The 143,647-nt window shown below is 45.1% G+C and overlaps 6 protein-coding genes and 1 pseudogene across 15 annotated transcripts; 4 read left to right on the forward strand and 3 right to left on the reverse strand.

Moving 5' to 3' along the window:
- Positions 1-20,687: 20,687 nt before the first annotated feature.
- Positions 20,688-24,246, reverse strand: LOC123995120 (proheparin-binding EGF-like growth factor). The gene is made up of 6 exons (XM_046298484.1): positions 23,358-24,246; positions 22,819-23,025; positions 22,453-22,627; positions 22,092-22,247; positions 21,881-21,968; positions 20,688-21,756 (listed from the first exon to the last, which is right to left on the reverse strand). Exons 1-5 carry the CDS (start codon positions 23,401-23,403, stop codon positions 21,896-21,898), a joined length of 657 nt encoding a protein of 218 aa, XP_046154440.1. The 5' UTR covers positions 23,404-24,246; the 3' UTR covers positions 20,688-21,756; positions 21,881-21,895.
- A 906-nt stretch (positions 24,247-25,152) lies between these two features.
- On the reverse strand, positions 25,153-32,805 carry LOC124014499 (heterogeneous nuclear ribonucleoprotein H-like). 4 transcript variants are annotated; one of them, XM_046329594.1, is made up of 11 exons: positions 32,663-32,805; positions 30,779-30,890; positions 30,513-30,668; positions 30,234-30,377; positions 29,520-29,658; positions 28,349-28,536; positions 27,991-28,097; positions 27,771-27,906; positions 27,549-27,632; positions 27,303-27,398; positions 25,153-25,831 (listed from the first exon to the last, which is right to left on the reverse strand). In XM_046329594.1, exons 2-11 carry the CDS (start codon positions 30,861-30,863, stop codon positions 25,740-25,742), a joined length of 1,227 nt encoding a protein of 408 aa, XP_046185550.1. In that variant the 5' UTR covers positions 30,864-30,890; positions 32,663-32,805; the 3' UTR covers positions 25,153-25,739. The 4 variants fall into 4 exon arrangements, with proteins under 4 accessions (XP_046185550.1, XP_046185533.1, XP_046185543.1 ...); XM_046329577.1 differs by having other exon boundaries at positions 28,340-28,536; XM_046329587.1 differs by having other exon boundaries at positions 28,340-28,536; positions 30,779-30,886; positions 32,663-32,770.
- A 10,740-nt stretch (positions 32,806-43,545) lies between these two features.
- zgc:110540 (deoxynucleoside kinase) lies at positions 43,546-51,164 on the forward strand. The gene is made up of 7 exons (XM_046329617.1): positions 43,546-43,819; positions 45,306-45,421; positions 45,551-45,744; positions 45,870-46,017; positions 46,259-46,374; positions 49,467-49,566; positions 49,677-51,164. The coding sequence occupies exons 1-7, from the start codon at positions 43,726-43,728 to the stop codon at positions 49,701-49,703; spliced, it is 795 nt and encodes a 264-aa protein (XP_046185573.1). The 5' UTR covers positions 43,546-43,725; the 3' UTR covers positions 49,704-51,164.
- A 5,026-nt stretch (positions 51,165-56,190) lies between these two features.
- Positions 56,191-103,860, forward strand: LOC124014524 (ankyrin repeat and KH domain-containing protein 1-like). 6 transcript variants are annotated; one of them, XM_046329629.1, is made up of 34 exons: positions 56,191-56,643; positions 73,910-74,063; positions 76,275-76,431; positions 78,182-78,344; positions 78,694-78,841; positions 78,949-79,182; positions 79,358-79,452; positions 79,546-79,783; positions 80,836-81,027; positions 81,480-81,589; positions 83,204-83,291; positions 83,493-83,620; positions 85,085-85,228; positions 85,346-85,448; positions 85,629-87,020; positions 87,279-87,403; positions 88,029-88,140; positions 90,416-90,561; positions 93,463-93,605; positions 93,743-93,956; positions 94,085-94,260; positions 94,376-94,538; positions 94,941-95,036; positions 95,491-95,607; positions 95,921-96,101; positions 98,121-98,610; positions 98,729-98,884; positions 99,123-99,272; positions 99,936-101,464; positions 101,699-101,872; positions 102,182-102,418; positions 102,598-102,791; positions 103,042-103,206; positions 103,285-103,860. In XM_046329629.1, exons 1-34 carry the CDS (start codon positions 56,368-56,370, stop codon positions 103,342-103,344), a joined length of 8,250 nt encoding a protein of 2,749 aa, XP_046185585.1. In that variant the 5' UTR covers positions 56,191-56,367; the 3' UTR covers positions 103,345-103,860. The 6 variants fall into 6 exon arrangements, with proteins under 6 accessions (XP_046185585.1, XP_046185611.1, XP_046185593.1 ...); XM_046329655.1 differs by having other exon boundaries at positions 102,628-102,791; XM_046329637.1 differs by having other exon boundaries at positions 87,282-87,403.
- A 1,178-nt stretch (positions 103,861-105,038) lies between these two features.
- On the forward strand, positions 105,039-109,285 carry LOC123995125 (eukaryotic translation initiation factor 4E-binding protein 3-like). Its single transcript, XM_046298497.1, has 3 exons — positions 105,039-105,359; positions 107,845-108,006; positions 108,792-109,285. The coding sequence occupies exons 1-3, from the start codon at positions 105,221-105,223 to the stop codon at positions 108,821-108,823; spliced, it is 333 nt and encodes a 110-aa protein (XP_046154453.1). The 5' UTR covers positions 105,039-105,220; the 3' UTR covers positions 108,824-109,285.
- A 10,231-nt stretch (positions 109,286-119,516) lies between these two features.
- Positions 119,517-124,959, forward strand: mat2b (methionine adenosyltransferase II, beta). 2 transcript variants are annotated; one of them, XM_046298510.1, is made up of 7 exons: positions 119,517-119,664; positions 121,091-121,285; positions 121,481-121,595; positions 123,195-123,341; positions 123,559-123,752; positions 123,859-123,972; positions 124,163-124,959. In XM_046298510.1, exons 1-7 carry the CDS (start codon positions 119,539-119,541, stop codon positions 124,337-124,339), a joined length of 1,068 nt encoding a protein of 355 aa, XP_046154466.1. In that variant the 5' UTR covers positions 119,517-119,538; the 3' UTR covers positions 124,340-124,959. The 2 variants fall into 2 exon arrangements, with proteins under 2 accessions (XP_046154466.1, XP_046154474.1); XM_046298518.1 differs by lacking the exon at positions 119,517-119,664 and adding an exon at positions 120,203-120,360.
- A 4,138-nt stretch (positions 124,960-129,097) lies between these two features.
- The window catches only part of LOC124014551, a 181,734-nt pseudogene continuing 167,184 nt past the window's right edge, over positions 129,098-143,647 (reverse strand).

The raw sequence follows: 143,647 nt of genomic DNA on the forward strand, positions 1-143,647 counted from the left end.
CCAGCCTTATATTATCCGTGTCGTCGTTCAGGGACTGGGAGGATTCTGTATGAGGGAATTCTCTAAGATTCCTACCAATGTGTTCTCCAACTCATAAAACATTTTAGAAAAAGGCTCAGCGCTGTTATCCTCGCACGGTGAGGTATTGAAAGATATTAAAAACAGGGTTGTCAAGAATTCTTTACCCCAATCTTTTTGAGAAAAATAAGTATTGTTAAACAACATCTCTTGTATTAGTATAAAATAATAGACTTTTCCAATTGTTTTGAAGCATACAATATAGCTCAGTAGTTTAATGATTTATTTTATACAGTCATTTCCACTCATCTTTATCAAGGGTCTTAATTTCAGACCCCACTGCACATCACATCCACAGAGTTGGGTGGAGACTACAGTTTCTGGAGTGAACTACTTCGAATTGGTAAGCAACTCCATTGTATATTTGGCCTTGTGTTTTAGGTTATTGTCCTGCTAAAAAGTGAATTTGTCTCCCAATGTCTGTTGGAAAGCAGACTGAACCAGGCTTTCCTCTAGGATTTTGCTTGTACTTAACTATATTGTGCTTCTTTTTATCCTAAACTCCCTAGTATTTGCCGATGACAAGCATATCCATAACATGATGCAGTCACCACCATGCTTGAAAATATGAAGAGTGGTACTCAGTGATGTGTTGTGTTGGATTTGCCCCAAACATAACACTTTGTATTCAGGACATAAAGTTAGTTTCTTTGCTACATTTTTTGCAGTTTTACTTAAGTGCCTTATTGCAAACCTGGTGCATGTTTTGGAATATGTTTCTTCTTCTTAGGTCATTATTGTGGAGTAACTACGAAAAATAATAATTCTGTAACTGTTTTAAAGTCACCATTGGCCTCATTGTGAAATCCCTGAGCGGTTTCCTTCCTCTCGGAAGGACACCTGTTTCTTTGTAGTGACTGGGAGTATTAATACACCAACCAAAGTGTAATCAATAACTTCACCGTGTTCAAAGGGATATTCAATGTCTGCTTTTTATTTATTTTTACCCATCTACCCATCTAGAAATCCTCTGTGGTCTTGGTGGTTGAATCTGTTTGAAATGGACTGCTCGTCTGAGGGACCTTATAGATAATTGTATGTTTGGGCTTAAACATAATTCCACTTTGACATTATGGGGTATTGTGGTGTAGGCCAGTGACACAATCTCAATGTAATCCATTTGAAATTCAGTCTGTAACAAAATGTGGAAAAAGTCAAAAGGGTGTGAATACTTTCAGGAACATGCTGTACACGTAAGGATCGCACTGTACACGTAAGGATCGCACTGTACACAGTAAGGATCACACTGTACACAGTAAGGATCACACTGTACACGTAAGGATCACACTGTACACAGTAAGGATCACACTGTACACAGTAAGGATCACACTGTACACGTAAGGATCACACTGTACACAGTAAGGATCACACTGTACACAGTAAGGATCACACTGTACACAGTAAGGATCACACTGTACACAGTAAGGATCACACTGTACACAGTAAGGATCACACTGTACACGTAAGGATCACACTGTACACGGTAAGGATCGCACTGTACACAGTAAGGATCGCACTGTACACAGTAAGGATCACACTGTACACAGTAAGGATCACACTGTACACAGTAAGGATCACACTGTACACGTAAGGATCACACTGTACACAGTAAGGATCACACTGTACACAGTAAGGATCACACTGTACACGTAAGGATCACACTGTACACGGTAAGGATCACACTGTACACAGTAAGGATCGCACTGTACACAGTAAGGATCGCACTGTACACAGTAAGGATCACACTGTACACGGTAAGGATCACACTGTACACGGTAAGGAATGCACTGTACATGGTAAGGATCACACTGTACACAGTAAGGATCACACTGTACACGTAAGGATCACACTGTACACAGTAAGGATCACACTGTACACGTAAGGATCACACTGTACACGTAAGGATCACACTGTACACAGTAAGGATCACACTGTACACAGTAAGGCTCACACTGTACACGTAAGGATCACACTGTACACAGTAAGGATCACACTGTACACGTAAGGATCACACTGTACACGTAAGGATCGCACTGTACACGTAAGGATCACACTGTACACGTAAGGATCACACTGTACACGTAAGGATCACACTGTACACGTAAGGATCACACTGTACACGTAAGGATCGCACTGTACACGTAAGGATCACACTGTACACGTAAGGATCGCACTGTACATGGTGAGGAATGGCTGTACACGGTAAGGATCACACTGTACACGTAAGGATCACACTGTACACGTAAGGATCGCACTGTACATGGTGAGGAATGGCTGTACACGGTAAGGATCACACTGTACACAGTAAGGATCGCACTGTACACAGTAAGGATCGCACTGTACACAGTAAGGATCACACTGTACACAGTAAGGATCGCATTGTATACAGTAAGGATCTGTACACAGTAAGGATCGCACTGTACACAGTAAGGATCACACTGTATACAATAAGGATCTGTACACAGTAAGGATCGCACTGTACACAGTAAGGATCACACTGTACACAGTAAGGATCGCACTGTACACAGTAAGGATTTAAGAATCAGAGGTTCACTCCAAAAACTCTATTCTCCATTCAACTGGATGTGAAGTACCTTGTGGAGCTGAGTCAGCAACATTTCATATGGACAACTAGTGCAGAAAACAACACACATTGGTCCTTTGAACAGCATGAGTTAACAGAGCTAAATTTGTCCTGATGTCAGAGGAGAGATCATCATGGTTCCTTGTAGAGATATTTCAGAGTGACACCCGTGCCATGAAACCGATCCACCAACACCTCCCCACCCTCCCAACCCCCAGGGCTATACATAATATACATCACCTCATTAGCCCCTGTTGTTGTTGTAAACAAGCTGTTGAAAAAGAGAAGGACCAGACCGTGGTCCTTCTGTAGCTCAGTTGGTAGAGCATGGCGCTTGTAACGCCAGGGTAGTGGGTTCGATTCCCGGGACCACCCATACGTAGAATGTATGCACACATGACTGTAAGTCGCTTTGGATAAAAGCGTCTGCTAAATGGCATACATTATTATTATTATTATACCAAAGGGCGCTGACGTGTGCTTAAAGACATGTCATCTGCCCCCACCACACAACACAGATAAAGTACAACGACAGTCTGTACAGTGGCCAATGACAATCGCTCGTTGAAGACCCCATACCTAATGTCATTGTCATTACCGCAGGCATCACTCACGGATGGCTATCACGAGAGGGACCAATTGGGATTCTGTTGACATCATGTCACCTCATTAATTACCAGTGGAACCCCTCCCGAGCATTCAAGGGCCACCAGAGAGATGAGGTCACGCACGAACAAAAGTTAACTCCAGGGTGGATCTAAATACACTGTCCCAGCTATGTGGTCTCTCTGTACGCAGGCGTGAAAACAAAATATGACATCCCAAATAGTAATGTGACAGAGTTTGAGTTGGGTTTCATTCACTGGCAGTGGGAAGCACTTGGCCTTTACAAGAAGAAAGGGGGCATACAGGAAGGGGGTATACAGGAAGGGGTATACAGGAAGGGGATATACAGGAAGGGGTATACAGGAAGGGGGTAAACAGGAAGGGGGTATACAGGAAGGGGGTATACAGGAAGGGGGCATACATGAAGGGGGTAAACAGGAAGGGGGCATACAGGAAGGGGGTAAACAGGAAGGGGGTAAACAGGAAGGGGGTAAACAGGAAGGGGGTATACAGGAAGGGGGTAAACAGGAAGGGGGTATACAGGAAGGGGGCATACAGGAAGGGGTTATACAGGAAGGGGGTAAACAGGAAGGGGGTAAACAGGAAGGGGTTATACAGGAAGGGGGTAAACAGGAAGGGGGTAAACAGGAAGGGGGTATACAGGAAGGGGGCATACAGGAAGGGGTTATACAGGAAGGGGTTATACAGGAAGGGGTTATACAGGAAGGGGTTATAGAGGAAGGGGTAAACAGGAAGGGGTTATACAGGAAGGGGTTATACAGGAAGGGGTTATACAGGAAGGGGTTATACAGGAAGGGGTTATAGAGGAAGGGGTAAACAGGAAGGGGTTATACAGGAAGGGGGCATACAGGAAGGGGTTATACAGGAAGGGGTAAACAGGAAGGGGGTAAACAGGAAGGGGTTATACAGGAAGGGGTAAACAGGAAGGGGTAAACAGGAAGGGGTTATACAGGAAGGGGTAAACAGGAAGGGGTAAACAGGAAGGGGATAAACAGGAAGGGGGCATACAGGAAGGGGTTATACAGGAAGGGGTTATACAGGAAGGGGTAAACAGGAAGGGGGTAAACAGGAAGGGGACATACAGGAAGGGGGTATACAGGAAGGGGTTATACAGGAAGGGGTTATACAGGAAGGGGTAAACAGGAAGGGGGTAAACAGGAAGGGGGCATACAGGAAGGGGGCATACAGGAAGGGGGTATACAGGAAGGGGTTATACAGGAAGGGGTAAACAGGAAGGGGTTATACAGGAAGGGGTTATACAGGAAGGGGTAAACAGGAAGGGGGTAAACAGGAAGGGGGCATACAGGAAGGGGGTATACAGGAAGGGGTTATACAGGAAGGGGTTATACAGGAAGGGGTTATAAACAGGAAGGGGGCATACAGGAAGGGGTAAACAGGAAGGGGGTATACAGGAAGGGGTAAACAGGAAGGGGGTATACAGGAAGGGGTTATACAGGAAGGGGTTATACAGGAAGGGGTTATACAGGAAGGGGTTATACAGGAAGGAGTTATAGAGGAAGGGGGTATACAGGAAGGGGTTATACAGGAAGGGGTTATACAGGAAGGGGTAAACAGGAAGGGGGTATACAGGAAGGGGTTATACAGGACGGGGTTATACAGGAAGGGGTTATACAGGAAGGGGTCAACAGGAAGGTGTTATACAGGAAGGGGTATCCTTGTTTCTGGTAACCAACCCACCACTTACGTAGAATGAATAAGACTAAAAGTCGAAGACGACCTGTAAATGCGACCTGCCATTTACAGTCTTTCAGCTGACAACGGAGCAATTTGTTGTTGTAGCCACAGTAACCGTGGAATACAGGGGAGGCTAGAGCCAATGGGAACTGGCTGGCAAAAGAGGAAAATAACATCTGTTTGACATGGCAGTTTGTATGGCTGGTTGGTGACTGAGTCTATGACCTGACCAATGGCACGATCCCAGTCCCGTCAGAGGGAAACCCACAAGACATATTGTTGACCAGGGTGATGTCATGGGCCAGTCTGGGATTACACCCCAACACAGGACAAGACCCAGACAGAACTCAGGAACCGGGGACTGGCCAGCAACCATACATACAGTCAACAATAAGCCTCTCCCAACCCGCAACACAACCATGGGTTTCAGTTTCACTCATCTGGTCTCAATAAGAAATATCTCCATTATTACTAATAAACTCTACAACCCCATTGCTGTACAGGCATACTGTACCCTGGAGTTTAAGTATGGGCCTTAGTCACAACCATCTATTTTACTGCAGAAGGGATATGACACAAGAATTGATAAATAAGGGTTTTTGTAAACAGTGGCTAGTGACAAGAGTTCAGAAGTAAATTCTTTCTGTAAACAACACACCTAAAATATGGCTTTCGCGTGTAATGATAGTGCTACAGGAAGGGGCTATACACTCCCAGTGACTTGCTTGCATTTTTTTATTTACCTTTATTTAACTAGGCAAGTCAGTTAAGAACAAATTCTTATTTTCAATGAAGGCCTACTGGGGAACAGGTTTGTACCTTGTCAGCTCGGGGATATGAACTTGCAACCTTTCGGTTACTAGTCCAACGCTCTAACCACTAGGCTACCCTGCCGCCCCATTTCTGGGATTATCTGTCCAAGCCTGTGTCTAGTGCCAACTCCAAACCTGCGTCTAGTGCTGATTCTGGGATTATCTGTCCAAACCTGCGTCTAGTGCTGATTCTGGGATTATCTGTCCAAACCTGCATCTAGTGCTGACTCTGGGATTATCTGTCCAAACCTGGTCTAGTGCTGATTCTGGGATTATCTGTCCAAACCTGCATCTAGTGCTGACTCTGGGATTATCTGTCCAAGCCTGTGTCTAGTGCCAACTCCAAACCTGCGTCTAGTGCTGATTCTGGGATTATCTGTACAAACCTGCGTCTAGTGCTGATTCTGGGATTATCTGTCCAAACCTGCATCTAGTGCTGACTCTGGGATTATCTGTCCAAACGTGGTCTAGTGCTGATTCTGGGATTATCTGTCCAAACCTGCGTCTAGTGCTGATTCTGGGATTATCTGTCCAAACCTGCATCTAGTGCTGATTCTGGGATTATCTGTCCAAACCTGCGTCTAGTGCTGATTCTGGGATTATCTGTCCAAACCTGCATCTAGTGTTGATTCTGGGATTATCTGTCCAAACCTGCGTCTAGTGCTGATTCTGGGATTATCTGTCCAAACCGGCATCTAGTGCTGATTCTGGGATTATCTGTCCAAACCTGCGTCTAGTGCTGATTCTGGGATTATCTGTCCAAACCTGCGTCTAGTGCTGATTCTGGGATTATCTGTCCAAACCTGCATCTAGTGCTGACTTTTTGCACTTTCAACATACAGTAAAGATTGTGGTCTGCAGGAAAATTAGTACACTGCTCTTTTCTGCTCTATCCCACCCAACAACTAGATGAAAGGAGCTTCCTGAAACAGAGATGAGAGTTGGGTAACTGTCTGTGCATCATATCCTGTCTGTGGGAGAGTCACACCGCCAGCATTGAGGAGCAGTGACATCAACACACAAATGATGCCAAAACCACAGTTATAATCAGAGCATTAGATATTTTTACACCCAGACAGGTCCCTGTATCATCCTGCTTCTTTCCTGGGGCACAGGAGGTCTGTGCGGAGTGAAACAGGCTCAATTGTTTCGAGCAGGACCTCCCAGGTGTTCACAGAAATTAGACTTCCTTTTGTTTGCATAGCACTCACCCACAGTAGCTAGTAGGCCCCTTGTAAGAGCACACACCTGACACAACATCCCTTCCCTGAAATATATTTGTATATGTTTTATTTAAATATGTTTATATTCAGTTTGGTACTCATGTTATATTGAAATATATTTGTATATGTTTTATTTAAATATGTTTATATTCAGTTTGGTACTCATGTTATATTGAAATATATTTGTATATGTTTTATTTAAATATGTTTATATTCAGTTTGGTACTCATGTTATATTGAAGAGTGGAAAGGGGTCAATTGATCCGACAACAAGTGGCACCAATCCATGGCATGATCTCCATCAGGAAACGAGTCTTGTTTTTAGACCTGGGGTCTCGTTTATAAACCTTGTGTACGTACAACATTTGCCCCCAAAACATGTGCGGGCCAGTTCTCACATTCATAAAAAACTACATTTGAGGTGAGAATGTGCCTATCCTCCCTCAAACATCAGACCATGCGTTCACAGTTTCTAGTGGTTGAAGTTGCAAGAAGGCAAAAGTAGAATAGTAGTAGGGTTTATATGATGACACTTTTATTCAAAACCGAAAAACAGGCAGCTAAATATAATGACAAGATACAATCATTTGCTGTTAGTGAGAATAGTTTTATTTTTTTATCTTTGCATTCTAAAATAATTAGAAGTATGCATTTATTTCCCATTATTTATTTCATTTCCATGAACATTGCAGAATAAATTCCCCGCCTTTTCTGACTGTGATGATGTCATAGGCTACTCGTGTCACGAAATAGCCTATAGGCACAACTAGTTAGCACAGGCTACATACCATTCCTCCCATCTCGCATTTAATTGGACCCACTTCACAGTAGTAAACAGATAAGCTATTTGAAGTATTTTTGCTCTATGCGATCCGAAGCATAGTTTAACAATAGAATAGACGGTTCGCCTTTCCCATTGATGCTTGTCATTTACAAACATAATAAATAATACATATATCATAACCATTGCAGAATAAAATCCTCACCTTTTCTGTCCATGATGAGTTCATATTCCCATACAACAACCACGCACATCTCTAAGTTAATTGGGCCTATTTGATAGGCTATAATTATTTCGATACAGTACAATTGAAACAAATCTATTTACAGGTCCACAACAATGTTTTTGACTTTCAGAAACGGTCAGATACAGCAAATGTCCCAAGAAAACATTCTGCTAACACCTCCAAAGACATTTGATCAAGTTCGCATTTATTTTCGATAACCTAAATGCAGGGATCGTCAACAATATTAAAAGCGCTGGCCGTTTGTTTCTTGAGCGCCATGTTTAGGGGTCGCCGGTACATAATTACATATCATTTGCAGACTGCAAATTGACCACAAGAATCCCAAAAATTATATAATATTTGACTAAAACATAATAATTTCAAACCTTGCTTACATTTGTCTTTCCATTATGCATAGGAATACTTGAGAACATATGTCCTAAGTTAAAATCACTTGGAGCTGATTTCCTTGTGTTTTTTTTTGTCTTTTATGTCCAACTATGAAAAAATTAAATGTTGCTCATAAAACTGGGGGGGGGGCAGATAAAACCACCCGCGGGCCACCAGTTGGAGGAACCCTGGCCTAAAACCCTGGCCTAATCTTGGCCTAATTCCAATACATACAAAGTATAAAGCAAATAAGGGCGTTATTGTCCCCCAAAAAGGTGCTTATAACGCTGGTTCACATTTACGACGTGTCCGATTTTCTACGGGAAACAAGTCCCAAGTTTACAAAAAAAAAATTCGCGTGTGCAGTATGTTCCAAAATGGCGCACGCTGTAATTTAGTTTAAAATATATGTTTATAAATGAGGGCCCAGAAACAGCTGTTGATTAATATAACATAGTGAAGTCCCACTGAACCCAATGAAATCCTTGTTTCCAGGGAAACTAGGAACTGCTGTTCTGGTCGATAGCGGACAAAGGACTGGTACAGTGAAAAGCATTTGTTCAGAAATGCCAGCTGACGCCATCCTTTGTGACCAATATTTCCTACGGTACAGGGTGGAGGTGTATGGGAGCTTTGTCCCCACAGGCCACGTTCTTGACAGGTCAGGGTGGAACAGTCATACCGTCATCTCACACTAGTTGTTACATTTACATTTAAGTCATTTAGCAGACGCTCTTATCCAGAGCGACTTACAAATTGGTGCATTCACCCTTCCTGTTTACCCCCTTCATTTACATTTACATTTAAGTCATTTAGCAGACGCTCTTATCCAGAGCGACTTACAAATTGGTGCATTCACCCTTCCTGTTTACCCCCTTCATTTACATTTACATTTAAGTCATTTAGCAGACGCTCTTATCCAGAGCGACTTACAAATTGGTGCATTCACCCTTCCTGTTTACCCCCTTCATTTACATTTACATTTAAGTCATTTAGCAGACGCTCTATCCAGAGCGACTTACAAATTGGTGCATTCACCCTTCCTGTTTACCCCTTCATTTACTTTTACATTTAAGTCATTTAGCAGACGCTCTTATCCAGAGCGACTTACAAATTGGTGCATTCACCCTTCCTGTTTACCCCCTTCATTTACATTTACATTTAAGTCATTTAGCAGACGCTCTTATCCAGAGCGACTTACAAATTGGTGCATTCACCTTATGACATCCAGTTGTTGGGATAATACATTCCATGTCAGTTAGATTGTTAATTACATTTCTACACTGAACGCAAATATGAAACGCAACACATAGTGTTGGTCCCATTTTTCATGAGCTGAAATAAAATAAAATAAATCACAAAAAGCTTATTTCTCTAAAATGTTGTGCACAAATTTGTTCACATCCCTGTTAGTGAGCATGTCTCCTTTGCCAAGTTAATCCACCCACCTTACAGGTTTGACATATCAAGAAGCTGATTAAACAGCATATGATCATTACACAGGGGCACCTTGTGCTGGGGACAATAAAAGGCCACTTTAAAATGTGACGTTTGGTCACATAACACAATGCCACAGATGTCTCAAGTTGTTTATATATTTTTTTGTCAGTATAATAAGGAGTGCATTAGTATGTACTTCAGAAATAGAGAAATGTCTATTAAAATGTGTTTCTGCTGGAACATGAGTAAAGAAGAGCTCTTGGACTTCCCATTAAAGATGCAACAGAGACTTTCCATATCTACACACATAGGGGAGAGAATTCCATGCATTCTGCTGCGATAGAGAGCTGGTTTTCTCAGTCACTTCCTTCATGGCCTGATAACCCAGTTTCGCTGTCAAGTTTCTTTAAATAGACACAGGGCCGTTCACACAGCCACAGACTTCTCAGGAACGACACATTTGTATATTGTACAAGTTGTGCGAAAGATTATTTGCATCATTTGTGTTTGGCCAACACGGGATGTCTGTTTTTTCACAGATATCCGTTACATTCCAGACAATATAAAAACGCCCATCATTCATTTAAATTACACTGGTCTCAAAAATGAATAGCATAAATGATAAAGAAAATGCTACAGGCTATATTTGAGACTGCAGAGAGAAACCAAACATTCATTTCTGATTTTAAAAGGGGCTGTGTCACTCAGGAAAAATGGAAAGTATGCCAGAACTGGGGTTAGGTATTGGCATGAAGTCAATATTCACAGTGCAGTGACTACAACAGGGTGTAGTGTCTACAACAGGGTGTAGTGTCTACAACAGGGTGTAGTGTCTACAACAGGGTGTAGTGTCTACAACAGGGTGTAGTGTCTACAACAGGGTGTAGTGTCTACAACAGGGTGTAGTGACTACAACAGGGTGTAGTGTCTACAACAGGGTGTAGTGACTACAACAGGGTCTAGTGACTACAACAGGGTATAGTGACTGCAACAGGGTGTAGTGACTACAACAGGGTGTGGTGGCTACAACAGGGTGTAGTGACTACAACAGGGTGTAGTGTCTACAACAGGGTGTAGTGTCTACAACAGGGTGTAGTGTCTACAACAGGGTGTAGTGTCTACAACAGGGTGTAGTGACTACAACAGGGTGTAGTGTCTACAACAGGGTGTAGTGTCTACAACAGGGTGTAGTGACTACAACAGGGTGTAGTGTCTACAACAGGGTGTAGTGTCTACAACAGGGTGTAGTGACTACAACAGGGTGTAGTGTCTACAACAGGGTGTAGTGACTACAACAGGGTCTAGTGACTACAACAGGGTATAGTGACTGCAACAGGGTGTAGTGACTACAACAGGGTGTGGTGGCTACAACAGGGTGTAGTGACTACAACAGGGTGTAGTGACTACAACATCTACAGTAGGGTTTGTGTCAATTCAGAAAGTGACTTGAAATTCATGAATTGAAAATTAGATTATGACTTTAGTGGTTAGAAGGTGTAATATCTGTTTGGACACATCACATGCAGTGTGTTGATCTCAAACATGGTTTGTGTGCTACGTTAGGTAACTCTGTACTTCTCGCAGGAAATTAAGAAGATTAGATGTACCGATGATTTACAACAAGCCCTAAAAGCCATGTTTCCATATTGACACAAGCAACAAAGTGATCATATAAAAGGAACAGATGTTTCTGGACAGTGCATTCGTTGGTATATGTTGTGTACGTTGACACTATATACTGGACAGTGTATTCGTTGGTATATGTTGTGTACGTTGACAGCATATACTATGTGTTATATTTGCAACCACACTGTGTGTTGATATCTTCTTTAGACGGCAAGATGAACCTGAGAGAGAGGAGAGGGAAAGATGAGAGAGGAGAGGGAAAGAGGAGAGAGGAGAGGGAAAGAGGGGAGAGGAGAGGGAAAGAGGAGAGGGAAAGAGGAGAGGGAAAGATGAGAGAGGAGAGGGAAAGAGGAGAGGGAAAGAGGGGAAAGGGAAAGAGGAGAGGGAAAGAGGAGAGAGGGAAAGAGGAGAGGGAAAGAGGGGAAAGAGGAGAGGGAAAGAGGAGAGAGGAGAGGGAAAGAGGAGAGGGAAAGAGGAGAGGGAAAGAGGAGAGAGGAGAGGGAAAGAGGAGAGAGGGAAAGAGGAGAGGGAAAGATGAGAGAGGAGAGGGAAAGAGGAGAGGGAAAGAGGAGAGGGAAAGAGGAGAGAGGGAAAGAGGAGAGGGAAAGAGGGGAAAGAGGAGAGAGGGAAAGAGGAGAGGGAAAGAGGGGAAAGGGAGAGGGAAAGAGGAGAGAGGAGAGGGAAAGAGGAGAGAGGAGAGGGAAAGAGGAGAGAGGAGAGGGAAAGATGAGAGAGGAGAGGGAAAGAGGAGAGAGGAGAGGGAAAGAGGAGAGAGGAGAGGGAAAGAGGAGAGAGGAGAGGGAAAGAGGAGAGAGGGAAAGAGGAGAGGGAAAGAGGAGAGGGAAAGAGGAGAGAGGGAAAGAGGAGAGGGAAAGAGGGGAAAGGGAGAGGGAAAGAGGAGAGGGGGAAAGAGGAGAGGGAAAGAGAGGAGAGAGGGAAAGAGGAAAGAGGGAAAGAGGGGAAAGGGAAAGAGGGAAAGAGAGAGGAGAGGGAAAGAGGGGAAAAAGGGAGAGGGAAAGAGGAGAGAGGGAGAGGGAAAGATGAGAGAGGAAAGAGGGGGGAGAGGGAAAGATGAGAGAGGAGAGGGAAAGAGGAGAGAGGGAAAGAGGGGAAAGGGAGAGGGAAAGAGGAGAGAGGAGAGGGAAAGATGAGAGAGGAGAGGGAAAGATGAGAGAGGAGAGGGAAAGATGAGAGAGGAGAGGGAAAGAGGAGAGAGGGAAAGAGGGGAAAGGGAGGGAAAGGGGAAAGAGGGAGGAGAGGAGAGGGAAAGATGAGAGGAGAGAGGGAAAGAAAGAGAGAGAGAGGAAAAGATGAGAGGAGGAGAGGGAAAGATGAGAGAGGGAAAGAGAGAGGGAAAGATGAGAGAGGAGAGGGAAAGAAAGAGGAAAGAGAGGGAAAGAGGAGAGGGAAAGAGGGAAAAAGGGAGAGGGAAAGAGGGGAAGGGGGAGGGAAAGAGGAGAGAGGGAAAGGGAAAGGGAGAGAGGGAAAGAGGAGAGGGAAAGAGGGGGAAAGGGAAAGAAGAGAGAGGGAAAGGGAAAGAGGAGAGAGGGAAAGAGGAGAGGGAAAGAGGGGAAAGGGAGAGGGGAAAGAGGAGAGAGAGGGAAAGAGGAAAGAGGGAAAGAGGGGAAAGGGAGAGGGAAAGGAAAGAGGAGGGGAAAGAGGGAGAGGGAAAGAGGGGAAAGGGAGGGAAAGAGGGAGAGGGAAAGGGAGAGGGAAAGAGGGGAAAGGGAGAGGGAAAGAGGGGAAAGGGAGAGGGAAAGAGGAGAAGGGGGGGAAGAGGAGAGGGAAAGAGAGAGAGAGGGAAAGAGGGGAAAGGGAGAGGGAAAGAGGAGAGAGGGAAAGAGGAGAGGGAAGGGAGGGGAAAGGGAGAGGGAAAGAGGGGAAAGAGGGGAAAGGGAGAGGGAAAGGGAAAGAGGGAAAGAGGAGAGGGAAAGAGGAGGGAGAGGGAAGAGGGGAAAGGGAGAGGGAAAGAGGAGAGAGGGAAAGAGGAGAGGGAAAGAGGAGAGAGGGAAAGAGGGGAAAGGGAGAGGGAAAGAGGAGAGAGGGAAAGAGGAGAGGGAAAGAGGGGAAAGAGGGGAGAGGGAAAGAGGGGAAAGGGAGAGGGAAAGAGGAGAGAGGGAAAGAGGAGAGGGAAAGAGGGGAAAGGGAGAGGGAAAGGGAGAGGGAAAGAGGAGAGAGGGAAAGAGGGGAAAGGGAGAGGGAAAGAGGAGAGAGGGAAAGGGAAGGGAGGAGAGGAAAGAGGGGGAAAGAAAGGGAGAGGGAAAGAGGGGAAAGAGGGGAAAGGGAGAGGGAAATAGGAGAGAGGGAAAGAGGAGAGGGAAAGAGGGGAAAGGGAGAGGGAAAGAGGGGAAAGAGGGGAAAGGGAGAGGGAAAGAGGAGAGAGGGAAAGAGGAGAGGGAAAGAGGGGAAAGGGAGAGGGAAAGAGGAGAGAGGGAAAGAGGAGAGGGAAAGAGGGGAAAGGGAGAGGGAAAGAGGAGAGAGGGAAAGAGGAGAGGGAAAGAGGGGAAAGGGAGAGGGAAAGAGGAGAGAGGGAAAGAGGAGAGGGAAAGAGGGGAAAGGGAGAGGGAAAGAGGAGAGAGGGAAAGAGGGGAAAGGGAGAGGGAAAGAGGAGAGAGGGAAAGAGGAGAGGGAAAGAGGGGAAAGGAAAGGGAAAGGGAAAGGGGAAAGAGGGGAAAGGGGAGAGGGAAAAATAGAGAGAGGGAAAGAGGAGAGGGAAAGAGGGGAAAGGGAGAGGGAAAGAGGGGAGAGGGAAAGAGGGGAAAGGGAGAGGGAAAGAGGAGAGAGGGAAAGAGGAGAGGGAAAGAGGGGAAAGGGAGAAGGAAATAGGGGAAAGGGAGAGGGAAAGAGGAGAGAGGGAAAGAGGAGAGGGAAAGAGGGGAAAGGGGGAGGGAAAGAGGGGAAAGGGAGAGGGAAAGAGCAGAGAGGGAAAGAGGAGAGGGAAAGAGGGGAAAGGAAGAGGGAAAGAGGAGAGAGGGAAAGAGGAGAGGGAAAGAGGGGAAAGGGAGAGGGAAAGAGGAGAGAGGGAAAGAGGAGAGGGAAAGAGGGGAAAGGGAGAGGGAAAGAGGGGAAGGGGAGAGGGAAAGAGGGGAAAGGGAGAGGGAAAGAGGAGAGAGGGAAAGAGGAGAGGGAAAGAGGGGAAAGGGAGAGGGAAAGAGGGGAAAGGGAGAGGGAAAGAGGAGAGAGGGAAAGAGGAGAGGGAAAGAGGGGAGGAGAGGGAAAAAAGAGTGGGAAAGAGGAGAGGGAAAGAGGGGAAAGGGAGAGGGAAAGAGGGGAAAGGGAGAGGGAAAGAGGAGAGATGAGAGGAAAAGAGGAGAGAGGGAGAGGGAAAGAAGAGAGAGGGAGAGGGAAAGAAGAGAGAGGGAGAGGGAAAGAGGAGAGGGGGAGGGGAAAATAAAATTGAGAGAAGAGGGAAAAAGAGGAGGAGAGGGAAAAAAGAGTGGGAAAGAGGAGAGAGGGGACAGGGAGGGAAAGAGGAGAGAGGAGAGGGAAAAAGAGGAGGAGAGGGAGGGGGAAAGAGGAGAGAGGAGAGGGAAAAGAGGAGGAGAGGGAGGGGGAAAGAGGAGAGAGGAGAGGGAAAAAGAGGAGGAGAGGGAAAGAGGAGAGAGGGGAGAGGAGAGGGGAGAGGGAGGGAAAGAGGAGAGAGGAGAGGGGAAAAGAGGAGGAGAGGGAGGGGGAAAGAGGAGAGGGAGCAAAAGAGGAGGAGAATGTAAGAGGACAGAGGGGAGAGGAGAGGGGAGAGGGAGGGAAAGAGGAGAGAGGAGAGGGAAAAAGAGGAGGAGAGGGAGAGGGAAAGCACGAAATCAGGGTGTGAGGGGAGAAGACTTCACAAGAAGTCACATTTAAAAAACAGTAAAACAATGTTACAATAAAACATTGTAAACCAAACGTTAACCCTTTCCATGCTAGCAGAAGGCATTAATAAGAGCTTTGAATTCCAGTTAAATTTGGGCACGATGTAGCCCAATGATAAACTGAGGTGTTCTTGTATAACAGTACACTAACTGTGCAAGACTCAACAAAGGACATTGTCTAAGTAGGGGGAATTGAGACAAATTGAAGGATACAGACATTTATCCACACACACACACACACACACACACACACACACACACACACACACACACACACACACACACACACACACACACACACACACACACACACACACACACACACACACACACACACACACACACACACACACACACACACACACACACACACACAGAGGAAGTGAAAGGGAATGAAGGTTCAAGTGAAATCAAATTTTATTTGTCACATGCGCCGAATACAACTAGTGTAGACTTTACAGTGAAATGTTTAAGCCCTTAACCAACAATGCTTTCAGAAGTTTTAAGAAAAAGAAGTATTAAATAAAAAAGAGATAAGTACATTTTTTAAAATAAAGGTAACAAATAATTTTAAACAGCAGCAGTAAAATGACAATAGCAAGGCTATATACAGGGGGTACCGGTACAGAGTCAATGTGGAGGCTATATACAGGGGGTACCGGTACAGAGTCAATGTGGAGGCTATATACAGGGGGTACCGGTACAGAGTCAATGTGGAGGCTATATACAGGGGGTACCGGTACAGAGTCAATGTGGAGGCTATATACAGGGGGTACCGGTACAGAGTCAATGTGGAGGCTATATACAGGGGGTACCGGTACAGAGTCAATGTGGAGGCTATATACAGGGGGTACCGGTACAGAGTCAGTGTGGAGGCTATATACAGGGGGTACCGGTACAGAGTCAATGTGGAGACTATATATAGGGTGTACCGGTACAGAGTCAATGTGGAGGCTATATACAGGGGGTACCGGTACAGAGTCAATGTGGAGGCTATATACAGGGGGTACCTGTACAGAGTCAATGTGGAGCCTATATACAGGGGGTACCGGTACAGAGTCAATGTGGAGACTATTTACAGGGGGTACCGGTACAGAGTCAATGTGGAGGCTATATACAGGGGGTACCTGTACAGAGTCAATGTGGAGGCTATATACAGGGGGTACCGGTACAGAGTCAATGTGGAGACTATATACAGGGGGTACCGGTACAGAGTCAATGTGGAGGCTATATACAGGGGGTACCGGTACAGAGTCAATGTGGAGGCTATATACAGGGGGTACCGGTACAGAGTCAATGTGGAGGCTATATACAGGGGGTACCGGTACAGAGTCAATGTGGAGACTATATACAGGGGGTACCGGTACACAGTCAATGTGGAGACTATATACAGGGGGTACCGGTACAGAGTCAATGTGGAGGCTATATACAGGGGGTACCGGTACACAGTCAATGTGGAGACTATATACAGGGGGTACCGGTACAGAGTCAATGTGGAGGCTATATACAGGGGGTACCGGTACAGAGTCAATGTGGAGACTATATACAGGGGGTACCGACAGAGTCAATGTGGAGGCTATATACAGGGGGTACCGGTACAGAGTCAATGTGGAGACTATATACAGGGGTTACCGGTACAGAGTCAATGTGGAGGCTATATACAGGGGGTACCGGTACAGAGTCAATGTGGAGACTATATACAGGGGGTACCGGTACAGAGTCAATGTGGAGGCTATATACAGGGGGTACCGGTACAGAGTCAATGTGGAGACTATATACAGGGGGTACCGGTACAGAGTCAATGTGGAGGCTATATACAGGGGGTACCGGTACAGAGTCAATGTGGAGACTATATACAGGGGGTACCGGTACAGAGTCAATGTGGAGACTATATACAGGGGATACCGGTACAGAGTCAATGTGGAGGCTATATACAGGGGGTACCGGTACAGAGTCAGTGTGGAGGCTATATACAGGGGGTACCGGTACAGAGTCAATGTGGAGGCTATATACAGGGGGTACCTGTACAGAGTCAATGTGCGGGGGCACCGGTTAGTCAAGGTACTTGAGGTAATATGTACGTAGATGGAGTTTAAGTGACTATGATAATAAACAGAGTGTAGCAACAGAGTAAAAGAGGCACGGAGGGTGACTGGTTGATGTCATGACGGTGGTGGGAATTTCATTCAGATCTTACTACATCCGGTCTCTACGTGTCATGGGTTTCCCCTGACAACCAGGCTTATGTTTCGAAATTGTGATGTGATACTTGCTCTCCGATCTTTGGACAGGACGAGATTACATTTAGGTCAGCATAATTGTGCTACTGAAGATCTTAAGTGACAGCAACATAAAGTAACTTCATGGGAAGTTCTCTTGGTGAATAAATACAGTAATCAGACAATAGACTGTTACTCACACGCATCCTCCTCCTTCGTACATGTGGATGATGTTGCCCGGAAGGGTTTTGATTTCTGCACGCGTCAGGTTGGCATGTTTCTTCATGCCAGTGAGCTGGTCGATCTGAAGATCTGCCCGTTTCACCTTTTGTTGTGTGACATTTCTCTACATTTCACATGAACAAATAAGACAACACTGTGTCAACATCAGACCTGAGTTCACATACTATTTTTATTTTTGTATTTTATTATTTTATTTAGCGAGTCAGTTAAGAACAAATTCCTATTTTACATTGATGTCCTTTTTGAAGCTGGTGGGGTTGACAATTTTGGGACTTTTCTATTGCAACAGGCAAGCTAAAGTTTTTCACAGCTAAAGTAAGTATTTGAAATGATTGCAAATAGTGAACCGTCCAGAGTAGTGATGCTGGATGGGCGGGCAGGTGCGGGCAATGATCTGTTGAATAGCATGCATTTAGTTTTATTTGCGTTTAAGAGCAGTTGGAGGCCGCGGAAGGAGAATTGTATGGCATTGAAGCTCGTCTAGAGTTTAGTTAACACAGTGTTCAAAGAAGGGCCAGAAGTATACAGAATGGTGTCGTCTGCGTAGAGGTGGATCAGAGAATCACCTGCAGCAAGAGCAACATCATTGATGTATACAGAGAAGAGAGTCAGCCCAAGGATTGAACCCTGTGGCACCCCCATAGAGACTGCTAGAGGTCCGGACAACAGGCCCTCCGATTTGACACACTGAACTCTATCAGAGAAGTAGTTGGTGAACCAGGCGAGGCAATCATTTGAGAAACCATGGCTATCGAGTCTGCCGAGAGGATGTGGTGGTTGACAGAGTCGAAAGCCTTAGCCAGGTCGATGAATACGGCTGCACAGTAATGTCTCTTATCGATGGGGGGTTATGATGTCGTTTAGGACCTTGAGCGTGGCTGAGGTGCACCCATGACCAGCTCTGAAACCAGATTGCATAGCGGAGAAGGTACGGTGGGATTCGAAATGGTCGGTGATCTGTTTGTTCACTTGGCTTTTGAAGACCTTAGAAAGACAGGGTATGATAGATATAGGTCTGGAGCAGTTTGGGTCTAGAGTGTCACCCCCTTTGAAGAGGGGAATGACCGCGGCAGCTTTCCAATCTTTGGGAATCTCAGAAGATACGGAAGAGAGGTTGAACAGGCTAGTAATAGGGGTTGCAACAATTTCGGCAGATAATTTTAGAAAGAGTGTCCAGATTGTCTAGCCCGGCTGATTTGTAGGGGTCCAGATTTTGCCGCTCTTTCAGAACATCAGCTATCTGGATTTGGGTGAAGGAAAAATGGTGGGGGCTTTGGCGGGTTGCTGTGGAGGGTGCCGGGCAGTTGACCGGGGTAGGGGTAGCCATGTGGAAAGCATGGCCAGCCGTAGAGAAATGCTTATTGAAATTCTCAATTATAGTGGATTTATCGGTAATGACAGTGTTTCCTAGCCTCAGAGCAGTGCAGCTGGGAGGAGGTGCTCTTATTCTCCATGGACTTTACAGTGTCCCAGAACTTTTTTGAGTTAGTACTACAGGATGCAAATTTCTGTTTGAAAAAGCTAGCCTTAGCTTTCCTAACTGCCTGTGTATATTTGTTCCTAACTTCCCTGAAAAGTTGCATATCATGGGGGCTATTCGATGCTAATGCAGAACGCCACAGGATGTGTTTGTGCTGGTCAAGGGCAGTCAAGTCTAGAGTGAACCAAGGACTATATCTATTTCTAGTTCTACATTTTTTGAATGGGGCATGCTTATTTAAGATGGTGAGGAAGGCACTTTTAAAGAATAGCCAGGCATCCTCTACTGAAGGGGTGAGGTCAATATCCTTCCAGGATACCTGGGCCACGTCGATTGGAAAGGCCTCCTCGCGGAAGTGTTTTAGGGAGCGTTTGACAGTGATGAGGGGTGGTCGTTTGGTCGCAGACCCATTACGGATTCAGGCAATGAGGCAGTGATCGCTGAGATCTTGATTGAAAACAGCAGAGGTGTATTTGGAGGGCGAGTTAGTTAGGATAACATCAATGAGGGTGCCCGTGTTTACAGATTTGGAGTTGTACCTGGTTGGTTCATTGATAATTTGTGTGAGATTGAGGGCATCAAGCGTGGATTGTAGGATAGCCGGGGTGTTAAACATTTTCCAGTTTAGGCGTATTAATACACACTTTTACATGTGTGAAATAGGACAAACATAAGCACCCGCCAAATGATTATTATTGCATTCATCGAAATGTTCAGGTAAAAAATAGGGAAGCTGGTCAATCCACTGATCTTTGACTTTGTTTATCAGTCAGCTATCCCCTATACCTATAGTATTTGAACTACAGATGATCACTGTAGAATGTGTTTACTAAGCATGATTATTTGACCATTCCGGTCATTTATGAACATTTGAACATCTTGGCCATGTTCTGTTATCATCTCCACCCGGCACAGCCAGAAGAGGACTGGCCACCCCTCATAGCCTGGTTCCTCTCTAGATTTCATCCTAGGTTCTGGCCTTTCTAGGGAGTTTTTCCTTAGCCACCGTGCTTCTACATCTGCATTGCTTGCGGTTTGGGGTTTTAGGCTGGGTTTCTGTACAGCACTTTGTGATATCAGCTGATGTACGAAGGGCTATATAAATCAATTTGATTTGATTTGATTTGTAATATCATACCTAAATGGAGAGATTTGTTTTACCACTGCAGGAAGTGCATCCCAGGGGGTTTACTGACCGTCAACCGAAATGGCGCCAGTGGTTAAAACCACACAAACTCTCTATTATCATAGCACACAATGTTCCCAGAGTATCTCCAGTGACTGGTAAACATGATCGGAACAGAAAGAGTGTAGGTAAAAACAGTGTTTTGCAAACCCCATATAACTTCATCATCAGTAAAGAAAATAAAACAAGGAATTACAAGAATGAGAACTACCTGTAAATTTGACTGTGAAAAGCTGTGTTTTATTTTTTTTGCCATTTTCATTCTGAAAACATTTGTCAAGTTGATGTTTCATCAAATTGCAGTTTACATCAAACTCTGTCCTTATTCCTCTTATTTTCTTTTTACGAAACGTTTAATTTCTAGCATCATTGACGGTTCAACCCTCACTCTATCAATCAGTGAAATAGAAGGAAGTACATAATGAATGCTCTTTCACCTTCAGAATTTCTTCTGCATTTTTTAAATATTTTTTATATAAGTTTATTATTTTTGGTATAACCAAAAATGTTAGATCAAAACATGAGCAGCATGTTGTTTTACACTATAAATACATATTAACATAAATTTGACAGAATACAGAAGCATACAAACAAACTGCCAGTGCACTCTGAACATAAAACAAGCCAGTACAAATGTGAATAAGTACCACTTAAGTATTAAATAAATACATTAGTTAAAGGACTGATTGATACAATACACCAATAATACAATGAGAAGTTCTGGTAAAAACCACATACAAAGACCTAATGGAACATAGGCACCCTTTGCACCCTTTTCTACAAATAATGGAACATAGGCACCCTTTGCACCCTTTTCTACAAATAATGGAACATAGGCACCCTTTGCACCCTTTTCTACAAATAATGGAACATTTCAGATGGAGAAGGAAAACTCCACACAGCTGAGAGCCCACAATAAATTCCCTATTGTCATACTGTACGTCAGATAGCTTGAGGGATGAGCGGCACGTTGGTAGTGACACCAACTGACAACAATCTAAATTCCCTAAATTCTGTCCTCGGTCTGTTTTAATTCCTCCGTGTCATGTAAAATGACTTCAGGCAAGTTAGTGTGCCCCAATTAGTTAATGGAGATTTCTGTTCCAATTGGGAAATGGCCCACGCATATAATCATGGTTTGCTATCCAGACTGTCTTTCAGGAGGTCTGTCAGACCATGCCGGGCAGGTGTCCTACGTGGTAAACATAATCCATCTCCCCCTACATCGCCACAGGTTCCTCTTGGGGATGAACTTCATCTTAAAATGAACTGAGGTAGAATTGTCATCCTCCTAGCTGGAATAGAGCACATGGAGAAACAATAAGCAACCATTTACTTAACTTTATGACAATGCCTCAGACAAAAAAAAAAAACAACAGTACGGGGTCATGAATCATTATGCAATAGAAAGACACTCACTCTGTCACTAAATTCTCAAGGATATGCGACCGCCTCAAGCTTGACCTTCTCCTCATTTTCAAGGTTGTATTGACCTTGCTTATGATACCTGATATGACAAAGGAGGAAAACAATATGTGTTATTCATGGACAGGACAGAGGCAAGTTGGTGATCCTGAAACATCTCAAACCTTTCCAAATGACAGAAAAACAAGCTCTGAGGCACACTGACCTGATGGCCATTAATATGGCGATGACTGTCAGACACAGAAAGGACACAACCACTGCCACCACAGCCAGTGCTATTGTCCTGTTGTAGACTTCTGCTTCCTTTGTGACTGGCAGGGTGAAAAGGTGACACCGTTCACCAGAGTATCCAAGCAAACATCTACAAAGAAATACAGTAAACAGTGACTTGAGTTTGGAGACACACACACACACACACACACACACACACACACACACACACACACACACACACACACACACACACACACACACACACACACACACACACACACACACACACACACACACACACACACATACTAACAAAATACAGACAGGGTGCTGAATGAGAGGACGGGGCTCACATGCAGGATGGCTCTCGTAGTTCTCTCAGGTATTGGCAGACCCCATGAATGCAGTAGTCTTTATACTTCCTCAGACAGGGGTTCCTCTTCTTACCCTTTCCTTTTCTCTTGCCCTCCCTTGTCCTGTCTGTGTAAGGAGCTACGGGCAGATCTTTCGGCTTGGTGGAAAATGCCACTGGGGATGAGAGGAAGATCAGAACAATACATTTATTAACAACAAATCATTGAGATTCAGAGATATAAGATACATTGTATAACTAGGTTCCTTTTTAAACATTCCATATGCAAAACGTGAATCTTTGAAAACATTCTAGACTGGAGGGGCTGATGAATACCTAGAAACAAACTACTGGTAAACTACTGTACCTTTTGGAAAGTCCATTTCATAATCGCCAGACAGATAGTCCTCATCACCATGTTCATAGTAGTATACCTCCTCGTCATATTCTAGCTGGTTGTCTCTTATTTCCTTATCATTGTGGAGGAGACTGACCACAGCTAATTGGACAGGAGACTTATCCCCGTGCCTGTCAATGGTATTGGCAGAGGTACCATTTGATAACCTGAAAGACACTAGAGACACACATAGGAAACTGTATTTACATGAGATTGAATGCAGCCACACAAAGTAGGACAATTCCTCCAGAGCGATAGCAAGAGAGAGAGAGAGAAACATGCTCCGACTACAGTTCATTGACACTTTAAAGAGTTTGACATATTCGGCTATACATCTTAAAACATACTAATATTGCATATTATATATTCCTAAAGATATAATTATTCTATACATTGTTAGAAGGGCTGGGCGAGCCTATATAATATACTCCTATAAACAAATCACTGCAACATTGTCACAACATTGTTTTAAGTGCAGACCAGTCAGTCATTGGTCCCGACTCACTCACCTGATCCATAAACGATAAAAATTGCAAATCTGAGATAAATATTCATCGCTGTTTTTCTTTTGAGTTAGCGAAAATACACTCAGAATGAGGCGTAAATCCTTTTGATATAAATTCCACGGTACGATCTATTCCGAGTTAAACGTGTCCAGTAAGCTAAAGGTGTCGCTGCTTTTCTGCTTGTGACCTCTGTATCCCAGTCTACTGCTTTGGGCGCACAGTTGGAAAAGAACTGTTTCCTACTGGTGCAATTATGTATGTTGCCTCCCAATGATTCATGGCCACACCTTTCAATAGAGGAAGAACCTATACTGCAGTGTGATTTTCATGGCAGAATATATATTGGCTATGCCTAGTATTCAATGAGAGGACATCCTAATGTCATTATTTTGGACATTCCGTAGCCTCCAGTGTGATCAGTCCAGCAGCAAGCCAGGGACGACGGCAGGTTATTTACACCCTGTTATCAAATTGTACCTGCCTGTCCTCTCATAAAAGGAAGCCCTCAGAGTATACCTACGTACCTACCTATTCATGCACGTGCTAGAAAATGTACGTTTTTTAGACTTTCAGTTTACAAATCTCAAGCGATCACTATAATTATTTTATTATAAAAACCTTTGATTTGTCCGAGAATGTAAGTTGATAGAATGTCAAATAAATAAAAGGGACGGTATTTAGCCTAACGCGCGCATATGGACAGGCACGTTGTCGACCAGTACCGGTGCGCCTAATGTAGGTTAAGGGGATATTACCAGAAGTGTGCGGCGAAGAGGAAAGAGGTATTTTGCGGCGCACAAATGGCCCAGCGCAGTCCGGGTTACGGCATTGTACATTTAACCTTTATTTAACCAGGTAGGCTAGTTGAGAACAAGGTCTCTTTTACAATTGCGACCTGGCCAAGATAAAGCAAAGCAGTACGAGACATACAACGATACAGAGTTACACATGGAATTAACAAAACATACAGTCAATAATACAGTACAAAAACAAGGCTATATACAAGCCAACAAAAAGGCCACGGTGGCAAAGTAAATATAGCAATTATAAACACTGGAATTGTAGATTTGCAGTAGGTGAATGTGCAAAGTAGAAATACTGGGGTGTAAGCAGCATAATAAATACAGTAGGGGTTGAGGTCATTCTTGGGTTATGTACAGGTGCAGTGATCTGTGAGCTGCTCTGACAGCTGGTGCTTAAAGCTAGTGAGGGAGACAAGTGTGTCCAGCTTGAGATATTTTGGCAGTTCGTTCCAGTCATTGGAACTGGAAGGAGAGGCGGGCAAAGGAGGTATTGGTCCTGGGGGTGACCAGTGTAATAGACCTGCTGGAGCATGTGCTGCTATGGTGACCAGCGAGCCGAGACAAGGCAGGGCTTTTACGTAGCAGAGTCTTGTAGTTAACCTGTAGCTAGTGGGTTTGGCGACGAGTATGAAGCGAGGGCCAGCCAAGGAGAGCGTACAAGTCGCAGTGGTGGGTGGTATATGGGGCTTTGGTGACAAAACGGATGGCACTGTGATAAGACTGCATCCAGTTTGTTGAGTAGAGTGTTGGAGGCTATTTTGTAAAAAAGAATGTGGCCGACTTGCCTAGGTAAGACTTATTATTTAAAACAAATCACAAGTATTCGCTAAATAGGTCAACAATGCCACCAAGTGTTAGAATGGGGTAGTAGGAACTAACAGAATGACAATGAGCATTCTTTTTATACCAGGAAAAGCCTTTAGGTGCCTGGGGAAACAGGCTTGTGGTGAATGACCCAAAAATATATTGCTTTAAAAAGGAATGACAAGAGAAAATATGTTAACAAGTTTATTAACGATGCCCAATAGAAGAATCAAAACCAAGACAGTGAGAGGGGATGAGACAACTATGACAAGGTTTAAAACATTTAGCAGTTGAGTCAACCAAAAAGAATATCCTGTTTGTAAGAAAAAAAAGAAGCTATTTCAACATGCTCTTTAACATTATAAAAATCCCTCCGGCTCAAAGCAAGTTTATAGGAACTATGAAAAAGGATCTGAAAATGTTTCTCGGAGGAGCAGTCATGATTACCATATTTACAAAAGCACACGTTGCTTCACACAGAATCCAGTCATTCAGGCTTTAACTACAGGTATTACTAGGGCGGAACCGAAATCCATCACCCCATGAGGTCTCAGATTCACAATACAAAAACAAAAAAACATAACATACCGACTCCAGTGAGTTAAGTTAATGTTAAGAAAGGCTTGGATAAAAACATGCCCTCCCCTCATCTTTCATACATTAGAGTTGAGCCACTCCAGTCTGTACAGAATCTGTAACACTCGCAAAAAACAAACATGACATACTCTGCCAACAGCGAAGAACCTAGTTTTCCAGCTGCCCCCCCCCCCCAGAACCCCTACATGCCCCATCCCGCTCCCATGCCGCCATTCATGCCCACGGAGCCACGGCTGCTGCCATAGTAACTGCTGCTCATCCCGCTCTGATTACCTAACAGGAAATAGAAATAGCAGCATTATTACCGACGCAGACTTACCTTCTCCAATACAAACTACACAAAAATATACATAGAAAGTGGATACTCAAGACCTCCCGGGTGGCGCAGTGGTTAAGGTCGCAGTACTGCAGCGCCAGCTGTGCCACCAGAGACTCTGGGTTTGCGCCCAGGCACGTCGTAACCGGCCGCGAACCGAGAGGTCCATGGGGCAACGCACAACTAGCGTCGTCCGGGTCAGGCCGGTAGGGATATCCTTGTCTCATCGGCGCAGCGCAGTGCGCGCGCACATTCCTCCGACACATTGGTGCGGCTGGATGCACGCTGTGTTAAGAAGCAGTGCGGCTTGGTTGGGTTGTGTATCGGAGGACGCATGACTTTCAACCTTCGCGATGAGACAAGATAGTAGCTACTAAACAATTGGATACCACGAAATTGGGGGAAAAAAAAAAAAAGGTAAAATTACATTTTTAAAAAGAACGTGGATACTCAAGGATGAGCAACGGCAAAATATCAAAAAAAATTGGACACCATGTCATTTTTTAGGAGACATGTTGACGTGGTTATTAAAATAGTGTAGACGTGACTGCTAACTAAAACATTTTAGCTGGCTCGCTAATCATTTTAGGGGGCAAACAATTCAGTTATTTACCATTAATTTTGGGGATTGGGGTACCAAAAAAACTTGATAGTTACCTAATGATATTATTTTACGATATATTGTATTGACTATATTATTTTTGCACTAGTTGGCTGTACCTGCACCAACTCTCCAGTATTAATCCTGCTGTAGCTTGTTCTCCATCTTTTTAAATAGGGAGCCAATATGTTTTCAGCACTTTTATTACCATGACTGATCAAAACTATCATGGCTTCTTTACATTTACATTACATTTAAGTCATTTAGCAGACGCTCTTATCCAGAGCGACTTACAAATTGGTGCATTCACCTTATGACATCCAGTGGAACAGTCACTTTACAATAGTGCATCTAAATCTTAAGGGGGGATTACTTATCCTATCCTAGGTATTCCTTAAAGAGGTGGGGTTTCAGGTGTCTTTCTCATCCCTCTGCAGCAGACATGATGAGCAATAAAATCACCGTATGGAATGACAATACATACAGAATCATGAGAATCTAAATTATTATCTTATCGTGAGGTCCGTTGGCAATTCCAAACCCTAGTTAAATTTGCCTACAACAAATCTCCTTGCTAGTAAACGGGATGCCGTCTCCACAATGGCAATGTGTCTCCAGCAATGTTAACTTTGACATCTCCACTTTCCAAGCATATATGACCCTGGTTAGTGATGCAAATCGTGAACTATATAGGGCCATGTAAACCAAATGTAGAGGTTAGGAATTTTTCTTATCTGACATGGTAAGTAAAAATACATTTAAGAAAGAAACTGGCTTAATGTTAGTAACAACTCTCTTGTGACAGGCAGCATAGAGCTGACACTTACTGTAATCATTGTACCCCCCCATGCCGGACTGGCTGCTGTAACCACCTGTATAACCAGCACTCATCTGTTGGCTTCCTCCATAGGAAGATTGGTTGGCTGTGGGAAAATAGAACTCTGTCAAATAAAATACCGTACAACAATATGGTGCATGTCCCAATTAAAGCCAAAATGATTCTGCACACAGAACTACACCTGTTGGCCCAGAATATACTTTTATGCCTTCATCTACTTCCCATAAAAACTCACCCATAGCCCCCATCATCTGTCCACCATAGCCACCATTGCTGCCCCCTGCTGTCGAGTTGAGGAACAACTCAACATAACGGTGCTCTGAGGAAGAGAGGGCAGTGTGAAACAAGGCAAACATCCTGATTGGATAAAAACAAAAAAAAAAAGGTTTAAGATGCAACTACCCAGACAGGAACAGTGATGACCCACACACAGCACATTAAATTACTGCAGACTCACGCATGTTGGCTTTATCCTTCGACATGGCAGCCACAGCATCCTCATGTGTCGCAAACTCCACGTCAGCCTCTCCAGTCACCCTCCCGTCTGGCCCGACCTCGATGTGCACACGCACTGGGTTCAGCGGAGAGAAAAACTACACAGGAGGGGGGGGGCAACAATTAGCAATACAAGTCAGTGACTTGAGTGTGTATATTACTTAACTAGTTCTGGTACTCACACTGTAGATGTCAGTCTCTGTTGCCCGGTAAGGAAGACCCCTCATGTGCACGCAGTGTCCGGTCGTACTCTGAAAACTTGAACCACTGTCACTATAACGATCTGAACCTATAGACGTGCACAGAGTTAGAAAGCTTATGATTAGTCCCACCCACGAATACAGTAGAAATATACAGAATTCCGGTATGCATTCTAACATTAAAAAAATGTAAAAACATGTTACGTTTTCCCATGCTGCTGTGTCCCATCATCACCATCCACCGGTGATTTCCAAAGACAGAGCAGAAACACGAAGAGAGAGCGAGAGAGAAGTAGAAGAGGGATGGCAGGGAACTGAACTATAATCTCACCAGCCTCACCTCCACCGTAGCCCCCACGACGCATCCTGTCGAAAGAGCCTCCTCGGCTCATGCCGTTGTAGCCACGGCCGCCTCCACCACCGGGCCGGTCGTAGGGGCCTGGTCTCTGCATGCCGCCCATGGTTTTGCGTGGGGGCTCGTAGTTCGTCCGCACCTCTGCATTGCTGCTCTTGAATATCTCAATATACCTAAAAAAGGCACACAGACGAGCATTAGGCCAAGGTGCTAGTTCCAAATAGTTTAACGACTATTGAGGAGAATACTGTACACGAGCAAAACAAAAAAATCAGCTAGCACTAAGGACATAGGACTGTAGCATTTGCATCCTGTTACTCACATCCATGCATGTCAATCATAATATCTATAAGAGAAGTAATGTCTCAAATTAGTTGTGACCTACACTGACTGAACATTGAGGTTTCTCTTGTTAGGGTTAGTGACATACAGCCACTGAATGCTACAGATATTTCCCTGTTGCTGTTCTAATAAACTATCACTGGGAAATACAGATAAATTAATAAAACCTTTTCTTATGGTTAAAGAACCATAGAGAAGTACACTGTCAGTGTTGCCATTATGCAATTAATAAATAAATGCCATTATTGAGCCCAGAAAATCAAAGCTTTCCTTGTGACTGCAGAATCCATGGCCCAAAGAAGACTGGGTCTCAGTTACATCTGTGTGCCATGAGGGCCTGTGGATTAGTGCAGAGTGAAAACTGGTACCATCTCGGGCAAAAACACCATGGTGTCAAGGTGCCATTTTTAGAGAACGCATTTAAATTCAATTCTAAACTAACTTGATTTGTGTGGGGGGGTATATGAAAAGCATTTGATTTGTTTCTGGCCCAGTTTACTGATATATATTCTGAATTCTCCATCTACAGTACAAAAGGTGTTTCCTGACACCTTTGAGCGGAAGTCAATTAAAAACCCAAGCCCAGGACAATCACTCCGCACTAAAAGTGTGTTTTGGCCCAAAAAATACGAGGTGAGTCTCTGAATTCGAAGACACTATGGGGGGGGGGCGATGATCTGAAATGGATACATGTATGAATGGTCCTTGTAGCATGTGCAGGTTCTTGGCATGTGTCATTACCACAGAAGACGATTGTGGTAACAGGTGAATACCATAAGAAAAGCAGCTTAGCCAGCCAACCATCCATCCCCACCTGTGCCCTATTCTTTCCTTGTGTTTCTTTAGAGCCTTTTCAGCTATATCCTGTGAAGCAAACTGCACGAAGGCCTCCCCCGTACTCCTCCCCTGGAAGTCCATCGGCAATGTTATCCCATTTGGCACGATTTCCAACCCTTCAACCCAAGGACAGATAACCCCAGCAGGGGGGGGGACATATTAAATCACATGCCCATTCACAGAGTTGTTGCTCTTTTTCTTCAAAAATAACAAAATGAAAAGAAAAGGGGTGGGGAAAAAACACATCAGACATGAGAACCCTATGAAAAAGAAGAACCTTATGAACAGCGTGCCAGATGACTGTCAGCATTTGGATCATTTATTTACTTACTGTATTTTGTACTTCGTTTTGGGAACATAAAACAAAAAATAAAAAGGGACCCATAGAATAGCAGGGAGAAATGAAGTTAGTGCTTGTTTGCACCAATTAATACGAGTGGTGCTATTGTTGAGTGGACGACTAACGTAAGATTCATCCAAAACAGAAGTATCCATCTAGGCTCGAATTAAGCCTCATAGTGATGTCATATCACAGAGATCAGATCCCAACTAAATGTCAAGAGGCCATTAAGATAAGAATTTTCCTTCGGCCAAGTCTAGAACTACAGGCAGTGTATTTTCAAAGCTATGTTGATATCAACTGAGGGTGATAATCTTAATTGGACTGGAGGACAAAGGGCAACAAACACACCTAAGAAGAACTGGACAATCTCCTCCTTGCTACAGCCGAAGGGAAGGCCACGCAGCCTCACAAGCCCGTCCCCCTCAGTCTCTGGGCTGTTTGGACCGGTGTGCTTCATGACCCAGTCCATCTCCACGTTGTTCGACTTGAATACTGAGACAGAAAACAGAACACGGGGATTCTTTAGCATCTAATCTCATATCAGAACCTGTTGGCACAATCACCTTGAAGATAAATCATAATTCAAGATGCTCTTGGAATCAGAAGACAAACCAAATTAATGAATACCTTCCACATATCGGTGACCCAGGGTCTCTCGGTCTTTCTTGACAGCAATCTTGAGGTCGTCCTCTGACTCCAGCTCTACGAAGGCCTCGCCGCTAGGCCTCCCCTCGCGAGTGTAGGTGAAATGGATGCTTGTCCCATTGTTTGCAACTTTACAATCTGGAATATTATTGCACTAATTTAGTCACCTGAAAAACTTACGATATTACTTACAGTCTTTGTTTTTATTAGGGGAGAGAAAAAAACAAGTATCACTGTTTTTTTTTTACCAGAGAAAAATCTTGCCACTTCATCCACAGCGCAAGACCAGGGAAGGCCACGAATACGCACCACAAATCCCTCTCCATCTGCCATGGTTATTTTATGATCCGTCAGCCCTGGCTTGAGAGAGACAGTCAAAGTAAGCTACTATACATCAGGGATCGGCAACAAGCTGCCCTCGCTGGTATGTTTTGGCCCGAGGGATTTTTTTATGCTCCTCTGGCGGTTGTTTGTTTTGGGTATAAAAAAAAAACATATCACCAGGATTTTCAGCAAATAAAATAGTTTCATTGCCAAATCTGTTCCCAGGTATTCCCACAAATAAAAATAAAAGACATGTGATCTTGTGGCTGCTTTGTTGTCTCTACCTTCTTGCCCTTTATGCTGTTGTCTGTGCCCAATAAAGTTTGTACCATGCTGTGTTGTCTTAGGTCTCTCTTTATGTTGTGATGTGTGTTTTGTCCTATATTTATATTGTATTTATTTTAAATCCCAGGCCCTGTCCCTGCAGGAGGCCTTTTGGTAGGCCGTCATTGTAAATAATAATTTGTTCTTAACTGACTTGACTAGTTAAATAAAAAATATATATTTTTAAATGGTGTTGCAGTGTAATTAATGTATGTAATTGTTATCTACAAATAAAATTGGTTTTTGTGCAGTGTACATTTGCATTATACAAATAATATTATCAGTATTAGTTCTGGCCCACAACCATCGATCAGAAATAAATGACAAGCAGCTTAATCTAGCATGTCAATGCAATACAGTCAGTGCATCTAGATGGGTAACTAACATTTATTAAAGACGCACTATGCAGAAATCACCCCGCCATTTCCTGGTTGCTAAAATTAGAATAGTAAGCTTAATTTCAGTTTATGGTGACAAAACAAGTATACTGTAGAGAATCATTGTTCCATCTAAACCGCTGTTTGAATCTCTTTTCCATAACCAAACATATTGTATTTTGAGTCGGTGTACAGAAACGAAAGTAAAACATGCGCAAATTAAATTTAAAGGGAAGCATAGAAATAACGCAAATAGAACACATCTACCGCTTCTTACGCTTGTTTAACGGGAATGACAAAACACACTTCTATGTGAATTTGGTCCATTCGCCCAAAAGTCTCCTATTGCAGATTTAACGATAACTGGCCATATTAAAAAGAAAGATGATATAGCGTTCTCGAAAGTATAAAATGTTTGTCCATCTCGCAAGAGTGTGGGACTTTGCTGAAACCACAGCCGACTATCAAAGAGAATAAACAGGTCAGGCGGGAGCCATTTTGGGAGGTAAAAGCCAGAGCTCACCACATCTTCAAATCAGACCCCGGGAAATCACTAGCAAATCTGACGTTACTAGATAGGCTTACTGTAATACATCATATTTTACACCAGAGTCTATTAAATTCCTGTACCAATGGCATGGCTATTTGAGTTGTTAGCTAAACAGTAATATTTTATTTGGATGGGCTGCTCTTATATCAATCTCTGGCTGGCCTAAAAAAAAAAAGAGCCAATGTGAGGTTGTATTTAGCTGACGTTAGCTAGCTAGTTAACATTTTAATTAATTAGTAGGTAACCTTTGCTAGTTTGGTTATGAGTTTAGACTTATCATTATCTTGCACGTATGTTATTAGATAGCGAGTAAATGCCCGAATTATACATTTACAAAACCAGCAACAATGTTGGTCGTTTTCTAGCTAGCAACACAAAGCATGCTATCCGCACGCAGACAAAGACGTCGCAGGCCTCAAGACTCGCATGTCTTAAGCAAGCGACCCGTTCACTAATCGAGATCAGTCTGCAATTAGAAATTATAAATGCTTATACTTGAGACCTGAGTTAACTAACATTTAGGCTTTAATAGAATGCGACCACCAAAATGAAAATACCTTGCTGTCTTTTGTAGTCGTGTGTTCGGCGTGGCTCCTGTCTGGGCTAGAGATCCTACAAAAGCCGGAACCGCAAAACAAAGATTGCGAAGTTCTTCTTCTTTGAATTTGTATTGGCTGATCGCAACCAACTGAAAGGTGCGTACACCGCCACCTATTGTAATGGAGTGTGAGGACTCCCTATTCATCTATTTATCTTATCTAGCCCTGTGCTTCCGCCTACTGTTCTGGTGTATGAATTAATTACACTATGTGACACAAAAGGGAAGAGAAATAGGACGGGGAAATGGAAAGAAAAATTGCACTACCAAATAACCAACCCTACACCCATTAAAACCTCACCACTATCCCACTACTTGGCCCTATCTGATCCTACAGCAGGCCGGCTGCCTGGGAGGACGGGACAATATTGTTCAACACACATTGAAACTCATCTGCAGTAAAATCTTGTACACCCAAGTAGTTCTCTGCAGTTGCTACCACAACTATTTATCTAATATCTGTGACTTATGTTTAGTTTCTGCTGTGCAGTTGATAACCATGGTTATGAACATATTGTGAAATTAGACATTCACGTTAAAAACATTTTTTTAAATCAATGAAATAGTAACACCAATCTTATATTTAAAACATTACATTTAACTACAAATATAATGATTTCTCTATGACAAGGCCCCACTATGTCTGATTTCTCTGGAGGTTCCTTCTTTCCCTAGAAAGCGTTTCCTTGCCTCTGATGCCATTTGCTTTCTTTGGGTTTGGGTCTTTGGCAAATGACTTCATAAGATTGCATAATTTGTTTGAATATTCACAAATACAATTTATTAATTTACACTGAGGGGTTGGGTTAAATGCAGAAGACACATTTCAGATGAATGCATTCAGTAGTACAACTGACTAGGTATCCCCTTTCCCTTCCCTTTCTTTCCATGACACAGACTGACCAGGTGAATACAGGTGAAAGCTACGCTCCCTTACTGAGGTCACCTGTTAAATCCACTTTACATTATATCCACTCAACTGACTAGGTATCCCCTTTCCCTTCCCTTTCTTTCCATGACACAGACTGACCAGGTGAATACAGGTGAAAGCTACGCTCCCTTACTGATGTCACCTGTTAAATCCACTTTACATTATATCCACTCAACTGACTAGGTATCCCCTTTCCCTTCCCTTTCTTTCCATGACACAGACTGACCAGGTGAATACAGGTGAAAGCTACGCTCCCTTACTGATGTCACCTGTTAAATCCACTTTACATTATATCCACTCAATAATAGGATGGTTTTCCATATATACAGTGGGGAGGACAAGTATTTGATACACTACCGATTTTGCAAGTTTTCCTACTTACAAAGCACATAGAGGTCTGTCATTTTTATCATAGGTACACTTCAACTGTGAGACGGAATCTAAAACAAAAATCCAGAAAATCACATTATATGATTTTAAGTAATTAATTTGCATTTTATTGCATGACATAAGTATTTGAACACCTACCAACCAGTAAGAATTCCGTCTCTCACAGACTTGTTAGTTTTTCTTTAAGAAGCCCTCCTGTTCTCCACTCATTACCTGTATTAACTGCACCTGTTTCGGCAGTGTATCAAATACTTGTTCTCCCCACTGTACATGTATATATATATACAGTGACTTGCGAAAGTATTCGGCCCCCTTGAACTTTGCGACCTTTTGCCACATTTCAGGCTTCAAACATAAAGATATAAAACTGTATTTTTTTGTGAAGAATCAACAACAAGTGGGACACAATCAAGAAGTGGAAGGACATTTATTGGATATTTCAAACTTTTTTAACAAATCAAAAACTAAAAAATTGGGCGTGCAAAATTATTCAGCCCCCTTAAGTTAATACTTTGTAGCGCCACCTTTTGCTGCGATTACAGCTGTAAGTCGCTTGGGGTATGTCTCTATCAGTTTTGCACATCTAGAGACTGAAATTTTTTCCCATTCCTCCTTGCAAAACAGCTCGAGCTCAGTGAGGTTGGATGGAGAGCATTTGTGAACAGAAGTTTTCAGTTCTTTCCACAGATTCTCGATTGGATTCAGGTCTGGACTTTGACTTGGCCATTCTAACACCTGGATATGTTTATTTTTGAACCATTCCATTGTAGATTTTGCTTTATGTTTTGGGTCATTGTCTTGTTGGAAGACAAATCTCCGCCCAGTCTCAGGTCTTTTGCAGACTCCATCAGGTTTTCTTCCAGAATGGTCCTGTATTTGGCTCCATCCATCTTCCCATCAATTTTAACCATCTTCCCCGTCCCCGCTGAATAAAAGCAGGCCCAAACCATGATGCTGCCACCACCATGTTTGACAGTGGGGATGGTGTGTTCAGGGTGATGAGCTGTGTTGATTTTACGCCAAACATAACGTTTTGCATTGTTGCCAAAAAGTTCAATTTTGGTTTCATCTGACCAGAGCACCTTCTTCCACATGTTTGGTGTGTCTCCCATGTGGCTTGTGGCAAACTTTAAACGACACTTTTTATGGATATCTTTAAGAAATGGCTTTCTTCTTGCCACTCTTCCATAAAGGCCAGATTTGTGCAAAATACGACTGTTTGTTGATTGTTGTCCTATGGACAGAGTCTCCCACCTCAGCTGTAGATCTCTGCAGTTCATCCAGAGTGATCATGGGCCTCTTGGCTGCATCTCTGATCAGTCTTCTCCTTGTATGAGCTGAAAGTTTTTAGGGGCGGCCAGGTCTTGGTAGATTTGCAGTGGTCTGATACTCCTTCCATTTCAATATTATCGCTTGCACAGTGCTCCTTGGGATGTTTAAAGCTTGGGAAATCTTTTTGTATCCAAATCCGGCTTTAAATTTCTTCACAACAGTATCTCGGACCTGCCTGGTGTGTTCCTTGTTCTTCATGATGCTCTCTGCGCTTTTAACGGACCTCTGAGACTATCACAGTGCAGGTGCATTTATACGGAGACTTGATTACACACAGGTGGATTGTATTTATCATCATTAGTCATTTAGGTCAACATTGGATCATTCAGAGATCCTCACTGAACTTCTGGAGAGAGTTTGCTGCACTGAAAGTAAAGGGGCTGAATCATTTTGCACGCCCAATTTTTCAGGTTTTGATTTGTTAAAAAAGTTTGAAATATCCAATAAATGTCGTTCCACTTCATGATTGTGTCCCACTTGTTGTTGATTCTTCACAAAAAAAATACAGTTTTATATCTTTATGTTTGAAGCCTGAAATGTGGCAAAAGTTCGCAAAGTTCAAGGGGGCCGAATACCTTCGCAAGGCACTGTATATAGTGGTCAGACTGATAGGCAGTGGGGACCAGCAGGAGTTGGGCTTGAACAGGGGGACTGCTTTCGCCCAAACTTTAGACTTCTAATTCATTACATCATGAATTACTGGGCAAGTTAATTTAATGCATCTTCCAGTACCCCGGGTGGGTAGGAATTTCACTTTTGGATCAATGGGCACTGGGCGATGCAAAACTAATTAGCCCAATGAAACGATGTCTAATCGCTTTCCACGTAGGAAATTCATGTGAGATAAATCTGAGAAATGACTGAGAAATGATCTGCTTAGGGAGATGGATACAGACATCCTGGTCACATGGCCCGCCCATCTGAGCTGTGCTTTCATAAGCAGTGTGGGAATGCTCATCATGTCAGCACCGTTGAGAACTACAGTGTCTGAGATTCTGTCCTGCCACTTGATCCTCAGGAGCTTCCTCAAACAGTTCAGGTGAAAGTGACTTAGTTTCCTGGCATAGCGTTCGTAGACTGGTAGACAGGATTTGCAGCCATAAGTAAGGGTCGGTAATGTGACTGCCTGGTAAACCGTTTTGTTTCCAGTTTGATGCCTGTCCTTTCCCACACCAAATCTCACAGACGGCCAAAGGCTGCACTAGCCTTGGCGATCCTGACGTTTGTTTCATTGACTATGTGAACACCTCAATAAATTCCTCTACCAAGGTAGGTGAATTTGACCACAGCTGACAGTTTCTGACCTTTCAAATCAAATCACATCAAATGTTATTGGTCACATGCGCCAAATACAATAGTGAAACAATACTTACAGTGAAGTGCTTACTTACGAGCCCCTAACCAGCAATGTAGTTTTAAAAAATACAGATAAGAATAAGAGATAAAAGTAACAAGTAACTAAAGAGCAACAGTAAAATAACAATAGCGAGACTATATACAGGGGGTACCGGTACAGAGTCAATGTGTGGGGGCACCGGTTAGTTGAGGTAATATGTTCACGTAGGTGGAGTTATTAAAGTGACTATACATAGATGACAACACAGAGTAGCAGTAATGTAAAGAGGGGGGGGCACTGCAAATAGTCTGGGTAGCCATTTGACTAGATGTTCAGGAGTCTTATGGCTTGGGGGTAGAAGCTGTTTAGAATAGGTTTTGTTGTACCCTCTTCATGGCTGTCTTAGTGTGCTTGGACCATTTTAGTTTGTTGGTGATGTGGATGTAACGGATGTGAAACGGCTAGCTGTGTTCGGGCTAAATAGCGTTTCAATCGGTGACGTCACTTGCTCTGAGACCTTGAAGTAGTAGTTCCCCTTGCTCTGCAAGGGCCGTGGCTTTTGTGGAGCGATGGGTAACGATGCTTCGTGGGTGATTGTTGTTGATGTGTGCAGAGGGTCCCTGGTTCGAGCCCGGGTATGGGCGAGGGGACGGTTTAAAATTATACTGTTACATTGATGCTGTTGACCCGGATCACTGGTTGCTGCGGAAAAGGAGGAGGTCAAAAGGGGGGTGAGTGTAACGGATGTGAAACGGCTAGCTTATTTAGCGGTGCGCGCTAAATAGCGTTTCAATCGGTGACGTCACTTGCTCTGAGACATTGAAATAGTAGTTCCCCTTGCTCTGCAAGGGCCGTGGCTTTTGTGGAGCGATGGGTAACGATGCTTCGTGGGTGACTGTTGTTGATGTGTGCAGAGGGTCCCTGGTTCGCGCCCGGGTATGGGCGAGGGGACGGTCTAAAGTTATACTGTTACATGGACATCAAGGAACTTGAAGCTCTCAACCAGCTCTACTGCAGCCCCGTCAATGAGAATGGGGGCGTGCTCAGTCCTCTTTTTCCTGTAGTCCACAATCATCTCCTTTGTCTTGATTACATTGATAGAGGTTGTTGTCCTGGCACCACACGGCCAGGTCTCTGACCTCCTTCCTATAGGCTGTCTCGTCTTTGTCGGTGATCAGGCCTACCATTGTTGTGTCATCAGCAAATTTAATGATGGTGTTGGAGTTGTGCCTGGCCGTGCAGCCATGAGTGAACAGAGAATACAGGAGGGGGCTGAGCACGCACCCCTGAGGGGTTCCTCTGTTGAGGATCAGCGTGGCGGATGTGTTGTTACCTACCCTCACCACCTGGGGGCGGCCCGTCAGGAAGACCAGGATCCAGTTGCAGAGAGAGGTGTTTAGTCTCAGGGTCCTTAGCTTGTCGATGAGCTTTGAGGGCACTATGGTGTTGAACGCTGAGCTGTAGTCAATGAATAGCACTCAGATAGGTGTTCCTTTTGTCCAGGTGGGAAAGGGTGGTGTGGAGTGCAACAGATATTGCAACATCTGTGGATCTTTTGGGGCAGTATGCAAATTGGAGTGGGTCTAGGGTTTCTGGGATGATGGTGTTAATGTGAGCCATCACCAGCCTTTCAAAGCACTTCATGGCTACAGACGTGAGTGCTACGTGTTGGTAGTCATTTAGGCAGGTTACCTTGGGCACAGGGACTATGGTGGTCTTACAGACTCGGACAGAGAGAGGTTGAAAATGTCAGTGAAGACACTTGCTAGTTGGTCAGCGCATGCTCGCAGTACACCTCCTGGTAATCCGTCTGGCCTTGCGGTCTTGTGAATGTTGACCTGTTTAAAGATCTTACCCACATCGGCTGCGGAGAGCGTGATCACACAGTCTTCCGGAACAGCTGGTGCTTTCATGCATGTTTCAGTGTTATTTCCCTCAAATCGAGCATAGAAGTAGTTTAGCTCGTCTGGTAGGCTTGTGTCACTGGGCAGCACTCGGCTGTGCTTCCCTTTATAGTGTTTAATGGTTTGCAAGCCCTGCCACATCCGACGAGCGTCAGAGCCGGTGTGGTACGATTCGATCTTAGTCCTGTATTGACGGTTTGTCGGAGGGCATAGCGAGATTTCTTATAAGCTTCCGGTTAGATTCCCGCTCCTTGAAAGCGGTAGCTCTAGCCTTTAGCTCAGTGCGGATGTTGCCTGTAATCTATGGCTTCTTATTGGGGTATGTACGTACGGTCACTGTGGGGACGACGTCTTCGATGCACTTCTTGATGAAGCCAATAACTGATGTGGTGTACTCCTCAAAACAGTCCTGTAGCTTAGCATCTGCTTCCTCTGACCTCTTTTTAAAAATCTAGCCACGGGTGATTCCTGCTTCAATTTTTTGCTTGTAAGCAGGAATCAAGAGGATAGAATTATGGTCAGATTTGCCAAATGGAGGGCGAGGGAGAGCTTTTTATACGTCTCTGTGTGTGGAGTAAAGGTGGTCCAGAGTTTTTCCCCCCCTCTGGTTGCACATTTAACATGCTGATAGAAATGAGGTAAAACGGATTTAAGTGTCCCTGTATTAAAGTCCCCAGCTACTAGGAGCTGGGTGAGCGTTTTCCTGTTTGCATATGGCGGTATGCAGCTCATTGAGTGCATTCCAGAGGGACATCAGAGACTGCAACGTTCTCTGCTTTACGGAGACATGGCTTACTGGGAAGACGCTATCCAGGGCGGTGCAGCCAACGGGTTTCTCCACGCATCGCGCCGACAGAAACAAACATCTCTCTGGTAAGAAGAGTGGAGGGGGCGTATGCCTCATGACTAACGGGACATGGTGTGATGAAGAAAACATACAGGAACTCAAATCCTTCTGTTCACCTGATTTAGAATTCCTCACAATCAAATGTAGACCGCATTATCTTCCAAGAGAATTCTCTTCGATTATAATCACAGCCGTATATATCCCCCCCCAAGCAGACACATCGATGGCTCTGAACGAACTTTATTTAACTCTTTGCAAACTGGAAAACATTTATCCGGAGGCTGCATTCATTGTAGCTGGGGATTTTAACAAAGCCAATCTGAAAACAAGACTCCCTAAATTTTATCAGCATATCGATTGCGCAACCAGGGGTGGTAAAACCTTGGATCATTGTTACTCTAACTTCCGCGACGCATATAAGGCCCTGCCCCGCCCCCTTTCGGAAAAGCTGACCACGACTCCATTTTGCTGATCCCTGCCTACAGACAGAAATTAAAACAAGAGGCTCCCACGCTGAGGTCTGTCCAACGCTGGTCAGAACAAGCTGACTCTACACTCCAAGACTGCTTCCATCACGTGGACTGGGACATGTTTCGTATTGCGTCAGATGGAAATATTGACGAATACGCTGATTCGGTGTGCGAGTTCATTAGAACGTGCGTCGAAGATGTCGTTCCCATAGCAACGATAAAAACATTCCCTAACCAGAAACCGTGGATTGATGGCAGCATTCGCGTGAAACTGAAAGCGCGAACCACTGCTTTTAATCAGGGCAAGGTGTCTGGCAACATGACTGAATACAAACAGTGCAGCTATTCCCTCCGTAAGGCTATTAAACAAGCTAAGCGTCAGTACAGAGACAAAGTGGAATCTCAATTCAATGGCTCAGACACAAGAGGCATGTGGCAGGGTCTACAGTCAATCACGGACTACAAGATGAAATCCAGCCCAGTCACGGACCAGGATGTCTTGCTCCCAGGCAGACTAAATAACTTTTTTGCCCGCTTTGAGGACAATACAGTGCCACTGACACGGCCTGCAACGGAAACATGCGGTCTCTCCTTCACTGCAGCCGAGGTGAGTAAGACATTTAAACGTGTTAACCCTCGCAAGGCTGCAGGCCCAGACGGCATCCCCAGCCGCGCCCTCCGAGCATGCGCAGACCAGCTGGCCGGTGTGTTTACGGACATATTCAATCAATCCCTATACCAGTCTGCTGTTCCCACATGCTTCAAGAGGGCCACCATTGTTCCTGTTCCCAAGAAAGCTAAGGTAACTGAGCTAAACGACTACCGCCCCGTAGCACTCACTTCCGTCATCATGAAGTGCTTTGAGAGACTAGTCAAGGACCATATCACCTCCACCCTACCTGACACCCTAGACCCACTCCAATTTGCTTACCGCCCAAATAGGTCCACAGACGATGCAATCTCAACCACACTGCACACTGCCCTAACCCACCTGGACAAGAGGAATACCTATGTGAGAATGCTGTTCATCGACTACAGCTCGGCATTCAACACCATAGTACCCTCCAAGCTCGTCATCAAGCTCGAGACCCTGGGTCTCGACCCCGCCCTGTGCAACTGGGTACTGGACTTCCTGACGGGCCGCCCCCAGGTGGTGAGGGTAGGCAACAACATCTCCTCCCCGCTGATCCTCAACACGGGGCCCCACAAGGGTGCGTTCTGAGCCCTCTCCTGTACTCCCTGTTCACCCACGACTGCGTGGCCACGCACGCCTCCAACTCAATCATCAAGTTTGCGGACGACACAACAGTGGTAGGCTTGATTACCAACAACGACGAGACGGCCTACAGGGAGGAGGTGAGGGCCCTTGGAGTGTGGTGTCAGGAAAATAACCTCACACTCAACGTCAACAAAACTAAGGAGATGATTGTGGACTTCAGGAAACAGCAGAGGGAACACCCCCTATCCACATCGATGGAACAGTAGTGGAGAGGGTAGCTAGTTTTAAGTTCCTCGGCATACACATCACAGACAAACTGAATTGGTCCACTCACACTGACAGCGTCGTGAAGAAGCGCAGCAGCGCCTATTCAACCTCAGGAGGCTGAAAAATTCGGCTTGTCACCAAAAGCACTCACAAACTTCTACAGATGCACAATCGAGAGCATCCTGGCGGGCTGTATCACCGCCTGGTACGGCAACTGCTCCGCCCTCAACCGTAAGGCTCTCCAGAGGGTAGTGAGGACTGCACAACACATCACCGGGGGCAAACTACCTGCCCTCCAGGACACCTACACCACCCGTTGTTACAGAAAGGCCATAAAGATCATCAAGGACATCAACCACCCGAACCACTGCCTGTTCACCCCGCTATCATCCAGAAGGCGAGGTCAGTACAGGTGCATCAAAGCTGGGACCGAGAGACTGAAAAACAGCTTCTATCTCAAGGCCATCAGACTGTTAAATAGCCACCACTAACATTGAGTGGCTGCTGCCAACACACTGTCATTGACACTGACCCAACTCCAGCCATTTTAATAATGGGAATTGATGGAAATGATGTAAATATATATATATATATATATATATATCACTAGCCACTTTAAACAATGCTACCTTATATAATGTTACTTACCCTACATTATTCATCTCATATGCATATGTATATACTGTACTCTACAACATCGACTGCATCCTTATGTAACACATGTATCACTAGCCACTTTAACTATGCCACTTTGTTTACTTTGTCTACACACTCATCTCATATGTATATACTGTACTCGATACCATCTACTGTATGCTGCTCTGTACCATCACTCATTCATATATCCTTATGTACATGTTCCTTATCCCCTTACACTGTGTATAAGACAGTAGTTTTTTTTTGGAATTGTTAGTTAGATTACTTGTTGGTTATCACTGCATTGTCGGAACTAGAAGCACAAGCATTTCGCTACACTCGCATTAACATCTGCTAACCATGTGTATGTGACAAATAAAATTTGATTTGATTTGATTTGATTTTAGTGCCAGTATCAGTCTGTGGTGGTATGTAGACAGCTACGAAAAATACAGATGAAAACTCTCTAGGTAGAAAGTGTGGTCTACAGCTTATCATGAGATACTCTACCTCAGGCGAGCAAAACCTTGAGACTTCCTTACAGATCGTGCACCAGCTGTTATTTACTTATATGAATAGGCTCCCGCCTCGTGTCTTACCAGAGGCTGCTGTTCTATCCTGCCGATAGAGTGTTTAACCTGCCAGCTGTATGTTCTTAATGTCGCTGTTCAACCACAACTCAGTGAAGCATAAGATATTACAGTTTTTAAAGTCCCGTTGGTAGGATATTTGTGCTTTCAGTTCATCCCATTTATTTTCCAGCGATTGAACATTAGCTAACAGGACAGAAGGCAAAGGCAGACTAGCCACTCGTCGCCTGATCCTCACAAGGCACCCTGAGCTTTTTCCTGCGAAATCTCAGTTTCCTTCTCCAGCGAATGACTGGGATCTGGGCCTGGTCGGGTGTCTGTAGTATCTCCCTCCCTTCCGACTCATTGAAGAAAACTTATTTGTCTTATCTGAGGTGAGTAATTGCAGTTCTGATGTCCAGAAGCTCTTTTCGGCCATAAGCGACAGTGGCTGCAACATTATGTACAAAACAAATTACGAACAGCGCAAAAAAACAAACAAAAAAGCATGGTCGGTTAAGAGCTGATAAGACGGCAGCCACCCCCTCCTGCGCCATCTTCACTTTATTTACATATCAGTTTACCACATCATATGCTATCGCAATCTGGTGTGCCCGACAGCACAGTCGATGACGTGGCACGCCACCATTGGTTGATGTAATGCGATTGTGGTACAGGGTGAGCCATAAAGGTCATGGTCTTGGATTCTTTCTACTAAAATATCAGACTTGCCTTTTATAAACCAGCTATAAACCCACCAAATAGGTGATTTTTGAAGCACGGGGTTGAATAGATATCTCCATGACTCAATGGAGAGCATTTCCATTGAGGAATTTCTGTGTATTCAATATTCACGGCTTTAATGCACCAGGAGACTGTGACTGTACAAACTACACGAAGCTTGAATAATACTTGTAGTTCGTTGTCTTGTGGGTTATGTAGTCTTGAAGCTACCCCCGGAAGTAGTAACATATATATCCTCGGCGCGGAATTCAATTTGATCTGATTATCGCGCTATTCTGCTCCTGTATGTCCCTTGGGCTCACTTCGGTAACTTGGCTATATCTAGGTTTTGAGTTCATAACTAGCTAAATAATTTATCCAATATCTCATTCTTTATAATGGCAACACCTCCTAAGAGAATATGTTCAAGTCCAAGTTTTGACAACAGTTTTGAGAAAAGAACTAAGAAGATATCCATTGAAGGAAACATTGGTGAGTTTGCACAGCCAGCTGGCTACACATTTTAACGTACACAATCTGAGAGCTAGCTATCGATATATTTCTAAATGTGAATGTTTAACTCCAACATGTTTGGTCTGATTTTACTCAACTCATCCTGCTGAATCAACCTCAGGTGTACATTGCATTATGTTCACTGTAAACAAGTATTGGCGCCAAAACAATATATCCTCAATCTTTGCCAGCATTTTATTAATCCGAAATACTTAACGTTATCTAGTTGTAATGGCCAATTTATCTAAATAGGCTGGCGAAAAAATAACTACACTAGTTAGGTTTCCACCCAATTAGATATTTTAATGCAAATATTCTCAACCGCAAAAAAAAAAACTGTGCATTTTCCCACGACGCTTCCATCAAAATGACTTGTTGCGCATAAAAGGCTGTGAGTGATTACCATGTGCAGTTAAATTCTCATGTACCGACTAATTAAACACAAACTAAATGTGTTTCAATATCATTTTCATATCTACTTATGGTTTGCTTACGAAAAATGTGTTTATATAGTGTGCCCACCCTAGTTTTGGTACGCGCCCGCTCTAACCCGCGGGTCCAGGTCGGGTTTAGGTTCCGGATGAACGGCAGCCAAGTATCCATGATCATGTCACCAGAATAAAACCCTCGATATTTATTGGAAAAGAATATCAAACCCACCTGTTACCTTGCACTTTTGCACTTTTTCCACCCTGTGAAGTTAATGTATTTAATCTGTAGCCTAATAAACTACATGTTTCTCGAGTAGTAGTGGTTGGACCACATGTGACTTTAATTTAACAGTGGAATTTACTACCTTGGGAGCAGAAATTTATATTTTTGTTAAGATCACTTAAGAACCTCTGGGGCAGCATAATTGTCCCCCCCCTCCCCATTTATATGTACCTTATTCAACTTAACGTTTCAATAAAGCAAATGTTTGCTGACTTGTGTATTTGACTGCTAGCTAGTTTGCTAGCTTTATATATTAATTCAACATGAGTAGAAGTTGCAAAATGCTTCGCTAACTAGCTTGCTTTGATTAGCTTAGCATGTCGTTGCTAGCTGTTATATTTGACACAGCTGGTCTCCTGAAGAATCTCAGATATTGTCACATTTGTCTGACTACTGTAACTCAACGTTTTATTTACAAGATTCTCACTTCAAAACGTCTGCCCTGTTTTAAAAGTTTTGTATCTGTTGTACTCTGCCCTTTAGCATTTTTTAAATTGATTCTGCTGCCCTAAACCAATCATTTATTCTGCCCTAAACCAATCATTGATTCTGCCCTAAACCAATCATTGATTCTGCCCTAAACCAATGTATGGCTTTGGGTTCTCATGAGCTAGCTATGCATGTCTTGATAGCAGAGTGCAAATGATTCTGGTTAACTAGCTAACTTTAAAAAAAAAAAAAATGTTTGTCTTGTTTTCCCTAATATCTTTATATTGGGATACTGCTTGAAAAGTGTTTCTATGTGTTGCAGCTGCAGGGAAGTCTACACTTGTGCACATTTTAGAAAAGTCTTCAGAAGAATGGGAGGTCATACCGGAGCCCATTGGGAAGTGGTGCAACGTTCAAAACACTGACAATGAGTATGAGGTAACTACAATGTTATGTCCAGTACATAATGTTATGTAAAATGTTATCCCATTTTAATGTTAAATTCATGTGAGTCACAATGTTGGACAATTGATCCTCCGCTTGACAATTATGTGTTCCCTGTTCCAGGAGCTCAGCACATCTCAGAAGAGTGGAGGCAACCTGCTGCAGATGCTGTATGACAAACCTAGCCGCTGGTCCTACACATTCCAGAGTTACGCCTGTCTGAGTCGTGTGCGCGCTCAGCTGCAGCCCCTTTCTGCAAAGATGCAACAGGCAGAGAAACCTGTCCAGTTCTTTGAGCGCTCTGTTTACAGTGACCGGTGTGTACCCGTCTGGTGTTTGATTGGTTTAGTTGGAAAATCAGAATAAGACCTGAGAACCTGTGGTAGTGGTGTGACTGTCTTTATTTCACTGAGTCTGACTTGTATTGTGGCTCTTTTGCCAGGTATATATTTGCCTCCAACCTATTTGAGTCTGGGGACATGAATGAGACTGAATGGGCCATTTACCAAGACTGGCACGGTTGGCTGCTCTCTCAGTTTGAGTCTCAAATCGAGCTGGATGCCATGATCTACCTTCGGGCTGACCCACAGGTGAGTAAAAGCCTTTAAATCCTCAGTTCACAAGTGTTTGAACTCCAGACAGTTTGGTGGTTAGATGACTTTCTATTTTTTTGTGTTTTTTTTTTTGTTAACACAGCCAGGTGCTTAATAATTTAATTTTCATCTTTTGAGGATTTCATTTTCAATTTTACATTATACTGAAGTGCTTACATGGTCTATATATTTCGGCCTGGTAGAGAAACGAACCCAAAAAATGAAATCTGTTTTTCAGAGATGTATGCAGAGGCTGCACTGCCGAGGACGGGAGGAGGAACAAGGAATTCCAATTGAATATCTGGAGCAGCTGCACTATAAGCACGAGTGCTGGTTGTACCACCGCAGTACTCAGTAAGTGTTCACCCATTTATTTATATATATATATATATTATACACAGCGCATTCAGAAAGAATTCAGACCACTTCTTTTTCCACATTGTGTTAGGTTACAGCCTCTTTATTCTAAAATGATTTTTAAATGTATTTTTTCAATCAATCTATACACACACACACATACATACAGAACCCCATAATGACCAAAGTTTATTATTTATTTTTTTTGAAATATTTGCAAATGTATTAAAAATACTGATCATATTTACGTAAGTATTCAGATACTTTACTCAATACTTTGTTGAAGCACCTTTGGCAGCGATTACAGCCAAGTTTTATAGGGAATGATGCTACAAAATTGCCACACCTGTTATTGGGGAGTTTCTCCCATTCTTCTCTGCAGATCCTCTCAAGCTCTGTCAGGTTGGATGGGGAGCGTCACTACACAGCTATTTTCAGGTCTCTCCAGAGATGTTAGATCGGGTTCAAGTCTGGGCTCTGGCTGGGCCCCTCAAGGACATTGAGACTTGTCCTGAAGCCACTCCTGCGTTGTCTTGGCTGTGTGATTAGGGTCATTGTCCTGTTGGAAGGTGAACCTTCAACCTAGTCTGAGAACCTGCTTCAGAGCGCTCAGGACTTCTTCAAGGATCTCTCTGTACTTTGCGCTGTTCATCCTTCCCTCAATCCTGACTCGTCTCCCAGTCCCTGCAACTGAAAAACATCCCCACAGCATGATGCTGCCACCACCATGCTTCACCGTAGGGATGGTGACAGGTTTCCTCCAGACGTGACGCTTTGCATTCAGGCCAAAGAGTTGAATCTTGGTTTCATCAGACCAGAGAATCTTGTTTCCTTTTACTGAGGAGTGGCTTCCGTCTGGCCACTCTACCATAAAGGCCTGATAGGTGGAGTGCTGCAGAGATGGTTGTCCTTCTGGAAGGTTCTCCCATCTTCACAGAGGACTTTGGGAGCTTTGTCATATTGACCATTGCGTTCTTGGTCACCTCCCTGATCAAGGCCCTTCTCCCCTGGTTGCTCAGTTTGGCTGGGTGGCCAGCTCTAGGCAGAGTCTTGGTGGTCCCAAACTTCATAATTAATCTGCCAAAAAATGGAGTGTTTTTAGATTGAGGCAAAAAAATATATATATACAATTTTAGAAAAATGCTGTAACAAAATGTGGGGAAGGGGTCTGAATATTTTTTGTAATGATATAGATTTCACATGCCTTGGTCACAGATATGTATCTGTTTGGCCACAGATGCCTTGAAAAAAAGGTAGGTGTGTAGATCAGAAAACCAGTCAGGATCTGGTGTGACCACCATTTGCTTCATGCAGTGCGACACATCTCCTTTGCTTCGAGTTGATCAGGCTGTTTATTGTGGGATGTACGTACATACCCCAACCAGAAGCCATGGATTACAGGCTACATTCGCACTGAGCTAAAGGGTAGAGCTGCCGCTTTCAAGGTGTGGGACTCTAACCTGGAAGCTTATAAGAAATCCTGCTATGCCCTCCGAACGATCAAAGCGCCAATACAAGGCTAAGATTGAATCGTACTACACCGGCTCCGACCCTCAACTTTGATTTGATGTTGTCCCACTCCTCTTCAATGACTGTGCGACGTTGCTGGATATTGGCAGGAACTGGAACACGCTGTCATACACGCCGGTCCAGAGCATCGTAAACACGGTCAATGGGTGACATGTCTGGTGAGTATGCAGGCCATGGAAGAACTGGGACATTTTCAGCTTCTGTGAATTGTGTCCAGATCTTTGCGACATCGGGCCGTGCATTATCATGCAGAAACATAACGTGATGTCGTCGGATGAATGGCACCACAGTGGGCCTTGAGGATCTCCTCACGGTGCCTCTGTGCATTCACATTGCCATTAATAAAATGCAATTGTGTTCGTTGTCCGTCGTTTATGCCTGCCCCATACCGTAACCCCACCGCCACCATTGGGCACTCTGTTCACAACGTTGAAATCAGCATACTGCTCTCCCACGTGACGCCATACACGTGGTCTGCGGATGTGAGGCCGGTTGGACATGCTGCCGAATTCTCTAAAACTAGTTGATGCTAAGGAAATTAACATTCAGTGCTTTGCTGGACATTCCTGCAGTCAGCATGCCATTTGCACCCTCCCTCAACTTCATACGGGGCGACAGCGTAGCCTAGTGGTTAGAGCGTTGGACTATTAACCGGAAGGTTGTGAGTTCAAACCCCCAAGCTGACAAAGTACAAATCTGTCGTTCTGCCCCTGAACAGGCAGTTAACCCACTGTTCCCAGGCCGTCATTGAAAATAAGAATATGTTCTTAACTGACTTGCCTGGTTAAATAAAGGTAAAATTAAAAAAATTAAAATTTAAATACATCCGTGGCATTGTGTTGTGACACAACTACACATTTTTAGTGGCCTTTTATTGCCCCCAGCACAAGGTGGACCTGTGTAATCATCATGCTCTTTAATCAGCTTCTTGATATGCCACACCTGTCAGGTGGATGGATCATCTTGGGAAAGGAGAAATGCTCAATAACAGGGATGTGAACTAATTTGAGATCATTAAGCTTTTTGTGCTTATGGAACATTTCTAGGATCTTATTTCAGCTCATGAAACATTGGACTAAAACTTTACATGTTGTGTTTTAGCCAATATGCCACTTGTTGTTTTTCTGGGCTGGTAATTAAGTGTTAGACTATCATGGCGTCTTTCGTCCCATTTTGACAGCATAGATCGAGTGGTTTATTTTGTCAAAGGGTGGTTTATTCGAGTGGTTTATTTTGTCAAAGGGTGGTTTATTCGAGTGGTTTATTTTGTCAAAGGGTGGTTTATTCGAGTGGTTTATTTTGTCAAAGGGTGGTTTATTCGTGGTTTATTTTGTCAAAGGGTGGTTTATTCGAGTGGTTTATTTTGTCAAAGGGTGGTTTATTCGAGTGGTTTATTTTGTCAAAGGGTGGTTTATTCGAGTGGTTTATTTTGTCAAAGGGTGGTTTATTCGAGTGGTTTATTTTGTCAAAGGGTGGTTTATTCGAGTGGTTTATTTTGTCAAATTCATTTACTAGGAATTTGGGAATGTTATCTGTGTGATATTGTTTCCTACTTCTAGACTTGATTTTGAGTACCTGAAAGATATCCCTATCCTGGTCCTGGATGTTAATGACGACTTCAAGAATGATCGAATTAAGCAGGAAGCTGTGCTGGACAAGGTTAGTGTTGGTTTGCACTTGTGTCATCAAGAGATTGTTTAGTTCACCTCAAATCAGAATTTGTTATGGCTTACATGGTTGTTTTTTTTTCATCCCCGGTTTCCACACAGGTCAGAGAATTCCTCAGCATGCTGTGAGCTAGAAAGGATACCAATGTTAGACTGCACCAGCTCACTGGTCTTGTGCTACAGACTGCATAATTCCTGACAGTTCATTTCAACTTCCATGCCTCCAAGATTACACTGGTCCTCCATGCCTTAGATAATACTGGCAGAGAAGATTTGGTAATTTTCTAACTTTATGCAATTCTCATTTTCCCATTGGGTGGAGAAAAATGTGTTTTGTTTTTAATGACCTTTGAGTGACTTACAAAATCAGTTGGGGGGGGGGGTCCCCTTGTTAGTAATTTAACCATGATTAGATAGCTGGCTGGTGGTAAATTAGTCTAATCTTAAAACTGTTAGCTGACATTGGCTTATTGACTGATTCAGTTACTGACAATACAGTAAGACAAACTGCTGCACAACACAATTTAGAATTTGCTCTGGTATATGCTATTCTAACTCTCAACAGTAAATTGAAACTCCGACTGAGTTACTAAAAATAACATTTGATCCGCCGGCATATTAAAGGGGCCGCCTGTTTCCCCATCCCTGGTCTGGAGGCTGAAGATAAGTTGAACAGGTGTATTAGTGCTGCGGTAGAACAAAGCTTGCATACAACAGTAGGACTAGGTGGTTGGACACCTGCCTTACCAACTACACCAGCTCACTGGTCTTCTTGTGTCATTCAGACTAGAGATTAACAGGCATTTGGAAAATAAAATGTATTTGCCTGCTCACAACAGTCGGTATACTTGAAAATGTTTGATTTTAGGGTTGCCAGATTTAGGTGGAACTTTATCAATTTTAAATGTAATGTGTGAAAGGTGCTGTGTGCTTTATTTTTTAAAATGTTTTAATGTCAGTTAATTTACTTTATTTCTTTTGTATTTATATTGTGACTACATAAAAGCACAGATTAAGCCTAGTCCTTGAGATGGAGATTCTCAATTGAGAATACTTTTTTTAAAGTCCAGAACTAGGCTCAATCTGTATTTGGGAAACTGGAACCGGGAGTTTCTGCAGGATGTTACACTGACTGAATTCTTGATTCAGAAAGTTTTGGGACCACCACCATTGTTCATTAGGTGTAAGGTCCTCTTATGGCTGTTTTTAGTCTGATTGAATCACCGAAGTTTCACTTCACAAGTGTTGTACGTGTTACAATTTTAGATTAAATGGCTCTTTCTTACCCGGCCACATGATGTGTAGTATATCTGTGGCAGGTGGCTGTCAAAAGGGTTTTTTGTTTTGTGTAATATGCTTTGATGAAATATACCACGTACAATTTGTTGTTTGATGGGAGTTACATTATTTGTTTCTGAAATAAATGGTCAAGAATGGTGAATGTTATATTCATTGGTGTATATATAGTGACCATTGTCGTCATTAAATGTGTGTGTGTATATATGTATATATATAAATATAGTGCCTTGCGAAAGTATTCGGCCCCCTTGAACTTTGCGACCTTTTGCCACATTTCAGGCTTCAAACAAAGATAAAACTATTTTTTTGTGAAGAATAAACAAGTGGGAAACAATGATGAAGTGGAACGACATTTATTGGATATTTCAAACTTTTTAACAAATCAACTGAAATTGGGCGTGCAAAATTATTCAGCCCCCTTAAGTTAATACTTTGTAGCGCCACCTTTTGCTGCGATTACAGCTGTAAGTCGCTTGGGGTATGTCTCTATCAGTTTTTCCCATTCCTCCTTGCAAAACAGCTCGAGCTCAGTGAGGTTGGATGGAGAGCATTTGTGAACAGCAGTTTTCAGTTCTTTCCACAGATTCTCGATTGGATTCAGGTCTGGACTTTGACTTGGCCATTCTAACACCTGGATATGTTTATTTTTGAACCATTCCATTGTAGATTTTGCTTTATGTTTTGGATCATTGTCTTGTTGGAAGACAATCTCCGTCCCAGTCTCAGGTCTTTTGCAGACTCCATCAGGTTTTCTTCCAGAATGGTCCTGTATTTGGCTCCATCCATCTTCCCATCAATTTTCACCATCTTCCCTGTCCCTGCTGAAGAAAAGCAGGCCCAAACCATGATGCTGCCACCATGGTGTGTTCAGGGTGATGAGCTGTGTTGCTTTTACGTCAAACATAACGTTTTGCATTGTTGCCAAAAAGTTCAATTTTGGTTTCATCTGACCAGAGCACCTTCTTCCACATGTTTGGTGTGTCTCCCAGGTGGCTTTAAGAAATGGCTTTCTTCTTGCCACTCTTCCATAAAGGCCAGATTTGTGCAATATACGACTGATTGTTGTCCCATGGACAGAGTCTCCCACCTCAGCTGTAGATCTCTGTAGTTCATCCAGAGTGATCATGGGCCTCTTGGCTGCATCTCTGATCAGTCTTCTCCTTGTATGAGCTGAAAGTTTAGAGGGACGGCCAGGTCTTGGTAGATTTGCAGTGGTCTGATACTCCTTCCATTTCAATATTATCGCTTGCACAGTGCTCCTTGGGATGTTTAAAGCTTGGGAAATCTTTTTGTATCCAAATCCGGCTTTAAACTTCTTCACAACAGTATCTCGGACCTGCCTGGTGTGTTCCTTGTTCTTCATGATGCTCTCTGCGCTTTTAACGGACCTCTGAGACTATCACAGTGCAGGTGCATTTATACGGAGACTTGATTACACACAGGTGGATTGTATTTATCATCATTAGTCATTTAGGTCAACATTGGATCATTCAGAGATCCTCACTGAACTTCTGGAGAGAGTTTGCTGCACTGAAAGTAAAGGGGCTGAATAATTTTGCACGCCCAATTTTTCAGTTTTTGATTTGTTAAAAAAGTTTGAAATATCCAATAAATGTCGTTCCACTTCATGTTTGTGTCCCACTTGTTGTTGATTCTTCACAAAAAAATACAGTTTTATATCTTTATGTTTGAAGCCTGAAATGTGGCGAAATGTCGCAAAGTTCAAGGGGGCCGAATACTTTCGCAAGGCACTGTATGACTGGTCATTTAGCCTCAGGTATGATTTTGAAAAAACTGTTTGTTGTAGAAACCATGGGACTGACTGGTGTTTTGCTTTCAGTTGGCTTGACTGAGGATATTCAATACTATAGTGGCCATCTAACACCGATAATGCTGTGCATGCTAAATCACTATTGGCTTCATTTACGGGGCAATCTGCAGTTGAACCAACAGTGGATTCTTCGCACCTCTGTCACAAGTGTAACCACTCTAAAATTTGTAGACAGTGCTATGGATGCATGGACTGACCACCAAAGAGAGCGAAATTATAGTTTTGAGGCTGTAAGGTGTTTGTTTATTTAATATGATTACAGACATTGGAGTTTAAAAAGTTTATATTTTGGCTTCTGATGTGGTACAGTACGCTAAACTCGGCATTTCTAAGTTATATTCTTCAAGTATCAGTGAGTATATAATTTATGTCCAAGAGGGGAGGGAAGACTGCTTATATCCAAGATGGCGTAGCAGTCGGTGTCCTGTCCCGTGTAAATGTAATTTATTTGTATATTTTTAATCTCACTTTCCATCTACGGCCTGAATATCCTTTCCTGCAACCCGCCTCACCCAATGTGGTACGGATCTGCTATTTTTATACTTTAGAACAGGAACCCCCCCCCCCCCCATCAGAAGCTAGCCAGTAGTCAGTTAGCCACTGATAGCGGTCTTCACTGTTATCTTGGATGCCTGCCAGCCTCAGTTCGGTTAATACCTGCCAGTCTGCACAGCGCGATATCAACCCACAGCATATAGGACTGCTTTTTGTCTATCATATCTCCGGATTCCTAACGCAAGCTCTGAACCTTTACACCGGATCATCGCAGCTAGCTAGCTGCAATCCGAGTGGCTACTCTTGGATAATGTCTCTGTCCCAAAGCAAGCACCAGTTAGCCTTGAGCTGGCCTTGAAATAGGCTCATCTCCCAGCTAGCCGAAGAGGTCCACCAGCCAATTCTTGGGCTTTGCCAATTTGCCTGGACCCTTTGCTGCCGACATGGAGCCCCGCCGATCCATCACGACTGGTCTGCTGACGTAATTCGTCAGAGGTGGTTTCAACAGGCTTTTCCGTTGCGACGTCGCCAAAGGCCCATCTGCTAGCCCCAGCCCACTAGCTGTCTGAATCTCTCTGGTCTTTAGCTTACCTAACGTAGTATCGACTACCGAATCGGCTCCCTGACTCACCTATTGCTACTCATTGGACCCTATGATCACTCGGCTACACATGCCTCTCCCTAATGTCAATATGACTTGTCTATTGCTGTTTTGAATAGTGATTATTGTCTTATTTCACTGTAGAGTCCCCAGCCCAATATGCCTTAGCCCATTTGTCCCACCCTCCACACATGTGGTGACCTCACCTGGCTTAACTGGTGCCTCTAGAAACAAAACCTCACTCAATGCCTAGGTTTACCTCTACTGTACTCACATACTACCATACCCTTGTCTGTACACTATGCCTTGAATCTATTCTTCCACACCCAGAAATCTGCTCCTTTTACTTGTTTTTTGGAACACACTAGACGACCAGTTCTTATAACCTTTAGCCATACCCTTATCCTACTTCTCTGTTCCTCTGGTGATGTAGAGGTTAATCCAGGCCCTGCAGCCCCCAGCACCACTCCCATTCTCCAGGCGCTCTCATTTGTTGACTTCTGTAACCGTAAAAGCATTGGTTTCATGCATGTTAACATCAGAAGCCTCCTCCCTAAGTTTGTTTTATTCACTGCGCCAACCCTGATGTCCTAGTCATATCTGAATCCTGGGTTAGGAAGGCCACCAAAAATCCTGACATTTCCACCCCCAACTACAACATTTTCTGATAAGATAGAACTGCCAAAGGGGGTGGAGTTGCAATCTACAGTTCTGTCATGCTATCCAGGTCTGTGCCCAAACGATTCGGGCTTCTACTTTTAAAAATCAACCTTTCCAGAAACAAGTCTCTCCATTGCTGCTTGTTATAGACCCCCTCAGCCCCCAGCTGAGGGGGTCTATGAATTGATTGCCCCCCCATCTATCTTCAGAGTTCGTACTGTTAGGTGACCTAAACTGGGACATGTTCAACACCCTGGCCATCCTACAATCTAAGCTAGATGCCCTCAATCTCACACAAATTATCAATGAACCTACCAGGAACAACCCCAAATCCATAAACACGGGCACCCTTATAGATAGATATCATCCTGACCAACCTGCCCTCCAAATACACCTCTGCTCACTTCAACCAGGATGACCGCAATCACTGCCTGCTTATATTTGTCCTATTTCACACATGTACAAGTGTGTATTAATACTCCTAAACTGGGACATGCTTAACACCCCAGCCATTTTACAATCCACGCTTGATGCCCTCAATCTCACACAAATTATCAATGAACCAACCAGGTACAACTCCAAATCTGTAAACACAGGGACCCTCATAGATGTTATCCTAACTAACTCCAGAGCTCTAACCACTAGGCTACCCTGCCACCCCTAAATACACCTCTGCAGTTTTCAATCAAGATCTCAGCGATCAATTCCTCATTGCCTCGTCCGTAATGGGTCTGCGGTCAAATGACCACCCCTCATAACTGTCAAACGCTCCCTAAAACACTTCAGCGAGCAGGCCTATGCCAACCTCATCAGTGGCTTTTGGAAAGGGTTTTAATGGTCTAATAAAAGTGGCATGGTTCTGAGAGATTGAGTTGAAATACAGGTGACATTTGTATATTTATGGACAGAGACTGACATGAAAATGGAAAGAAGTGGCCTCTTTACTATTGCATTGTTTATGTACCCCTGAAAAATCTTGGCAAAGATTTAGCCCGAATCCTAAGTTGCTAAATATGTTGTTGGACTTATAAATTAATGATATATACCCCATTGATATTTAAAAAATATTATTTAAAAATTCCTGATTAGCTTAGTTCAGATGTCATACCCCATCATAACCCAACATATAAGCTTGTTTTACTCCCAATGTTTAAACAATTTAAAAACACTATGGACTCAACATGGTATAAACTATTTTGATTTCATGGATGGTCGGTCTTTACATCCATACCTGTCTATGAGTGTGAAAGTGGTTACATTTATCCAGGCCCACCCCTTAATTAGATTTACGTGTATTTTGGTTCTATGTTGTGAAACTGTTACGATATTACTGCACTGTCGGAGCTAGAAACACAAGCTTTTCTCGCTACACCCGCAATATCTGCTAAACACGCGTATGTGATAATTGCAATTCGATTTGATCCCTCAGCTTTGTACCAAAACGGAAGCGGGGTGTCGTATTGTATCAATTAAGGATTTCTAAATTTGATAAAGCGGCAATACATTATTACTATTTGCAAGGGTAGGCGTATCACGGAGGTGCCACTTTTTGTGACAGACGTGCAAGTGTCCAATCATCTTCCAAATATTTCGTTTCAATTTGTTCTCGTAAACCGACCTTGACGTCGCGTGCTTTCCACTGATAAGCATCTATTCTAGCCAACTGCAGCATAAATATGTTGGTATTGTATTTTCCTAACCAATTATGCGCATGGATTCTGAATAGAGGCGGGCTAAGAGCGAACTATAGCGAAGCACGTTAGGTTGTTAGAAAGTTAATGGCTTGAAGGAAAGAGACGCTCTTCTCGCTTCAGGATTTTACTGAAGTATAAACATAATTACTAACAACCTCAAAGAAAGTTTAAGACAGTATTGCGGCTATTAGAATACAAAATACTAAGGAAAGTATGCAGGATGCAGTAGCCGGGACGGCAATGCTGACGGACGGCTTCGAGGACGAGATTGACTCTGTGACTCCGCGCTCCCCTGCCGTAGGAATGGGGGTTGGAGCCACACCAGGAGCCGGACTCGGGGGTTTAGGGATTGGTGTTGGTGGAAAGAAAGTCCGCTTGTTTGGCGAGGCTGGTGGGCCTGCAGCTGACCGGCTTGATTTCCAGCTCGCAGCGGCCGCAGTGCTTTCCTCCGGCCCTGGATCTGCCAGCGACGATGATGAGGTGTCTGAGGTGAGCAACTCATAACTAACCCAGGGAAACTGGACAAGATTCACGGCAGTTAACGTTGCCTTAAAATCCCGTCTCTTTCGACGATATCATTGAACCCTCATTTACTTTCTTATATCAACTAAAATATCAGTCAGATGTCTTGCATTTTTTTGGGGGGGGGGCGGATAGTTTTGCAGAGTCTTGTGGCTAACAAGCTAGTAACATGTTCTGCTATTTGTCATATTATGAGCAGTATTTATTTGTTGTTGGCGGAGGGCTTAGATTTAGGCCCGACGTAGTGGAAACCCACGGCGCCATCAACTGCTAAAGTTAGCTTGCTTGTGAAATTTAGCTAGGTAGTTTAATGTTAACCACACGTTTTTGTTAGCCTGTTTTCATAGGACAAACTGGTCAGGTGTCTTGAACAGGTAACAAGGTGACGACGCATGTTAATGGTGTCAGATATGGTAACTGGCATTCAATCATGTATTAACTTATTAATTGTCACCCCAGTTGTCTTATTTGGCACTAACGTTGCTTAACTAGCCAGCTGGCGAGCTAGACACACTCGCCCTCAACTTTGAATAGCAAGCTAATTGGTTACAAGTCCTCTTTAACTTGACATGCAGTTTATGAATTTCTTTATTACTTCGCCAGGGTTGATGGCACACTTTCCAAACATAACACGGCCTGATATGTGAGGTTTGTTGAGAAGCATGATGCCGAGCTGTCAGTCAAGATGTTTACTGGAGTGGTGATGTAATATAATTCAGCAAGGGTTTAGAAATGCCCCAGTGATCAAATCAAACGTGATATAATAATAATAATAATATGCCATTTAGCAGACGCTTTTATCCAAAGCGACTTACAGTCATGTGTGCATACATTCTACGTATGGGTGGTCCCGGGGATCAAACCCACTACCCTGGCGTTACAAGCGCCATGCTCTACCAACTGAGCTACAGAAGGACGACATGGGAATAAATAGCCAGAGTATTAGATTTTGTTTACACTTATTTCCCCCTTCTTAACTGTACACTTTGTACATGTCTGCTCTCAGACACTGAAGCCTGACCGGTTTGAAGAGAGTGTTGGAATAGGATGATGTGCCTCTACCACCTGGTTCCTCTGTGTTCTCACACTCGCCTTCATTTACATTTACATTTAAGTCATTTAGCAGACGCTCTTATCCAGAGCGACTTAAAAATTGGTGCATTCACCTTATGACATCCAGTGGAACAGTCACTTTACAATAGTGCATCTAAAACTTAAGGGGGGTGAGAGGGATTACTTATCCTATCCTAGGTATTCCTTAAAGAGGTGGGGTTTCAGGTGTCTCCGGAAGGTGGTGATTGACTCCGCTGTCCTGGCGTCGTGAGGGAGTTTGTTCCACCATTGGGGGGCCAGGGCAGCGAACAGTTTTGACTGGGCTGAGCGTTCAAATATATATTTTTACACAATTGTTTTTTTCCTCTGTTTGGTATTTAAGTTAGTCGACTTTTGGTCACAAATGTTTGAGAAATACATTTTGAAATCGGCTGTTAATTAAAGGGATCCTAACTATTTTAATTGACTTCACCTATGAAAATAGGTGATGTCAGAACAGTGTAGAGGCACGCACATCATCGCAACACATTTCTGTCTGCAGGACAAGGGTGTCTGTTGCCTTGCATAGCTCACTTCCTCCCCTTGGGTTGTTGGTATTTTGGTTTGAATTTAGGGGTGTAATAGAGGGGGAGGGGTCAGCGGGGTATAGTTACTAGCACTGCCCCAGGTAGACTCACCATCAGTCTGCATTCTTAGATCAGGCAGCCATTTAAAGGCCCTGGCTACCACACAAGCTGTTTTATTAGGGCTGTGACAATGCAATACTTTTTTCCAGGGCAAAAATGAATACATGAAGCAGCCCAAACTCTTAGGTCCTTTAAACACCTGCTGCATGTGAAATATTGGTTGCTATAGCTTGGAAAATAAATGTGAATCTGGATGACAAAATAATGCTTGTTTTCAACATTAGGACTGTTTTCATAAAGAAGTTAAATCTGTATTTTGTTTTAATTGCTACGATACTAACGAATATCGCGATACTGGTATCTTCCTGCTCCTAATATTTATTTTTATTCCAAAGAATGCATTCATACAGTACAGATGCTTATAGGGTTCCACACAACTCAGAATGTATGTGTGCTATGCTTTTGAGATGTGATGTTCATTCCAGAATGTTCTCAACAGAACAACAGGAAGAGGTATGTCTAACATGCACAGCTCCTGGTGGTTGTTGTAAAGTTGGTGTTTGTCGGCTGCAGGTAGCCTAGCGGTTAGAAGCGCCGGGCCAGTAACAGAAAGGTTGCTGGTTTGAATCCTTGAGCCGACTAGGTGAAAAATCTGTCTGAGCAAGGCACTTAACCCTAATTGCTCCTGTAAGTCACTCTGGATAAGTGCGTCTGCTAAATGACTGCCATGTGGGGAGAATCAGCCATGATTGCTGTTGTCATGTGAATGAGACTTGGTGTGAGCCAGAAGTGTAGGGGTCCACTCCACAATGAAAGCCAGGCTGGTGAGCCAGAAGTGTAGGGGTCTACTCCACAATGAAAGCCAGGCTGGTGAGCCAGAAGTGTAGGGGTCCACTCCACAATGATCCAACTGTCACTTCCTCTTTCAGAGATTGAGCTTGACCCAACTTGACATTGGTATTGATCTGTAGATTTTACCACAGCATGTTTTGTAAGTACAAAGCGGTACAACATTTAGGTAACAGTTAAAATGTTCCAATGTCCAAGAGGGGTCCACTGCGCTGCTAGTGAAGGTTTTACACACACGCATGTAGTGGGTTATGCAAATTCTGGTTCATCTCACAGCTGGCTATGTGCTGGTCATGTTGTTTTATACTATAATACCGGATCACGTTCTCTTGCACAACGGCATGTTGCGTGAATTAGGTTAGTGATTTGATAATGATTTTTAGGTTAAATGCACTATAGACAACATGACACTTTATCAGTAACCCAACCCCATACAGATTTCTATGTCAAAATAATGAATAGTAAGAAAACACAGGTGATACAGTGCCACTTTGAGGGCTTCCTTCCCTGTTTGGAGTAACGGCAGATTGATTGGGATTATTCAAGGCCCCTTGACCACAGGATGTTTTGGCTTTAATTCCCTGTGAATCTTATTAGGCACACACATTTCCACTGAAGGTTTAAATACTGTAGCAGCTCAGTACTGTGAGTGTGTGTGTGTGTGTGGCTGAGGGTCAGGGGTTGACTATTTTACAGGAGATACCATGTACCATGTACAACAGAAGTTATTGCTGCCGTAAGTCTTCCCCCTCATTGTTATTTATGTATGTGTTTTTGTGGACTTTGACTTTCAGGTAAAGTCTCGTCAGTGTACTGTACTAGTTTATCTTTTCTTTGTCGTGAGGATCACATGGGGGGGCAAGTCAGAGATTAGATGGCATAAGTAAGTACCCGGGTAATTGTAGAGCAAAATAATGTGCCAAATACCATGATTGTGTGCAAGTAATCACGTTTCTATCCACTTTTTTTTTTTGCGAGTAAAGTCGTACAGTACGGAGGGGGAGAGAATCACGGTCGTTGTGATGGAAACAGGAGGTTTCGCTACAATTTTATAAATGCTGGTCGTTTGACACGGTGGGATGTTTTCGTGTCAGTAAAATTATTGCAGGAATGGCGGTTGAAACGCCCTTGTGCGCAAATGTTTTATATAATAACCATCATATCAAAATAAACTTGGAGTCACACGATAATGTGGTGTGTGGTTCTTCCACTACGACTTGGGGAAACCATGCAGTTTTATAGGCTAATGATGAACTTCACAGGATGGCCAAAGTACACTGTGATGAGCTTGGTGCTCCTTTCTAATAAATATTGAGGGTCTTACTCTGGTGACATGATGATAGATGCTTGACTGCCCTTAGTGAGAATATATTCTTAAATATTGTAACTAACAATCTTAGTTTTCAAGATTAGGAATGAAAAGTCAGTTTAGTGGTGGAATGTCATTTTAATTTTCCTCATTGTGCTCCAGCTGAGAGGTCTCAGAAGTGCAGGACATTTTGGCAGAAGTGGGATTTGACCAAAGAAACTAGCTAGTTTGTAGGGAGCAATGATGTCATGTTTCATGACAATTATTAATGATCTTCACATAATTTGTTTTAATAAAGCATTCTATGATTTAGTTTCCGCCCTCACCAGCATTACCCGCCTAAGTGTAATGTAGGACGTAAGATCATTTATAGGCTCCATCTCTTTCTCCGTCCCGCCCTGCATCAGGGTCTGTCTCACACACACACACACACGTACGTAGACAGATGTGTGGATGAGGTAATCAGTTACTTGTTTATGTGGCCTCTTGGACAGACACACCCTGAGATGTACGCACAAATACAATTGTATTTGTCACATGCTTCGTAAACAACAGGTCTAGACTAACAGTGAAATGTAATTTTCCAACAATGCAGATGTAAAGATGTATACAGTGGGGAGAACAAGTAGTTGATACACTGCCAATTTTGCAGGGTTTCCTATTTACAAAGCATGTAGAGGTCTGTAATTTGTATCATAGGTACACTTCAACTGTGAGAGAGGGAACCTAAAACAAAAATCCAGAAAATCACATTGTATGATTTTTAAGTAATTAATTAGCATTTTATTGCATGACATAAGTATTTGAACACCTACCAACCAGTAAGAATTCCGTCTCTCACAGACCTGTTAGTTTTTCTTTAAGAAGCCCTCCTGTTCTCCACTCATTACCTGTATTAACTGCACCTGTTTGAACTCGTGACCTGTATAAAAGACACCTGTCCACACACTCAATCAAACAGACTCCAACCTCTCCACAATGGCCAAGACCAGAGAGCTGTGTAAGGACATCAGGAGTAAAATTGTAGACCTGCACAAGGCTGGGATGGGCTACAGGTCTATAGGCAAACAGCTTGGTGAGAAGGCAACAACTGTTGGAGCAATTATAAGAAAATGGAAGAAATTCAAGATGGCGGTCAATCACCCTCGGTCTGGGGCTCCATGCAAGATCTCACCTCGTGGGGCATCAATGATCATGAGGAAGGTGAGGGATCAGCATAGAACTACACGGCAGGACCTGGTAAATGACCTGAAGAGAGCTGGGACCACAGTCTCAAAGAAAACCATTAGTAACACACTACGCCGTCATGGATTAAAATCCTGCAGCGCACGCAAGGTCCCCCTGCTCAAGCCAGTGCATGTCCAGGCCCGTCTGAAGTTTGCCAGTGACCATCTGGACGATCCAGAGAAGGAATGGGAGAAGGTCATATGGTCTGATGAGACAAAAATAGAGCTTTTTGGTCTAAACTCCACTCGCAATGTTTGGAGGAAGAAGGATGAGTACAACCCCAAGAACACCATCCCAACCGTGAAGCATGGAGGTGGAAACATCATTCTTTGGGGATGCTTTTCTGCAAAGGGGACAGGATGCCTGCACCGTATTGAGGGTAGGATGGATGGGGCCATGTATCGGGAGATCTTGGCCAACAACCTCCTTCCCTCAGTAAGAGCATTGAAGATGGGTCGTGGTTGGGTCTTCCAGCGTGACATGTGTGAAACACACAGCCAGGGAAACTAAGGAGTGGCTCCATAAGAAGCATTTCAAGGTCCTGGAGTGACCTAGCCAATCTCCAGACCTGAACCCAATAGAGAATCTTTGGAGGTAGCTGAAAGTATGTTTTGCCCAGCCCCGAAACGTGAAGATCTGGAGAAGGTCTGTATGGAGGATTGGGCAAAAAATCCCTGCTGCAGTGTGCAAACCAGGTCAAGAACTACAGGACACGTATGATCTCTATAATTGCAAACACAGGTTTCTGTACCAAATATTAAGTTCTGCATTTCTGATGTATCAAATACTTATGTCATGCAATAAAATGCAAATTAATTACTTAAATCATACAATGTGATTTTCTGAATTTGTTTTAGATTCCATCTTTCACAGTTGAAGTGTACCTATGATAAAAAATGACAGACCTCTACATGCTTTGTAAGTAGGAACCTGCAAAATCGGCAGTGTATCAAATATTTGTGCTCCCCATTGTATATTAAAAAATATAAAAAATAATTAGAAATAGTGACATGAGGAATAAATACAGTCAATAAATAGTAAAATAAAATAACATTTATATATATATATATCTATATCCAGGGACTACAGAGTCGGTGCAGGGGTACGAGGTAGATATGTACCTGCACAGCGTTCGGAAAGTATTCAGACCCCCTTTTCCATATTTTGTTATGTTACAGCCTTATTCTAAAACGGATTGAATATATTTTTTATAATCTACACACAACACCCCATAATGACAAAGCAAAAACAGGTTTAGAAATGTTTGCAAATGTGTAAATAAAAGGCATGTATTTTTTTATTCAAGTATTCAGACTCTTTGCTATGAGACTGAATTGAGCCCAGGTGCATTCTGTTTCCATTTATCGTCCTTGATATTTCTACAACTTGGAGTCCACCTGTGGCAAATTCAATTGATTGGACATTATTTGGAAAGGCACACAACTGTCTATATAAGGTCCCACAGTTGACAGTGCATGTCAGAGCAAAAACCAAGCCATGAGGTCGAAGGAATTGTCCATAGAGCTCTAAGACAGGATTGTGTCTGCACAGATCTGAGGAAGGGTACCGCAGCATTGAAAGTCCCCAAGAACACACTGGCCTCCATCATTCTTAAATGGAAGCTATTTGGAACCTCGAAGACTCTTCCTAGAGCTGGCCACCTGTCCAAACAGAGCAATCGGGGGAGACGGGCCTTGGTCAGGGAGATGACAGAGCTCCAGATTTCCTCTGTGGAGATGGCAGAACCTTCCAGAAGGACAACCATCTCTGCAGCACTCCACCAATCAGGCCTTTATGGTAGAGTGGCCAGACAAAGCCACTTCTCAGTAAAAGGCACATGACAGCCCTCTTGGAGTTTGCCAAAAGGTACCCAAATGACTCTGACCATGAGAAACAAGATTCTCTGGTGTGATGAAACTGAACTCTTTGGCCTGAATGCCAAGTGTAACGTCTGGAGGAAACCTGGCACCATCCCTACGGTGAAACATGGTTGTTGCAGCATTATGCTGTGGGGATGTTTTTCAGTGGCAGGGACTGGTAGACTATTCAGGATCGAGGGAAAGATGAATGAAGCAAAGTACAGAGATCCTTGATTAAACACTTGCTCCACAGCAATCAGGACACCTGACTGGGGTGAAGGATCACCTTCCAACAGGACAATGACCCTAAACACACAGCCAAGACAATGCAGGAGTGGCTTCTGGACAAGTCTCTTAATGTCCTTGAGTGGTCCAGCAAGAACCTGGACTTGAACCCAATCGAACATCTCTGGAGAGACCTGAAAATAGCTGTGCAGCAACGCTCCCCATCCAACCTGACTGCTTGAGAGGATCTGCTGAGAAGAATGTGGAAAAACTCCCCAAATACAGTTGTCAAGCTTGTAGCATCATACCCAAGATTCGAGGCTGTAATCGCCGCCAAAGGTGCTTCAACAAAGTACTCAGTTTATTTATTTATTGGGGAAGTGGGGTAGATCACCTTTAATAGCACAGATTGGATCTTCCATCAATGCAATTGTCTGCAATATTTACAATCTGTATATGTAAATATATACAGTACCAGTGAAGTTTGGACACACCTACTCATTCCATGGTTTTGTTTTGTTAGGGTTCATTCCTTACGTCCTTTGTCAATCATTGGTGAAATTAGCGTTATGACAATCTTTAATTCAAACTTTTATTAATGCAATTGCAGACAGAAGTTGACATACAGGAACATAGCACGCATGTTTCTGAGTAAGTTCTGCCTCAAACAAAAGGTCTCCAGTTGTTTTATTAAACTGAAGTCCCGCCTTAGTGATGTCACTGACTACGTCGTTACCTTTTTACTCCTGAGACTCAAAACCCTGCAGCCATAGCTTTACAAACCGTTTCAGTGTTATAAAAGCTAGGCAATAAATGTCCCCTCCCCAAAGTTGATGTATTGTGGAATGTCTGAGTTGTCTCTTATCTCACACACTCCCCTTGAGAGAGAGAGAGAGAGATCTTATAACATAAGCATAATCAAACATTTGTACAGCCCCAATCTTGAACCCTGACAGTTTCTTTATTTGTACTATTTTTACATTGTAGAATGATACTGAATACATCAAAACGATGAAATAACACATGGAATCATGTAGTAAGCTATAAAGTGTGAAACAAATCAAAATAATATTTGAGATTTGTGTAAGTAGCCACCCTTTGCCTTGACAACTTTTCACACTCATGGCATTCTCTCAACTAGCTTCATGAGGTAGTCACCTGGAAAGCATTTCACATAACCTTGTTAAAAGTTTGTGGAATTTAATTATTATTTAATGCGTTTGAGCCAATCTGTTGTGTTGTGACAAGGTAGGGTGGTATACAGAATATAGCCCTATTTGGTAAAAGACCAAGTCCATATTATGGTAAGAACAGCTCAAATAAGCAAAGAGAAATGACAGTCCATCATTGACTGACCTTCATGTCTTAAAGTAATCTGACTCAGTTACACAATCAAGTGCAGTTGCAAAAACCATCAAGCGCATTGATGAAACTGGCTCTCAAGGACCACTACAGGAAAGGAAGACCCAGAGTGAACTATGCTGCAGAGGATACTTTCATTAGTTAACTGCACCTCAGATTGCAGCACAAATAAATGCTTCACAGAGTTAAAGTAACACACATCTCAAAATTAACTGGTCAGAGGAGACTGTGTGAAATCAGGCCTTCATGGTCAAATTGCTGCAAAGAAACTACTACTAAAGGAGACCAATAATAAGAAGAGACTTGCTTGGCCCAAGAAACATGAGCAATGGACATTAGACCAGTGAAAATCTGTCCTCTGTCCTTTGGTCCAAATGTGAGATTTTTGTTTCCAACCGCCCTGTCTTTGTGAGATGCATAGTAGGTGAACGGATGATCTCACCATGTGTGGTTCCCACTGTGAAGCATGGAGGAAGTGGTGTGGGGGTGCTTTGCTGGTGACACTGTCTATGATTTATTTAGAATTCAAGGGACACTTAACCAGCATAGCTACCACAGCATTCTGCAGCGATATGCCATCCCATCTGGGTTGGGCTTAGTTCCACTATCTTTTGTTTTTCAACAGGTCAATGACCCAACACACTTCCAGTTGTGCAAGGGCTATTTGAAGGAGAGTGCTGCATCAGATGACCTGGCTTCCACAATCACTCGACCTCAACCTAATTGAGATGGTTTTGGATGATTTGGACCGCCGAGTGAAGGAAAAGCAGCAAATGAGTGCTCAGCATATGTGGGAACTCCTTCAAGACTGTTGGAAAAGCGTTCCTCATGAAGCTGGTTGAGAGAATTCCAACTGTGCAAAACTGTTATCAATGCCAAGGGTGGCTACTTTGAAGAATATATATGTAAACGTGAATACTTTTGTTAATGTGATATTTCAGTTTTTAATACATTTGATACATGTAATACCTTTGTCTTTATGGGGTGTTGTGTGTAGATTGGGGGAAAGAAAGGAATTGATCCATTTTAGAATAAGGCTGTAACTTAACAAAATGGGTAAAAAAAAGTCAGGGGGTCTGAATACTCTCCGAATGCACTGTAGGTAGGGGTAAAAGACACACCCCCGAGATGACAGACGCTCCCCTCAGCTGGAGCACAGAGCACAACATTCCCAGCCATTCCGCACCCTCGGCACAGAGAAATACCTCGGGTATGGTTTCAATTACATTCACCGCAGTCTTTTTTTCCCTTTTTTTTTCTCTCTCTCTCAAAGAAATGAAAACGGAGAGTTGCTGACCACACCCTCCGACTCGGTTCAGGTCATCGGGTCAGTTCTTTTGGGACAGCCTCAGGTCCATTTGCGCCGGTGACGCTTGCAGATATTGGGCAGCTATAGAGTTGTTAGTCATCCAGTCTGTAAAGAACATTGTAGGATATTGTACGGTTGGGTACGTCCGTGTTAGTAAACAGATTTACTTCAAGTACGGCTTTTAGTCTACTGTTATTCCCGGGATCCAACACACCTCTCTGTCCCTGGATAGTGACCGAAGGTGATGGCTGGAATGTATTGGCACACTCTGGTGCTCTTCTGCCCTGAAGACCCTCACATGGTCGGACAGCTTGTTCAGTGTCCTGTCCAGTGCAGGAAGTCCTTCCCTGTGGGCCATAAGGCAGGTATATGGAGGTCACAGAGAGAGTAGGGGAAACGTGCTGATAAGCTCATCTTGGCGCTTAATGTAATTCAACCAAGGCTCAGGGCCTAAGCACTGTTCAGCTCTGTCTCCAGGCAACATGTTAGAGGGGATGGAGCTTAGGGATTACAAAAAAAACATTGTCACTGGTGCCCTCGTGCCAATTACTAGGCTACACCTGCATGTGTTGTCACAAAATGGTCCTGCCCATGCCTCTGTCAGAATATGCACAAAAAAAATGTCATCGTTTTACCAGCGTACAGTGTACAAAACATTAGGAACACCTTCCTACTATTGCGTTGCACCCCTCCCTTTTGCCCTCAGAACAGCCTCAATTCATTGCCATGGACTCCACATGGTGTTGAAAGCACTCCACAGGAATGCTGTCCCTCGTTGAGTCCAATGCTTTGCACAGTTGTCCAAGTTTTCTGGATGTCTTTTGGGTGTTGGACAAATCATTCTTCATACACACAAAATGTTGTGTGGAAAAACCCAGCAGCGTTGCAGTTCTTGACCCAAACTGGTGCACCTGTCACCTGCTACCAAACCCCGTTCAAAGGCAATTTTTTTGTCTTTCCCATTCAGCCTCTGAATTGCACACATACACAAACCATGGCTCAATGGTCTCGAGGCTTAAAAATCCTTATTTAACCTGTCTCCTCATCTACACTGACTTTGAAGCAAATTTAACAAGTGACCTCCAGAAAGGATCATAGCTTTCACCTGGATAGTAAATGGGCATGATGGGAACCACACTTGCGGAAACCATCCGTTCACCTACTCTGCGTCTCACAAAGACAGGGCGGTTGGAAACAAATCTCTCATTTGGACTCATTAGACCAAAGGACAGATTTCCACCAGTCTAATGTCCATTGCTCATGTTTCTTTGCCCAAGCAAGTCTCTTCTTATTTGTGTCCTTTAGTAGTGGTTTCTTTGCAGCAATTTGACCATGAAGGTCTGATTTCATGCAGTCTCTTCTGAACAGTTGATGTTCAGATATGTCTGTTACTTGAACTCTCTTATGCATTTACTTGGACTGCAATCTGAGGTGCAGTTAACTAATGAACTTATCCTCTGCAGCAGAGGTAACTCTGGGTCTTCCTGTGGCGGTCCTCATGAGAGCCAGTTTCATCATAGCGCTTGACGGTTTTTGCAACTGCACTTGAAGAAACTTTTTAAAAGTTCTTGACATTTTACTCATTGACTGACCTTCATGTCTTAAGGTAATGGACTGTCACAACCTTGTCACAACACAACTGATTAGCTCAAACGCATTAAGAAGGCAAGAAATTCCACAAATTAACTTTTAACAAGGCACACGTTAATTGAAATACATTCCAGGTGACCGCCTCATGAAGCTGGTTGAGAGAATGCCAAGGGTGTGCGACGCTGTCAAGGCAAAGTGTGGTTACTTTGAATCTAAAATATTTAATTTGTTTGAACACTTTTTGGTTTCTACATTATTCCGTGTGTATTTCATAGTTTTGATGTCTTCAATATTATTTGACGTTGTAGACCATTAATAAAAACAGCAAGAACCTCTTGAATGAGTAGGTATGTCCAAAGTTTTGGCTTGTACTGTATGTACAGTGGCCTGTGAAGGTATTTTCCCCCTTGGCATGTTTCCTATTTCATTGCCTTACAGCCTGGAATAAAAATGAATTTGAGGGGTTTGTATCATTTGATTTACCCAACATGCCTACCACGTTGAAGATGAAAAATATTTTTTATTGTGAAACAAACAAGAAATTAAACTTGAACGTTCATAACTATTCAGCAATTGCAGCTGCAAGTCTCTTGGGGTATGCCTCTCTAAGCTTGGCACATGTAGCCACTAGGATTTTTGCCTGTTCTTCAAGGCAAAACTGCTCCAGCTCCTTCAAGTTGGATGGGTTCCGCTGGTGTAGAGCAGTCTTTAGGTCATACCACAGATTCTCAATTGGATTGTGGTCTGGACTTTGACTTGGCCATTCCAAGACATTTAAACGTTTCCCTTAAACCACCCGAGTGTTGCTTTAGCAGTAAGCTTAGGTTCATTATCCTGCTGGAAGGTGAACGTCCGTCCAAGTCTCAAATCTTTTGAAGACTGAAACAGTTTTTCCTCAAGAATTTCCCTGTATTTAGCACCATCCATCATTCCTTCAATTCTGACCAGTTTCCCAGTCCACAGCATGATGCTGCCACCACCTTCCTTCACTGTCGGGATGGTTTTATTTGGGTGATGAAAGGTGTTAGTTTTGCACCAGACATGGTGTTTTCCTTGATGGCCAAAAAGCTCAATTTTAGTCTCCTCTAACCAGAGTACCTTCTTCCATATGTTTGGGGAGTCTCCCACATGCCTTTTGGCTAAAACTAAATGTGTTTGCTTATTTTTATTTGTTTAAGCAATGGCTTATTTCTGGGCACTCTTACGTAAAGCCCAGCTCTGTGGAGTGTCCAGCTTAAAGTGGTCCTATGGACAGGTACTCTGATCTATGCTGTGGAGCATTGCAGCTCCTTCAGGGTTATCTTTGGTCTCTTTGTTGCCTCTCTGATTAAGGCTTTCCTTGCCTGGTCTGTGTGTGAGTTTGGTGGGTGGACCTCTCTTGGCAGGTTTGTTGTGGTGCCATATTCTTTCAATTTTTAAAATAATGGATTTAATGGTGCTCTGTGGGATATTCAAAGTTTATGATATTTTTTTATAACCCAACCGTTATCTGTACTTCTCCACAACTTTGCCCCTGACCTTTGCCCCTGACCTGTTTGGAGAGCTCCTTGGTCTTCATGGTGCCGCTTGCTTGGTGGTGCCCCTTGCTTAGTGATGTTGCAGATTCTGGGGCCTTTCAGAGCAGGTGTATGTACAGTTGAAGTCGGAAGTTTACATACACCTTAGCCAAATACATTTCAACTCAGTTTTTCACAATTCCTGACATTTAATCCTAGTAATAATTCCCTGTTTTAGGTCAGTTAGGATCACCACTTTATTTTAAGAATGTGAAATGTCAGAATAATATTCTGAATTTATTTCAGCTTTTCTTTCATCACATTCCCAGTGGGTCAGAAGTTTACATACACTCAATTAGTATTTGGTAGCATTGCCTTTAAATTGTTTAACTTGGGTTAACCATTTCGGGGTAGGCTTCCCACAATAAGTTGGGTGAATTTTGGCCCATTCCTCCTGACAGAGCTGGTGTAACTGAGTCAGGTTTGTAGGCCTCCTTGCTCGCACAAGCTTTTTCAGTAATGCCCACAAATGTTCTATAGGATTGAGGTCAGGGCTTTGTGATGGCCACTCCAATACCTTGACTTTGTTGTCCTTGGGCCATTTTGCCACAACTTTGGAAGTATGCTTGGGGTCATTGTCCATTTGGAAGACCCATTTGCGACCAAGCTTTAACTTCCTGACTGATAATGCCATCTATTTTGTGAAGTGCACCAGTCCCTTCTGCAGCAAAGCACCCCCACAACATGAAGCTGCCACTCCCATGCTTCACGGTTGGGATGGTGTTCTTCGGGCTTGCAACTGCCCTTTTTCCCTCCAAACACAAGGATGGTCATTACAGCCAAACAGTTCTATTTTTGTTTCATCAGACTAGAGAACATTTCTCCAAAAAGTCGATCTTTGTCCCCATGTACACTTGCAAACCGTAGTCTGGCTTTTTTATGGCAGTTTTGGAGCAGTGGCTTCCTTGCTGAGCGGTCTTTCAGGTAATGTCGATTTATAGGACTCGTTTTACTGTGGATATAGATACTTTTGTACCTGTTTCCTCCAGCATCTTCACACAGTGTTTTGCTGTTGTTCTGGGATTGATTTGCACTTTTCTCCAAAATACGTTAATCTCGAGGCGACAGAAAGCATCTGCTTCCTGAGCGGTATGACGTTATCCCATGGTGTTAATACTTGCGTACTATTGTTTGTACAGATAATCATGGTACCTTCAGGTGTTTGGAAATTTCTCCCAAGGATGAACCAGACTTGTTGGTCTACAATTTTCCCAATTTTCTTGGCTGATTTCTTTTGATTTTCACATGATGTCAAGCAAAGAGGCACTGAGTTTGAAGGTAGGCCTTGAAATTAGAGGTCGACCAATTAATCGGAATGACAGATTAATTAGGGCCGATTTCAAGTTTTCGTAACAATCGGAAATTGGTATTTTTGGGCGCCGATTTCCGATTTATCATTATTTTTAAAAGTATACCTTTTTATTTAACTAGGCAAGTCATTTAAGAACACATTCTTATTTTCATTGACTGCCTAGGAACTGTGGGTTAATAACTGCCTTGTTCAGGGGCAGAACGACAGATTTTCACCTTGTCACCTCAGGGGTTCCAATCTTGCAACCGCACAGTTAGACTAGTTAACGCTCTAACCATCATTCCACGAGTAGCCTGCCTGTTACGCGAATGTCGTAGAAGCCAAGGTAAATTGCTAGCTAGCATTAAACTTATCTTATAAAAAACAATCAATAATTATCAGTAGTTATAACTACTGATCCAGTTTAGCAGGCGATATTAACCAGGTGAAATTGTAATTTCTCTTGCGTTCATTGCACGCAGAGTCAGGGTATATGCAACAGTTTGGGCAGCCTGGCTCACTGCGAACTAATTGGCGAGAATTTTACGTAATTATGACAACATTGAAGGTTGTGCAACGTAACAAGAATATTTAGACTTAGATAAAATACCGAACAGTTCCGTATTTCACTGAAATTATAACCGTTTTGTTTTCGAAATGATAGTTTCCGGATTCGACCATATTAATGACCAAAAGCTTGTATTTCTGTGTGTTATGTTATAATTAAGTCTGATTTGATAGAGCAGTCTGACTGAGCAGCAGCAGGCCCGTAGTCATTCATTCAAACAGCACTTTTGTGCGTTTTGCCAGCAGCTGTTCGCAAGCACAGTGCTGTTTAAGACTTCAAGCCTATCAGCCTAATGGCTGGTGTAACCAATGTGAAATGGCTAGCTAGTTAGATTTGGAGTAGTTATTCCCCTTGCGCTGCAAGGGCCGCGGCTTTTGTGGAGCGATGGGTAACGATACTTAGTGTGACTGTCTGTTCCTGGTTCGAGCCCGGGTAGGGGCAAGGAGGGGAACGGAAGCTATACTGTTACACTGGCAATACTATAGTGCCTATAAGAACATCCAATAGTCAACTGTATATGAAATACAAATGGTATAGAGATAAATAGTCCTATAAATACTATATTAACTACAACCTAAAACTTCTTACCTGGGAATATTGAAGTCTCATGTGTAAAAGAACCACCAGCTTTCATATGTTCTCGTGTTCTGAGCAAGGAACTTAAACGTTAGCTTTCTTACATGGCACATATGACTTTTTTCTCCAACACTTTGTCTTTGCATTATTTAAACCAAATCGAACATGTTTCATTATTCATTATTCATTATGGTCCTTCTGTAGCTCAGTTGGTAGAGCATGGCGCTTGTAACGCCAGAGTAGTGGGTTCGATCCCCGGGACCACCCATACGTAGAATGTATGCACACATGACTGTAAGTCGCTTTGGATAAAAGCGTCTGCTAAATGGCATATATATTATTTATTTGAGGCTAAGTTGATTTTTATTGATGTTTTATATTAAGTTAAAATAAGTGTTAATTCATTATTGTTGTAATTGTCATTATTACAAATTTTAAAAAATTGTACAATTTAATCGTTTTTGGTCCTCCAATAATCGGTATCGGTATCTGCGTTGAAAAAAAAATCATTATCGGTATCTGTGTTGAAAAAATCATAATCGGTCGACCTCTACTTGAAATACATCCACAGGTACACCTCCAATTGACTCAAATTATGACAAGTAGTCTTTCAGAAGCTTCTAAAGCCATGACATAATTTTCTGAAATTTTCCAAGCTGTTTAAAGGCACTGTCAACTTAGTGTATTTTAACTTCTGATCCACTGGAATTGTGATACAAGTGAAATAATCTGTAAACAATTGTTGGAAAAATGACTTGTCAGGCACACAGTAGATGTTCTAACCGACTTGCCAAAACTAGTTTGTTAACAAGACATTTGTGGAGTGGTTGAAAAACGAGTTTTAATGACTCCAACGTGTGTGTGTGTGTGTGTGTGTGTGTGTATAGATATATATATATATATATATGAGATCATATGACACTTCGATTGCGCACACATTATTTAACTAATTATGTCTTCTGAAGGTAATTGGTTGCACCTGATCTCATTTAGGGGCCTTATAGTAAAGGGGGTGAATACATATGCACACCACTTTTCCATATTTTTTTTGTTGAACTTTTGAAACCGGTCTTTTTTCTTCAGTTCACTTCACCAATTTGGGCTATTTTGTATGTCCGTTACATGAATTACAAATACATATCTATTTAAATTACAGGTTGTAATGCAACAAAATATGAACAACGCCATGGAGGATGAACACTTTTGCAAGGCACTGTATATCCATAAAAAATTATACTGATTCTTGATTTCGACTGGCTGAGAAAAGCTGCCTTCACTTTCATTACTATGCGATAGCTGGTGATCGAATTTGAATATTGAAACAATGTTGCAAATGTCGGAGAAAGACAGCAAGGTTTATTCAAATCTCTGCTGTTAAACTTTATGTTAGTCTAAAAGAAATGTGAGAACGTCTAGATGCCTTTTTGATAGTGGAGATGAAGTTTATAAATTGCCTGGCTGGGCTGATGAGATGGTGGATAGCGCAGTCAGATGGAACAGAGTAAATGGGCTTTTTTTTAAAGTCACATTTAGCCGGTGGTAACTTGTGGAATAGGCACCGGCTGTAATGTGGTTTTAACCAATCAGCATTCGGGATTAGACCCACCTGTTTTATAAAGCACTGTATAATAGGAACCACTATTGTTCTCATAAGCTTATATGTAATAAAACATATATATATATATATATATATATATATATATAAAAAAACACTGCTTAAAAAATATATATATTACAATGACTCCTTAAGGCGATGGGTTTCTCCCAGCAACTATCTTGAGCAAAATAAACATCAGCATGCTTCCTAACTTTCATCTTTCTCCTTGTTTCTAGGTGGAGTCCTTCATATTAGACCAGGAAGACCTGGACAACCCCATGCTAAAGACTGCGTCGGAGCTGCTCCTGTCTAGCGCTGCCGACGGAGCTGATCTCAGAACAGTGGACCCGGAAACACAAGCCAGATTGGAGGCTCTGTTGGAAGCAGCCGGTACGTATCGTAGTGGTGTGAACCCTTCACCTGTTACTTTATTTTAATTTATTTATTTTGAATGCACCTGTTTGATCACTTTACGAATTACGAAGATGTTACATGCTAAGGCTGCTTCAGTCCTGTTCTCTTTATCAAATAGGACTGCTGCTCTTTTGGGACTTTGAAACCTGCTTGAAACTCCGCCCAATTTAGTATCAATGCTTAATTAAGGCCTACAATTTAGTTTGTACTTACATACTTTCTGACGTTGTCAGGCCTGTCTGGTGTTTCTGTTCCTACCACTGTGTTGGGACATGACCTCGTAGGTGTGTAGATGGCACATTGCCAGGGAGAAATACCTGCATAACCAAACGCAAGTGCTTAAAATAGATGTTCAAATCCCTGCTGCACTACAAATCAAATGTATTTCTAAAGCCCTTACATCCACTGATCTCTCAAAGTGCTGTACAGAAACCCTCAGCCTAAAACCCCAAACTGCAAGCAATGCAGCTGTAGAAGCACTACAGCCTGCGTTTACCCTGCTTTCCATGTGGTTGTGTTTTGGTTTCTGTCGTCCACCTACTTCCCATGTTGGATTGTCTATGGGGGTGGGGTAACACTGCTCAATTACAGTGATCAGTAAATTTGACTGCAGGGTGCTCACAGGCTAAGTGTTGCAAGGCAATTATCAAACCGGCTACAACTCTCGCTCAGGCCTCTGTTGAGCTGAGCTGAACCAGCCCGTCAAAGCACTTAGCCTTGGTCTGTATAGTTAGTGCCTCACTGCTGCCTCTTTAGAGAAACTAAAAAGCTTTCTGAAACAATGAAAGAAGTCTTTGTGTCTAATTTGATGTGCATTAACCTGTGGGATGGATGTTGTGGTGTGCATCAGGAAGACATGCAGCATGTTAGCCAGGTCCCAGCCAGTCAGTCAGTGTGTGGGGAGTTGGTACAGGCTAGCGCAGCACATGAGATGGTAGGTAGCTAGGCTCATGGGGGCACCACGGGGAAGATTAACATGAGCAATGGATTTCGATAGAGCAGCAACAGCTTCCGTCATGACTCAACCTTTAGTACACTGCTTCTGTGCATGTCTGCCTCCCATCTGTGTGCAACTGTGTGCCTCCCATCTGTGTGCAACTGTGTGCCTCCCATCTGTGTGCAACTGTGTGCCTCCCATCTATCGTTGTCTGTGTGCAACTGTGTGCCTCCCATCTATCGTTGTCTGTGTGCAACTGTGTGCCTCCCATCTATCGTTGTCTGTGTGCAACTGTGTGCCTCCCATCTATCGTTGTCTGTGTGCAACTGTGTGCCTCCCATCTATCGTTGTCTGTGTGCAACTGTGTGCCTCCCATCTATCGTTGTCTGTGTGCAACTGTGTGCCTCCCATCTATCGTTGTCTGTGTGCAACTGTGTGCCTCCCATCTATCGTTGTCTGTGTGCAACTGTGTGCCTCCCATCTATCGTTGTCTGTGTGCAACTGTGTGCCTCCCATCTATCGTTGTCTGTGTGCAACTGTGTGCCTCCCATCTATCGTTGTCTGTGTGCAACTGTGTGCCTCCCATCTATCGTTGTCTGTGTGCAACTGTGTGCCTCCCATCTATCGTTGTCTGTGTGCAACTGTGTGCCTCCCATCTATCGTTGTCTGCGTGCAACTGTGTGTGTGCACATTTTAACATCTATCGTTGTCTGTGTCATGTGGCCTCCCATCTAGTGTCTGTTTTTGCCTCCCATCTAATTGTCTGTGTGCAACTGTTGCTTCTGTTCTGTGTGCAACTGCTTCAATGTTGGCTGATCATCAGATTCTCTTCCATTAATTGTTAATATGCCCACTTACTCAGTCATGTGATTAGCCCCCCCCTTTGATATGTTTCCTCAACGCTGTGTTCACTGTGTTTGTTCTTTTTACACCTTGTTGCATAGTTTTAATTGTGTTGTGTGTGTGTTCTCTTCCATTAATTGTTAATGTGTGTGTGTCATGGTGTTGGTGTTGGTGTGTTTGTGTGTTCACTGTGTTTGTTCTGTGTGTTGTTGTAGTTTTAATTGTGTGTGTGGTGTTGGTGTGTGTGTGCCTGGTGTGTGTGGCCTGGTGTGTGTGTGCCTGGTGTGTGTGTTGCCTGGTGTGTGTGTGCGCCTGGTGTGTGTGTGTGCGCCTGGTGTGTGTGTGTGCGCCTGGTGTGTGTGTGTGCGCCTGGTGTGTGTGTGTGCCTGACCCTGGGTCCTCTGAAGGTATTGGTAAACTGTCCACCACCGATGGAAAAGCCTTCGCAGATCCAGAGGTGCTACGTCGCTTGACGTCGTCCGTGAGCTGTGCGTTGGACGAGGCCGCCGCCGCTCTCACGCGCATGAGGGCCGAGAACACACTCAACGCCAGCCAGGCAGACAAGTATGTATCTCCTCTGCGCTAAAGTCTAAATATTAAGTGCACTACACCATATTCAGGGATCCTCCCTCACACCAGTCTCGTCTAGGCCGTATGTTTCCTTTCGACATGTTGTGCTTTCTTAAAGTTTGCGTGAACATCTGACAATTCCTTAGGTGAGAATTTTTAAAAAGGGGAACAAAATCTATAGACATGTTGTGCTTTCTTAAAGTTCGCGTGAACATCTGACAATTCCTTAGGTGAGAATTTTTAAAAAGGGGAACAAAATCTATAGTCATATAATTTAGTGTTAAATAACACTATTGTGAGAACAATATTTTTGTGAACCAAATGTTTAATTTTGTCGTTTTAATAATGTTGGTAGCAACGCGTGAAAAAAAAAAAGTTTTGTCAATCTGTTGCAGTTCAAGTCTACTACAAAACCCGGAATGCAATGGTCTCGCTGGGCTAGCTAGGTAGCGAGTTAGCAAACATAACTACACACAATAATAGCGAAGTCGGCATGTGAAGTCGCTACAGTAGTTAGTGCAGTTTGTTTAGGCAATTTTACAGCTATCAATTTAGGAGTCTACAATCTCACCATGTTCACCCTGCAGAGTGGAGTCTGATATTTGTAACGGTACCGTGCAAAGCACCCTGGACTGAAGAGGCAGACCAATAAGGGAGCTGTATTAGGACCTCTGTTAAATGACACATTTCTGGAGGTTGTTTATATTGCAAAAAATATGATCAATGGCTCATTTCTAGAGAAGACACCGTCCTGCGTTTTTGACATCGGCCAGTATTGAAAACTGACGCTTTATTACTGCAACGTTGAAGCTCGGAACGCAAGCATTTCACTGCACCCGCTATAACACCTGCTAAATATGTGTTTGCGACCAATTACATTTTTTTTTTTTGATTTGTGTGATGTTTTCACGATGTAAAAGGCATTCCTATTAACTTCCAGTGTAGTGAGGGAGACTTTCTCAATGCTACGTCATACTGGCTGAATTTCTGCCTGCTTAGACGGATATCTGATACACCTGAGAACGTGAATCGATAGGACATCTCATATCTTTAGCTGTCCTTTCTCCTGGCCTTTGTATTAAGACTGGAGTTGATTTTTAAGTCCAGTGGCACCTAGCTGATGCTCTGAATAACTCCCATGATTCATAGAAGATGCGTTTTGTCTCTACTGTTCTCTGACTTGATCACTGTTTTACTGACACGCTTTAAGGTGCCATATTGGGTCAAAGGCCGTTCATGAAATGTACTGCTCTGTCCTGAGTAAAAATTAATTATTACCAGGTTGAAATCACTTTTCTTTCAGTTTCCTTGTTTCCTTTATAGGCTATTGAAAATGAGCACGTTTAATGTATTAGTTGGTTTACGGATTACATTAATAGTAATCCGACCCCCAAAAAACGTTTTATTCTGTCTACAAGGAAGGTAACGAACGGAGGACATGTTTCCAATGACTTGTTCAATCACATGCAGCTCAGATAATGTTTTGTAGACAAAGAGATAAAAGGAGTGAAATTATATAATAAATCCAGAAAAGGGGGAAGACAGACGCTGTTAGAAATATTTTAAAAATAAACAGAGATCCACATGTGGTGGTTCCTGGGGCTCCATCTTCTTACAAGGTCTGATATTGTAGCTAAATCTAATTTACAAATTATATTGATTAAATAAATGCTGCGTGAATTGTGACAACTCCGTTCATCTGATGCTTTGGCCTGCGCAGCCACAGTCCCAGTAATTGTAGCAGTCTGGTTATTTTCAGCCGGAGCTTGGCGGAGGCGTGCTCAGACGGGGACGTCAACGCTGTGAGGAAGCTGCTGGATGAGGGGAGGAGCGTCAACGAACACACAGAGGAGGGAGAGAGTCTGCTCTGCCTCGCCTGCTCTGCTGGTTACTATGAACTGGCACAGGTATAACACACACACAGAGGAGGGAGAGAGTCTGCTCTGCCTAGCCTGCTCTGCTGGTTACTATGAACTGGCACAGGTATCACACACACACACACACACACACACACACACACACACACACACACACACACACACACACACACACACACACACACACACACACACACACTCTGACCTTTTAGCCACTCACAGTATACTGCTAACATTGTTCTGCCTTTCTGTCAGAGTTTCCATCCAGTTCTGTAATCAAATGTAGTTGTATATCCAAATGTTACAGAGCCAAACCTGATCCTTTGTGGTTGTTTGGATGTCTGTTTTTAAAACGCCCCCGACGTGTGTCCTCCTGCAGGTCTTGCTGGCCATGCACGCGAACGTGGAAGATCGGGGAATCAAGGGTGACATCACGGCCCTCATGGCCGCAGCCAGCGGCGGCTACGTAGACATCGTTAAACTGCTGCTGGTACATGGGGCTGACGTCAACGCACAGTCCTCCACAGGTGAACACGCACGCACGCACGCGTCAAACACCACTAGGTGCTGTGACCCGAGACCAGAAACCATCACATCTACTTCTAATAAACACTGACAACTCTGTCCCCGTCAGGTAACACTGCACTGACGTACGCGTGTGCGGGCGGCTTCCTGGACGTGGTGAAGGTGCTGCTGAAGGAAGGCGCCAACATCGAGGACCACAACGAGAACGGCCACACCCCCCTGATGGAGGCGGCGAGCGCGGGTCACGTGGAGGTCGCCCGGGTGCTCCTGGAGTACGGGGCTGGTATCAACACGCACTCCAACGAGTTCAAGGAAAGTGCACTTACGCTGGCCTGCTACAAAGGTACGTCCTTAGACAATTAACCCTTTAGCTGTGCCCGGGGGGGTCAGAGGTCTTTATCCAGAAATCAGTGACTCAAGTGATCCACTTATGTTGACAAACCAGTGTGTGAAACAGGAAATGTAATTGTAGGGATGAAGCACCCAGAGCATTTTTCCCTCTTCGTCACCACACACAGGGCACCTGGACATGGTGCGCTTCCTGTTAGAGGCAGGGGCTGACCAGGAGCACAAGACCGACGAGATGCACACAGCACTCATGGAGGCTTGTATGGTGAGACGCACACAGAGACACACACAGACCACACTATTAAATTGAAGGTGCAGTATGACTGATGAGGTCTCCTGTTCCTCTGCCCCACCTCAGGATGGGCATGTGGAGGTGGCGCGGTTGCTGTTGGACAGCGAGGCGCAGGTCAACATGCCCGCTGACTCTTTCGAGTCTCCGCTGACGCTGGCGGCCTGTGGGGGCCACGTAGAGCTTGCTGCCCTGCTGATGGAGAGGGGCGCCAACCTGGAGGAAGTCAACGATGAGGGATACACTCCCCTCATGGAAGCCGCACGAGAGGGCCACGAGGAGATGGTGGCGCTGCTTTTGGCACAAGGTATGGCCTTCTCTTGCTCTCTGGTTTGAATGAAAACTAGTGTTCCCAGTAGATAGGTTTTCCCGACTATATTGAGCTTTGTAAAGTCTTTTTTTACATTTTTAAAAAATGTAATGAAAGGCGAAGGGAGGACACCTGGTCAGTTGTCCAACTGAATGAAAGGGGGGATGCCTGGTCAGTTGTCCAACTGAATGAAAGGGGGATGCCTGGTCAGTTGTCCAACTGAATGAAAGGGGGATGCCTGGTCAGTTGTCCAACTGAATGAAAGGGGATGCCTGGTCAGTTGTCCAACTGAATGAAAGGGGGATGCCTGGTCAGTTGTCCAACTGAATGAAAGGGGGATGCCTGGTCAGTTGTCCAACTGAATGAAAGGGGGATGCCTGGTCAGTTGTCCAACTGAATGAAAGGGGGATGCCTGGTCAGTTGTCCAACTGAATGAAAGGGGGATGCCTGGTCAGTTGTCCAACTGAATGAAAGGGGGATGCCTGGTCAGTTGTCCAACTGAATGAAAGGGGATGCCTGGTCAGTTGTCCAACTGAATGAAAGGGGGATGCCTGGTCAGTTGTCCAACTGAATGAAAGGGGGATGCCTGGTCAGTTGTCCAACTGAATGAAAGGGGGATGCCTGGTCAGTTGTCCAACTGAATGAAAGGGGGGATGCCTGGTCAGTTGTCCAACTGAATGAAAGGGGGGATGCCTGGTCAGTTGTCCAACTGAATGAAAGGGGGGGGGGGGAATACCTGGTCAGTTGTCCAACTGAAATGTGTCTTCCGCATTTAACCCAACCCCTCTGACGACAGATTTTTACCTTGTCAGCTCTGGGATTCAGTCTAGCAACCTTCTGGTTACTGGAAGGAGTGTAATGAAGTGACATGATAATGTTTTGAGCTCATGATCTAATTGGGTTGATGCCGAAGGGACAAGATGGCTTTTCCAGAACTAATTGTAATACTTTTTCTGTGGTCAATATCCAATGGTCGGAGTAGGTTAGTACTGTTTTTAAAAGTGTGTTCCCAGCTGAACCATCTTGAATCCTCCCTCTGTTGTCTGCAGGTGCCAACATCAACGCTCAGACGGAGGAGACCCAGGAGACGGCCCTGACGCTGGCCTGCTGCGGGGGCTTCCTGGAGGTGGCCGACTTCCTCATCAAGGCCGGGGCCGACATCGAGCTGGGCTGCTCCACGCCTCTCATGGAGGCTGCACAGGAGGGACACCTGGAGCTGGTCAAGTACCTGCTGGCTGCTGGTGAGCAGAACCACTCTCCTCTGGACAGCCTCTGTTTGTCTCAAAACAAACTCCACCAACATCTATTTGAGATGACCTCAACTAACCGGTCCGCACATTGACTCTGTACCGGTATCCCCCCCTCTGTATATAGTCTCGCTATTGTTATTACTTCTCTTTTAATTACTTGTTACTTTTTTTATTTCTTATTCTTATCCATATATTTTTTAAAACTGTATTGTTGGTTAGGGGCTCGTAAGTAAGCATTTCACTAAGGTCCACACCTGTTGTTTTCGGAGCATGTGACACATTTTTAAAAATATTTTTTATTAATAATTTAAATAAAATTGGATTTGATCATAATTTCATCAATTATTGAAATTGACTCTGTTATTCCCAAAAACCCACATTTTATTTGAAGTTTGTAGTTACACCTTCTGTGTGTAATTTGACACCTGTGCTCTTGTCCCCAGGAGCCAATGTCCACGCCACCACGGCGACAGGAGACACGGCGCTGACCTACGCCTGTGAGAACGGACACACAGACGTGGCTGACGTGCTGCTGCAGACTGGGGCTGACCTGGTGAGACCTCCCCCTCTGGAGAAACACATTTCATGTCCATGCACAGACCTTTTTTTTTCCTGTAGTTGAGTTGTTCACACGTTTGCGTAAGTGTGTGTGGGCTTCACGAATGGCACCCTATTTGTTTTCTAGTGCACTACTTTTGACTGGTGCCCATAAGGCTCTGATCTAAAGTAGTGCACTATATAGGGAATAGGGTCCCTATAGGGCTCTGGTCTAAAGTAGTGCACTACATAGGGAATAGGGTCCCTATAGGGCTCTGGTCTAAAGTAGTGCACTACATAGGGAATAGGGTCCCTATAGGACTCTGGTCTAAAGTAGTGCACTACATAGGGAATAGGGTCCCTATAGGGCTCTGGTCTAAAGTAGTGCACTACATAGGGAATAGGGTCCCTATAGGGCTCTGGTCTAAAGTAGTGCACTACATAGGGAATAGGGTCCCTATAGGACTCTGGTCTAAAGTAGTGCACTACATAGGGAATAGGGTCCCTATAGGGCTCTGGTCTAAAGTAGTGCACTACATAGGGAATAGGGTCCCTATAGGGCTCTGGTCTAAAGTAGTGTACTACATAGGGAATAGGGTCCCTATAGGGCTCTGGTCTAAAGTAGTGCACTACATAGGGAATAGGGTCCCTATAGGGCTCTGGTCTAAAGTAGTGCACTATATAGGGAATAGGGTCCCTATAGGGTTCTGGTCTAAAGTAGTGCACTACATAGGGAATAGGGTCCCTATAGGGCTCTGGTCTAAAGTAGTGCACTACATGGGGAATAGGGTCCCTATAGGACTCTGGTCTAAAGTAGTGCACTACATAGGGAATAGGGTCCCTATAGGGCTCTGGTCTAAAGTAGTGCACTATATAGGGAATAGGGTCCCTATAGGGCTCTGGTCTAAAGTAGTGCACTATATAGGGAATTAGGGTCCCTATAGGGCTCTGATCTAAAGTAGTGCACTACATAGTGAATAGGGTCCCTATAGGGCTCTGGTCTAAAGTAGTGCACTACATAGGGAATAGGGTCCCTATAGGGCTCTGGTCTAAAGTAGTGCACTACATGGGGAATAGGGTCCCTATAGGGCTCTGGTCTAAAGTAGTGCACTATATAGGGAATAGGGTCCCTATAGGGCTCTGGTCTAAAGTAGTGCACTACATAGGGAATAGGGTCCCTATAGGACTCTGGTCTAAAGTAGTGCACTACATAGGGAATAGGGTCCCTATAGGACTCTGGTCTAAAGTAGTGCACTATATAGGGAATAGGGTCCCTATAGGACTCTGGTCTAAAGTAGTGCACTATATAGGGAATAGGGTCCCTATAGGGCTCTGGTCTAAAGTAGTGCACTACATGGGGAATAGGGTCCCTATAGGGCTCTGGTCTAAAGTAGTGCACTATATAGGGAATAGGGTCCCTATAGGGCTCTGGTCTAAAGTAGTGCACTACATGGGGAATAGGGTCCCTATAGGGCTCTGGTCTAAAGTAGTGCACTACATAGGGAATAGGGTTCTATTTGTGACGCTGTCTCTGTGTTGTGTAGATGCTGGATACGTCGCTGCTTGAATAGGCTCTGTGTTTCTACTTGTACAAGTTACACACTCCTGTCTCTGTTTGTTTGTCTTACAGGAGCATGAATCGGAGGGGGGCAGGACCCCTCTAATGAAAGCTGTTAGAGCGGGCCACCTCTGTACTGTACAGTTCCTAATCAGCAAAGGTGTGCTTCTGTTCCTTCACTGTGTAGGAACGCCACACAAAACCACACACACCAGACATCTGACACGTTGCAGCTTGAGCCGCGTTGCTAATCAGATTAAAGTCTCATTGAAACAGTAGAGTATTTAAACGTTATAGGGTTGCTGTTGTTTTCCATGTGGCCCCAGATTGACCCTGTTCTTGGTCTCTCTCCCTCCGCCAGGAGCTAATGTGAACAGGGAGACGGCCAACAATGATCACACAGTAGTGTCTCTAGCCTGCGCCGGGGGCCACCTGGCCGTGGTGGAGCTGCTGCTGTCTCATGGGGCTGATCCTACACACAGACTGAAGGTGAGATCACTTGTGTCAAACTCCTGGGCACAACGGTCTCAGGAGTGACCAGGAAGGACATCTGATATTAAGAATGTCACACTGCAAGCCTGATAATGGACCCCTGTGTAAACAAACCTTTCTCTAGCCCCTGTGTAAACAAAACCTTTCTCTAACCCCTGTGTAAACAAAACCTTTCTCTAACCCCTGTGTAAACAAACCTTCTCTAACCCCTGTGTAAGCAAAACCCTTCTCTAGCCCCTGTGTAAACAAAACCTTTCTCTAGCCCCTGTGTAAACAAAACCTTTCTCTAGCCCCTGTGTAAACAAAACCTTTCTCTAACCCCTGTGTAAACCAACCTTTTTCTAACCCCTGTGTAAACCAACCTTTTTCTAACCCCTGTGTAAACAAACCCTTTCTCTAACCCCTGTGTAAACAAAACCTTTCTCTAACCCCTGTGTAAACAAACCTTCTCTAACCCCTGTGTAAACAAAACCCTTCTCTAGCCCCTGTGTAAACAAAACCTTTCTCTAGCCCCTGTGTAAACAAAACCTTTCTCTAGCCCCTGTGTAAACAAAACCTTTCTCTAACCCCTGTGTAAACAAACCTTTTCTAACCCCTGTGTAAACCAACCTTTTTCTAACCCCTGTGTAAACAAACCCTTTCTCTAACCCCTGTGTAAACAAACCCTTTCTCTAACCCCTGTGTAAACAAACCTTCTCTAACCCCTGTGTAAACAAACCTTCTCTAACCCCTGTGTAAACAAACCTTCTCTAACCCCTGTGTAAACAAAACCTTTCTCTAACCCCTGTGTAAACAAACCTTTCTCTAGCCCCTGTGTAAACCAACCTTTCTCTAACCCCTGTGTAAACCAACCTTTCTCTAACCCCTGTGTAAACCAACCTTTCTCTAACCCCTGTGTAAACCAACCTTTCTCTAACCCCTGTGTAAACCAACCTTTCTCTAACCCCTGTGTAAACCAACCTTTCTCTAACCCCTGTGTAAACCAACCTTTCTCTAACCCCTGTGTAAACCAACCTTTCTCTAACCCCTGTGTAAACCAACCTTTCTCTAACCCCTGTGTAAACCAACCTTTCTCTAACCCCTGTGTAAACCAACCTTTCTCTAACCCCTGTGTAAACCAACCTTTTTCTAACCCCTGTGTAAACCAACCCCTTTTCTAACCCCTGTGTAAACCAACCCCTTTTCTAACCCCTGTGTAAACCAACCCCTTTTCTAACCCCTGTAAACCAACCTTTCTCTAAACTCAAACACTTTCTCTAACCCCTGTGTAAACTCAAACCCTTTCTCTAACCACTGTGTAAACAAACCCCTTCTCTAACCCCTGTGTAAACCAACGTTTCTCTAACTGCTGTAAACACAGAACTGTCTCCGTGTATTTGTTCCTCTTTTAATTCTTGATCAAATTCTCCCAAGATCCTGATACTAACGATGACGTGTGTTTTGTGTCAATCTCTCACCTAGGATGGCTCCACCATGCTGATCGAAGCTGCTAAGGGCGGTCACACCATCGTGGTGTCCTATCTCCTCGACTACCCCAACAACGTCCTGTCGGTCCCCGTGCCAGACTTGTCTCAGCTCACACACCCCTCCCATGACACTTCTCCGGTAGGGACTTCTACAAACATTTTTGTTTATTGTTGTTACCAGTTACAATTTTTATACGTTGATTCCAAGTATTGATACTAAATATACTTTTCTAATATCCTACCCTAACCCAAACAGGCTCCACGAGTTCCATTCCAAGCCCTGGCCATGGTGGTGCCTCCTCAAGAGCCAGACAGAGTGCCCTCCAACATCACAACGCCGCCACCCGTCATCACAAAAGGTCCGATCATACAAAGTGTGTTAACAGCAAATACATTTTCCAACTTTGCCAAGAAGAAAGACCACTAGACCACCATTTGACTGCACAAGGAATCTAAGTGTTACAATATTGCAGTAATCATTGAATGTATGGTACAACCTCGTAGCTAACTGGTTGTGTTGTCCTGTGTGGCTGTCTCAGGCGGATCCAAGCAGAGGCTGAGCCCTCTACAGGGCAGCCCCGTCGCCGCAGGCGGTCCGGACGTGGACCTGCTGCCTCCTTTCCACCCGTACCAGCCCCTAGAGTGCATCGTGGAAGAGACTGAGGGCAAGCTGAACGAGCTTGGCCAGAGGATCTCCGCTATAGAGAAGGCCCAGCTGCAGTCCTTGGAGCTCATCCAGGGAGAGCCGCTCACCAAAGACAAGATCGAGGAGCTGAAGAAGAGCCGTGAGGAGCAGGTCCAGAAGAAGAAGAAGATCCTCAAGGAGCTGCAGAAGGTGGAGCGCCAGCTGCAGCTCAAGACACAGCAGCAGTTCACCAAAGAGTACATGGAGGCCAAAGGCCTGAAGGACGACCCGGGGCAGCTTGGCCAGGCGGCAGGGGTGGAGCAGCCCGGCACCCCCCTGCCATTGCAGGCTGCAGAGCCGGGCTCCGACACCGAGGGGGACGGGGAGGGCATCCACCACCACCATGATGGACTGCCCCACCCCGCCGCCGAGGAACAGGAGGAAGAGGACGATGATGAGGACTACGCCAAGCTACCTCAGGTGGACACCATCCTGTATAGACAGGCCCAGGAACCCCCGCCACCCGCTCCTCCTCACACCCAGGCCCTGCAGTGTCCCGCTCCTCCTCACACCCAGGCCCTGCAGTGTCCCGCTCCTCCTCACACCCAGGCCCTGCAGTGTCCCGCTCCTCCTCACACCCAGGCCCTGCAGTGTCCCGCTCCTCCTCACACCCAGGCCCTGCAGTGTCCCGCTCCTCCTCACACCCAAGACCTGCAGTGTCCCGCTCCTCCTCACACCCAAGACCTGCAGTGTCCCGCTCCTCCTCACACCCAAGACCTGCAGTGTCCCGCTCCTCCTCACACCCAAGACCTGCAGTGTCCCGCTCCTCCTCACACCCAAGACCTGCAGTGTCCCGCTCCTCCTCACACCCAAGACCTGCAGTGTCCCGCTCCTCCTCACACCCAAGACCTGCAGTGTCCCGCTCCTCCTCACACCCAAGACCTGCAGTGTCCCGCTCCTCCTCACACCCAAGACCTGCAGTGTCCCGCTCCTCCTCACACCCAAGACCTGCAGTGTCCCACTCCTCCTCACACCCAGGCCCTGCAGTGTCCCGCTCCACCCCTCCTGCAGGCCCGTTTCTTACCCTCCCATCTCCTGGCCACCCAGCAGTCCACAGACTTCAGTACGGCGGACTACCCCGTCAGCTCCAGCCCCGATTTGGAGAGGGTGATGGTGAACCAGCAGCAGATGTTGTGGCAGCAGTTGACAGACCTGGGACCGGGCCTTTTCAGCCAGGCCCCTGAAGGACTCATGGTGGCCACCCCAGCACAGACCCTCACAGATACTTTGGACGACATAATGGCAGGTGTGTTCATTAACATGGTCCTCTCTTTGCTTTGTGCTCTGTCCAGGTCTCTTTTTGACATTTTTAACTTGACTAAAATCAGAAAATAAAACCTCTAACCATTTAAGGGACCGCTTGATCACTCATCCTTTTCATTAGCACTGAACTTGGTTTCAGTAAATTTTCAAATGGTTTTAATCCATCTTGAATTCGAATGGGATGTAGTTTATATTTTGAAGGTGGACTAACAACTCTCCTTCCCTCTCGCCCCTGTGACAGCAGCGGTGAGCAGCAGAGTCCCCATGTTGAGCACGACGGCCTCGCCCCCAGAACAGACGCCCATCCATTCAGTGTCCCCACACTCTATGCTCCCCCTCTACCCCTCCGTAGACATCGACGCACACGTACGTCACACCACATGTCTAACAATAACACGCTAGTGGGCCTCCCGGGTGGCGCAGTGGTTAAGGGTGCTGTACTGAAGCGCCAGCTGTGCCACCAGAGACTCTGGGTTCGCGCCCAGGCTCTGTCGTAACCGGCCATGACCGGGAGGTCCGTGGGGCGACGCAAAATTGGCCTAGCGTCGTCCGGGTTAGGAAGGGTTTGGCCGGTAGGGATATCCTTGTCTCGTCGCTCACCAGCGACTCCTGTGGCGGGCCGGGCGCAGAGCGCGCTAACCAAGGGTTGCCAGGTGCACAGTGTTTCCTCCGACACATTGGTGCGCCTGGCTTCCGGGTTGGATGCGTGCTGTGTTAAGAAGCAGTGCGGCTTGGTTGGGTTGTGTATCGGAGGGACGCATGACTTTCTACCTTCGTCTCTCCCGAGCCCGTACGGGAGTTGTAGTGATGAGACAAGATAGTATCTACTACAACAATTGGATACCATGAAATTGGGGAGAAAAAAGGGTTAAATGAAGAAAAAAAAACACACACAAAAAAACTAACACGCTAGTTTAGCTAATAATAGTCAGACGGGTTTGTCTGGTCTTGTCTGGTCAGGAAAATAACACCCGCCTGTATCTCTTGTCAGACGGAGAGTAATCACGACACCGCTCTGACGCTGGCCTGTGCCGGCGGTCACGAGGAGCTGGTGTCGGTGCTCGTCGCCCGCGGGTCTAACATCGAGCATCGGGATAAGAAAGGTACACAACTCTCATACTTTCTCTTTCTTAAAATGTTTTGTAGCAATAAAAAAAAAAAAACATGTTGGGATCAATTATCAGGGAACTTGATAATTTGTGTTTAGAAGTGGGAGTCCGTCTGTATGGTTGGAAACTGATTGGATGACTAGATTTAACGGATGGGCATTTGACCGATTTGTAAAACAATTTTTTTTTTTTTTAATTTAATTTAATTTTTTTTTTTTTTTTTCTTTCCCCTTTTTTCACTGTTTGAGCCCTGGCAGGATTTCTTTTCTAAGTACTTAAATGAAAAATATTATTTGAACACAAGGCATGTACTCAAAATACATATGTGCACATTGATCTATAGGCCTATGCCAACAGTGCGTGACAAATTCCAATTTATCCTAACCATTACAGAGAACACATCCATAATGACAAATCAAAAACGGGTATCACATTTCCATAAGTATTCAGACCCTTTACTCAGTACTTTGTTGAAGCACCTTTGGCAGCGATTACAGCCTCCAGACTTCTTGGGTATGACACTACAAGCTTGGTACACCTGTATTGGGGGAGTTTCTCCCATTCTTCTCTGTAGATCCTCTCCATTTCTGTCAGATTGGGGAGTGTCGCTGCACAGCTATTTTCAGGTCTCTCCAGGGGATGTTAGATCGAATTCAAGTCCGGGCTCTGGATGGGCCACTCAAGGACATTCAGAGACTTATCCCGAAGCCACTCCTGCATTGTGTCTTAGCTGTGTGCTTTGGGCCATTGTCCTGTTGGAAGGTGAACCTTCGCCCCAATCTGATGTCCTGAGTGCTCTGGAGCAGGTTTTCATCAAGGATCTCAGTACTTTGTTCCTTTCAACTTTCCCTCGATCCTGACTAGTCTCCCAGTCCCTGCCGCTGAGAAACATCCCCACAGCATGATGCTGCCACCACCATGCTTCACCGTAGGGATGGTGCCAGGGTTCCTCCAGACGTGACGCTTGGCATTCAGGCCAAAGTGTTGAATCTTGGTTTCATCAGACCAGAGAATCTAGTTTCTCGTGGTCCGAGAGTCCTTTAGGTGCCTTTTGGCAAACTCCAAGTGGGCTGTCATGTGCCTTCTACTGAGGAGTGGCTGCCGTTTGGCCACTCTACCATAACGGCCTGATTTGGTGGAGTGCTGCAGAGATGGTTGTACTTCTGGAAGGTTCTGCCATCTCCACAGAGGAACTCTGGAGTTCTGTCATCGGATGATTGTGGAGGCCAGGTCATCTGATGCAGCACTCAATCACTCTAATTATTGGTAAAATAGCCTGGAGGTGTTTTGGGTCATTGTCCTGTTGAAAAATAAATGATTAGTCCCACTAAGCTCAGATGGGATGGCGTATCGCTGCAGAATGCTGTGGTAGCTATGCTGGTTAAGTGTGCCTTGAATTCTAAATAAATGAGACCGTGTCACCAGCAACGCACCCTCACACCATAACACCACCACCTCCGCAATTTACATAGAGAAATACGCATGCGGAGATCATCTGTTCACCCTACTCTGATATGATCAAAACTATCCCAATTTTTTTTTTTTTTGGGGGGGTTGAAACTCGACTCACGTTCGTTGAACACCGTCCACTTATTTCTTAATTACTTTTAGCAACATTTAATTTTAAGAAAGGGGTTTTATTGGTGTGTTTTTATTTTTATTTTTTTATACAGTTCTTCTGAAGAATAATTGCATGTAGAAAATGTCATGCTAACCAATTCTAACCGGCACAGTGGAAAATAGACGGGCAGCAATGATTCCAAAACTGCAGCTGTTAGTTGGAACACAGAGTTTCCTACTTCAGCATTAAACTGGCATCTTTTGGCAAGAAATGTAGCAGTTCGATACGTTTTCCTAGGTGTTTATTTCTGTCTGACTAAACGGGAGCTTGTGAGCGCTCAGCACCTGGCGCGTAGGAAGCGGTCGGAACGCAATTGGGTGAATGAGACATGGAGGGGAAAGGGAATTTGGAAGAACTTGGATGCCTGGCTTGGTTTCTTTTGTTGTGCCACGCAATCGCACATGTACACATGGAACACTAGAGTCGAAGCAAATTAAATTTAAAGACAAAAATGTATATAATTTGGACCATTTTACTTGCCCCCCCAGAAAGCACATTTCACAAAATAGTTTAACAGTATTTACAACGTTTTTTAAAACATTTTTTATCTCTGGTTAAAGATTGACCTTTGTCGGTTCGAGCAGTCGAGTATTCATGCCTTAGTATGTTGGAGAGTAAATCGAAATGTCTCTAACCATCTGTCCGCAGGTTTCACTCCTCTGATCCTGGCTGCCACAGCGGGTCATGTTGGCGTGGTGGAGATCCTGCTGGATAAAGGAGGGGACATCGAAGCCCAGTCGGAGAGAACCAAAGACACTCCTCTCTCCCTGGCCTGCTCTGGAGGAAGACAGGAGGTGCTGCTCTGCTTGTTATATTTTGTGTGAACAACAGGACGAGGCAGTGCCGTAAAGCGAGACATTTTAGCGTAGCCACTTTCCCACAGCACGCTAACCCCAGGAGTCCCAACACTAGCATTCATGCAATTGCAAACACATTCGCAGGGAAACGGCTCTAATTTATTGCATCAAACATACTATATGCTACATTAAGGCTACATCGACCCAAAATACCATGTCGGCCTAAGACATAAGTCTAATGTCCAGAATTTAATCAATATAATTTGTAAATTAGATTTAGCTACAATATCAGACCTTGTAAGAAGATGGAGCCCCAGGAACCACCACATGTGGATCTCTGTTTATTTTTAAAATATTTCTAACAGCGTCTGTCTTCCCCCTTTTCTGGATTTATTATATAATTTCACTCCTTTTATCTCTTTGTCTACAAAACATTATCTGAGCTGCATGTGATTGAACAAGTCATTGGAAACATGTCCTCCGTTCGTTACCTTCCTTGTAGACAGAATAAAACGGTTTTTGGGGGCCGGATTACTATTAATGTAATCCGTAAACCAACTAATACATTAAACGTGCTCATTTTCTATAGCCTATAGAGGAAACAAGGAAACTGAAAGAAAAAGTGATTTCAATCTGGTAATAATGAATTTTCTTTCAATTTGCTCTAGAATCTAATTATCAATATAATAAAGTTTGGCGTAGGATATTTCCTTAAAGTAGACTCAAACAGCTTATGTTGGATATGAATTGGCTTTAGCAAGATGCTGTGCAGATTTAATTCATTTTCAGCAAATTGAGTTTAAAAATATATGTAGAGATTCTACACAGCGGCTTGTTCTGGCCAATCCTCTCAATCTCTTCATCCATTGGTTGGGCTACTGGTTATTTCCACCAATAGGCTATGGTAGCCCGGTAGCCTATAAAGAGGCTACCAGGTGCATTTCTTTTTTCTTTTTTTTTTATATGAAAAGGAAATGTTAAATGTGACTAACATGTAGGAAAGTGTGGAGATGACTCTGAGCTGATTGACCAGTAGGATAGGTGTGAATGAACGTCTTCTCAACTGGCCTACCTGGTTAAATAAAGGTAAATTAAGGCGTGAATGTTCTGAAAGCTTAATTTGAATCAATCATATGAATAAAATAAGACCCCCTGATGGGTTATCAGCAGGACAATAGTCTTGCTGTGTCTATGACATGGTACGCCGATGAAGACTGTTATGCTCCACATTGGGTACTGTATGTTTATCATCTGCTACTGTCTACATGATTTACAGCAGGTTCCAGTAAGATTCAACAGATAAGGCATCAAGGAGTAATTACTTTTGTTTTCTGTCTGTCGGTCGGACTGGACAGTCTACTGTGCAATTGTGTAGGGTAGGCTATTGCGCAACACCCAACAATATTTCCCTTTCTATTATTAAGGACTATGGGTTTAAAAACAGAACGATCAGAGGATTATTTTTCCCAAACTTTTTTTCATTCAGGTCAGGTCTTTTGACAGAAACCTGGAGATGTTATTCTTGGAGTGAAGATATTTCGCCACCATGTCTAGATGATTAAAGGCTACACTGCTAACTCGTGTTTGGCCCGCAAATTGACGTGATCATAATCATTATTTAGCGATCCACAGTATACGTCCCTCCTAATGAAAAGCCCCCCCCCCCCACTTCCTGCTGATGTGAGCTGCTGGACAGAGCACTTAAACTTTGAGATGATGCATTTGACACATTTCCAAAAAGTGTATCTCAGTAAGGAGTCTGGGATTCCCTGCTTTACGATGTGTTGCCTACATCAACAGCCAGGGTTTCATTTAAATGGGCATATAGACGCTATATTTTATCGCGCATTTGACGATGTCCAACTTAAATTAATTGGCACAAAAGTATTCACTGTGAAAGAGGATAGATGTAGGCCATTCATATGAATTGTATGTGCAGCACTTTGTTTTAAGGATCAATTTATCCAATCACTTTTCTTACTCAAACTGCAAGCAGCCACCTGTCCAAACTTTGTAATGTCTCGGAAAGCACAGGGATGTCATTTCGTATGGGTATTCTCAGTTTGCCATAAACCCCAGGAAGAGTAGCTGCTGCCTTGGCAGGAACTAATGGGAATCCTTAATAAACCCCAGGAAGATTAGCTGCTGCCTTGGCAGGAACTAATGGGGATCCATAATAAACCCCAGGAAGAGTAGCTGCTGCCTTGGCAGGAACTAATGGGGATCCTTAATAAACCCCAGGAAGAGTAGCTGCTGCCTTGGCAGGAACTAATGGGAATCCATAATAAACCCCAGGAATAGTAGCTGCTGCCTTGGCAGGAACTAATGGGGATCCATAATAAACCCCAGGAAGAGTAGCTGCTGCCTTGGCAGGAACTAATGGGGATCCTTAATAAACCCCAGGAAGAGTAGCTGCTGCCTTGGCAGGAACTAATGGGGATCCTTAATAAACCCCAGGAAGAGTAGCTGCTGCCTTGGCAGGAACTAATGGGAATCCCTAGTCAAATACAAATATGAACACATATTTTAGGCTGTAGCCTGAAAAAACAGCCAGACATGATTTTATGAAAAGCAGTGAACATTCACATTGTTTCACTTTCTTGAATAACAGACTCACGAACACGCTTGCATCACAGCTGTTTCTGCCCAGGGAAACTCGACGTATAGTAGCCTACAGTGTGTTCAGGGTGAGTACGCAGCGTAGAGTAGCTGCTGCTGCATAGAAACAGCTAATGGTGACCCTAATAAAACAACAAAATAACCTGTAGTGGAACAAGAGGCAGAACGACAACCTGACAGACACAAACTCACTGTCTGAACCAGCTTAACACGGCATACATTTAGATAAACAATAGAAGTGTTCTGTGGATTGACTAACCCGTGGTTCATCCACTCCAGGTGGTGGAGCTGTTGCTGCTGCGCGGGGCCAACAAGGAGCACCGTAACGTTTCAGACTACACTCCGCTCAGCCTGGCCGCCTCGGGGGGCTTCGTCAACATCATCAAGATCCTCCTCAACGCTGGAGCTGAAATCAACTCCAGGTATCTACAACCAGCCCTCCATGCCACAGTTTGTGCAGGCTGTGCCTCTGTCCCAATCTTAACAGTTTGTATAATCACCCACTCGCCCTGTCTGTCCCCCTTCGCCCTGTCTGTCCCCCTCAGTCTGTCCCCCTCAGGACTGGGAGTAAGCTGGGTATCTCTCCTCTGATGCTGGCGGCCATGAATGGCCACGTCCCAGCGGTCAAGCTGCTTCTGGACATGGGCTCAGACATCAACGCTCAGATCGAGACTAACCGCAACACGGCGCTGACCCTGGCCTGCTTCCAGGGACGGGCAGAGGTGGTCAGTCTGCTGCTGGACCGCAAGGCCAACGTGGAGCACCGCGCCAAGGTGGTAGCAGCTGGAGCCCGACATGTCGTCATGTTGTCTGGGCTTGTGTCAAAGATATTAGAAATTATGTTCTGGTGTTGGTCTGTGTGGTGTGCAGTCTCACTGACCCATTATGCGTTCTCTCTCAGACTGGGCTGACCCCCCTCATGGAGGCGGCCTCGGGTGGCTATGCTGAGGTAGGGCGGGTGCTGCTGGATAAGAGCGCTGACGTCAACGCCCCACCCGTTCCCTCCTCCCGAGACACCGCGCTCACCATCGCTGCAGACAAGGGCCACTACAAGTTCTGTGAGCTCCTAATCAACCGGTAATTACATCTTTTTAATGTACAAATATGACCGTGAGAAGAACCTTTCAGTCAGAATATCATTCCTCTCCAGTCTCTCTTCCTCCCTCTACTCAGCCTGTTGTCCTTCTCACAGAGGTGCTCACATTGACGTGCGCAATAAGAAGGGAAACACTCCCCTGTGGCTGGCGGCAAACGGCGGCCATTTTGACGTGGTGCAGCTGCTGGTGCAGGCTGGGACCGATGTCGACGCAGCAGACAACCGCAAGATCACACCACTCATGGCTGCCTTCCGCAAGGTGGTACACACACACACACACACACACACACGAAATAGCGGAGGCTGCTGAGGGAGGACGGCTCAAAATAATGTCTGGAACGGAGCGAATGGAATGACATCAAACGCCTGTTGTATTTGATACCATTCCACTTAATCCGCTCCAACCATTACAACAAGCTCATCCTCCCCAATTAAGGTGCCACCAACCTCCTGTGGTATGAAACTAAACTGTGATTAAACACTAGTGTCACTTGCTCCTTTAAGTAAATTGGTTCTCATACTGATACCACAGTTGAGTATCTCATATATGACCCGTGCTCCCCGTTCATTTCCTGTTCTTAGCTAACGACCCCGGTGGAGCGTAAATGGAAGTGTATGTATAATAATCCCAGGAGGCTGACCTCTGAACTCTGTCTCACAGGGCCATGTGAAGGTGGTTCAGTACCTGGTCAAGGAGGTCAACCAGTTCCCCTCGGACATCGAGTGCATGAGATACATTGCCACCATCACGGACAAGGTAAGCTGAAATGGACAAGACCAACACATTGAAAATGACAAAGGGGGTCTCCCGTGTGGTGCAGCGGTCTAAGGCAGTGCTAGCTGTGTTACTACAGATCCTGGTTCGATACTAGGCTGCGTCGTGACCGGGAGACATGAGGCAGCAGTACGGTGTTTCCTCCGACACATTGGTGCGGCTGACTTCCGGGTTAAGTGGGCATTATGTCAAGAAGCAGTGCGGCTTGGCAGGGTTGTGTTTCGGAGGACTCACGGCTCTCAACCTTTGCCTCTCCTGAGTCCGTACGGGAGTTGCAGCGATGGGACAAGACTGTAACTAACAATTGGATATGACAAAATTGAGGAGAAAAGGGGGATGGGTACATTTTTAGAATATGACAAAGGGGGTAGACTTTATATTTTTCTGAAAGGAAGTGCGGTTCCAACAGAACATTTTTGTCTCGTACTCCTCCTAGGACCTGCTGAAGAAATGTCACCAGTGCATGGAGACCATTGTCAAAGCCAAAGACCAGCAGGCAGCAGAGGCCAACAAGAACGCCAGCATTCTGCTGAAGGAGCTGGACTTGGAGAAGGTAAATTACTTTTCCACCCAACACAACCTTCTGCTCCTCATGGATTTGTATGGATTTACAGCTCTTTGTAGATGCTCTCTGTTGGGTGCACTATGGAACCCTGTTCTAGGCTAAAAAGGGTTCTAGGCTAAAAGGGTTCTAAAAAGGGTTCTAGGCTAAAAGGGTTCTAAAAAGGGTTCTAGGCTAAAAGGGTTCTAAAAAGGGTTCTAGGCTAAAAGGTAGTGCACTATATAGAGAATATGGTTCCATTTGGGATGCATTCTCTGGCTTGTAATCATCCATTTTTTTTTTTTTTTTTTTTCTTGGTGTACAGTCCAGGGAAGAGAATAAGAAGCAAGCCCTGGCCGCTAAGCGTGAGAAGCGTAAGGAGAAACGCAAGAAGAAGAAGGAAGATCAGAAGAGGAAGCTGGAGGGGGAGGAAGAGGAGGAGGAGGAGGAGGAGGAGGAGGAGGCCAAAGTAAAAGAGGAGTTAGAGGACCAAGACTCCTCTGAAGGTAACCACCTTTTTACTAGCTGTACCTGAACAGCCTCTATTAGACTAACCCAGCACCTGGACGGCCTCTATTAGACTAACCCAGCACCTGAATGGCCTCTATTAGACTAACCCAGCACCTGAACAGCCTCTATTAGACTAACCCAGCACCTGAACAGCCTCTATTAGACTAACCCAGCACCTGAACGGCCTCTATTAGACTAACCCGGCACCTGAACAGCCTCTATTAGACTAACCCAGCACCTGAACAGCCTCTATTAGACTAACCCATCACCTGAACAGCCTCTATTAGACTAACCCTGCACCTGAACAGCCTCTATTAGACTAACCCAGCACCCGAACAGCCTCTATTAGACTAACCCTGCACCTGAACAGCCTTCCAAACTATTTTAATCACTGACTTCCTGAAATCAGCATGGTTTTTTCTTGTCTCTGTCTGTGTGAATTAAAGGATATTCAAGTCAGTTTAATTAAAATAGTTTGGAACATAAAATAATCTGTCAAATTAACTGAAAGAATGACGTGCTCACATCATTTGGAGCGGCAGGGTAGCCTAGTGGTTAGAGTGTAGAGGAGGTAGGTAGCCTAGTGGTTAGAGTGTAGAGGAGGTAGGTAGCCTAGTGGTTAGAGTGTAGGTAGGTGGTTAGGTAGAGGAGGTAGGTAGCCTAGTGGTTAGAGAGGAGGTAGGTAGAGGGTTAGGTAGGTAGCCTAGTGGTTAGAGTAGAGGAGGTAGGTAGCCTAGTGGTTAGAGTGTAGAGGAGGCAGGTAGCCTAGTGGTTAGAGTGTAGAGGAGGCAGGTAGCCTAGTGGTTAGAGTGTAGGGAGGCAGGTAGCCTAGGGTTAGCCTAGTGGTTAGAGTGTAGAGGAGGTAGGTAGCCTAGTGGTTAGAGTGTAGAGGAGGTAGGTAGCAGTGGTTAGCCTAGTGGTTAGAGTGTAGGGAGGTAGGTAGCCTAGGTTAGTGTAGCCCTAGTGGTTAGAGTGTAGGGGCGGCAGGGTAGCCTAGTGGTTAGAGTGTAGGGGCGGCAGGGTAGCCTAGTGGTTAGAGTGTAGGGGCGGCAGGGTCGCCTAGTGGTTAGAGTGTGGTTAGGGGGGGCGGCAGGGTCGCCTAGTGGTTAGAGTGTAGGGGCGGCAGGGTCGCCTAGTGGTTAGAGTGTAGGGGCGGCAGGGTCGCCTAGTGGTTAGAGTGTAGGGGCGGCAGGGTCGCCTAGTGGTTAGAGTGTAGGGGCGGCAGGGTCGCCTAGTGGTTAGAGTGTAGGGGCGGCAGGGTCGCCTAGTGGTTAGAGTGTAGGGGCGGCGGCAGGGTTAGAGTGTAGGGCGCAGGGTCTAGTGGTTAGAGTGTAGGGGCGGCAGGGTAGCCTAGTGGTTAGAGTGTAGGGGCGGCAGGGTAGCCTAGTGGTTAGTGGCTAGAGTGTAGGGGCGGCAGGGTAGCCTAGTGGTTAGAGTGTGGCTAGGGGGGGCGGCAGGGTAGCCTAGTGGTTAGAGTGTAGGGGCGGCAGGGTAGCCTAGTGGTTAGAGTGTAGGGGCGGCAGGGTAGCCTAGTGGTTAGAGTGTAGGGGCGGCAGGGTAGCCTAGTGGTTAGAGTGTAGGGGCGGCAGGGTAGCCTAGTGGCTAGAGTGTAGGGGCGGCAGGGTAGCCTAGTGGCTAGAGTGTAGGGGCGGCAGGGTAGCCTAGTGGCTAGAGTGTAGGGGCGGCAGGGTAGCCTAGTGGCTAGAGTGTAGGGGCGGCAGGGTAGCCTAGTGGCTAGAGCGTTGGACTAGTAATTGAAAGGTTGCAAGTTCAAATCCCCGAGCTTGACAAGGTACAAATCTGTCGATCTGCCCCTGAACAGGCAGTTAACCCACTGTTCCTAGGCATCATTGAAAATAAGAATTTGTTCTTAACTGACTTGCCTAGTAAAATAAAGGTAAAATAAAAAAGTAAAATTTCAACACTCGACATCTTTCTAATGTGCTTTTGGTAGTTTCAGTCACCCAATGGTAAAATAAGGGTGAATAACCTTCTGTATTTCACGCTCTGTTTAGACGGTGATGTCCCCATTGACCCGCCCAGCGCTACCACCACCACTACCATCGGCATCTCTGCCACCTCTGCCACCTTCACCAACGCCTTCGCCAAGAAACGAGCCAATGTGGCGACCACGTCCAGCACCAACCGCAAGAACAAGAAGAACAAGACCATGGAGCCCATCATCCTGCAGGACCCCCAGGTGGTGCTGGCTCAGCAGAAGACTGACAAAAACAAGATCCACGGGGAGACCAGGGGCGGTGGGGTGCCGGGTGGCAGCGACTCGGACAACCTGGACAGCACCGACTGCAACAGTGAGAGCAGCAGCAGCGGAGGCAAGAGCCAGGAGCTCAACTACCTACCGGACATGCCCTCTTCATCTTCCTCATCCTCGTCTTCATCGTCTGCTCTCTCGGGAGTGAGCCAACAGCCCCAGACGGTCCCTGAGAAAAGGCACAGCTCCCGAGACCACAAGGTCACAGTGTGCATCTCCAAACCACACCAGAAGTAAGAGACCAGGTCTTAATGCTAAAAAGCAGTGTCCAAACTGGGAATTCTTAAGTCTAATCTTGTGAATTGTCTACAGTACACCACAGCTCTCTGTTTCTTTTCTTCTTCTTCTCAGACTCCATGACTGCATCAACGTCCTGGTGCCCAGCTCCCTTCCCCCCTCCTTCAAAACCATTTCAGTGCCGGTCACCTCGCCCAACAGCAAGATGAACCTCACCAGCCCCAAGAGGGGCCAGAAGAGGGAAGATGGCTGGAAAGAGGTGGTACGGAGGTGGGTTGGCCTCAACTCAAACGATGGCTACTGTAGTTACGGTTACCTTTCACGTTTACTGTGACCTTTACCCACAGAGTGCAGTGAGGGTCCAGCATCTCCCTTCCTCTTGTTCGGAATTTATAACTGTCACTTCTTGTTAACTAACAATCAACTGCACCTGGTATCTACTACATAGTTGTTAAGTACAGCCGTTTGACCCAGATATGAATGGAATGGCTTGTTTGTCTTCTGTCAGATCTAAGAAGTTATTGGTGCCTGCCTCTGTCGTGTCTCGGATCATGGGCAGAGGTGGCTGTAACATCACTGCCATTCAGGACGTGACCGGTGCTCATATCGACGTGGACAAACAGAAGGACAAGAATGGAGAAAGGATGATCACCATCAGGTAAGGCCGGCCCACTGATCACCACCAGGTAAGGCCGGCCCACTGATCACCACCAGGTACTGATCACCATCAGGTAAGGCCGGCCCACTGATCACCACCAGGTAAGGCCGGCCCACTGATCACCACCAGGTAAGGCCGGCCCACTGATCACCACCAGGTAAGGCCCCACTGATCACCACCAGGTAAGGCCCACTGATCACCACCAGGTAAGGCCGGCCCACTGATCACCACCAGGTAAGGCCGGCCCACTGATCACCACCAGGTAAGGCCGGCCCACTGATCACCACCAGGTAAGGCCGGCCCACTGATCACCACCAGGTAAGGCCGGCCCACTGATCACCACCAGGTAAGGCCGGCCCACTGATCACCACCAGGTAAGGCCGGCCCACTGATCACCACCAGGTAAGGCCGGCCCACTGATCACCACCAGGTAAGGCCGGCCCACTGATCACCACCAGGTAAGGCCGGCCCACTGATCACCACCAGGTGACTCACCACCAGGTAAGGCACCAGGTAAGGCCGGCCCACTGATCACCACCAGGTAAGGCCGGCCCACTGATCACCACCAGGTAAGGCCGGCCCACTGATCACCACCAGGTAAGGCCGGCCCACTGATCACCACCAGGTCAGACACTCACCTGCTTCTCTCCCTTTGGTCTTCAGAGGAGGTACAGAGTCGACTCGGCACGCTGTACAACTGATCAACGCCCTGATCCAGGACCCGGCCAAGGAGCTGGAGGACCTAATCCCCAGAAACCACATCCGCACTCCTGGTACCAGCACCAAGATGGGCTCCACCTACACCACCTCCACAGGGGCCACCAACACTATGGCGGCCGGCTCAAAGGGCCTGGCATCGGTGTTTCCGTCGTCCGCTGTGTCCTTCCAGACCCCCCCGGTCTCTCAGCAGGGAGGGAAGATGGGAAAGAACCTGTCCGCCGGGGTGAGGCCCCCCTTTGTTTCACTGCCCCTGGCGTATGCCAACCCACACCTGGCCCTGCTGGCTGCCCAGACCATGCACCACATCCGACACCCACGTCTGCCCATGGCACAGTTCGGTGGCACCTTTTCTCCATCGCCTAACACCTGGGGCCCGTTCCCGGTGAGGCCCGTCAACCCAGGCAGCACTCACAGCTCTCCCAAGCACAACGGGAGCACTGCCCCCCGGCCCTCGCCTGTCTCCGCCGCCCATCTGGAGTACACAGCTCCTGCAGCCACCGTCTCGCCCACCAGCACTGCCCCCTCCGGCACCCCAACGCCCTCCTCTGCCAGGAAGCAGCTCTTCTCTGGCGAACCAAAGACGACCAGCATGACAGCAGTCACTTCCACAGTGAGCAACGTTCCCGCCACGCAGCTGGCCCCTGCACCCTCCACCATGTCCTCTACTCCGTCCTCCCCTTCCGTGCCCATCGCCATGTCTGCACAGCAGCTGCCTGTCTCAAAGCCGGAGCCTGCTGGTGGCACCACGCCTGGTAAAGAGAAGTCCTCTCCAGATGCAGCACCTGTCCAAGATGGAGCGTCGGAAGGTTCCAGCTCCAATGGCCCCATGTACTTCACAGGTCCTCCCACGGCTCCTCCATCACTGCCCTCCCAGCAGCCGGACAGCCGACAGCAGCAGCTGCCCCTCCCCTTCTCCCCCAGCACAGAGCCCAGCCCCCAGGCCGCCCAGCCTCCCTGCTCCCACCTGCCCTCCTCTCACGCTGCACCAGCAGGGGGCAGCACCGTACCTCACTACGCACAGCCTTCTCCCTCATGCGTGCAGCCCTCGGCCCAGGTCTACCCCATGACAGCTGGGACATCTCCGCAGGAGCACCATTCTGTGTTTGTATCCTCTGGAGCCTCCCAGGAGCAACACCAGAAACAACCGCAGCAGTATACCAACCAGGGCATGGCAGCCCCTTCCATGGGCATGATGAACGGCTCCCAGATGCACAGCCACGGGGGCAAGACCCAGCAGCTGCCCCCCAACTATGGCCCCAACGCCCTCTTCAACCATTTCAGCAGCATGTTTGACAGCAATCAGGTGGGCAACAATCAGGTGTGGGGAGCATGTCACCTGCCTGCTCGGACCCCTCCGGAGCAGCCCTACATGGGAGGCATGGGACAGATGGAGAAGGTGATGCCAGCTTCTGATGGCTCCAAGGCTCCAGGGTACCGCTGCAATTCCCAGAGGATTGTCACCAGTCCCATCGGTAAGCAACAAGGACCATAGACTCCACTACACACACACACACACACTCACACTCTCAGCAGGAAATAAAACCATGTTGTAACCCAAGAAAATAATTTTGTTCCAGAGAAACAAATTCCACTGATTCCACAAAGCAGCACTAATCGTGTTTATATTGACGTACTTGTTCAGTTTATTAGTTTATTAGTTTGTGTCTAAATATTTTAACCAGGTCAGTTGACCTCTTTTGTTTCAGGCATGCACCACATGGACCCGTCGGGAAACTCCATTTCTTCGTCTGCTGCTCTGACCAGCTTCTCCACCAGTATCTCTGGCAGTGCAGTGTACCTGCAGGGTCCGTCCCCGGTGGGAACCCCCTCCTTTAGCCGCCAGCATTTCTCCCCTCACCCCTGGAGTGCCTCCACCTCCAGTAAGGGCACGGGGCGGGACAGGGACAGGGCACGGGGCGGGACAGGGGACAGGGCACGGGGCGGGACAGGGCGGGACAGGGCACGGGGCGGGACAGGGCACGGGGCGGAAGGGTGCACGGGACAGGGAATGGGACAGGGCAGTGCATTCATAGATCTAAAGTGTTTTTCTTTGCAAACAAAGTAGCTTCAATGTCTACTTTTTGGTAAAAGAAAGAAATGAAACTAAGCCAAATCAAAGGATTTCATGTGGTTTTATCTTAAATCTTCTCTAAACATTTGGAAAGTTAACAAGCCTTTGCCCCCCTCAGGTGAGTCCCCGGTGTCCTCCGTGTCGTCCCCTCTTTGTGCGGTGACCACGGCTCTGATTCAGGCTAAACCCAGCAGCAACAGCCAGCAGGACCGCAAGGTGCCCCCACCCATTGGCACTGAGCGCCTGGCACGCATCCGCCAGACGGGCTCCGTGAACCACGCCATGCTCACCGCCGGCTACACGCCGCCTGTGGGACAGGGAGGAATCTGGTCCTTCGGTGTGGGCAGTGCGTCTGGTGAGTGTTTTGGAGAGGGGTGGATTGGGTTAGTGTACAGTTGTAGAGGAATTGGATAGTTGTAGAACTGATCATCTTTAATCGTCAGTGGTTTAAGATGTTTATCATAATGCTTTGAAATATATTGTAAATGTTTTTTTGAACATAACGATGAACTCTCACACGATCCAAAATCTCAGTCCTCCCCTGCTCTTACCCTCCACCTTTAGAGGCGATGTCAGGCTGGTCTCAGCCCCTGATGGGTGGTCATGTGATACAGCAGCCGTCTGGCTTCTCCCAGCACCAAGCCATGGAGAGGGACGACACCGGCATCGTGAACCCCTCCAACACCTTCCATCAACCCATGCCCACCAACTTCATGGACTTCCCAAAGGTAGTGGACAGACATGGCTACATAGTTGATGCAAAGATTTTGTGGTTGGAATGATCCAATAAGAACTATCACAAAAACATATGTTTTATATTTATATAGATATATATATAGATATATTTATGTATTTGTATTTGTGTATAGATGTATAATTGTATATTTGTGTATAGGTGTATATTTGTGTATAGATGTATATTTGAATAGATGTATATTTTTATTTTTACCAGTTTTTATTTTATTTTGTCCTTTCCAGGGTTTGCCAATGTCAATGTATGGTGGGACGATCATTCCTCCCCACCCTCCTATGGGAGAGGCCCCTGGGGGCCCCATGTACAACGGGCTCCATAGCGCTGACCCTGCCTGGAATCCCATCATGAATGTGGTCTCCAACTCTGCAGAGACTGCAGAAACCCAGCAGGTAAACACTCCCATCAACATCACTCAGTCTTCCTCTGTTGTGGTTTTGTAACTCAGTGATGAAAACGTGTCGTTTCAGGTCTGGCCTGGGACTTGGGCCCCGCACGTTGGGAATGTGCACCTGAATCACGTCAACTGAAAACATCTAGGGATTTGAAGCGTAGGACCATTAATAACAAGACTCATACACGTTTAAGAGAACCAGATAATTACATAATATACAAAGATATTAACCTAGGGAGTGTCCAGAAACTGAGAAATTGGATGTTCGGACACCATTTTGATGTGCCTAACTAAAAAGATGACTCCAGTGTGGGCTGCAACTTGTTTATCACAGTCTATGAACAAACCGATTGCCTGTTAAACAGGATCCATTCTTTGCTTAGTATAGCCATTATTTTGACTTTAAAAGCCCCCACGTTAATTGTTCTTGGTCTGCAGGGCTCTACAGGACTGTACGCTAATTTATACTCAAGTCCAAGAACTAGGTGATAACATAAAGCGAGAACTCAGAGCTTTTAGTGGTAAATACATGTATAATTGTTTACATACTAAAACAAAAAGGGTTAAAACCAGAGTACATGTCGTATAGTGACTCTACTGTATTAATGTGTAATATTTACCTTAATAGTCAATAAAAAATTACGAAACTGTACTGTTGTGCCTTTATTCATATTGTATTTACCTCATGACATCATACACCTCATGATTTATCTCTGCACACTTTTTTGTTGATATGAAGTGCCCTTGGTCTGTCTATAGAAGCGGGAGACTGCTCCTGTGTGTCATGTTTACTCACGATGATGTAATCACTCACTCTGACTGAATGTTCTGGCACGGGGTGCTATTTATCATGCATGGTGAAGTTTCCACGAAAGACTGCAACCGGACACTTAATTTTACATTCACTAAGAGTCTACCCAGAGAACACCATCAGGTCATTCTATGTTTTGACAGACGTTCAACGAGGATTGCTATCTTTGTTATGCAACTTCAGATTGATTATTTGCTACTTGCCTTGTTTGAATTGCACTTGTTAACAAGTAATGCGGGAGTTGTTTACTTTTTGTTTCCGCCCCAACAAGATTGACTGGGAATTTGATATATTTGAGGAGAGACCAATCACTCAAACCATAATGTGACAGTAAAATTATCTTAAGTTTTTGGATGGTTTAAGAACAGAAGACTGGAGGCTGGTGGGAGGAGCTATAGGAGGATGGGCTTTTTTTAGTAGCTGGGATGGAATAAATGGAACACACTGTATCAAACCTATGGAAACCATATGTTTCATTCTGTCCCATTCATTCCATTCCAGCCAATACAATGAGGCCATCCTCCTTATAGCTCTTCCTACCAGCCTCCACTGGGAGAAAAACATTGTCATGACGTCACAAACAGAAGGTCAAGTTTATTTGGGGGTTGGGCTATTGCATTAGTATTTTGATTGCATTTAAAAACAAACTTTGTTATGCTATGCATCTGTCCTCGTTTGCAAGGTATACAAAGATCAACCGGGGCGGCAGGTAGCCTCGTGGTTAGATTGTTGGACTAGTAACGGAAAGGTTGCAAGATCAAATCTCCAAGCTGACACGGTAAAACTGCCCCTGAACAAGGCAGTCATTGAAAATAAGAATTTGTTCTTAACTGACTTGTCTGGTTAAATAAAGGTAAAATACAAAAATAAAACCCGGCCTAAGCATGTGACGGTTCATTTCAGTCCACATATGTGATTGTGAGCTTTAAAATGAAATGTTGCGCAGGTTGATACAGTAGTGAGGTGATTGCGAAACTCAAATTAAACCACGCCTCAAATCAGCAGATTTTAAAAACACCTGCACGTGGCTGCTAGAGCTCACTGCGTCGTACGTCTCCCCCAGTCCCTTAGTTGTCAAAAGGAACTTCAGAGTTGGCGCGGCTTTACTATCTTATAGGCTATAGTAGACATCGATCCCAAATAATTTGCTGTGTCTTTTTTACTTAAAACAACTTATTTGTTCATTCATCTGCTGTCTACGATGTCTTCTAACGGTACCACCAGTATAGGCCTAAACTGCCCTATTCCCAGTCGCTTTGAGCAGTCAAAAGACTGGTCTCAGCTGGCCGACTCCTACAGTCAGACGCCTGGAGGCACCCTGTTCTCCACGACACCTGGAGGTAAGTTTAGCAAAATAAGGGACTATTTATCGTCTTGAAGAACACACTAATACGGCCTCGGGAGTTGAAGAGCTGCGTTAGTTTGGAGAACAGCACATTGCGCACAATTGCATAAAGATATAATCTGAAAGTTTGACGCTTTTGTCCAGTTTTGAATGAACGGTTATGTACTTACATTCCTATTGCATTAAATGCACTTTTACCTGTTCCAATCATTTTAGTTGCATCAGACAAACATATGTATCCAGCAATGACAGAATCAATTATCTTTATCAAGATGCATTTGATCCGATTTATCAACGTGTGTGTGTGAGGAGGACATTATGTTGCCTTTACAAGGAGGCCAACGTGGAAGCGCGAGAGGCTGAAGGAATGGGGTTGGTTTCACTGGTGGTGGTGTTACATAGCTGGAATTGCTGAGGACGTTACGGCTCAGTTACAAGGAGGCACGACAGGGGTAGCGGAGTTTGTAAAGCCAGGCAACACACCTGAACTGAGGGGACTGAGATCCAGAGACTTCTATTGAACTGTATGACAAAAGAGTGCATAGGTGTGATCGCGTTCAAATGATGTTCCCAGTACAGCATATGAAACATGTCAGACCAGTAGATTCTCAGAGGGTGTTATCACATAGTCATCTCTTTAAAAAATGTAAATAAAAATAAAAAACAGATCGCATTCCTCTTTATAGTGAATTATGGGGTAAAAAAAAACATATTTTTTAAAGCTGCAAAACAACTTTTGTGTTCACACTGCCCTTGCCTTTGAATGAGGCTATTTTTCCAGTTCACTTCACCTAAACCCAGAGGCCTCTTTGCAATGTGAATGCAATGTTTCGAAATGAACCAAGATATTTTTCCAACATGCACTCTGGATTTTTATGAAGTGCAGGACAAGCCAATCAATCAGAATGTGTTCTCGGACAGCTAGATATATCGACTTACATTTTGGAAGCTAATAGATTGCATTTAGTTCAAATGAGACATAATTATAATCAGACGATACTATTAACATGTACATGTAATTGGTAACAGAATAAATAGCAATAGAATAAATCATGCTGTAATTGGAAATTGTACACCCAATGTAGGCCACTGCCTCTTTAAGAGCAAGAATAGATTTTGGACCCAGTGTTGTGATTCTTGCCAAATATATTGTCTTCTCACGCTAATCAAACCCCACAATCAATAAATAGTTCATTGCGTTCTCTTAACCTATAAATAACATATTGCTAACAAATAATCTGAAATAAAAACATAACATATATGAGTTTCTGTGCGTCCTTGATAATCGCCAATCAATATTCAATATCAAAAACCCCGATCTCTTTTTTTTTTAGTGGCACCAATGTTCGGGTTTATGGCAAGGGAAACGGTGTTGCAGTAGTCTAGTGTGGGTGCTGCGGGAATAATGACAAGCGAACCTGGGTAGCTTTGCGTTCACATTGTCCTAAAAAAAGGGAAGCGGACAGTGGCATTCAAACGCACCGTACTCAGACCACCCCTCGAGATGGCTTTGCTTCGGGGGCTCTTGAGTGTGCCGAATTACTGTTCGAGTGTTCACACTGCACAAAAACGAATCACAAAAATTGGCTTAAAGAGACCAAGTGTGAAAACACCCTGATATAGTTGCTAGTAGTATAGGATCCATATCAGATCAAGGTGAGCTCTTCTATTGAAAAGTACACACGGAGTATAGACCGCCCACTTTTCTATGTAGCCTGCACTAACACACCTTGGATAAATATTGTGCACAAGAATACCTCGTGATCTCGACGGATTGCTGCACATCATGACTCTTTGTCAGTGTTGCCAACTAATTTTCAGGGTAAATTGCTAGAGGCAGGTTGATTTGTTGCTAAAAGTTTCTAAATGACGCTGTGATGTCATTGCGTAATAACGTAAAGCCGCGTCATTACGTAAAATGCACAACAACCTTGCTCAAATTAACTGGCCCCCTCGGCAAAAAATATGATTTGACATTTGTTCAGGTACAGACTCCCACTCTTTTCTGTACTTCTGGCTTTTCATTTTTGATTGAGGCATGTTGATTTATGTTGTAAGTCCTGTTCAAGATCAAACATTCGTGACCAACTATATTCATCGAACCCGTACTACTGCTGTCAGCCAACAATGATTTGCTGAAATTGCTACTGCCTGTGCACGAGCTGAGCGCCTGCTGCTGACGTCACTCCACAACGCACTTTTGCAGCCAGGCACGTGTGTTATGACTGAGTGTGTGACAGAGAAAATCGTACCTGTGTCATTTAGAGGGAAAATGCGTGCATTTTAGCGTTCAAGTCACTTTTTCAAAAGTTGCTAAAAATTTCAAATACATTTTTAAAAGTAGCTAAATTTGTTGCTAGGTGCTGTTTGGGAAAAAAAAACGTTGCCAGGGTAGTCTGACAAGTTGCTAAATCTAGCATCACTGCTCCTGGACCTGTGTTCTTACCCGAGACAGACACTTCAACTCTTTGTCCTCACAGGAACCAGGATAATCTATGACAGAAAGTTCCTGCTGGAATGTCGGAATTCACCGATCACACGTACCCCTCCGTGCTGTCTCCCCCACATCCCAGGGGTCACGGCACCGGCCCAGCACCCTCTGGGCAAGCTGAAGGAAATGGACGAGAACAAAGACATCTCGGGTTGGTCTGGATCCTGATACTTACAGTGACACTACTGTATATCCTATGAGACCTATTAACCTCTTCCCCTAGCCAGGGAACACCTTTTTAAGGGCTCCTCAAGGAAATACTTGAGAAACAAGTTGTCTTGTTTTGTTATTAGAAACTGCAAGGAGAGTAAATCAAGTCATTGCATTTATTCTGTCTTAGTTCACAGTGTAGGGAAATGGAAAGCAGTTGCTATGTCTGAAAGGCATCATGCTAATATCCCAAGATACAAATATATCCTTGTCATTCAGTCCCTGTTACTTGATTTACTCAATCTTGCATTCACATGATGTTCTGATGTCTCACCTCTATAACTTGCCTAATTTTTAAGTCTCCTTAAATTCCTTACCAGTAATTACAGGGAGGGGATAGGTTGCTTTGTTCATGTGATGTTGGTGACCAATAAGTAGTTTATTTCCGAGGATAATGAAGTAGCCTACATAGGCCTGTTATCATCAGTGCAGTGTTTATGAGGTGACAAATGCCCAGACTATCACCTGGTGTACAAACCAGTTAGTGTGTTTTGTTGGCTCTCTGTTTGTTTGTTTTTGTACCAGCATTAGACCCAAGTTTCAAGGTGAACTGCTCCTGGAGAACAGCAAACAAAAACCTGTCTGATATGTCAAGCTGCTGGACAAGCATTATGCTGCATATCTTGTGACCGACCCATTTAGTTTGTAGATGCTCAAAGGTTTTTGGAAGTTTAGGAAAGGATATGTCCTCGACGCTGACCTGGGTTCTCTCTTCTGTCCCTACAGCTGACGATGCCCAGTTTGTGATTGACATCTGAACCTACTCGTCCAGACCAATTCTTTTGGAGAAATTGTATTCTGTTCAGACCACTGGGTGGTCGCTCTACTGGCCATACTCTCACTGTAGATTCCCTCCTGTCTAATCCTGGTGGATGATTAATGAACTGTCAAACACTCAGAGAGTTGATCTCTGAGGCTGGAAGCAAGAATTCTGGGTAAATTTGGGAAGGGTGGCTGCAGTCAGTCTGTTAACTGCTTTTCATCTTGATGTACTTTTTTTTGTTTTTGTACTTTCTGTTTTTTCAGGATGAATTAATTTATCATTTTTAGTTTTATTAATGGGAACTAATTTTTTGAAGTTGCATTTTTATACATGGTCTGGGGGTTGGCAGCTGATTACAAGGGTATTCAGAGATGACTTCAATTAATCTCTGGGCTCTTTGAGAGTGTGCTGTTCCACTGCAGAGAAAATAAATAAAACAAAGAAATGTAAAAAGTTACATGGTGCTTTGTGTTTTTTGATCATCTGATGGTTTGAAAAGACTTGGCAATAGGCCAAGAAGTGTGGTGTGGTTGAATGAACTCGTAAGTTTCAGGACTCTGTACATTACCTCTGGACCTTGTGGCCACTGCCTACACTTTTATTTTAAATCCTCTAATCAAGAATTGATTTCGACCTGGGACACCAAGTGGGTGTAATTCATTATCAGGTAGAACGGAGAACCAGCAGGCTCCTCTGGACCTCATAAGGGTAAGAGTTGAAGACCCCTGGTATAGAGCAGGGATGTTCCTTTCTGTTCCTGGAGGGCCAAAACACTTTTTTATTTATACCTGGTAGTTCATTGCACTCACATGGTGTCCCAGGTCTGAATTAGTCCCTTATGAGATGAGGATGTAAACCAGAAGTGTTTCGACCCTCCAGGACTGACATCGAACAGCCCTGCTATAGAGTATACAGTATATTCAGAAAGTATTCAGACCCCTTTTCCCACATTGTTACATTAGCCTTATTATAAAATGTATTAGTTATTTTACCCCCTCAATCTACACACAATACCCCACAATGACAAGGCAAAATAGGTTATTAGACATGTTTGCAAATGTATAAAAACACATTTACATAAGTATTCAGACCCTTTACTCAGTCCTTTGTTGAAGCAACTTTGGCAGCGATTACAGCCTCGAGTGTGACGCTACAAGTTTGGCACTTGGTATTTGGAGAGTTTCTCCCATTATTTTCTGCTGATCCTCTCAAGCTCTGACAGGTTGGATGGGGAGCGTCACTCCACGGCTATTTTCAGGTCTCTCCAGAGATGTTTGATTAGGTTCAAGCCCGGGTTCTGGCTGGGTCACTGAAGGACATTAAGAGACTTGTCCCGATGCCAAACCTGCATTGTCTTGGCTATGTGCTTAGGGTCGTTGTCCTGTTTGAAAGTGAACCTTCGCCCCAGTCTGAGGGCCTGAGCGCTCTGGAGTAGGTTTTCAAGGATCTCTCTGTACATCTTTCCCTCGATCCTGACGCTGAAAAACATCCCCACAGCATGATGCTGCCACCACCGTAGGGATGATGCCAGATTTCCTCCAGACGTGACACTTGGCATTCAGGCCAAAGAGTTGAATCTTGATTTGATCTGACCAAAGAATTGTTTCTCATGGTCTGGTGCCTTTTGGCAAGCTCCAAGTGGGCTGTCATGTGCCTTCTACTGAGGAGTGGCTTCAGTCTGGCCGCTCTACCATAAAGGCCTGATTGGTGGAGTGCTGCAGAGATGATTGTCCTTCCGGGAAGGTTCTCCCATCTCCACAGAGGAACTCTGGAGCTCTGTCAGAGTGACAATCGATTTCTTGGTCACTTCACTGACCAAGGCCCTTCTCCCTGATTGCTGTTTGGCCAGGTGGCCAGCTCGAGGAAGAGTATTGGTGGTTCCAAAACTTATTCCATTTAAGAATAGAGGCCACTGTGTTCTTGGGGACCTTTAATGCTAAAATGTTTTGGTACCCTTCACCAGATCTGTGTCAAGACAATCCCGTCTCAGAGCTCTAAAGACAATCCCCTCACCCTCATGGCTTGGTTTTTTCTCTGATATGCACTGTCAACTGTGGGACCTTATATAGACGGGTGTGTGCCTTTCCAAATCATGTCCAATCAGTTGAATTGACCACAGGTTTACTGCAATCAAGTTGGATAATCAAACAGGATGCACCTGAGCTCAATTTCAAGTCTCAAAACAGAAGGTCTGAAATACTTACGTAAATAAGGTATTTTAGTTTTTTACTTGTAGTTGTTAGGCACGCCTCTGAAGAGGGGATGCAACACCCTGCGACAACTCAACTCTCTGTTAAGTGAGAGGTATGGACTGTAGGTGTGAGTAAGGATGACAAAGGCAAAGAGAGTGGTACCATTTACTAGGAATTTATTCCTTCACACGGTAATATGGGGAAAAGGGGCTGGACGGAACCAAAGCAAGTAAATGTCAAAGCCCTATCTAACCTGCCTACCCACTACCCATCTAACCTGCCTACCCACTACCCATCTGACCTGCCTACCCATCCTCTCCTATCTGACCTGCCTACCCATCCTCTCCTATCTGACCTGCCTACCCATCCTCTCCTATCTGACCTGCCTACCCATCCTCTCCTATCTGACCTGCCTACCCATCCTCTCCTATCTGACCTGCCTACCCATCCTCTCCTATCTGACCTGCCTACCCATCCTCTCCTATCTGACCTGCCTACCCATCCTCTCCTATCTGACCTGCCTACCCACTACCTATCCTCTCCTATCTGACCTGCCTACCCACTACCTATCCTCTCCTATCTGACCTGCCTACCCACTACCTATCTGACCTGCCTACCCACTACCTATCCTCTCCTATCTGACCTGCCTACCCATCCTCTCCTATCTGACCTGCCTACCCACCCTCTCCTATCTGACCTGCCTACCCATCCTCTCCTATCTGACCTGCCTACCCACTACCTATCCTCTCCTATCTGACCTGCCTACCCACTACCTATCCTCTCCTATCTGACCTGCCTACCCATCCTCTCCTATCTGACCTGCCTACCCATCCTCTCCTATCTGACCTGCCTACCCATCCTCTCCTATCTGACCTGCCTACCCATCCTCTCCTATCTGACCTGCCTACCCATCCTCTCCTATCTGACCTGCCTACCCATCCTCTCCTATCTGACCTGCCTACCCATCCTCTCCTATCTGACCTGCCTACCCATCCTCTCCTATCTGACCTGCCTACCCATCCTCTCCTATCTGACCTGCCTACCCATCCTCTCCTATCTGACCTGCCTACCCATCCTCTCCTATCTGACCTGCCTACCTATCCTCTATCTGACCTGCCTACCTATCCTCTATCTGACCTGCCTACCCATCCTCTATCTGACCTGCCTACCCATCCTCTATCTGACCTGCCTACCCATCCTCTATCTGACCTGCCTACCCATCCTCCTATCCCCACTCCTCTCTATCTGACCTGCCTACCCACTACCTATCCTCTCCTATCTGACCTGCCCTATCCTCTCCTATCTGACCTGCCCCCATCCCATCCTCTCCTATCTGACCTGCCTACCCATCCTCTCCTATCTGACCTGCCTACCCATCCTCTCCTATCTGACCTGCCTACCCACTACCTATCCTCTCCTATCTGACCTGCCTACCCACTACCTATCCTCTCCTATCTGACCTGCCTACCCACTACCTATCCTCTCCTATCTGACCTGCCTACCCACTACCTATCCTCTCCTATCTGACCTGCCTACCCACTACCTATCCTCTCCTATCTGACCTGCCTACCCACTACCTATCTGACCTGCCTACCCACTACCTATCCTCTCCTATCTGACCTGCCTACCCATCCTCTCCTATCTGACCTGCCTACCCACCCTCTCCTATCTGACCTGCCTACCCATCCTCTCCTATCTGACCTGCCTACCCACTACCTATCCTCTCCTATCTGACCTGCCTACCCACTACCCATCCTCTCCTATCTGACCTGCCTACCCATCCTCTCCTATCTGACCTGCCTACCCACTACCTATCCTCTCCTATCTGACCTGCCTACCCACTACCTATCCTCTCCTATCTGACCTGCCTACCCACTACCTATCTGACCTGCCTACCCACTACCTATCCTCTCCTATCTGACCTGCCTACCCATCCTCTCCTATCTGACCTGCCTACCCATCCTCTCCTATCTGACCTGCCTACCCACTACCTATCCTCTCCTATCTGACCTGCCTACCCACTACCTATCCTCTCCTATCTGACCTGCCTACCCACTACCCATCCTCTCCTATCTGACCTGCCTACCCATCCTCTCCTATCTGACCTGCCTACCCACCCTCTCCTATCTGACCTGCCTACCCATCCTCTCCTATCTGACCTGCCTACCCACTACCTATCCTCTCCTATCTGACCTGCCTACCCATCCTCTCCTATCTGACCTGCCTACCCACTACCTATCCTCTCCTATCTGACCTGCCTACCCACTACCTATCCTCTCCTATCTGACCTGCCTACCCATCCTCTCCTATCTGACCTGCCTACCCACTACCTATCCTCTCCTATCTGACCTGCCTACCCACTACCTATCCTCTCCTATCTGACCTGCCTACCCACTACCCATCCTCTCCTATCTGACCTGCCTACCCATCCTCTCCTATCTGACCTGCCTACCCACCCTCTCCTATCTGACCTGCCTACCCATCCTCTCCTATCTGACCTGCCTACCCACTACCTATCCTCTCCTATCTGACCTGCCTACCCACTACCTATCCTCTCCTATCTGACCTGCCTACCCACTACCTATCCTCTCCTATCTGACCTGCCTACCCACTACCTATCTGACCTGCCTACCCACTACCTATCTGACCTGCCTACCCACTACCTATCCTCTCCTATCTGACCTGCCTACCCATCCTCTCCTATCTGACCTGCCTACCCACCCTCTCCTATCTGACCTGCCTACCCATCCTCTCCTATCTGACCTGCCTACCCACTACCTATCCTCTCTATCTGACCTGCCTACCCACTACCTATCCTCTCCTATCTGACCTGCCTACCCACTACCTATCCTCTCCTATCTGACCTGCCTACCCACTACCTATCTGACCTGCCTACCCACTACCTATCTGACCTGCCTACCCACTACCTATCCTCTCCTATCTGACCTGCCTACCCATCCTCTCCTATCTGACCTGCCTACCCACCCTCTCCTATCTGACCTGCCTACCCATCCTCTCCTATCTGACCTGCCTACCCACTACCTATCCTCTCCTATCTGACCTGCCTACCCACTACCTATCCTCTCCTATCTGACCTGCCTACCCACTACCTATCCTCTCCTATCTGACCTGCCTACCCACTACCCATCCTCTCCTATCTGACCTGCCTACCCATCCTCTCCTATCTGACCTGCCTACCCATCCTCTCCTATCTGACCTGCCTACCCATCCTCTCCTATCTGACCTGCCTACCCATCCTCTCCTATCTGACCTGCCTACCCATCCTCTCCTATCTGACCTGCCTACCCATCCTCTCCTATCTGACCTGCCTACCCATCCTCTCCTATCTGACCTGCCTACCCACTACCTATCCTCTCCTATCTGACCTGCCTACCCACTACCTATCCTCTCCTATCTGACCTGCCTACCTATCCTCTCCTATCTGACCTGCCTACCCATCCTCTCCTATCTGACCTGCCTACCCATCCTCTCCTATCTGACCTGCCTACCCATCCTCTCCTATCTGACCTGCCTACCCATCCTCTCCTATCTGACCTGCCTACCCACTACCTATCCTCTCCTATCTGACCTGCCTACCCACTACCCATCCTCTCCTATCTGACCTGCCTACCCACTACCCGTCCTCTCCTATCTGACCTGCCTACCCATCCTCTCCTATCTGACCTGCCTACCCATCCTCTCCTATCTGACCTGCCTACCCACTACCTATCCTCTCCTATCTGACCTGCCTACCCACTACCTATCCTCTCCTATGCCTGACCTGCCTACCCACTACCTATCCTCTCCTATCTGACCTGCCTACCCACTACCCATCCTCTCCTATCTGACCTGCCTACCCATCCTCTCCTATCTGACCTGCCTACCCATCCTCTCCTATCTGACCTGCCTACCCATCCCTCTCCTATCTGACCTGCCTACCCACTACCTATCCTCTCCTATCTGACCTGCCTACCCACTACCTATCCTCTCCTATCTGACCTGCCTACCCACTACCTATCCTCTCCTATCTGACCTGCCTACCCACTACCTATCCTCTCCTATCTGACCTGCCTACCCACTACCTATCCTCTCCTATCTGACCTGCCTCTCCTATCTGACCTGCCTACCCACTACCTATCCTGACCTGCCTGACCTGCCTACCCATCCTCTCCTATCTGACCTGCCTACCCACCCTCTCCTATCTGACCTGCCTACCCACCCTCTCCTATCTGACCTGCCTACCCATCCTCTCCTATCTGACCTGCCTACCCACTACCTATCCTCTCCTATCTGACCTGCCTACCCACTACCTATCCTCTCCTATCTGACCTGCCTACCCATCCTATCTGACCTCCTCTCCTATCCTCCTCTCCTATCTGACCTGCCTACCCATCCTCTCCTATCTGACCTGCCTACCCATCCTCTCCTATCTGACCTGCCTACCCATCCTCTCCTATCTGACCTGCCTACCCATCCTCTCCTATCTGACCTGCCTACCCATCCTCTCCTATCTGACCTGCCTACCCATCCTCTCCTATCTGACCTGCCTACCCATCCTCTCCTATCTGACCTGCCTACCCATCCTCTCCTATCTGACCTGCCTACCCATCCTCTCCTATCTGACCTGCCTACCCATCCTCTCCTATCTGACCTGCCTACCCATCCTCTCCTATCTGACCTGCCTACCCATCCTCTCCTATCTGACCTGCCTACCCATCCTCTCCTATCTGACCTGCCTACCCATCCTCTCCTATCTGACCTGCCTACCCATCCTCTCCTATCTGACCTGCCTACCCATCCTCTCCTATCTGACCTGCCTACCCATCCTCTCCTATCTGACCTGCCTACCCATCCTCTCCTATCTGACCTGCCTACCCATCCTCTCCTATCTGACCTGCCTACCCATCCTCTCCTATCTGACCTGCCTACCCATCCTCTCCTATCTGACCTGCCTACCCATCCTCTCCTATCTGACCTGCCTACCCATCCTCTCCTATCTGACCTGCCTACCCACTACCTATCCTCTCCTATCTGACCTGCCTACCCACTACCTATCCTCTCCTATCTGACCTGCCTACCCACTACCTATCCTCTCCTATCTGACCTGCCTACCCACTACCTATCTGACCTGCCTACCCACTACCTATCCTCTCCTATCTGACCTGCCTACCCACTACCTATCCTCTCCTATCTGACCTGCCTACCCACTACCTATCCTCTCCTATCTGACCTGCCTACCCACTACCTATCTCTTGCCTAAGCACTCCCTAGGTGCCTCCTCCTTCCCCCTGGGAACAAAATGAAACATAATATTAAACAATCCACTTCACAACAAAACTGAGAAAAAACTAACCCAGGCCATTAAAGAAGTTCTGACAAAGCAACAAACAGAACATTCCAAAACGGCTATCAACAACAAGTAACATAGTACATACCAACGACCAACATGCTACACCCCTCAGCCGTCAACATGCTACACCCCTCAGCCGTCAACATGCTACACCCCTCAGCCGTCAACCTCCTCTCTCAGCAATAATCTATATCACAATCAATCTCTTCCCTGAACAACAGAACACTGGCTTTTATAGCTTCAGAAGGCATTGGAAATTGGAGACAGCTGAGTCCTGACGAGGGGGCGGGGTCAGCTCTCCAATTAATCGGTGGAGTCGACCAATCAGCTGCTGGGGGATTTCAGGAAGCTATCTCCTGAAACACACTCAAATACACAAACTACAACACAGAAACTGGGGAACGTAACAGTAATACATATGTATAAAAATAATAAAAAAAATAAAAAAATAAAAAAATGTTTTCACTTTGTCATTATGGGATATTGTGTGTAGATTGATGTGGGAAGAAACAATTGAATACATTTTAGAATAAGGCTGTAACGTAACAAAATGAGAAAAAGTCAATGGATCTGAATACATTCCGAAAAAACACCGTATGTACAGGGTATTCAACTGTTACCTTACAAGGTCTGGAGCCCGCTGGTTTTCTGTTCTAATTCATTGGACTCACCTGGTGTCCCAGGTCTAAATCAGGCCATGATTATAGGGGAACAGTGAAAAAACGCAGCAAAACTGGCTTTGCGGTCCAGAGTTGAGTTTGAGGGCTTTAGTATATTATGGTATAATACTCTATAGATGTACAGAGTATTAGTGACCCAATTCATTACTCATGGTTTCATATGCATACTCCTGCAATAATGGTTTATATGATGGATGGTGTGTATTATAGATTCTGAGAATTCCAGCTTCACCAGGTTCCAAAGATGTAGGACTTGGATTTTTCGTTGAACTGTGAATAATCATGACTGTAAGTCGCTTTGGATAAAAGCGTCTGCTAAATGGCATATATTACAATATTACAATTGTTCAAAACAAATTAGATTGGTCGTGTACACATATTTAGCATGTTATCGCGGGTGTAGCGAAATGCATATGTTCCTAGCTGTTTAAGTATCCTACTAATACTTGAAGTACACACCACACTCATAATTAATTTCCTATAATATATTTCACCCATTTATTATGGTGCATTCAAGACAACTGGGAGCTCTGGGGAGGGGAAACAAAGTCAAATCATAACGCCAGTGATATTTAGGTAGGAAAGTTTGAGATCTAGAAAGATGCCAAGTTTCCGAATTCCGAGCTGGATGACTAAAACTATTTTTCCCAGTCTGATTTTTTTATTTATTTTATTTTATGCGAGATCCCAGTGTACTTGAATGCACTGAAGTCGGAGATTCCAGAGTTACCAGTTGTTTTGAACTCAGCATTACACTCTAAGAAACAACATCCAACATGTACTGGTAGGTTCACTGGGTTTCTGCTGACCATGAGGGGTACAGCCTCTGGATTGTTGTAAAATCATGTCACTCACTCTTCCCCTTGACCTACCACAGGGAGGAGGTAGTGTTGGCCTATTCATTACAGGAGGAGGCATGAGGGTGAGTGAGTGGGATTGCTGCCATACTAACAAACTCACTCTTGTCCAGTTCTAAGAAATGAGGCATGCAGAGTGCACCAAAATACCAAAACTTCAGGGCATTGCTTATCCCCATGAGTTATTTTCCTCTGAAATGTAAGTCTAATTCTGCAATGTGCATGGCTGATGTGAAATTTACTCCAACTCTCAAGCAACTTCAGACCATGTTTTAAGTCACTGACAACATTGAAACAACGCGATGTCCCTTCACAACTGCTATTAACCTTTTGGCCAATGAATTGGTCATCTGTTCCTAAGTTGGTTTCTATCTTGACCCTTTCACTACCCTTCAATTACATAGTTTAGAAATGTGTTTTTCATTGTTACTCTTTTTCGGAGTTGGTCAATCTATTTATTTCTGTCCGATATGATTTAGTATTTCTTGACCTGATATGATATCTGCAATCAGGTTTCTATTGAATATTTTGTTTTAATGACGTACTGTGTAAAAGCCAGAAGTGTGAGCTACACCATACAGGAGGAAGGGGCGATTGATATTTGGGGGACATGGGAAGGAACACCTGTTACTTTATCTGTCACCTTTCACACGTTTCTCCACCCCAACCTTGACCACAAATATTGCTGTTATTGCAACAAAAAATTATAAAAGTTTGGTCTTTGAAGTGACCGTTCCAAGTGTGCACGTACAGACTCAAATGTGTCAGGATGTCACTCTCAGGAATGTGTGACAGGACACTGTCATGTCTAGATGGGATACAGCTTTTGTTAACTTGACGTCAAAAGTAAATGTTCTGAATTTTTACCTTTATTTAACTAGGCAAGTCAGTTAAGAACAAATTCTTATTTTCAATGACAGCCTAGGAACAGTGGGTTAACTGCCTGTCCAGGGACAGATTTGTACCTTGTCAGCTCAGGGGTTTGAACTTGCAACCTTGCGGTTACTAGTCTAACGCTCTAACCACTAGGATACCCTGCCGCACTCATTCTAGCTTTTAATCTAATTCTCATAACCTGCTACTTTAATTATCCTAACCTACTGTGTAAATTCTCCTAAAACTGGTATTAAAAGTCCATTTTGACAAAAGCTGTATCCCTTATAGACGAAACCACAGGACACGCCCAGTCCTCTCACCACTGGGTTGACTGTCCTAAATATATGTCATTTTTATTGAACCTTTATTTAACTATATTGTAGTATGACGCTCATGCTCAAAGATATAGCAAACCAGAAAGCCCACGTAGTCCAGCCCATATCACATCGGGAATATGGTAACTTGCTAAAGTAACCGAGAATCATACATTACTTTTTACCATGGGGCTAGAACAAAGGGTGTTTGTTATAAAGTAGGTAGGTAGCTAATGACAAAAATGGAATGAAATGATTTCTAGTAGCTAGGCTTCATTAGAAGTGGCTATGGGAATATCTGCATGAACTAAAAATACATTTACATATTCAAATAATTTATGTAACTGATTATGCTTTATTAGACCTGCTAGATATGTGAGATAGAACTGCCATCTATTGGTCGCTATGGGGTACACCACAAAACTTCCCCTTTAAGAATTGATGTTGCCGGAAAAAAAATACTCTGTCCTTTTTTTTCTTCTCTATAAATTAGTGGTGGTGCTTGATCGAGTTGTATGGTTGTGTTTGTGGGAAACGATGTCGGAATATAAATACGGAGATTACGAGGTAAATGTACAGGGTTTACGTGACGATTTAACAGCTCGCTAAGATTAGCCACTGCTATAAAGGTAGCTTGCTCAGTGATTTTTAGCCACAGGAGCTATGCATGTATGTGAATGCACCTGCTAGCTTGCTATCCCCGGCTAGTTGGGGGTTGTATTCATTGGGCCAGTTGCTGAGTTTATCATACATGGTTAGTGTTTGTAAGGCGATATACCAACGTGATTTGTGCTAATACTGCACAATTTAAACACTTCCCTGCTAATTTACACGTTTAAGAAATGTTACTATTAAGTTGTGCCTTCATTTATTATAGTTATGCCAAAAGGTCAACTCTATTCTACTGAGACATTTTACTTATGTTCGTCTTTGTTAAAAAAAAATAGTTTTTATTGTTGCATTGTCGAGAAGGAACCCGCAAGTAAACATTTCGTTGGACTGTGTGTCCTCAACATAAGGACTAATATACATTTTGAGACCGTAACCAGTTGGACTCGCTTACCGGATCGCGGTGTCTCTACATCCGCGCAAACTCTCGCGAGACTAGAAACAGCTGATCCGGGAAGATGCGCAACAGAAATTATATAAACATTGGCGTTTATTGACTAAGCATAGTAGATCTTACATTTTGATATTTCTGTTGACATGAACGACAAGGAACTTAAAATACATTTCACTCCAGGGCACGTGGAGGTGGTGCAGGTAAAAGTAGAATCGATGGCATTTTTACTTTTGAGAGAGAATTGCTACGTTAGCTAATAACGTTACATCACTATTACAATGAATTCATCTAGCTAATCCTGTTGCCAACTAGTGATGGTCGAAGTTGTCTAGTTTGCCAGTAGATTTCAAATAAATTATTTATTTAGGCGAAGACTTGTAATGTCTCGAATCGTGTCTAATCGGTTTAGACTCATTAGGCACCCATTTTGGCACGGTTGTGTGACAGGAACTGAGGTGTATTCATTACTCCGAGTCTGTTGAAAAACGTTTCGCAATAGAAACCGTACATTGCAAACGCTCTTCAACCTGACGTAAGCGCTGTTGGGTTTCAACGGAAGTTGTAGTTTATTTTAATTGTGTGGTTTCCACGCTTTGCCATTCCAATCGGAATAGTTTGCGATCAAATAGTTTAAGAACAAAACGAAGCTCGATAGCATTTGGTGTAAACAGTTTCTGTTGCAGACGAAATGTTTTGCAACAGAATCGGCATAATGAATACACCCCTGTTAGCACGTATCAGTACATAGGTCAAAATGGAAATGAAAGATCGTTTTACAACATTAAGCTGTAAATGATTATATGAATTTCAAAATGTTTAGCTTCATATAACTGCAAGTTCATATGTGGATTACATCAGTTTTTATTGCCAGGAGTCATAACAAAAAAAATGTATAACTTAAGTTTTATTTTTCCTGTGTCTCTTCTTTAGGCGAATGTGGCCATCCCCTATAGGCGTGTGCTAGTGACAGGGGCCACAGGGCTGCTTGGGCGTGCGGTTTATAAAGAGTTCCAGAATAATGCCTGGAACACCTTGGGATGTGGGTACAGACGGGCTCAGCCCCGCTTCCTACGATGCAACCTAACGGACGAGGATGCTGTGCGAGCTGTCATTCGAGACTTCCAGGTGAGGATCGAAGTCTTGTCATTCTGTGTAGGCTGCATAATTCTGGAAGTACTGTATTCCTCGTGGGAATCATTGTCATCAGACATTTAGATGAAAGGCTAAACAGCCTAAAATGGGGATAAATGGCTTGGGTATCATTGTACATACATATTCCTTACTGTATTACCTTGTGTTGAATGTATTCTGTGTCATCAGCCCCATGTGATTGTGCACTGTGCGGCGGAGAGGAGGCCAGATGTGGTAGAGCAGCACACAGAGGCAGCCCTGAACCTAAATGTCCATGCATCAGGGACTTTAGCTAAAGAGTCAGGTGGGTCTGCTTTATTATCACAATCATACACACTGAGAATTCAGGATGCACAATTGCACAATTTAAGGTGTTTAATGTATACTTTTTGATATATATATATTGAACAAAAATATAAACGCAACAATTTCAAATATTTTACTAAGTTACAGTTCATAGAAGGAAATCGGTCAATTTAAATATATTTTATTACTAATCTATGGATTTCACATGACTGGTTAGGGGCACAGCCATGTGTGGGCTTGGGACATCATAGGCCAGCCCACTGGGGAGCTAGGCCCAGCCAATCAGAATGAGTTTTTTTCCCCCCACTAAAGGGCTTTATTAGAGTCAGAAATACTCATCAGCAGCATCCCCCAATCCCCAGACAATCCCTCAGGTGAAGAAGCTGAATGTGGAGGTCCTGGGCTGGCATGGGTACACGTGGGCTGGCATGGGTACACGTGGGCTGGCATGGGTACACGTGGGCTGGCATGGGTACACGTGGGCTGGCATGGGTACACGTGGGCTGGCATGGGTACACGTGGGCTGGCATGGGTACACGTGGGCTGGCATGGGTACACGTGGGCTGGCATGGGTACACGTGGGCTGGCATGGGTACACGTGGGCTGGCATGGTACACGTGGTCTGGCATGGTACACGTGGTCTGGCATGGTACACGTGGTCTGGCATGGTACACGTGGTCTGGCATGGGTACACGTGGGCTGGCATGGGTACACGTGGGCTGGCATGGGTACACGTGGGCTGGCATGGGTACACGTGGGCTGGCATGGGTACACGTGGGCTGGCATGGGTACACGTGGGCTGGCATGGGTACACGTGGGCTGGCATGGGTACACGTGGTCTGGCATGGGTACACGTGGTCTGGCATGGGTACACGTGGTCTGGCATGGGTACACGTGGTCTGGCATGGGTACACGTGGTCTGGCATGGGTACACGTGTTCTGCAGTTGTGAGGCCGGTTGGATATACCGCCAAATTCTCTAAAACGACATTGGAAGTGGCTTATGGTAGAGAAATGAACATTCAGTTCTCTGGGAACAGCTCTGGTCGATATTCCTGCAGTCAATTTGCACCCTCCCTCAACTTGAGACATCTGGTGTTGTGACAAAACTGGACATTGTAGGATAACCTTTTATTGTCCCCAGAACAAGGTGCACCTCTGTAATGATCATACTGTTTAATCAGCTTCTTGATATGCCACACCTGTCAACGTAACCACGCTGGTAAAGGAGACACGCTCACTAACCGGGATGTCAATGCATTTCTGCATTACATTTTTTGAGAGAAATAAGATTTTTGTTCATCTGGAAAATTCTGGGGATCTTTTATTTCAGCTCATGAAACATGGGACCAACACTTTACATGTTGCGTTTTATTTTTGTTCAATACAATAACTTAACTGTGCAGTTATGTTAAATAAAGAAATTCACAATGTTCAAAAAATGTAAATGAGCTCTTACTACAGTGCTAGTGTGCCATCGAGGTTGTTTGAAATATAATATTGCTATTAACAAGTTTCTAAAAAAAAAAAAGCATGTAGGCCTATGGTTTCTACAGTTCACTGAACAGATTGTCCTGTTTGTGTTGTGATATCTGAAGCTGGAGTCTTCCTCATCTACATCAGCACTGACTACGTGTTTGATGGTCGGAACCCTCCCTATGGAGAGAACGACACTCCTAATCCTTTAAATGTGTATGGCAAGTCCAAGGTAGCGGGGGAGAGTACGGTCCTGAGACACAGCCCTGGTGCGTCAACACTCTACTCATTCCTTTACTATCAGTGTCATTATGGTTGTCATTGTGTTTATCTTTCTTTTCCTACTCTATAGTCATTTGTAAGTCGCTCTGGATAAGAGCGTCTGCTAAATGACTTAAATGTAAATGTAATGTGTGACTTCTCACGCATCCTTGGCTCCCTGATCCCCAAATGTTAATCTGTAATTTCAATTCCTCCCCTGTGCAGGTGCGGCTGTGCTGCGAGTGCCCATACTGTACGGCGAGGTAGAGCGTGTGGATGAGAGCGCTGTGACGGTGCTGTGGGACAAGGTTCAGGATGGGACGGAGAGCTGCAATGTGGAGCACTGTCAGCAGCGCTTCCCCACCTACGTCAACGATGTGGCTCGAGTCTGCAGACAGATGGCTGAGCGGAGGCGCCAGGTGAGCTCAAACTGACTGGTTGATTGAACAGCCCATGAGGCAATGTCTATGGTCTGGTCCCTTCATTATATTAATTGTATCTTCTGCATGCGTTTGTGCTTTCCAGGACCCATCAATACGAGGGATCTTCCATTACTCTGGAAAGGAACAAATGACCAAATATGAAATGGCCTGTGCGATTGCAGATGCTTTCAACCTGCCCAGCAGTCATTTGATACCGGTATGATAGCCTGTGTGCATTTCCTTTTTCTGTTACTCATGAATAAATGTGTATTTATTGATCGGTCTCATCTCATGCTGTTTCTCCCACACAAATGCACTTAAAGATAATTCTCCATCTAAACATTATTTCCTGATGCTGTTTACCCCCCCCCCCCCCCCCCACTGCCTATGACCCTCTTCCACCCCAGATTACGGAGCAGCCTGCCGGTGCGGCGGCTCAGCGACCTCACAATGCCCGGCTGGAGTGTTCCCGTCTTGAGCTGCTGGGCCTCAGCGTGGAGCCCATCCCCTTTAAGACGGCAGTGAGAGATAGCCTCTGGCCCTTCCTGTACGACAAGCGCTGGAGGCAGACCGTCTTCCATTGATCGCCGTCAGGAGGCCAAACCCACTGGATCAAGAACAACCCTTTACCTACTTCAAGCTTTGACTTCTGCCTGCTCCTTAATTGAGAATGTATTTCACTGTGTATTAGGAAGTAACTGATTCAGAGAATTCATCGATTCTTTCCTGCTGGAATGAAAGCACATTGCCTGTGTACCTAACGCATGTAGTAATTTGACCATTTTGAGAATTTTGTTAGAATTCTAATTCATTAGCTACACATTCAATGTTCCCTTATCTGCTGGATCAATTAATTTAGGTCATTTATGTGAAGCCACTGTCAAACTGAAATGTCAAGTTTTCCATACCAATTAATGGCATTGTTAAATATATGTAGTCTAAAGATATTACTAAATACAGAATTTACTTTTTTAATTTTTGAAATATATTTTGTCAATGGGTTACTTAAAAGTATGTTTTTTTTACTCAAATGAAAAAATGCTTCTTTCTTCACACAAACCCAGACTGGGTTTCATTCAGTTGGTGAAGGAGACATTTTTTTGTTGTATTTATTAGTCTGTATCATGCACTATTTGTAATTCAAGCACAATATACAATCGTACTGAAAGACACAGCAAAAAATAAAGAGATCTGTATCGTGTGACGTTTAGTCCTGCTCCGTTTGTCTACCTCCTCAAAACGGTCTGAAGACGCTGCCTCTGATCCTAAACCTCTTGTGAAGTTGCCTATTGGAAGACTAAATCGCAATCTTTATCAGAGAACAGCAAGTAAAGGTTGTTTGAGAAATTATATTCTGTAATTGTCCATTTTTCTCTCATTAAAGCATTTAATGGTTTTATGATCTTAGATTCATTTTGGGGATTTTTAAAGTGAAATGTGCTTCTAAATCAAGAAATCCTAAGATTACCTGGGTTAACAATGTAAGAAATGTCATTAACCAAACACATAATCGGTCAGGAAACAGACCTCCAAGACTGAAATGTTATTTTTTTTTTCTCCATGAGCAACTGCTTGTTCAATGGCTCTTTAAACAAGGGAGTCAGCTGATAGGCCAATACCGCTTTCAAAACGCATGGAAATCTCTGACTTCAGTGTGTTCACGAAAACTGGGAATTTGTTTTTTTGAAAGGTTTTTCAACTCTATTTCAAATCTCAAGCTCTGGCATCTATCTTGAGCTGATTCCCTGTTCAAAACAACTGGGAACTCGGAAATGTCTGACTTCAGTGCTTTCAAGACCACTGGGAACTGTGCAAATAAAACTATCTCAGACTGGGGAAAATTCATTTTGAATGGTCATCCAACTCAAAGTTGTCTTGAAAGCACCATCAGAATATCTGACCTGAAGATAACCATGATTTCACCTGGTTTTTTTTCTGAGTTCCAAGTTGTCTTGAAAGCACCCATAGAGAATGATAAAGGCCTCTAGTGGCCAAAAGGCCATTTTAGAATGAGCAGTGCCATTGCAGACTTCCACCATTTTAATGTCAACTGGGTGGGACTTCCAACTATAATTGGCTGATTCATCCTGATGACCTTGTAGGAGTCATGTCATGAAGAAAATTGACTACTTCAAATGGACATTGCCTCAATGGCACAGCCCACACTGTCACATATGTTATAATGGCACAGCCCACACTGTCACATATGTTATAATGGCACAGCCCACACTGTCACATATGTTATAATGGCACAGCCCACACTGTCACATATGTTATAATGGCACAGCCCACACTGTCACATATGTTATAATGGCACAGCCCACACTGTCACATATGTTATAATGGCACAGCCCACACTGTCACATATGTTATAATGGCACAGATATAAAGACCTCTATCTACAGTTCCTTGCAAAAGTATTCCCAGACCTCAATTCAATTGAGAATATGTGGTATGACTTAAAGATTGCTGTACACCAGCGGAACCCATCCAATTTGAAGGAGTTGGAGCAGTTTTGCCTTGAAGATTGGACAAAATCCCAGTGTCTAGATCCCAGTGCCAAGCTTATAGAGACGTAACCCAAGAGACTTGCAGCTGTAATTACGGCAAAAGGTGGTTGTACAAAGTATTGACTTTGGGCGGGTGAATAGTTATGCACACTCATGTTTTCTCTCCTGGCTGAAAGTGGTGGAGAGATTGACTTCATCACAACTTTTATTTATGAGAATGCACCGAGCTGTTGAAAATTGAATGCACCGAGCTGTCTCTTTATACTACTGGCACACAGCTCAGACACCCATGTATACCACACAAGACATGCCACAAGAGGTCTCTTCACAATCCCCAAGTCCAGAACAGACTATGGGAGGCGCACAGTACCAAATAGAGCCATAACTACATGGAACTCTATTCCACATCAGGTAACTGACGCAAGCAGTAAAATTAGATTTTTTTAAATGATTAAAAAACACCTTATGTAACAGCGGGGACTGTGAAGCAACACACACATTGGCACAGACACACACACACACACACACACACACACACACACACACACACACACACACACACACACACACACACACACACACACACACACACACACACACACACACACACACACACACACACACACACACACACACACACACACACACACACACACACACACACACACAGATGTAGTACTGTAGATATGTGGTAGTGGTGGAGCATCTAATGGGGATCCTGAGGGCACACAGTGTGTTGTGAAATCTGTGAATGTATTGTAATGTTTTTGAAATTGTATAAACTGCCTTAATTTTGCTGGACCCCAGGAAGAGTAGCTGCTGCTTTGGCAGCATCTAATGGGGATCCATAATAAACCCCAGGAAGAGTAACTGCTGCTTTGGCAGCATCTAATGGGGATCCATAATAAACCCCAGGAAGAGTAGCTGCTGCTTAGGCAGCATCTAATGGGGATCCATAATAAACCCCAGGAAGAGTAGCTGCTGCTTAGGCAGGAACTCTCATTCACTAGATTGGACTGTTTTCAGTCAAACTTCAGCAGCATAAGCACATGCTCCCTTCCAAGTACAAGACAATGGAATCTGGCAGTCAAGTGTCATGGTTTTCTCATGGACTGTCTGACATATGGTCAGATCAACATTACTTGTCACATGGCCATATTTACAGTTTTCTGGTTGTTTTGTAATTCCTAGGCAGATTCATCTCGCTGTCTACAGATTCATTTTGATTAGCTCCCACCTCACATGGTCCCTGGCCCCTCTGCTCCAGGATACCCTGCCCACACGGCCCCTGGATACGAACTCCAGGGGTACCAACCCCAATTGTTCCCAGATCAGGGATGCCCCATTCAGAGCTTGAATGTCATGAGTGTCGTGAATGTCGTGAATGTCGCGAGTGTCGTGAATGTCGTGAGTGTCGTGAATGTCGTGAGTGTCGTGAGTGTCGTGAATGTCGTGAGTGTCGTGAGTGTCGCGAGTGTCGCGAGTGTCATTTACATTTACATTTAAGTCATTTAGCAGACGCTCTTATCCAGAGCGACTTACAAATTGGTGCATTCACCTTATGTCATAACATGGAGAGGCCTCGCACCGGTCAATTACTGATACAAGCTTTTTGTTATCACAACATTACGAACATGTATGTGTGTAGGGGAACACAGCATTGAATAACTCCTCTTCTTTGTCTTGCAGTTTGACGTTTTATTGTCATGAATCTTGCCCCGGAGGCAGAACTGAACGATATCTGCTAGATGGGCAGGCTGCTATGTCAAAATTTGGCTATTTCGTAAAAATTAATGAAACCAAATGTTTTTTTTGTCTTAATTTAAGGTTAGGGTTAGTCAATAGGGTTGGCACTGTGGTTAAGGTTAGGTCTAAAATGAGATTGTGCCAGCTAGTGACCAATCTGTAGAGCTGCCTCCAGGGCAAGATTCATAACAATAAATGCCAACCTGCCTTTGTCTTCCTCCCTGTCAGTGTATGTGGTGGAGGACAGGAGTTGAGATGGCGGAGGAGGAGGAGGGGAGCACGCCTGTCTCACGGCCTGTTGGACGGTCCTGTGCTGCTGCTGCTGTTTGTGGAACATGATAAACTGATCCCTGAGCCTAACAGTGTACAGCGGTTTTGACTAGGTGGAATACAGCTATGACCGGAAGTAAGTTTTTCATAGCAGGTTAGGAGAAGTAACGTACCAGGTTAGGAGAAGTAACGTAGCATGTTAGGAGAAGTAACGTAGCAGGTTAGGAGAAGTAACGTAGCAGGTTAGGAGAAGTAACGTAGCAGGTTAGGAGAAGTAACGTAGCAGGTTAGGAGAAGTAACGTAGCATGTTAGGAGAAGTAACGTACCAGGTTAGGAGAAGTAACGTACCACGTTAGGAGAAGTAACGTAGCAGGTTAGGAGAAGTAACGTAGCATGTTAGGAGAAGTAACGTAGCATGTTAGGAGAAGTAACGTAGCAGGTTAGGAGAAGTAACGTAGCAGGTTAGGAGAATTAGGTTAAAGTTAGGAAAAGGTTTAGCTAAATACTCTTCTAACCGGCTACGAAGTCACTTCCGGTCACAACTGTACTCTGTCTAGTCAAGACCGTGTACAACCCTCTGGGAGTTTCAACTGATTTTTCACTTCCTGTTTCCGTCTCTTTTTTGTGGTAACTTTATTATGCTCGCTAAATTGTTGCACACTTGACTTTGTACGTCATATGCCAAAGAAAAACAGGAACACTCAAAGTATTAAAGCAAACTTTCGTTTAAAAAAAGATTTGTCACGTCTTCACCAAAGAAAAATGTCTCAATAAAGGATGAGTAATCAGTTGAATTAATAACAGTTGACATTTAATTGTTGTTAGTTTTTCAGATTGGAGATGTAGGAAACTCAAGTTTCTCTTTCAGTCAATAATAACAAATATTTGCTTTTCATGGTAAAGAAAACTATGTAAGGTAACTAAGGAACTTCCCAAAAAAAACAAGTTAAATCATTCAAACAACAGACTAGTCAAAGGAGGTGCTACAGTTAAAACCAGTTATAGCTGGTTTACAGTTTTACAGTTAGCTATACTAAACACATGTAAATATGTGCCTTTTAGCTGTGCGTTAGTCAGGTGGCTGTTTGCACAACTCATTTTGGGCTGTGCTCCTCACCTCACTGGCTTAAAGCTCTCACATGTGGGCTGAGTGTGGGGCCAGAGAGTGTTTGTATGTCTTTTGTATTTCAGTCATTCTGTGAGTTCAGATCTAAGCCCCTTTTACACCTGGTGCTAACATGTGTCCTGATCTTGTCCACATTCTGAATGTGCCCACATCTTTAGAACTAACTGTAGACGATAACTGATTGTGATCCTTTGTCGTGATGTGTTTAGTTCTATATTTTTATTTTTAATCCCAGCCCACATCCACACAGGAGGCCTTTCGCCTTTTGGTAGGCCGTCATTGTAAATAAGAATTTGTTCTTAACTGACTTGCCAAGATAAACAAATAAAGATTTTCCTGACCACCTCTGGAGGTATTTTGGGACGTGTTATAATGTATCAAGATCTCTTACAAGCGTATACAGATTTGGATTATCAAACCATTTAAACCGTCCCTCTAAAATCATTGACAGGTAGCACCATTGACTCGAGGCTTTCAATATTTGTCTTAAAATAAAAATGTGAATTACACTGAAATATATACATTTTTGAGAAAGAGGATCATCAAGATTAGAACCGATGACCTTCTGTCCAGTGTCTAGTCCACTGTGCCAGCCGTTTCATTTATTAGTCCGAAAGCTGTTCAGTCAGAAAGTTATAAACTTATAAACTTAAAAATGTGATTAGTTAAGAATGTTGGAAAACCAAAGTCTCAACTGGAATTTCGAACTCGCAACTTTTCAGGTCACAGCCTGCGTTTAATGCTGCATTCGTAACCAAATGGGAAGGTGGTGATTACCACTTGTGAATTCGTAAATACCAGTTGGATGCATTCACGTGCTTTGAACTCGTTGAGAAACGGTCGATTGGCTAATGGCCAACGAGCTACGTCAACCATAAACTAAAAGTACAACTATCATGCTTGTAAACAAATTAGTGTTTTAAAAAAAACATATTAATAGATAGCTTTTTATAAATAATGTTCTTCAACATTTAACTGCCTGAAAATGCTTTAAGAGATAATTACTCAAACAGAAGGATGCTATATTAGCTAGCTGGCTATGACTATCCAACACGGGAACTCTTCCAAGTCAAGATAAGCTTTCAGTTTTACAAATGTATTGCCACTGTGGCCCACCGGTGTAACTGCTAAACTGCTTACTGAGTGTACAATGTCACATTACAGTATGACTGTAGTGGGTTTACTAACATGTTAGCTCTATTAGCTATGTTGACTACAACATTACTTTAGCTAACATGGTGACAACGATGTAGGTTGAGTGGAGCGAATGGTTTTGCTTGGAAAGGTTTTCTTGCCTGGTCACAGAAAGCTGATGTGTTGTGCATTGACTTTCACAAGAGAAGGGAAAAGGTGAAAGGAGGAAAGCGTGTAGACGGCTTGAAGGAATACAACGAGCTGCTTGTATGTGGCTATGAAAGTAAACTGTTTTCGTGTGATCAGGGGTGTATTCATTCCGCCGATTCTGTTGAAAAATGTTTCTTAAACGGAAGCAAAACGGGGATAAACATACCTGAATTTGTCCAATAGAAACTTTCGTTTGCAACTTTTAGACTAATGACTACACCCTAGATCAGCTAGATGCAGGCAAGAGTGTGCAATCTGGTATTGAATGTGTCACTGTTTGTACACGTGTCACTGTCTGTCATCTCAAATCTTTCTTTCAACCTGTGTGCACCTACGTTGTAAACCTTCATTCATAGGTTGGGTTGAAGAAACCTCATGATGGGTACAGGGTAATTGGAGTATCATGTAGTAGCCTAAACCTATTGATGTTACATTGAACTGGGTTAATGGAATATGAGCGACAGTCATCCAATATGCTGTAATAGAAATGAGGCCATGCTCATAAAAAAATGTAATGTCCTCCCTCATCATAAACGTCACCAACCGCCACTGATGAGGCTTTAGACAGGGAGCAGTGAGTTTGATCTGCATGAGGTGCAACTCGTCCAGAACATTATGACCTGCTGAGTATCTGTCCTGACCCCATGTTCTATAGATTATTTTACTGTCATGGAGGCCCTCAGGCTGATATGCAAATGGGGATGTTAATGATTACAGATGCTTGTTAGCTTGGAGCCGGACCGTTCTCGACATCACTGCTGTACTCCAGTCAGTCTTTATACGGCAGAGGTCAGGGTTCAAAGATTCTTCTGGCAGGTGATAATTAAACCTGTAAAAATAGCTTGGGAGCCATGAGAACCCACTGCAGCTGACAGGAAGTGGTTTGCCTCCAATGATCTCAATTGGAATGATACAACACCCGCCTTTAATCTTAATTTACCTCAGCATTACCAAGGAAGCCAATTTTACCTGCCACTCAGCATTTGGCAGATTAATTTGCTTTGATTTATTCGCAATTTTCAAAGTTTAGGCTAATGATAAAAATAGTGGAAGTTAGTCCACCACTGTCCCCAGGGAAGCACGTCGAACCACAGCTCCTTGCCGAAAGAGGGAAAAGAACAGCCCATGCAACATGAAAAACCAAGTTTATTCTGATAAACTTCCCACATAATCCTCACCCTAGTGTAAAGAATGGTTCATGATACCTATTCATGTACATATTGACATCCATACTGTGGTTCTTCACAGTGAAAATATACGTTTTACAGATATTGGGTGTGGTTACTAGGTAAAAAAAAAAAAAAGCTCCCGTGTTGAAAGGGGAGGTTCCAGTTTGACCAATCAAATGTAAAAGGTTCGAGTTTGACCAATCAAATGTAATAAATAAATGTAAGTAGACACTCTTCTAGGGATTTTCACAGAACAATAGTAAAGTCTCTTCTTATGAGAAATGTACAAATTAGACCGCTTTCAGGACATGGATCTGTGTTGCTGAATGAATGTACACATTTAACTTGGTAATGTGTAAGGAAACAGGTTTCACAGTTGTAAAGACAAAAAAAAATGTAAACAATATCAAAACACGACATACACCACATTGTCCGTAACATGTTGTCTTGGGCTGCAAATATTAAATCAAAAACAAACATCAAGAATACTTTCATATTTTACAAAAAAAGAAAATAATGTCTTCCTCAATACAAATTCATCATGATTGTCATATAGTGCAAAGAAAAAGAGCAAGAAAAATAAAACGGATTAAAATAAATAGCATTCTGAGTCCATTTCTATTTTTTAAGTGAGAGAGGGCTTCCTGACTGATCTTGGCAGTCAACAACAAGTGAAAGTCTTATTTCAAAGTCTACTGCACGGGAACATACAAATCTACATACATGTCACATCCTCAATATCTGTCTTTGTTCAATTAAACCATATATTACTATGTACTTTGAATGAAGAACAACTGAGCGTCCTTAAACATTGTTCATGGCTATGATGGCTCTTTGTTCTCCAGACAGCGGTCTGAGACAGTTGAAGAGTTGATTAGCCATTAGAAAGAAAAGCCTTGACTGGGTTGCCATTGTCTGTGCTGTGTTGAGTACGTCTGATTAGATGTTTGAAAGCAGTTAACTTTTTCCTCATTGGCATCAATACCAATCCCTCCCCCCCCAAAAAAATGTAAAAAGATTTTCTAGTTTTTCCAAAATCCCTTTTTTTCCCCTCTTAAAAAAGTAAGTTCCTTATCGTTAGTAGTTAAGGGTGCTTTTTCTAAATCATTGTCTGAACTCATTCAGGCGCTGTTTTAACCTTCAGCAAGACATCTGTTTTGTGAGATCGTGTCCTCTCAAGATGCCCCTGCAGCACTGCCAGGGAAACCCCCTTTACTCTCCCTAGGAGAAGAAGTGTCAAAGGGGCGGAGCTCTGTTACCTCTTGCCCACCTCGTTCTGTCTGAGGAACTGGATGTTGTTGCTGCTGTCTGCCAGTTCTGGGTACTGCTCCACAGGCAGCACATAGTACCCATCGTAGCCTGGCACCTTCCCTGTTGCCAGGAGCTGCTGACTCTCTCCCTCTGCCCACAGCCTCCCTCCCTCTCTGCTCTCTTTCAGATGTTGCTGCTCTCTCATCCAGGCCCCCGACAGGGCTCTCTGGTGGGCCTGCTCTAGCAGGCGACCCCTCTCCTTCTCCAGCACGTCAGCCGCTAGGCCGTAACGTACACTCAGGGACAACGCCACCGTGTGGATCTCCACAGTGACACCCCGGCGAGAGCGTCCGCTGACAGTCACGTTAACGCCGTTCTCCAGGGATTTCCTCCCACCACTCAGCCCCAGAGAAAGCAGGTCACTGTCAGCCAGGCCCAGCTTCACAAAGAAGTGGCAGTCCTTCCCGTCTATGGTGTAGTGGGTCCCCTCCAGATAGACGGCGTTGTTCAGGACCTGGGCCACTTTACGGCTGTCCTCGCTGGCCAGGCCTGATACACCAGTCATCACATGGCCCTCCTTGATGGCCAGCATCATGCCCCGGCCCACGATGGGGATCTTGGTGCCGAACCAGTAGCCAGGCTTGTCTTGTTTGGTCCGGCGCTCCTTGTTGAGCAACCTCCCCTCCAGAGCCATGAAGGCCTGGTTGTGGCGCTCTACTGCATGCTGCACCCCGGTGATCAGCTGGAGACAGTAGAGAGTCAGGCCAGACTGTTATATTTCAATGAATTAACATGAATTACATTGAGATTCGCCTGTGTAGTCTTAGTTATCAGTAGGTGAAATATGTATTTTATAAATGACTCACCGGAGCCGTCTCGCAGTCCTGGCTCGCCAGTAGTTCATAAGGTGGGTCAACAAAATCCATGGGGTGTCTGGGGAAGCCTGGTATGATGTTACTGAGCTGGAAACCAAACATCACCAACCAGCTCTTCACGTCTGCAAAATAGAATTCAAAACACGTCAAGATGTCACAACACAATCACCTGATGGATTGGGTTTGTAAGAACAGGTCATAAAGGAAAACAAACAAAAATCATTGTTACCTGTCACATAGCTCTTGATGTCTATCATATCACTGAGTGGGTTGTTGTTCTTGAACATGTACAGGTTGAATGGGGCGGGGTCCTTGCCGATCTTAGGTAGGAGTTTATGGTCTGGAGCAGTCCACCTGCCTGCCAGCACATCGTAGTCTCTCTGGGCAAAGTGCACCAGCTTGGTGAGGGGGTCGTAGAGCCCTCCGTGGAAGCCCACCACCATGTTGAAGTCAGGGTTGGAGTCGTGGTACACCTCCCCGTAGGCAGTGTACTGCAGCTGCTTGACCATGTGTCCGTTGCTGCTGAACACGGCGAGCGGCGTGCCCGTGTTGTCCGCGCCGATGTAATACTCCTCTCCTCCAGTCACCTCCATGGCAAACAGATGACCCTGCAGGTCGTAGTAGAACGAGGTGATCTCCCCTCCGGAGTGGTTGTACACGTGGGTGATCCTGCCGGGGTAGTTGAGGTCAGCGTAGAAGAACTGCAGGTGCTCTCCCTTGTTGGTCTTTCTGGAGACGCGGCGGCCCAGGCCGTCGTAGCGGTAACGCACGCTCCACCCCGCGGGCGTGCGGCTGTACGCCTGCTCCAGCAGCCCGTTGGAGTTGTAGTTGAACACGTCGGCGCCGCGCTGGCTCAGGACGCCGTCCTCGTCCACGCGGTACTGCATGTCGCCCAGGCGGGTGATGCGGTCTCGCAGGTCGTAGCGCAGCGGTAGCAGGCGGGCGCTGTTCCCAGGGTTCAGCAGGTGCAAGTTGCCGTTCAGGTCGTAGCTGTAACGCCAGGTGGACCAGTCGTTGACCTTGACCCCGACAAGCTGTCCGTCACCGTCGTACTCATAGCGGTACTGTGTGGTGTTGGCATACGGCCCGATCTTCAGCTCTCTCTTGATGACCCGGCCCATGCTGTCATACTGCACTGTCATCCAGTACATGAGCGAGCGGAAGATCTCGTACTGCACCTCTTTGATGCGGCCGTGGGCATCAAAGTGCTTGCTGAGGGTCATCACTGCCGTGGTGATTATCTGGTTGATGTCATAGTAGATAATGCCAAACTTGCCAAAGTGCTCCACCTTGCCTGAGATCTCGTCGTAGCGGTAGAGGTCTAAGGGCAGGGGCGTCTCACCGATCACAGGCTTGATGCTGGCCACACGGAAGCTGTTGTCGTGGTAGGTGTAGTCGAAGCGGGCGTTGACCATGCCCTCTTCAGAGAAGCGATACATCTGTCTGTCCACTAGGGGGCCTATCTTCCGGTAACGGATGGTGCAGGAGAACCCCCCGCTCTGCAGGTTGACCATCTTCAATACGCCGGTCGTATCGTCGTAGCCGAACGTAACGGCTGTGCCGTCGTACAGAACCTCAGACAGCTTGGCCAGCTTGCCGTACCTGTAGATGACGCGTCGGCCCGTGCCCAGGTAGAAGGTGGCACGCGGTCGTCCGTCCTCGCTGAAGTCGTGGATGACGGTGGCGTTGCTCTCGGGAGGGTTGTAGATGTTGCGGATGTAGCCGACGGAGACGTGGGTGGACATGGTGTGTCTGGCCATGCTGGGCATGGTGACAGAGTTGAGACGCCCCGAGGTGTCAAACTCAAACACGTACTGTTTCTGACTCTGCTGGAGGAGCAGCACCATGGACTGAGGAGAGATGGGGAAAAAAAGGCATATTTACTGTTTGATTCTGTACTGTAGTCTGGACACCTTGAAAAACATAAACAACAAAACTCAGAGACAGGCAAGAGTGGAAAACTGTCTGGCACTTTGTTCTCAGGCAACTAACAGTACACACAGAGACACACAGAGACACACAGATACACAGAGACACACAGAGACACACAGACAGAGACACACAGAGACACACAGATACACACAGAGACACACAGATACACACAGAGACACACAGATACACACAGAGACACACAGAGACACACAGACACACAGAGACACACAGAGACACACAGAGACACACAGAGACACACAGAGACACACAGATACACACAGAGACACACAGAGACACATAGACACACAGAGACACAGAGAGACACGCAGACGCACAGAGACACACAGACACACAGAGACACACACACACACACCCAGTAGTGTATCAGAATGCCTCACCCTGTCCAGATAGCTGAAGCTCCACACCTTGCCGTCCACGAAGGTGCGTGAGAGGATGCGTCCGAAGGTGTCGAACTCGCTCCTCTGGCTCATGCTGCCTCTCTGCAGGCCCACCAGGCGTCCGGTGGGGGAGTAGGACACGTTGACCACAGCCAGGCTGCTGCTGGGCAGCCAGGTGGCCGGACGGCTCTGCTGGTCATACATGATCCTCAGCGTGAACTTACGGTGGTCGTCATAGATCTTCTCTGTGCGAGTGTTGCGGTCAAAATCAATGGAGAGGAGGTTCCTGCCGTGGGCCTGTGGAGAGAGAGGAAGGACATTACATTAGTCACAGAAACCTGTGGAGAGAGAGGAAGGACATTACATTAGTCACAGATACCTGTGGAGAGAGAGGAAGGACATTACATTAGTCACAGATACCTGTGGAGAGAGAGGAAGGACATTACATTAGTCACAGATACCTGTGGAGAGAGAGGAAGGACATTACATTAGTCACAGAAACCTGTGGAGAGAGAGGAAGGACATTACATTAGTCACAGATACCTGTGGAGAGAGAGGACATTACATTAGTCACAGATACCTGTGGAGAGAGAGGAAGGACATTACATTAGTCACAGATACCTGTGGAGAGAGAGAAATTACATTAGTCACAGGTACCTGTGGAGAGAGAGGAAGGACATTACATTAGTCACAGATACCTGTGGAGAGAGAGGAAGGACATTACATTAGTCACAGGTACCTGTGGAGAGAGAGGAAGGACATTACATTAGTCACAGGTACCTGTGGAGAGACAGGAAGGACATTACATTAGTCACAGATACCTGTGGAGAGAGAGGAAGGACATTACATTAGTCACAGAAACCTGTGGAGAGAGAGGAAGGACATTACATTAGTCACAGATACCTGTGGAGAGAGAGGAAGGACATTACATTAGTCACAGATACCTGTGGAGAGAGAGGAAGGACATTACATTAGTCACAGATACCTGTGGAGAGAGAGGAAGGACATTACATTAGTCACAGATACCTGTGGAGAGAGAGGAAGGACATTACATTAGTCACAGATACCTGTGGAGAGAGAGGAATGACATTACATTAGTCACAGATACCTGTGGAGAGAGAGGACATTACATTAGTCACAGGTACCCGTGGAGAGAGAGGAAGGACATTACATTAGTCACAGATACCTGTGGAGAGACAGGAAGGACATTACATTAGTCACAGGTACCTGTGGAGAGACAGGAAGGACAGTACATTAGTCACAGATACCTGTGGAGAGACAGGAAGGACATTACATTAGTCACAGGTACATGTGGAGAGACAGGAAGGACATTACATTAGTCACAGATACCTGTGGAGAGAGAGGAAGGACATTACATTAGTCACAGGTACCTGTGGAGAGAGAGGAAGGACATTACATTAGTCACGGATACCTGTGGAGAGACAGGAAGGACATTACATTAGTCACAGATACCTGTGGAGAGAGAGGAAGGACATTACATTAGTCACAGATACCTGTGGAGAGAGAGGAAGGACATTACATTAGTCACAGGTACCTGTGGAGAGAGAGGAAGGACATTACATTAGTCACAGATACCCGTGGAGAGCGAGAAAGGACATTACATTAGTCACAGATACCTGTGGAGAGAGAGGAAGGCCATTACATTAGTCACAGGTACCCGTGGAGAGAGAGGAAGGACATTACATTAGTCACAGATACCCGTGGAGAGCGAGAAAGGACATTACATTAGTCACAGATACCTGTGGAGAGAGAGGAAGGCCATTACATTAGTCACAGGTACCCGTGGAGAGAGAGGAAGGACATTACATTAGTCACAGGTACCCGTGGAGAGAGAGGAAGGACATTACATTAGTCACAGATACCTGTGGAGAGAGAGGAAGGACATTACATTAGTCACAGATACCTGTGGAGAGAGAGGAAGGACATTACATTAGTCACAGATACCTGTGGAGAGAGAGGAAAGACATTACATTAGTCACAGATACCTGTGGAGAGAGAGGAATGACATTACATTAGTCACAGATACCTGTGGAGAGAGAGGACATTACATTAGTCACAGGTACCCGTGGAGAGAGAGGAAGGACATTACATTAGTCACAGATACCTGTGGAGAGACAGGAAGGACATTACATTAGTCACAGGTACCTGTGGAGAGACAGGAAGGACAGTACATTAGTCACAGATACCTGTGGAGAGACAGGAAGGACATTACATTAGTCACAGGTACATGTGGAGAGACAGGAAGGACATTACATTAGTCACAGATACCTGTGGAGAGAGAGGAAGGACATTACATTAGTCACAGGTACCTGTGGAGAGAGAGGAAGGACATTACATTAGTCACAGTCACGGATACCTGAGAGAGGAAGGACACTGGTACCTGTGGAGAGAGAGGAAGGACATTACATTAGTCACAGGTACCTGTGGAGAGACAGGAAGGACATTACATTAGTCACAGATACCTGTGGAGAGAGAGGAAGGACATTACATTAGTCACAGGTACCTGTGGAGAGAGAGGAAGGACATTACATTAGTCACAGATACCCGTGGAGAGCGAGAAAGGACATTACATTAGTCACAGGTACCTGTGGAGAGAGAGGAAGGACATTACATTAGTCACAGATACCTGTGGAGAGAGAGGAAGGACATTACATTAGTCACAGGTACCCGTGGAGAGAGAGGAAGGACATTACATTAGTCACAGGTACCCGTGGAGAGAGAGGAAGGACATTACATTAGTCACAGGTACCCGTGGAGAGAGAGGAAGGACATTACATTAGTCACAGATACCTGTGGAGAGAGAGGAAGGACATTACATTAGTCACAGGTACCCGTGGAGAGAGAGGAAGGACATTACATTAGTCACAGATACCTGTGGAGAGAGAGGAAGGACATTACATTAGTCACAGGTACCTCATCCATTTTAGAATAAGGCTGTAAAGTATATAGATTTTTTAAGTCAAGGGGTCTGAATACACTGTATATATATTTAAATACAACATTGTAAATTGTATATTGTAGCTCTATTTTTCTTCTTCAGTGACACATGCGATCATACAGAGATGGCCTTTAGTCTGACAGACAACAAGCTGCATTAAGAAAACCTCCAGAAATGGATTGGCATCACAGCACTCCATCTTACCCTCAACTTCCTGCCATATATGGTCACTTTACTTTTGATCACTTCCTTCCTCATCCTCCACTCGATGGAATTCAGCCCGCTGTCGGTGGGCAGAGTGATGTTACGCCGACCAATCGTAGGGCTGACTGCGCCGGCTAGGATGTGGGGCTCTGTGTGGAAACTGAGGCCCATGCCGTTGGCATACGACACCCGCAGAGTGCCATTGTAACCGAACTGGTAGTTGTTCCGTACTTGGTCTGCAGGGGGAGCAGCAGACACACGTATACACACGCAGACACACACACACACACACGCACACACACACACACACACACACACACACACACACACACACACACACACACACACACACACACACACACACACACACACACACACACACACACACACACACACACACACACACACACACACACACACACACACACACACACACACACTATAAGAGAAGTGAGACCCTAAAAGCCATGTTTTATTACAGAGATTCCATTTGATGTGATTGAATGCTCTGCATTAGAGGAAACGTGGTCTCTGGATGTGTGTACTTTACTCCCAGACAATAACAAGTCTCCTCTCTCAGAACGACATGACCAAAGATAAGAGGTTTTTTTTTTTTAGTCTCTCAGCCAAATGCAGAACATGAGCCTTTTATTCCATTTCCAGGCAGTAACGAGATCACGGACGAAAAAAGGGTATCTGGAAACAAAAATAATCCATGGAGTTTAACACGAGGAAAACCTTTGGAAACACGTCTAACAAAAACAAGAGTAACTCAAAACCAGCTCTTAACATCTTTCAAAACTCAAATTTATCTCCTTGAAACAGGAGAAGTAAACTTATCTGCGATCCTTTTAAAGACCGATTTACTTTGGAGACGCCATTTCAGTCAGAACTCCCACATCAGATTGAAATAAAGTGTGCAGTTAGAGGTAGACAAGTCAGTTTGCCCTCTTTTACGAGCCCCCCCCCCCTACCCCCCAGGGTAGACTTTCATATCAATCTCTTCAATTCTTATTCTCACGACCCCAGTCGTTTCCAGACGTACAGATGAAATGGCATTTATTTTCTGTCACACCCCCGTGGGTCAGTGGGGAAATCCGCTCTCTATTGCTCTCTCTCCCTCCCCGCTAAACGGCTGTAATAACCTCTGGGATCAGGGGCCGTCTTGTCGGGCAGCATCATGACGAAAATTCCAATTCGTAGAATATATTTTTTTCATGAGAATTATATTTTTTTTGTTGGGGGGGGGGTGACATTGTTAGTTACCTTGCACCACGATGTAGGACGCCTCCGCAGAGGACAAGTTGGTGATGACCGTGACGGCATCGTCTCTGCTGGAGCGATCCACGTCGACGTTGACGGATTGCTCCATCTCCCGGTGCAGGCTGGTCACCACTCCCGTCGGGTAGGTGACGTTAGTCAGACGTCCCTCACTGTCATACCTGCACGAGGGGAAAGGAAGAGGACGGAGCTGAGTCAAGTAGACATGGAGGGGAAAAAATCCTTCACACGTGTGCTGGGAAACAAAGCTTGGTTGTTTAATCAAACGTGAGACCAACAGATGTACTCTAGTACTCAGTGTAGTACCAGTGTCAGATACCAGATGGTGACAGTGACATAACCATACTGTTGATTTGACAGAATCCAGACCTCTCTCTCTCTCTCTCTCTCTCTCTCTCTCTCTCTCTCTCTCTCTCTCTCTCTCTCTCTCTCTCTCTCTCTCTCATTATTTCCATGGTGATTACTCATTTACTTCAGCCCACATGAACATGTGAGTTATATCACTGAATTGTTCTTTTACCCAGTCACATTACACATATATTCACACAGAACATTGGTCCAATAAACGGAAGGTTGTTGGATCGAATCCCTGAGCAAAACGAATCTCCTCGTTTTGCCCCTGAGCAAAGTAGTTAACCCACTGTTCCCCGGGCTCTGAAGACGTGGATTGTTCCCATCCCCCCCTTCATTCAGTTCGACAACTGACCAGGTATCCCCCTTTCATTCAGTTGGACAACTGACCAGGTATCCCCCCTTCATTCAATTGGACAACTGACCAGGTATCCCCCTTCATTCAGTTGTACAACTGACCAGGTATCCCCCTTTCATTCAGTTGTACAACTGACCAGGTATCCCCCTTTCAGTCAGTTGGACAACTGACCAGGTATCCCCCATTCATTCAGTTGGACAACTGACCAGGTATCCCCCTTCATTCAGTTGGACAACTGACCAGGTATCCCCCTTTCATTCAGTTGGACAACTGACCAGGTATCCCCATTTCATTCAGTTGGTACAACTGACTAGGTATCCCCTTTCATTCAGTTGTACAACTGACCAGGTATCCCCCTTTCATTCAGTTGTACAACTGACCAGGTACCCCCTTTCAGTCAGTTGGACAACTGACCAGGTATCCCATCCAGTCATTCAGTTGGACAACTGACCAGTATCCCCTTCATTCAGTTGGACAACTGACCAGGTATCCCCAGCATTCAGTTGGACAACTGACCACCTGGTATCCCCAGCATTTCAGTCAGTAGTACAACTGACTAGGTACCTCCCTTTCATTCAGTTGTACAACTGACCAGGTATCCGGCCCGTTTCATTCAGTTGGACAACTGACCAGGTATCCCCCCTTTCATTCAGTTGGACAACTGACCAGGTATCCCCCCTCATTTCATTCAGTTGTACAACTGACCAGGTATCCCCCCGCATTCAGTTGGACAACTGACCAGGTATCCCCCTTTCATTCAGTTGGACAACTGACCAGGTATCCCCCCTTTCATTCAGTTTGACAACTGACTAGGTATCCCCCTTTTGCCCTTTCCCTTACTCATAGAAGTTGGTCCATCCAGTCTCATCAGCCTTGGAGGCCAGCAGACCTGTGTTCGCAGCATAGCTCATCAGCGCCACTTCCTGGTTTAGGGCAGATACGGAGCGCAGGCCGCCAGCAGGGTCCAGCCCCAGGCTGACCACCTGGTTCTCAGGCAGCAGCACCAGCCTCAGCAGACCAGAGCCGTCTCTCCTCACCCTCAGGGTGTTGTTACAGTTATCAGCCACAGCAGCCAGCTCCCCGTCCGGCCCGTAGGTGAAGTTATACAGAAGTTCTCCGGTGATCAGACTGACTGTGTGTCTGTGGAGCCCATCCCTACTGAACACGTCTGCCCTCCTGTTCCCCAATCCTCTGTGACCCCACCTCCCAGCCCTCTGTGGATCTCTCCTGTTGCGCCTCACCCCAGCCCTCTGTAGATCTGTTGTTGAGGTCAGCGATGAACAGCGTGCCGTCGGGAGACACGGCGAGTCTCCCCCAGGGGGCGTCTGAGCTCTCCCTCCGTCCGTGGCGTAGATCCTCCCTCTAGTCTCCAGAGAAGCACTGGCAGTTGATCGTCGTTCTTGCAGTCGCCAGCCCTCGGAGGTGGCGCCGGCAGCCCTCTGAGATCTCTCCGGAGGCGCTGACATCCCCAGCCCTCTGTTGATCTTCTTCTGGTCCGTCTCTGCGATGTAGAGTCTCGCCCAGTGTGGGAGATGGCGATCCCCGTGGCGCTCACCAGAGCTGAGTGGATGGCCAGCTTGCTCTGGGATCTCTCCCTCTAGTCTGCCCGGGACCTGGCAGTGCATGGGCCTCCCAGCGATGATGCTGACCTGGTGGTTCTCAGTGATGCGCATGATCACATTGTTCTCCAGAACATACAGGGAGTTGTCTGTAGGGTTCACCGCCAGGTCAGTGGGCCACTCCAGACGCACCTGGATCAACAGACACAGAACACATGAGTCATCACAAAAACACTGGAACTCTCCCCCAGCCCTCTGTAGATCTCTCCCCAGCCCTCTGTAGATCTCTCCCTCTAGTCTCCCCCAGCCCTCTGTAGATCTCTCCCTCTGGTCTCCCCAATCCTCTGTAGATCTTTCCCTCTAGTCTCCCCCAGCCCTCTGTAGATCTCTCCCCAGCTAGTCTCCCCCCCAGCCCTCTGTAGATCTCTCCCTCTAGTCTCCCCCAGCCCTCTGTAGATCTCTCCCTCTAGTCTCCCCCAGCCCTCTGTAGATCTCTCCCTCTAGTCTCCCCCAGCCCTCTGTAGATCTCTCCCTCTAGTCTCCCCCCAGCCCTCTGTA

Source organism: Oncorhynchus gorbuscha, linkage group LG02, assembly GCF_021184085.1.
Source record: "Oncorhynchus gorbuscha isolate QuinsamMale2020 ecotype Even-year linkage group LG02, OgorEven_v1.0, whole genome shotgun sequence".
NCBI classification, from domain to species: domain Eukaryota; kingdom Metazoa; phylum Chordata; class Actinopteri; order Salmoniformes; family Salmonidae; genus Oncorhynchus; species Oncorhynchus gorbuscha.

Excerpts from the sequence above, each read along its gene's own strand:
- LOC123995120 (XM_046298484.1), bottom strand. The coding sequence starts at position 23,403 with ATGAATATTTATCTCAGATTTGCAATTTTTATCGTTTATGGATCAG. Across the intron at positions 23,026-23,357 it reads TTTTATCGTTTATGGATCAG|TGTCTTTCAGGTTATCAAAT; the intron begins GTGAGTGAGTCG and ends GTGTGTCTCTAG. Across the intron at positions 21,969-22,091 it reads GCCATATTAATGGCCATCAG|GTATCATAAGCAAGGTCAAT; the intron begins GTCAGTGTGCCT and ends TTGTCATATCAG.
- LOC124014499 (XM_046329577.1), bottom strand. The coding sequence starts at position 30,863 with ATGGCAGATGGAGAGGGATTTGTGGTGCGTATTCGTGGCCTTCCCTGG. Across the intron at positions 27,907-27,990 it reads CAGAGACTGACATCTACAGT|TTTTTCTCTCCGCTGAACCC; the intron begins GTGAGTACCAGA and ends CCTCCTGTGTAG. Across the intron at positions 27,633-27,770 it reads GAAGGATAAAGCCAACATGC|AGCACCGTTATGTTGAGTTG; the intron begins GTGAGTCTGCAG and ends TCTCTTCCTCAG.
- zgc:110540 (XM_046329617.1), top strand. The coding sequence starts at position 43,726 with ATGGCAACACCTCCTAAGAGAATATGTTCAAGTCCAAGTTTTGACAAC. Across the intron at positions 45,422-45,550 it reads ACACTGACAATGAGTATGAG|GAGCTCAGCACATCTCAGAA; the intron begins GTAACTACAATG and ends TCCCTGTTCCAG. Across the intron at positions 45,745-45,869 it reads CGCTCTGTTTACAGTGACCG|GTATATATTTGCCTCCAACC; the intron begins GTGTGTACCCGT and ends CTCTTTTGCCAG.
- LOC124014524 (XM_046329629.1), top strand. The coding sequence starts at position 56,368 with ATGCAGGATGCAGTAGCCGGGACGGCAATGCTGACGGACGGCTTCGAG. Across the intron at positions 79,183-79,357 it reads TACGCTGGCCTGCTACAAAG|GGCACCTGGACATGGTGCGC; the intron begins GTACGTCCTTAG and ends CACCACACACAG. Across the intron at positions 90,562-93,462 it reads GCTCTGGAGGAAGACAGGAG|GTGGTGGAGCTGTTGCTGCT; the intron begins GTGCTGCTCTGC and ends CATCCACTCCAG.
- LOC123995125 (XM_046298497.1), top strand. The coding sequence starts at position 105,221 with ATGTCTTCTAACGGTACCACCAGTATAGGCCTAAACTGCCCTATTCCC. Across the intron at positions 105,360-107,844 it reads GTTCTCCACGACACCTGGAG|GAACCAGGATAATCTATGAC; the intron begins GTAAGTTTAGCA and ends TTGTCCTCACAG. Across the intron at positions 108,007-108,791 it reads CGAGAACAAAGACATCTCGG|CTGACGATGCCCAGTTTGTG; the intron begins GTTGGTCTGGAT and ends CTGTCCCTACAG.
- mat2b (XM_046298510.1), top strand. The coding sequence starts at position 119,539 with ATGTTGCCGGAAAAAAAATACTCTGTCCTTTTTTTTCTTCTCTATAAA. Across the intron at positions 119,665-121,090 it reads ATAAATACGGAGATTACGAG|GCGAATGTGGCCATCCCCTA; the intron begins GTAAATGTACAG and ends TCTCTTCTTTAG. Across the intron at positions 123,753-123,858 it reads TGGCTGAGCGGAGGCGCCAG|GACCCATCAATACGAGGGAT; the intron begins GTGAGCTCAAAC and ends TGTGCTTTCCAG.